At 48.4% G+C, this 143,665-nt stretch overlaps 1 protein-coding gene and 1 long non-coding RNA gene across 3 annotated transcripts; one reads left to right on the forward strand and one right to left on the reverse strand.

The window, feature by feature from the left end:
- Positions 1 to 11,411: 11,411 nt before the first annotated feature.
- MAP2K3 (mitogen-activated protein kinase kinase 3) lies at positions 11,412 to 82,806 on the forward strand. 2 transcript variants are annotated; one of them, XM_038762528.1, is made up of 12 exons: positions 11,412 to 11,438; positions 58,959 to 59,022; positions 60,615 to 60,663; positions 66,667 to 66,780; positions 67,567 to 67,686; positions 68,370 to 68,486; positions 69,299 to 69,350; positions 70,915 to 71,042; positions 73,091 to 73,168; positions 77,170 to 77,309; positions 77,915 to 77,960; positions 79,915 to 82,806. In XM_038762528.1, the coding sequence occupies exons 1-12, from the start codon at positions 11,423 to 11,425 to the stop codon at positions 79,996 to 79,998; spliced, it is 1,008 nt and encodes a 335-aa protein (XP_038618456.1). In that variant the 5' UTR covers positions 11,412 to 11,422; the 3' UTR covers positions 79,999 to 82,806. The 2 variants fall into 2 exon arrangements, with proteins under 2 accessions (XP_038618456.1, XP_038618455.1); XM_038762527.1 differs by lacking the exon at positions 11,412 to 11,438 and adding an exon at positions 44,139 to 44,226.
- Positions 44,052 to 44,426, reverse strand: LOC119941952. The gene is made up of 2 exons (XR_005455341.1): positions 44,328 to 44,426; positions 44,052 to 44,200 (listed from the first exon to the last, which is right to left on the reverse strand). It is a non-coding gene; the product is annotated as an uncharacterized LOC119941952 (long non-coding RNA).
- Positions 82,807 to 143,665: the final 60,859 nt, after the last annotated feature.

Genomic DNA, 143,665 nt, shown 5'->3' on the forward strand with positions numbered 1-143,665 from the left:
TATCGGTGTTGGAAGAGAGAGGAGTCAAAATTGCGAGCTTTAGTCAGTCAGTCGTATTTATTGAGCGCCTACTGTGTACAGCGAACTGTGCTAGGTGCTTGGGAGAGTACAATATAACAGAGGAGGAGACAGACATTACCAGAAATAAATAAATTACAGATTATGTAAATAAGCGCTGTGGGGCTGAGGGAGGGGTGACTAAAATCCCGGCTGGGCCATTTGTCAGCTGTGTGACTTTGGGCAAGTCACCTCACTTCTCTGGGCCTCAGTTCCCTCATCTGTAAAATGGGGATGAAGACTGTGAGCCTCCCGTGGGACAACCTGATCACCTTGTAACCTCCCCAGCGCTTAGAACAGTGCCTTGCACATAGTAAACGCTTAATAAATGCCATTATTATTATTATTATTAAAGGGTGTAAATCCTAGTGCAAGGGCCAGGCAGAAGGGAGTGGGAGAAGAGGAAGTGAGGGCTTAGGGAAGGTCTCTTGGAGGAGGTATGTTTATAATAGTAATAATAATAATACTAATGGTATTTGTTAAGCGCTTCCTATGAGCCAAGCACTGTTCTAAGCGCTGGGGTCTTGTCTTATGCCGTCAAGTTGTTTCCGACCCATAGCGAGACCACGGACGCATCTCTCCCAAGAAATCCCCACTTCCATCTGCAATCGTTCCGGTTGCGTATCCGTAGAGTTTCCTCGGTAAAATACGAAAGTGGTTTCCCACTGCCTTCCTCTGTGCCGTAAACTTGAGTCTCCGCCCTCGACTCTCTATACAAGGTAGTCAGGCTGTCCCACGTGGAGCTCACAGTCTTAACCCCCATTTTACAGATGAGGTAACTGAGGCCCAGAGAAGTTAAGCGACCCGCCCAGAGTCACACAGCTGACGAGCGGCAGAGGCGGGATCAGAACCCACGGCCTCTGGGTCAATAATAACTGATTTGCAACTGGGCCTGATGGAGGGCCTTGAGAGAGGGTGATTTCTATTACTCTATTTATTTATTTATTTTACTTGTACATATCTATTCTATTTATTTTATTTTGTTAGTATGCTTGGTTTTTTTTTTTCTCTCTGTCTCCCCCTTTTAGACTGTAAGCCCAATGTTGGGTAGGGACTGTCTCTATATGTTGCCAATTTGTACTTCCCAAGCGCTTAGTACAGTGCTCTGCACATAGTAAGCGCTCAATAAATTTGATTGATTGATTGATTGATTGATTTCCCTCAAATGAAAAGAATAGAGAAAAATGAATGGGGCAGTGAATTATCGAGAAGAAAAGAGAAAAAAGACTGGGGCAGCTAATTATCACTGGTACTGTTCTCGACGCTCAAGGTTGGTGAACCACCAGAGAGATTTGCTGAAGAAGGCTATAGAATTTTCTCTTCGGAGGGCTTTTCAGAGAAGACCAGTTGCCTGTTTAGGTAGGAAAAATTCTAAATGCAGGGAGATAAACCGAGATGACCCTTCCTGTCCCGCCATCGACCCCCGGCCCACGTCATCCCCCGGGCCTGGAATGCCCTCCCTCTGCCCCTCCGCCAAGCTAGCTCTCTTCCTCCCTTCAAGGCCCTGCTGAGAGCTCACCTCCTCCAGGAGGCCTTCCCACACTGAGCCCCTTCCTTCCTCTCCCCCTCGTCCCCGTCTCCATCCCCCCATCTTACCTCCTTCCCTTCCCCACAGCACCTGTATATATGTATATATGTTTGTACATATTTTTTTACTCTATTTATTTATTTATTTATTTTACTTGTACATATCTATTCTATTTATTTCATTCTGTTAGTATGTTTGGTTTTGTTCTCTGTCTCCCCCTTTTAGACTGTGAGCCCACTGTTGGGTAGGGACTGTCTCTAGATGTTGCCAATTTGTACTTCCCAAGCGCTTAGTACAGTGCTCTGCACATAGTAAGCGCTCAATAAATACGATTGATGATGATGATGATGATGTGACTTTTTTGATTTTTATCTGGAGTCTTCTGATGCTTGTCATTTGCTGATGACATCACTAGGAGGCAGTATAGTCCCATTGACTGACAGGTTTAGGAGCTGGTAGCCTTTCCTAATAATAATAATAATAATAATAATAATAATAATAGCAATAATAATGATAATTCCTCCTCCAGGAGGCCTTCCCAGACTGAGCCCCCTCCTTCCTCTCCCCTCGCCCCCCTCTCCATCCCCCCGTCTTACCTCCTTCCCTTCCCCACAGCACCTGTATAATAATAATAATAATAATAATGATGGCATTTATTAAGCGCTTACTATATGCAAAGCACTGTTCTAAGCGCTGGGAGGATACAAGGTGATCAGGTTGTCCCACGTGGGGCTCCCAGTCTTCATCCCCATTTTACAGATGAGGTAACTGAGGCCCCGAGAAGTCAAATGACTTGCCCAAAGTCACACAGCTGACAAGTGGCGGAGCCGGGATTTGAACCCATGACCTCTGACTCCAAAGCCCGGGCTCTTTCCACTGAGCCATACTGCTTCTCTATATATGTTTGTACATATTTATTACTCTATTTATTTTACTTGTACATATCTATTCTATTTATTTTATTTTGATAATATGTTTGGTTTTGTTCTCTGTCTCCCCCTTCTAGACTGTGAGCCCACTGTTGGGTAGGGACTGTCTCTATATGTTGCCAACTTGTACTTCCCAAGCGCTCAGTACAGTGCTCTGCATGCAGTAAGTGCTCAATAAATACGATTGATTGATTGATAATGGTACTTACTATGTGCCAAGCACTGTTCTAAACTCTGGGGCAGATACAAGTTAATCGGGTGGGACACATAGTACAGTGCTCTGCACACAGTAAGTGCTCAATAAATACGACTGAATGAATGAATGAATGAATTTTACCCATGGGGTAACTGAGGCACAGAGAAGTGGCTTGTCCAAGGTCACCCAGCAGAAGGGCAGTTAGCTGGTAGCCTTTCCTAATAATAATAATAATGATAATAACAATAATAATGATAATGGTACTTACTATGTGCCAGGCACTGTTCTAAACTCTGGGGCAGATACAAGTTAATCGGGTGGGACACATGGGGCTCACACTCTTAATCCCCATTTTAGACTGTGAGCCCACTGTTGGGTAGGGACCATCTCTATATGTTGTCAACTTGTACTTCCCAAGCGCTTAGTACAGTGCCCTGCACACAGTAAGTGCTCAATAAATACGATTGAATGAACGAATGAATGAATTTTACCCATGGGGTAACTGAGGCGCGGAGAAGTGAGTTGTCCAAGGTCACCCAGCAGAAGGGCAGTTAGCTGGTAGCCTTTCCTAATAATAATACTAATAATAACAATAATAATGATAATGGTACTTACTATGTTCCAAGCACTGTTCTAAACTCTGGGGTAGATACAAGTTAATCGGGTGGGACACATGGGGCTCACACTCTTAATCCCCATTTAACCCATGGGATAACTGAGGCGTAGAGAAGTGACTTGTCCAAGGTCACCCAGCAGAAGGGCAGTTAGACAAAGAACTTCCCGTCTCATCAGTTGGATTGCTTTTCTAAGTGGACTAGAACTCCAAAGTATCCCACAAAGGCATTGAGCCAGAAAGAGACATTTCTAGACAGAAATATGTTGCCAACTTGTACTTCCCAAGCGCTTAGTACAGTGCTCTGCACACAGTAAGAGCTCAATAAATACCATGGAATGAATGATTGAAATAAATTTCAATAAATACAATTGAATGAATGAATGTGGTAGTTGTGACAAGTGTCTGGACCAGTATTGGGGGGGGTCAATTGGATTTGAGAGGAAGGGGTGGATCCTGGAATTGTTGTGGAGGAAAAGTTGACAGGATTTGGTGGCGGACTAGTATCGGTGTTGGAAGAGAGAGGAGTCAAAGTTGTGGGCTTTAGTCAGTCAGTCGTATTTACTGAGCGCCTACTGTGTACAGAGAACTGTGCTAGGTGCTTGGGAGAGTACATTCTTTCACTCAAGTTGACAGGATTTGGTGGCGGACTAGTATCGGTGTTGGAAGAGAGGAGAGGAGTCAAAGTTGTGGGCTTTAGTCAGTCAGTCGTATTTATTGAGCGCCTACTGTGTACAGAGAACTGGGCTAGGTGCTTGGGAGAGTACAATCTTTCGTTCATATTTAGTGAGCGCTTACTGTGAGTCAAGGTTGTGGGCTTTAGTCAGTCAGTCGTATTTATTGAGCACCTACTGTGTACAGAGAACTGTGCTAGGTGCTTGGGAGAGTACAATCTTTCATTCCTATTTAGTGAGCGCTTATTGTGAGTCAAAGTTATGGGCTTTAGTCAGTCAGCCGTATTTATTGAGTGCCTACTGTGTTCAGAGAACTGTGCTAGGTGCTTGGGAGAGTACATTCTTTCACTCAAGTTGACAGGATTTGGTGGCGGACTAGTATCGGTGTTGGAAGAGAGGAGAGGAGTCAAAGTTGTGGGCTTTAGTCAGTCAGTCGTATTTATTGAGCGCCTACTGTGTACAGAGAACTGGGCTAGGTGCTTGGGAGAGTACAATCTTTCGTTCATATTTAGTGAGCGCTTACTGTGAGTCAAAGTTGTGGGCTTTAGTCAGTCAGTCGTATTTATTGAGCACCTATTGTGTACAGAGAACTGTGCTAGGTGCTTGGGAGAGTACATGCTTTCATTCAAGTTTACAGGATTTGGTAGCGGGCTAGTATCGGTGTTGGAAGAGAGGAGAGGAGTCAAAGTTGTGGGCTTTAGTCAGTCAGTCGTATTTATTGAGCACCTACTGTGTACAGAGAACTGTGCTAGGTGCTTGGGAGAGTACAATCTTTCATTCATATTTAGTGAGCGCTTACTGTGAGTCAAAGTTGTGGGCTTTAGTCAGTCAGTCATATTTATTGAGCACCTACTGTGTACAGAGAACTGTGCTAGGTGCTTGGGAGAGTACAATCTTTCATTCCTATTTAGTGAGCGCTTATTGTGAGTCAAAGTTATGGGCTTTAGTCAGTCAGCCGTATTTATTGAGTGCCTACTGTGTTCAGAGAACTGTGCTAGGTGCTTGGGAGAGTACATTCTTTCACTCAAGTTGACAGGATTTGGTGGCGGACTAGTATCGGTGTTGGAAGAGAGGAGAGGAGTCAAAGTTGTGGGCTTTAGTCAGTCAGTCGTATTTATTGAGCACCTACTGTGTACAGAGAACTGTGCTAGGTGCTTGGGAGAGTACAATCTTTCATTCATATTTAGTGAGCGCTTACTGTGAGTCAAAGTTGTGGGCTTTAGTCAGTCAGTCATATTTATTGAGCACCTACTGTGTACAGAGAACTGTGCTAGGTGCTTGGGAGAGTACATGCTTCATTCAAGTTGACAGGATTTGGTAGCGGACTAGTATCGGTGTCGGAAGAGAGGAGAGGAATCAAAGTTGTGGGCTTTAGTCAGTCAGTCGTATTTACTGAGCGCCTACTGTGTACAGAGAACTGTGCTAGGTGCTTGGGAGAGTACAATCTCTCATTCATATTTAGTGAGCGCTTACTGTGAGTCAAAGCTGTGGGCTTTAGTCAGTCGTATTTATTGAGTTCCTACTGCGTACAGAGAACTGTGCTTGGGAGAGTGCAATCTTTCATTCATATTTAGTGAGCACTTACTGTGAGTCAAAGTTATGGGCTTTAGTCGGTCAGTCATATTTATTGAGCACCTACTGTGTTCAGAGAACTGTGCTAGGTGCTTGGGAGAGTACATTCATTCAAGTTGACAGGATTTGGTGGCGGACTAGTATCGGTGTTGGAAGAGAGGAGAGGAATCAAAGTTGTGGGCTTTAGTCAGTCAGTCGTATTTATTGAGCGCCTACTGTGTACAGAGAACTGTGCTAGGTGTTTGGGAGAGTGCAATCTTTCATTCATATTTAGTGAGCGCTTACTGTGAGTCAAAGTTGTGGGCTTTAGTCAGTCAGTCATATTTATTGAGCACCTACTGTGTACAGAGAACTATGCTAGGTGCTTGGGAGAGTACATGCTTCATTCAAGTTGACAGGATTTGGTAGCGGACTAGTATCGGTGTTGGAAGAGAGGAGAGGAATCAAAGTTGTGGGCTTTAGTCAGTCAGTCGTATTTACTGAGCGCCTACTGTGTACAGAGAACTGTGCTAGGTGCTTGGGAGAGTACAATCTCTCATTCATATTTAGTGAGTGCTTACTGTGAGTCAAAGCTGTGGGCTTTAGTCAGTCGTATTTATTGAGTTCCTACTGCGTACAGAGAACTGTGCTTGGGAGAGTGCAATCTTTCATTCATATTTAGTGAGCACTTACTGTGAGTCAAAGTTTTGGGCTTTAGTCAGTCATTCGTATTTATTGAGCACCTACTGTGTACAGAGAACTGTGCTAGGTGCTTGGGAGAGTACATGCTTTCATTCAAGTTGACAGGATTTGGTAGTGGACTAGTGTCGGTGTTGGAAGAGAGGAGAGGAGTCAAAGCTGTGGGCTTTAGTCAGTCAGTCGTATTTATTGAGCCCCTACTGTGTACAGAGAACTGGGCTAGGTGCTTGCAAGAGTACAATCCTTCATTCATATTTAGTGAGCGCTTACTGTGAGTCAAAGTTGTGGGCTTTAGTCAGTCAGTTGTATTTATTGAGCACCTATTGTGTACAGAGAACTGTGCTAGGTGCTTGGGAGAGTACAATCTTTCATTCATATTTAGTGAGCACTTACTGTGAGTCAAAGTTGTGGGCTTTAGTCAGTCAGTCGTATTTATTGAGCACCTACTGTGTACAGAGAACTGTGCTAGGTGCTTGGGAGAGTACATGCTTTCATTCAAGTTGACAGGATTTGGTAGTGGACTAGTAGCGGTGTTGGAAGAGAGGAGAGGAGTCAAAGTTGTGGGCTTTAGTCAGTCAGTCGTATTTATTGAGCGCCTACTGTGTACAGAGAACTGTGCTAGGTGCTTGGGAGAGTGCAATCTTTCATTCATATTTAGTGAGCGCTTACTGTGAGTCAAAGCTGTGGGCTTTAGTCACTCAGTCGTATTTATTGAGTTCCTACTGTGTACAGAGAACTGTGCTTGGGAGAGTGCAATTTTTCATTCATATTTAGTGAGCACTTACAGTGAGTCAAAGTTGTGGGCTTTAGTCAGTCATTCGTATTTGTTGAGCACCTACTGTGTACAGAGAACTGTGCTAGGTGCTTGCGAGAGTACATGCTTTCATTCAAGTTGACAGGATTTGGTAGCGGACTAGAATCGGTGTTGGCAGAGAGGAGAGGAGTCAAAGTTGTGGGCTTTAGTCAGTCAGTCGTATTTATTGAGCGCCTACTGTGTACAGAGAACTGTGCTAGGTGCTTGGGAGAGTACAATCTTTCATTCATATTTAGTGAGCGCTTACTGTGAGTCAAAGTTGTGGGCTTTAGTCAGTCAGTAGTATTTATTGAGCTCCTACTGTGTACAGAGTACTGTGCTAGGTGCTTGGGAGAGTACAATCTTTCATTCATATTTAGTGAGCACTTACTGTGAGTCAAAGTTGTGGGCTTTAGTCAGTCAGTTGTATTTATTGAGCACCTACTGTGTACAGAGAACTGTGCTAGGTGCTTGGGAGAGTACATTCTTTCATTCAAGTTGACAGGATTTGGTGGCGGACTAGTATCGGTGTTGGAAGAGAAGAGAGGAGTCAAAATTGTGGGCTTTAGTCAGTCAGTCGTATTTATTGAGCGCCTACTGTGTACAGAGAACTGTGCTAGGTGCTTAGGAGAGTACAATCTTTCATTCATATTTAGTGAGCGCTTACTGTGAGTCAAAGTTGTGGGCTTTAGTCAGTCAGTCATATTTATTGAGCACCTACTGTGTACAGAGAACTGTGCTAGGTGCTTGGGAGAGTGCAATCTTTCATTCATATTTAGTGAGCACTTACTGTGAGTCAAAGTTATGGGCTTTAGTCAGTCAGTCGTATTTATTGAGCGCCTACTGTGTTCAGAGAACTGTGCTAGGTGCTTGGGAGAGTACAATCTTTCATTCCTATTTAGTGAGCGCTTACTGTGAGCAAAGCACTGTACTAAATGCACCTGGGGAAGCATCGTGGCTTAGTGGAAAGAGCACGGGCTTCAGAGTGAGATGACGTGAGTTCTAATCCCGGCTCCATCACTTGTCTGCTGTGTGACCTTGGGCAAGTCACTTGACTTCTCTCAGTTACCTCATCTGGAAGATGGGGATTAAGACTGTGAGCCCCACGTGGGGCAACCTGATTACCTTGCATCTAGCCTAGCGCTTAGAACAGTAAGCGCTTAACAAATACCATTATTACCATTATTATTATTTTTATTATAGTACCACATTTCACTGTGGGCTGGAAGGGCCCAAAGCCTAGTGGTTCTTTGTCATGCAATGATGTTGAAGGTGAACACACACCCAAGGGAACAGTTCCTTTTCTGTCTCACACTCATCAAATGCCCTCAGAGTATCTTGGGTTTTTTCTTTTTTTAAAAAATGGTATTTGTTAAGCGCTTACTGTTTCAAAGTCCTCTTTTAGGGTTCCTTCAGGGGATGATTGGAACCTTACTTCAGATATTCTTTTTTTTTTTTTTTTTTAGGGAAGGAGATTAGGAAAGTCAGGAAAGAAGTGCCCAGTAGCATCTCCCCAGTTTGGCTTTAAATCAATTAATCAGGATTTATCGAGCACCCCCTGGGTACAGAACACTATCCTAAGCCTTTGGGATAGTACAGAGAGTTAGATGATCCCTGCCTTCAAGGAACTTACGGCCTTGTGGGGAAAACAGTCCTGGAAAAGAAATCCAGGCTGGTCTCCTTTTTCCTTTCTCCCCAACTGTGGTGAGGGTTTCTGTTAAGACCTGCTCCCTGGCTATCCCAGACTGAGCCCCCGCATTTTAATAATAATAATAATAATAATAATAATAATAATGGCATTTGTTAAGCGCTTACTATGTGCAAAGCACTGTTCTAAGCGCTGGGTGATACAAGGTGATCATGTTGTCCCACGTGGGACTCCCAGTCTTAATCCCCATTTTACAGATGAGGTAACTGAGGCTTCCTCTGCTCCCCCTTCCCTCCCCATCGCCCCGACTCCCTCCCTCTGCTCTACCCCCCCCCCCCCCCCCGCCCTCCCCACAGCCCTTGGGCATATATTTATCATTCTATTTATTTTATTAATGATGTGTATATAGCTATAATTCTATTTATATTGATGCTATTTTTTAAAATGACATTTATTAAGCGCTTACTATGTGCAAAGCACTGTTCTAAACCCTGGGGAGGTGACAAGGCGATCAGGGTGTCCCACAGGGGGCTCACAGTCTTCACCCCCATTGTACAGATGAGGGAACTGAGGCCCAGAGAAGTCAAGTGACTTGCCCAAAGTCGCACAGCTGACAATTGGCAGAGGCGGCATTCGAACCCATGACCTCTGACTCCAAAGCCCGGGCTCTTTCCACTGAGACACGCTGCCTCTCTGATGCCTGTCTACTTGTTCTGTTTCATTTTGTTGTCTGTCTCCCCCCTTCTAGACTGTGAGCCCGTTGTTGGGTAGGGATCGTCTCTCTCTGTTGCCAAATTGTCCTTCCCAACCGCTTAGTCCAGTGCTCTGCACACAGTAAGTGCTCAATAAATAAATAAAATTAAATATAGAATATAAAATATAATTTTATTAAATATAATTTGAGCGCTCAATAAAAGCGCTCAAGTAAGATGCTCTGAGAAGCAGCGTGGCTCAGTGGAAAGAGCCCAGGCTTTGGAGTCAGGGGTCATGGGGTTGAATCCCGGCTCCGCCACTTGTCAGCTGTGTGACTTTGGGCAAGTCACTTCACTTCTCTGGGCCTCAGTTACCTCATCTGTAAAATGGGGATGAAGACCGTGAGCCCCACGTGGGACAACCTGATCTCCTTGTAACCTCCCCAGTGCTTAGAACAGTGCTTTGCACATAGTAAGCGCTTAATAAATGCCATCATCATCATCATCATTATTATTAAATACGATTGAATGAAGGTATGACTATCAAAGCCCTACAAAAATCTTGTCTCCAAGAAGCCTTCTCTGACTAACTCCTCTTCTCCCCACCCTATTTTCCCTCCCTTCTTATGCCCTCAGTTCTTAACCCCTAAGTGTTTAGGTACTTCATTCACTCACTCACTCACTCATTCACTCACTTATTCACTCACTCACTTTCATTTATTCATTCCCTCACTCACTCTCTCACTCACTTTCATTCATTCCCTCACTCTCTCACTCACTAATTCCCTCACTCTCATTCCCTCACTCACTCATTCCCTCACTCATTCACTCATTCCCTCACTCTCATTCCCTCACTCACTCATTCCCTCACTCATTCACTCATTCCCTCACTCACTCATTCCCTCACTCATTCACTCATTCCCTCACTCATTCACTCATTCCCTCACTCTCATTCCCTCACTCACTCATTCCCTCACTCATTCACTCATTCCCTCACTCACTCATTCCCTCACTCATTCACTCATTCCCTCACTCATTCCCTCATTCTCTCACTCTCATTCTCTCACTCTCATTCCCTCACTCTCATTCCCTCACTCATTCTCTCACTCTCATTCCCTCACTCTCATTCCCTCACTCTCATTCCCTCACTCTCATTCCCTCACTCATTCTCTCACTCTCATTCTCTCACTCTCTTATTCTCTCACTCTCATTCCCTCACTCTCATTCCCTCACTCTCATCCCCTCACTCTCATCCCCTCACTCTCATTCCCTCACTCACTCCCTCACTCATTCCCTCACTCACTTTCATTCATTCATTCCCTCACTCACTTTCACTCATTCACCCACTTTCATTCATTCACTTACTCATTCACTCACTCACTCATTCCCTCCCTCCCTCCCTCCCTCATTCATTCATTCATCCAGGGCCTGGAATGCCCTCCCTCTGCCCATCCGCCAAGCTCGCTCTCTTCCTCCCTTCAAGGCCCTACTGAGAGCTCACCTCCTCCAGGAGGCCTTCCCAGACTGAGCCCCTTCCTTCCTCTCCCCCTCGTCCCCCTGTCCATCCCCCCATCTTACCTCCTTCCCTTCCCCACAGCACCTGTATACATGTGTATATGTTTGTACATATTTATTACTCTATTTATTTTACTTGTACACATCTATTCTATTTATTTTATTTTGTTACTATGTTTGGTTTGGTTTGGTTGTCCGTCTCCCCCTTCTAGACTGTGAGCCCGCTGTTGGGTAGGGACTGTCTCTATATGTTGCCACCTTGTCCTTCCCAAGCGCTTAGCCCAGTGCTCTGCACACAGTAAGCGCTCAATAAATACGATTGATTGATTGGTTGATTGATTGACCCATCCACCCACTCAGTCACGCCTCGGCAGATGGGGGCGCGGCCTGTGCCCGATGGGGGCGTGGTCTCCGCCCGCGGGGGGCGTGGCTTCCCTCCGCCGGGGCACCTCCTCCTCCTCCTCCTCCTGCTCCTCCCCGGCCTGCCGTCCGTCCGGCCATCCGGCCGCCCGCCCGCCCGCCTCACGATGTCCCTCCCCAAAGGTAAGAGCCGGGACGCCGAGGGGTCGCGCCCACGCGCGCGCACACACACACACACACACACACACACACACACCTCTCCCCCCCCCCCGGGGGTCAGTCACTCCCCCTTCCCCCTCCCACAGCCCTGGGGATCACACAAACACACCCCGATGTCACCCCCCACCCTCCCCCGCCACACACCCCAGGGTCTCTCTCTCTCTCTCTCTCTCTGTCTCTCTCTCCACACACGCACGCACACACACACACACACACACACACACACACACCGCCTCCCCCCACCCTCCGGGGTAACTCACCCTTCTCCCCCCCCCACGGGTGTACACACACACACACACACACACGCACACACATACACACACCCTGGGGTCACTCACCCCTCTCCCCCCACACCCCTGGGTGTGTACACCCCCCCCCCCCACACACACACACCCGGGATCACTCCTGGGCTCACACAAACACACACCCCAGGGTCACCCCTGGGGGGGGGTCTCACTCACTCTCTCTCTCTCTCTCTCTCTCTCTCTCTCTCACACACACACACACACACACACACACACACACACACGCTGGGGTCACCCACACATGCCAGGGTCACCCCTGGGCGGGGGGGGGTCTCAGTCACTCACACACACACCCCTGGGGTCAACCACATATGCCAGGGTCACCCGGGGCGGGGGGGGGGGACTCACTCACTCACACACACACACCCCTGGGGTAACCCACACATGCCAGGGTCACCCCGGGGCGGGGGGGGGACTCACTCACTCACACACACACCCCTGGAGTTACCCACACATGCCAGGGTCACCCCTGGGGGGCGGGGGGGTCTCACTCACTCACTCACACACACACACACCCCTGGGGTCACCCACACATGCCAGGGTCACCCCCTCCCCTCCACCACACCACACACCCTGTGGTCACCACTGTTCAAAACTCTGGGCTGGATACAGGTTGGATACAGCTCCGGCCCCAATCTCTCCCTTAAACCCGGCTCTGATGGCCAATTTTGGCCCATTTCCCCTTCGTGTCAAACACCGTTCTTCTGATGGCCAATTTTGGCCCATTTCCCCTTCGTGTCAAACACCGTTCTTCTGATGGCCAATTTTGGCCCATTTCCCCTTCGTGTCAAACCCCGTTCTAAGCGCTGGGCTTGATACAGGTTGGGCACAGTCCCAGTCCTACACAGGGCGCCCAGCTCGGGTGTGTCTGATGTCAATTTTTGCCCCACTCCACTTACTATGTGTCAAACACTGTTCTAAGCGCTGGGGTAGATGCAGGTTGGACACAGTCCCAGTCCCACGTGGGGCGTTCAGTCACTAGTGTCAGATTTGGCCCCGCATCCCGAGACGGCTGCCCCTCTTCTCACCCCATCTTCTCTCCCTGTGGTGGCAAACTTGCACCTGAGGCGTAGGAGAATCCCAGCGGATCCCTTCCGCGGTGTTCCTCTGCCCTGCCTTCAAGTGTCACAGATGAATTTAACATTTCTTATTAGCCGCGGGCAGGGCCTCCTTCCCGCCTCAGGTTCCGAGAACTTTCCGAAAGGTAAAGCCAGGCACTCGTTGCCTCTCGGATGATTTTTTGCCATCCCCGTAGCAGAGTTGGGCTGCCCACGGGACCGACGGAGACGTTCTGGGAAGAGGAAACCGTGTCCTGTTCATTCCTCCCCACCGTGTAGGCTCTTTCCTGGAAATTCAGAGGAGGCGGTAGAAGCGGAGAACGGTTTGTCATTGAGGGGGGAATGCAGGTCATCCCAGGGAAACGGGGGGACATTTGCAGAAAAGGAGATGCATTGAACTTGGCACTTCAGCCTGGTTTGAGGAAGAATCCTTAATCTGGTTCAGCAGCAGTCGGGGGGCTCTAAGCAACAAGTTTTTCAGTGCCCGGGCCTCTGGAGTCCAGAGGAAGCAGGTCCTAGTAGAGAGTCCTATTGCAGGATGGAAGAAGAAACAGAAGCTTTCTGATGGATAGGTTTGTAAACTCTGAATACCAGTGAAGTCAGGGCCCGGGGATCCGAGGCAGCAATTACAGTTCTCAGGTTGGTTTGTTTCCTGAGGATTGTGAAAGGAGGGGAAGCCCCTCAGTGAGCAGGTTTCTCACTTTTTTCAATCCTGCCCTAAAAAAACAAACTCTGAAGGGAAATTGTGTTATGTATTGGGCAGCAGGACGGGGGGCGGCGGGTCTCCCGGGGAAGGCCGTATCTGTCACCTTTGTGGATTCTGCCGCATCACTTTCAATGACCCAAGTCCTCAAGTATGGACTGGCTGGGGGCTGTACATTATTTAGGTCAGCAGGATTATTAAGGCGCAATTACGTCTTGCATAAATGCAGATGCCAGGATACCTGACCGTTGCCCAACTGTCCGTGAGTAACGATTGAAATACTCAGTAAAGGAACCGTGGGGAGCTGGCATGTCAAGGAATAACATGCTTTTCATAGTTTCAGAGGCATTCACAGGTGGGTAAATAGGAGACCTCCCAAGTTCGGCTCCTTTGCCACCAAAGTTAGGCGGTTGAGATCAGGACTATATTTTGAAGGATTTGTTGCTCGAAGATATTTGTGCGGGGCGGTCGTACTTTCTGACGTACCAACTTTTGAATGCACAGCCCCCGCCGCTTGCTGAACACTTCAGCATGGTGGGTGGGAGGTTAAATAATGATATAGGGGGCTTGGAGGGCGGGGAACCTATGAAATGAAGTGAGCTAGGGTGGGGATAGTTGGGGATAGAGGAGCAGTGTGGCCTCATGATGCTATTGATGCCTGTTTGTTTTGATGTCTGTCTCCTCCCTTCTAGACAGTAAGCCCATTGTGGCCAGGGGTTGCCTCTATTTGTTGCTGAATTGTACTTCCCAAGTGCTTGGTGCAGCGCTCTGCACACAGTAAGCGCTCAATAAATATGATTGATTGATTGCTCTGCACACAGTAAGCACTCAGTAAATACCATTGAATGAATGAATGGAAAGATCACCGGCCTGAGAGTCAGAGGGCCTGAGTTCTAATCCCGGCACTCCCATGAGCCCGGCTTGTGACCTCAAGCAGGTCACCAAACTTCTCTGTACCTCAGTTTCCCTATTTGTAGAAAGGGGATTAAATTCCTGTTCTCCCTCTGCTTGAGCCCTGTGGAAGACAGGGACTGGGACGTGATTATCTTGATTCTACCCCAGTACGAGAAGGCAGAAACAGCATGGCATAGTGGGTAGAGCACGGGCCTGGGCGTCAGAAGGTCATGGATTCTAATCCAGGCCCCACCACTTGTCTGCTGTGTGGATTTGGGCAAGTCATTTCACTTCTCTGGGCCTCAGTTACCTCATCTGTAAAATGGGGATTGAGACTGTGAGCCCCTCGTGGGCCAGGGACTGTGCCCAACTCGATTTTCACGTATCCACCCCAGCGCTCAGCACAGTGCCTGACACATAGTAAGGGTCTTAACACATACCACAGTTATAATAATAATAATAATAGTGATGGCATTTGTTAAGCGCTTGCTATGTGCAGAGCACTGTTCTAAGCACTGGGGGAGATACAAGGTGATCAAGTTGTCCCGCGTGGGGCTCACAGTCTTCATCCCCATTTTACAGATGAGGTAACTGAGGCTCAGAGAAGTGAAGTGACTTGCCCAAGGTCACACAGCAGACATGTGGCTGAGCCGGGATTCGAACCCATGACCTCTGACTCCAAAGCCCGGGCTCTTTCCACTGAGCCACGCTGCTATTATTCCTGTTAGCACTCCAGGGCTCGACCCAGAAGTACTTAACAGATACAGTTTTTATTAGCTGTGTGTGCAGCTCCAGATACCTGCTTGCACACTAGCCTTTTGTACTCTCCAAAGTGTTTAGTATGGCGCTACACATAGCTGGTGTTCAACGGTAATATTTTTTTTTATTATTTGGCTGGTTGTCCGGCTGGTGTTCCACGGCAACTTTGGATGCTTTCCCGGGCCCTGGGGTCAGGCTGAGGGGAAGGAAGGAGGGAGGAAGGTGGCCTACCCATCTCCGCATCAAACAGGAACTCCTCACCATTGGCTTAAAACACTGTATCTCCTTGCCCCCTCTTCCCTCACTACTCTCCTACTACAAGCCAGCCTGCACACTCCGCTCCTCTGACGCTAACCCTCTCAACTGCACCTACATCTCATCCCAGCTCCACCACTTGTCAGCTGTGTGACTTTGGGCAAGTCACTTAACTTCTCTGTGCCTCAGTTCCCTCATCTGTAAAATGGGGATTAAGACTGGGAGCCCCCCGTGGGACAACCTGATCTCCTTGGAACCTTCCCAGTGCTTAGAACAGTGCTTTGCACATAGTAAGCACTTAATAAATGCCATCATTATTAGTATTATTATCAGTCTCACCACCGACCCCTCGCCCACATCTTCCATCTGGCCCGGAACGCCCTTCCCTCCTCAAATCTGGCAAGTCATGCATTAATTCACTCAATCGTATTTATTGAGCGCTTACCGTGTGCAGAGCACTGGACTAAGCGCTTGGGAAGTCCAAGTTGGCAACATCTAGAGACAGTCCCTACCCAGCAGCGGGCTCACAGTCTAGATGGGGGAGACAGACAACAAAACAAAACATATTAACAAAATTAAAGTAATAGAATAAATATGTGCAAATAAAATAGAGTAATAAATACGTACAAACATATATACATATATACAGGTGCTGTGGGGAGGGGAAGGAGTCCTCTCCCCTCCTTCAAAGCCTTATTGAAGGCACGTCTCCTCCAAGAGGCCTTCCTTGATTAAGCTCCCCCTTCCTCTTCTCCCACTCCCTTCTGCGTCACCCTGACACGCTCCCCTTATTCACCCCCCCGCCAGCCCCACGGTACTTAAGCACATAGCTGTAATTTATTTGTTTATATTAATGTCTGTCTCCCCCGCTAGACTGTAACTGCATCAGTTTATTTGTATATTGTGATGATGATGATGATGATGGTATTTAAGTGCTTACTGTGTGCAAAGCACTGTTCTAAGCACTGAGGGGATACCAGGCGATCAGGTTGTCCCCCGTGGGGCTCGCAGTCTTAATCCCCATTTTACAGATGAGGTAACTGAGGCCCAGAGAAGTGAAGTGACTTGCCCAAAGTCACACAGCGTGAGAAGCAGCGTGGCTCACTGGAAAGAGCACCGGCTTTGGAGGCAGAGGTTATGGGTTCAAATCCCCGCTCCGCCAACTGTCAGCTGTGTGACGTTGGGCAAGTCACTTCTCTGTGCCTCAGTTCCCTCATCTGTAAAATGGGGATTAAAACTGTGAGCCCCCTGTGGGACAACCTGATCACCTTGAATCCTCCTCAGCGCTTAGAACAGTGCTTTGCACATAGTAAGCGCTTAACAAATGCCATCATTATTATTATTAAGTGACGGAGCCGGGATTTGAACCCGTGACCTCTGACTCCAAAGCCCGGGCTCTTTCCACTGCGCCATGCTGCGTACTCTCCCGAAAGCTTAGTAAAGTGCTCTGCACACAGTTAGGTGCTCAATAAATGTGAATGAATGAATGAGTGAAAGGATGGGGGGAAGACTGTGGCTTGAGGGGTGTACTGGAAAGAGAGATTTTTCTGGGGAGGAATTCTGGCCCGAGGGGCCCCCGTTTGCAGCTCAAGGATGGCGAGTCGGGTTTATACCGTCACCCCCTGTCCCCTTCCCCTCAGGACCCAGGCACCCTCTCTTCCCCCCAAAATGCAGCTCCATTCTTGCAGGCGAGTTGGGCCTGGGCTGTTCCCAGTGTGCGGCGGCGGAGAGGACCGTAGCTTGAGCCCGCCAGCTGCTCGTGACAGAAGCAAATCTTTTCCGGGCAGTGCTGTAACTTCTCTAGGTGACTATAAATGACAATGATTGCAGTTGCTCTGGAGGAGGAATAAACATATTATGTTCGATGTCTTTAAAGAGAAAGATGATTTAATAGGTGGTTGATCAGAGAGCTGATGGCATCATTGGGTTGCTTGCTTTGCCCACCTCTGAGGCAGATTTCCCCTCCTCCTCGTCCTTCAGTCAGTGGTGAGTGCTCACTGTTTGCAGAGTATAATAACGATAATAATAATAATGATGGCATTTATTAAGCGCTTACTACGTGCGAAGCACAGTATAACAGAGTTGCTAGACACATATCCTGCCCACAAGGAGCTTATAGTCTAGAGGGGGAGAATCCTCTCCCATCGCCACCCCAGAAGTGCATTGGCCTTGCAACTCCGTCGGCAGAGGTATTTGTTGGAGAGGGCAAAGCCGGACTTCTTTGCCCACGTGATTTGGCGTCATTTCTTCCAAGTTGGCGTGCCCTAGGAAAGTTTCCCGATATTAGATCTGAGCAGTTGCTCTTTACCGATGTCTGACTCCATCTAAAAATTCAAATTGCACTGCTACTTCTTCTGGCTTTTCTTTCGATGTAGACTGGTTCCACATTAGCTCCTTCGCCTGTGCTTACGTAGTCAACCATCGAATGATGCAAATAAGCAGTCATGGCTAGCTCACTGCTTGGTGGGAGCGGTGCGGGTGTCTACGTAAATGCCCATCTTCTCTGTTGACTCTGCCTTTTCTCTCTTTTCAACCAAAAGAATTGAACAAGGCAGGGAGGGGTTGGTTAACCTTAAGGATCTGTTACATTTTTCATCTTTTAGCTTCCTTCCTTGACTCCTCCTTGTAGCCAAATTCTTTGCAGCCAGTGACACACGGAGGTGGTTGTGGCTCCCTTCCTATAATAATAATAATAATTCCTCCCTTCAAGGCCCTGCTGAGAGCTCACCTCCTCCAGGAGGCCTTCCCAGACTGAGCCCCTTCCTTCCTCTCCCCCTCGTCCCCCTCTCCATCCCCCTATCTTACCTCCTTCCCTTCCCTACAGCACCTGTGTATATGTATATATGTTTGTACATATTTATTACTCTATTTTACTTGTACGTATCTATCCTATTTATTTTATTTTGTTAGTATGTTTGGTTTTGTTCTCTGTCTCCCCCTTTTAGACTGTGAGCCCACTGTTGGGTAGGGACTGTCTCTATATGTTGCCAATTTGTACTTCCCAAGGGCTTAGTACAGTGCTCTGCACATAGTAAGCGCTCAATAAATACGATTGATGATGATGATGATGATGTGGCTCTCCAGGGTTAATGGGTTAAACGTCTTCAGAAAGGTGCGGCACCGAGGCACACGTCTGTCTTTTCCCCAGCCCCTCTGACCCTACAGTACTTCAAGAGGCAAAGTTTCATTAGTAGCCAGGCAAGAAGCTCCGTCTGCTGCTCCCTTTTCAAAGGAAAGCCCGTGTTCTCCTTCATCGGATGTTGCCGTCAGTTATAGCAGAGTCAGTGTCGATTTTCCACGCCTCGCCGATCTGAACCTCCCGAGCTGTAGCTTGTGATACACCTTCCTGCGAGTCCGATACAGATGAGTGAAAACAAAACCTGCGGGAGGAGGGGGAAGGAAGGGGGTGTCGGGTCCCTCCCCCGGGTTTAAAACAGTGGCACGGAACTGTGCGGCTTTGGATTTGGAGTAGAGTTTTTGGCATTTCGGCCCTGACCCTTATCGTCTATTTAGTGTTTACTTTAAGCCATCTCCTTTGGCCACCACTGTCCGCCATGTGAGCGTGTGTCACGGACGGGGGGGAATTCTTGACCTCTGACCCCTCGCTGCTTTTCTTCCTGAGTTGCCCCGAAATGGATGGAGTGTGGAGGTCGAGGGGGATTTCCCCGGCCCTCGGGGTGACGCACGGGAAACGGTCTCCCGGGGGGGGGGGGGCTCGTGGTGAGTTGGTGCTCCGATCCGGCAGAGTGCTTAGCTCCTCCAGGAGGGAGAGTGGACACTGAGGCCTCTAGTGCAGCCCAGATTGACTCAGCGGGGATAAAATGCTACTGAATGGAGTTGCTGACTCACAGGCAGAGCATGCATGCTGCAACTGGCCTCTCTGCAGGCTTCCCAACTTAAAAGGGCAATAGCCAGCTCTTCCCCAGGGTAAGATGCCTCAACGAGGGCAGTGCTCTCCTTTCCTGGCTTGGAAGGGGTGCCGCAGAGGGCGGAAAGTAGGGAGAGACGTGATTGGGAGCAGCCAAGTGGCTCCATCTTTATTATCCACAGAAATCATCCTGCTCATCCTGTTCCCCTCCTGAGGCTCGCATCTGCCTCTGGGTGAGCTCCCCGAACTGAGGCTAGCAGCGATGGCTCCCTGAGTCCGATCGTGGCTAATAATAATACTAATGATCGTGGTATCTGTTAAGCTCTCACTTGCGCTGAGCGCTGGGGCGGCTGCAGGCAAATCGGGTCAGACGCAGGTCCCGTCCCGAGCGGGGCTCACAGTCTTAATCCCCATTTTACGGATGAGGTAACTGAGGCACGGAGAAGTGAAGTGAGTCGTCTAAGGTCACACAGCAGACAAGAGAAGCAGCGTGGCTCAGTGGAAAAAGCCCGGGCTTTGGAGTCAGAGGCCATGGGTTCCAATCCCGGCTCCGCCGCTTGTCAGCTGTGTGACTTTGGGCGAGTCACTTCACTTCTCTGGGCCTCAGTTCCCTCATCTGTAAAATGGGAATGAAGACTGTGAGCCCCACGTGGGACAACCTGGTCACCTTGTATCTACCCCAGCGCTTAGAACAGTGCTTGGCACGTAGTAAGTGCTTAACAAATACCAACATTACTATCATTATTATTATTATTAAGTGGCAGAGCCGGGATTAGAACCCACGACCTTCTGACTCCCAGGCTTGTGGTGTAGCCACTAGGCCATGCTGCTTCTCCCAGAAATTGTGGCATTATCTTTTAGACATGGCTCAAACAGGGCCCTTCACACCCATGCTTAAGGAATTAATGAACCCACTGGGGAAAGATGTTCTGTAAATGCAGAAGGATGATAAGCCGATTTTTAATAATGAGGAGCTGCTGACTTAAGGTCACACGTTCTGGTTAAGACTGGACAGCCTAGGTTTTTGCAGGTGATCAGTCAATCAATCAGTCGTATCGAGTGCTTACTGTGTGCAGAGCAGTGCTTGGGAGAGTTCAGTATAACAGAGGTGATAGACACAGTCCCTGCCCACAGTGATCTCACAGTCTGTGAGACTGTGGGGGGAGGCAGACAGTAATACAAATAAATCAATTATGGATATGTACATAAGTGCCGCGGTGCTGAGGGAGGGGCGAATGAAAGGTGCCAATCCAAGTGCGGGGACAGTGCAGGAAAGGAGCGGGAAAAGAAGAAATGAGGGCTTAGTCGGGAAAAGCCTCTTGGAGATGTGCTTTTAGTAAGGCTTCGAAGGTGGGGAGAGTGATTGTCTGTCGGATATGAAGAGAGGGAGGGCGTTCCAGACCAGAGGCAGGACGTGGGTGAGAGCTCGGCTGTGCGATAGATGAGATCGAGGTACAGTGAGTAGGCTGGCATCAGAGAAGCAAAGTACGTGGGCCGGGCTGGAGTAGTAAATCAGAGAGGGAAAGTGGGAAGGGATAAGGTGACTGAGTGCTTTAAAGCCTCTGGTAAGGCGTTTCTGTTTGATGCAGAGGCAGATGGGCGACCGTTAGAGATTCTTGAGGAGTGGGGAGACGTGGACTGAACGTTTCTGTAGAAAAATAATCTGGGCAGCGGGGCGAAGTACAGACTGGAGTGGGGCAAGACTAGCAGTTTGGAAGGAGAGGAAAGGATAGATTTTAGCCGTGTCGCTGAAGGTCGAGTCAACTGATTGTAGTGACAGATTGAATATGTGGGTTTGAATGAGAGAGGAGAGTCAAGGATAATGGCAAAGGTGACAGGCGTGAGGGACAGGAAAGGTGGTGGTGCCGTCTACAGCGACGGGAAAATCAGGGGGGAGGACAGGGTCGAATGGGAGAAGTGAGTCGAGGAAAAGGTCAGTGGTGACTTTGGAAACGTGAACGAATATTTGGGACTACCCAGTTAAGCTGGAAGTCTACTTTGCACCCATCCGCAACTGCTCTAAATTCCTTTAAATGTTTCGATGCCTACTCTGATTAGCTGCCTGAGTCTTCTGGGTGATAGAACAGTGCTTTGCACCTAGTCAGCGCTTAATAAATGCCATCATTATTATTATTATCTAATGGTCCAGAGAGTGGCTCTGGGAGTCAGGCTCAATCCATAAATGGTATTTATCGAGTGCTTCCTTTGTGCAGAGCACTGTACTAGGCACCTGGGAGAGTACAATACAGTCGATAGACCTGATCCCTGCCTTCAAGGAGCTGATGGTCTAATGAGATCTGGGTTCTGGTCCTGGCCCTGCCCCTGGCCTGCTGTGTGACCTTGGGTATGTCACGTGACTTCTCTGGCCCTCTGTTTCCTTATCTGAAAAGTGGGGATAATCAATCAATCAATCGTATTTATTGAGCACTTACTGTGTGCAGAGCACTGTATTAAGCGCTTGAGACCTCTTCTTACCTAATAGGAATGCTGTAAGACTAGAATGAAGTAATGGCCTGAAAGTACTTGTGTGACTTTGGGCAAGTCACTTCGCTTCTCTGTGCCTCAGTTCCCTTATCTGTAAAATGGGGATTAAGACTGCGAGCCCCCCTGTGGGACAACCTGATCATCTTGTAACTGCTCCAGTGCTTAGAACAGTGCTTTGCACATAGTGAGCGCTTAATAAATGCCATCATTATTATTATTGTTACCTTTAGCGGAATAAAGGCACGCTATCCCAAATGAGGTCTTATTACTACAGTGTAAGTGTGAGGTCTGGGTGACTCTTCTGGTGGTTAGGCCAGGATGAGCAACTTTGAGCTTTGCCTTTAGCAGTGTAGTTGGGTTATCACACTTGTTCTGGGGGAAGAGAGTAGTAATAATGTCATTTAAGGTGGAAATGAAACTAAAAAGGAGAAATCAAGCAGAGTCGGGGAGACCGCTATAACTCTAAAAAACACACTACCGTGCTTTGTGCAGAAGGGTTTGCCCTTGAAATAAATGATCTTCGTTTATCAGGATCAGTGTCCGGAGATCCCCAACTCCTAAATAATATGGATAGCATTTATTAAACGCTCGCTCTGTGCCGTGTGGCAGGATCGCTACTAAATAATCAGATTGGACACAGTCCCACTCTCTTATGGGACTCACAGTCTGAGAAGGAGGGAGAGCGGGCATCTGATCCCCATTTGCAGATGAAAAGACTAAAGCACGGAAAAGTTCAGCGAGCTGACCAAAGCCTCACAGCAGGTGAGTGGCAAAGCCAGGGCCAGGACTTTGGTCTCTTGGTGCCCGGTCCTGTCCTCTTTTCACTGGGCCGTGCTGCCTCTCTGAGGCTCAGAAAGCTGGGCCACCACTACTGTCTCATGCACATCGCCCATTTAAGTCAGATCTGGTCCATTCTTGATGCTTCCTGTTGATTCCCCTCTCTATTGGCCTCACTGGTAGTGGTCATAGAAACCCAAAAAAGCAACTTATAAAAAGGAGGATGTGAGCTCTGGGGCAGCATGCTGAGGACAGAGGGGAGCCTGGGTGGTGGTGTGCTCTGCAGAGCCTCCGTGCGAGCTGGAGGGAGCCACCTTAATGAGATCTTAACTCTTTAGCGATAATAGCTGGAGTGAGTGGCATTTATTAAACACGCTCTAAGTGCCAAATGACTGTGCTGAGCGCTGGGGTAGTCGCAGAAACGTCAGATTGGACCTGGCCCCTGACCCACTCAGGACTCACCTCTCTCTTGGATGTTCTTCTTGTCCTTAAAACTTCAGTCCCCTGTGCCGTGGCAGCCGTCTCCTTACGTCTCCCGGTGGGAGCCCTTGATCGAGGTTGGGAAGTGCTTATAGCTTCTCCATTCCTAGGCCCTTGGCTGGGGTTGGGGGAGGGAACGGGCTCTGCGCCAGTAACTCTTTCCTCTTCTGGTTTCTGATCGAATCGGTCCTTTTTGATTTCCAACAGCTGAACCGAACACATTTTGGACATCCTGTCCGTGCTCAGTCGACCAGTGATATTCGTTAAGAACTCATCCTAGCCGCTAGACAGATTTCCAGGGCCCGGCCCCTGCCTTAGAGGTGCTCACATCCTCAGGAGTAGCCAAGGGGACAGCTCCGAGTGAGCGGGTTTGGCGTGGCAGAGTATTTAATTCCCTGCCCGGGCCAGGATTATGAGCCTGAGGGGCCTCTTTACATTCACACCGGAGGACCTAAGCAGGACTCGAATGAGCCGTCTCAGGCCTATCTCGCAGGCGATTCTAAGGTCCATGTTTAAGTGTGTCTGCTTGTGAATTTTCATCCTAGTATCCTACACGTGCAAGCAGCAACGCAAGCGTGTTGGTGACCCTGCCACCGTGCAGTTTCCCGTCCTGCTAACCAGAGAAGCCATAAAAGGGGATTGCGGGGGGGAAGGGGGTGCCAGTGGTATTTGCATGCAGACCACTCTCCTGAGCCCTGAGAGAGTACAGTAGAACTAGTAGACACGATCCCTGCCTTCGAGGAGTTTATGGTCGGGCTGGGGGAGACAGATACTAAAAAGAAATTTGCAGGTAAGAGAAGCAACTGTGTGTAAGGATGTGCACATGTATCTATCCTTCGAGATTTGGCTTTGTCACAGCTATGTGAGTCTTTGATCTTTTGGCTGAGCTTTACCCCAAGTAGCTTGGTTGGGCCTGTACATCTCAGATTAGGGAGGGGTGGATGGGTGCGGGGAGGTCCGGGAGGAATTCCAAGGCAGGCCAGATGATCCGCAGAACCCAAGAGAGCCATCTGGGATTGGAGGCAGCAAAACTGGGCTGTGGAAATGGGATGAGGCGTGTGTGGATTTCCATAAAAGGCTCCTCCGTATGATGCCGTCCTGTTATGTTATTGCATAATGGCCGTCACTCACATCTGCAACTTCTGCGTCTGCAGAGATGGGTCCGGGCTCCTTGAATGCCCGCTGAGGCCACCCTAGTTCCCCTTCTAGAACTTCTTAGCGATTTTTCCAGGAAAGTTTCCCTTTGACCTCTGAGAGGCGGGCGAATGACTTGTCTGCTGGACCAATTCCACGTGGACATATATTTTGTTAATGATGTGCATATAGCTATAATTCCATTTGTTCTGACGGTTTTGACGCCCATCTACGTGTTTTGTTTCGTTGTCTGCCTCCCCCTTCTAGACTGTGAGCCCGTTATTGGGTAGGGACCGTCTCTATCTGTTGCCGATTTGTACTTCCCGAGCACGTAGTCCAGTGCTCTGCACACAGTAAGTGCTCAAGAAATACGATTGAATGAATGAATGACGTATGGTACCTTCACCTTTGGGGTTGGAATGGGGCTTTACAGCGGAATAGCTGTAGAGAAGAAGCAGCTATTCTGTGGGAAGCAGGGAGGCCTAGTGGAAAGAACACGGGCCTGGGGGTTGGGGTGCCTGGATCCTAATCCCAGCTCCGCCGCTTGCCTGCTGTGGAATTTTGGGCAAGTCACTTAATTTCTCTGTGCCTCAGTTTCCTTAGCTGTAAAATGGGGATTCAATAGTCGTATTTTTGTTGTTTTTTTTGATGGCATTTGTTAAGCGCTTACTATGTGCAGAGCACTGTTCTAAGCGCTGGGGGGGATACATGGTGATCAAATTGTCCCACGTGGGGCTCACAGTCTTAATCCCCATCTTACAGATGAGGTAACTGAGGCTCGGAGAAGTTAAGTGTCTTGCCCAAGGTCGCCCAGCAGACATGTGGCAGAGTCGGGATTCGAACCCATGACTTCTGACTCCAAAGCCCGTGCTTTTTCCACTGAGCCACGCTGCTTCTCCCTCCTTCGTAGACTGTGAGCCCCGTGTGGGACAGGGACTGTATCTGACCTGATAAACTCGTATCTACCCCAGTGCTTAAAACTTGACACATAGTAAGCACTTAACAAATACCCTAATTATTCATTATCATTATTATTATTATTAGATGGTTTAGAGAGTCACTTTTTTTCTCAAGCACGTGTTGTGGTCGGTTTAATTGGATCGGCTTTTCTCTCTCCCCGACTGCCCATTGCTGGGAGAGTGGCATTCCCCCTTTTTCCTCGACCCTGGACCCCGGTTTGATGAGGAGCTGGTCTTTGACTTGGGCTGCTGGAAGGTTGCAGACTACTTTGCTGGGCATCGGCTCGCCGACTGTCCGGGTTTGACGTGGGACGGGAGCCAGGCCTGTCCGGACTGGCCCGTTAGAGAAAACCCTGTCCAGAGAAAGGGAGAGAGGGGGAATCATGTGCCTTAGTGAGGCCATTGTCTGGTCAGGTGCCCGAGTGTAGCCAGTTGGGCGAAGGCAGACCAAAATGGCAACTCAGAGTAGGCAAAGCAGACCGCTCCTCCCCGCCACCCCTCCTCCGCCCTGTACAGGTGTGATTCTAGCTCAAAGGAGGTCAAAGTTTGGAAGCGGCAGGAAATGATTTTATGATATGCTTGAGTAGGTGTGATGTCCTCTGACCCCAAAGTGCCGGCGAAACTCCCTCCCACTTCCTCTCCAAGTCCCTTTGGCTCCGTGTGCGGTTCTAGGGCTCCAGAGAGGAGGGAGTCCATCTCTCAGGGTCACTCAGAAGGACTGTGTGTTAGGTGTGTGGAGAATGGGACTTGAGGCCTTCAGTTGAGAAGACCGTCCCCCTTTCCCAAACGGGTGGTTCAGTGAGGTGTGTTTAAAGGCTTAGAGGTTGATCCACTTGGGGCAACCTGTTTTAAATGAGCTTCTGTCCACTCCTAACCGGTAATAATAATTGTGGTATTTATTAAGCGCTTACTAGGTGCCAGGCACTGTCCTAAGCGCTGGGGTGGATACAAGCAAATTGGGTTGGACGCGGTCCCTGTCCCACGGTCTCAATCCCCATTTTACAGGTGAGGTAACGGAGGCACAGAGAAGTGAAGCGGTTTGCCCAAGGTCACACAGCAGACTAGTGGCAGACCTGGGATTAGAACCCATGACCTTTTGATTCCCAGGCCCGTACTCTATCCATTATGCCATGCTGCTTCCCCTTCAGCTCCATCTTACACCCCCTTTTCTCTCTCCCTCCTCTCCCCTTACAGCCGTAATTCCTAGCTGTTCCACCCTTAGGACTTTGGAATTTCCTTGGGATGTGCCTAGGCATTCTGCACGATCTTGGATTTCCTACGCTTGCAGGGATGAAATCATAGTCAGCGGAGTCCGGTTCTGCCCACACCAGCCTGAACCCCTAGTCTTGGGCGGGCCGTGGTGCACCCCCAACCAGATGAAGGAAGAAAATCCTGCCTTCGACTGAAAAGGCATCGCGTGGCCTCCTCAGTGCACCCTCTGAGGTCCCGGCGTGCCTTAAGGAGAATAGAAGAGAGTTCATTTGTGGTCGGGGGGCCTCGAGCCGGAGTGGGAAGTGAACCATTGCGTACTGGGATTTGGGATGGGGCCGGGGCGGTGGGCGGGGGGAGTTGGGAACTTCGCGGTACTGATCGAAGCGCGTTATGAAACCATTTCCTGCAGCTTCCAACTGCTGGCTTTCTGGTCGTGGACCATCAGGGTGGAGATACTATATTTAGTGGGGAGGGAGAACCGTTAGGAAGGAAGGGTGGGAGGGAGGGAGGTGCCCTGTTTGAAATGTGACAACCTGACCGAGCCCCACGGCTGCCATTGGGACACCTCAGCAAGCTCCTGATAATAATAATAATAATGGTGGCATTTATTAAGCACTTACTATGTGCAAAGCACTGTACTGAGTCCTGATGTGTTGAGGGATTTGGTGATAACATTTTTTCCCCCCCTGAACTTTTCTAACTTAACTTGTACTGTTATCGATCTCTTCCTGTGAGTGTAACCAGAACAATGGAGGGAGAGAGGGTGCAGTAAACTGTTGCAACACGGGGAAGATGTTGATTAAAGAAAAAAAAAAAATTGGGGCTTGCAGAATCCCTATTGATCCCAGTATAAACGTTGTAGCAGCCTCAGTGGAAAGAGCCCGGGCTTGGGAGTCAGAGGTCATGGGTTCAAATCCCGCTCCTCCAGTTGTCAGCTGTGTGACTTTGGGCAAGTCACTTAAATTCTCTGTGCCTCAGTTACCTCATCTGTAAAATAGGGATTAAAATTGTGAGCATCACATGGGACAACCTGATCACCTTGTAACCTCCCCAGCGCTTAGAGCAGTGCTTTGCACATAGTAAGTGTTTAATAAATGCTATTAAAAAAATAAAATAAAATCCCCAAACTACTGACAGCAGAAAAGGAAGGGCGTATGTGTGTGGGCGATGCCGACAGGGGGTTGGAGGGGGCGTGCGGGGGGAAGAGCAGTAACTGCTCAGGCAGATTGATTTTCTAGCGCACACATGCTTAGTAGAAACAAATACAGTGGACTGCAGACTCTGTGGGCTTGTGCTGCTGTAGTGGGGTTTTCCCCTTCCTCTCCCACCCCCCACCCAGTGCAGACCCAGGCTGCCTTGGCCCTCTTTTGGAGCTAACGCTGTTCCGCTTTGCTGCACCAAACAGTGTGCCTCTCTCTCCCCCTGAGGTGAAGGCAGGAGAGAAGCTGCCGGGCCGGTGCAAGTTTGAATTCAGAAGACAGAAGTCTGGGTCATTGCTGTTTGCCCGCTCTCAGGTTTTATTCCCGGCACCGATCCTGCTGGTTGCCGGGCTCCTTCCTCGGGCCCTCATACACCCTTCTTCCTGGCTGCCGTTTAGCCGGGAGTCACTGGCTTGAGGGCTGGAGAGGAGGGTGGTCCACTTTAGCACATCCTAAGGTGGACCCTCTTCGTGGGGGCCTGAGAATCTGCGGGGGAATGAGCGGATTCATTCATTCATTCATTCAATCGTATTTAATGATTGAATTGATTGACTGATTCAATGAATTTATTGAGCGCTTACTGTGTGCAGAGCACTGGACTAAGCCCCTGGGAAGTACAAGTTGGCAACATCTAGAGACGGTCCCTACCCAACAGTGGGCTCACAGTCTAGAAGGGGGAGACAGACAAGAAGACAAAACATGTGGACAGGTGTCAAGTCACCAGAATAAACAAGAAGTAAAGCTAGATGCACATCATTAACAAAATAAATAGAATAGTAAATATGTACAAGCAAAATAAATAGAGTAATAAATCTGTACAAACATATATACAGGTGCTGTGGGGAGGGGAAGGAGGTAGGGCGGGGGGGATGGGGAGGGGGAGAGGAAGGGGGGGGCTCAGTGTGGGAAGGCCTCCTGGAGGAGGTGAGCTCTCAGAAGGGAGGAAGCGAGTTAGCTTGGTGGATGTGCGGAGGGAGGGCATTCCAGGCCAGGGGGAGGACGTGGGCTGGGGGTTGATGGTGGGACGGGCAAGAACGAGGCCCGGTGAGGAGATTAGCGGCAGAAGAGTGGAGGGTGCAGGCTGGGCTGGAGAAGGAGAGAAGGGAGGTGAGGTAGGAGGGGGCGAGGGGATGGATGGACAGCCTTGAAGCCGAGAGTGAGAAGTTTTTGCCTGATGTGTAGGTTAACTGGGAGCCACTGGAGATTTTTGAGGAGGGGAGTAACATTCCCCACAGTGCTTCTGCAGAAAGATGATCTCTGCAGAAAGGGACAGCTTCCTTTGGGAATCATTTGTGTCGTCCCCCCCACCCTCGCCCACAGAAGCAGCTGTGGTTTAGTGGGAAGAGCACGGGCTTTGGAGTCAGACGTCATGGGTTCGAATCCCAGCTCTGCCACTTGTCAGTGTGACTTCGGGCAAGTCACTTCACTTCTCTGTGCCTCAGTTCCCTCATCTGTAAAATGGGGACTAAGACAGTGAGCCCCACGCGGGACAACCTGATAACCTGGTATCTACCCCAGCGCTTAGAACAGTGCTTTGAACATAGTAAGCGCTTAACAAATACCATCATTATTATTATTATCCCAGTCTGATTCTAGGGAGGTCCCACTCACCGCTTCTCTCAGGAGACTTGTGATTCGAAGGGCCCGAAGAGTGGCTGCATTCCCAGGGTCCAGGGAAGCGCACACCTGGCCCCTTCAGGCTCTGCCCCAGGAGCAGAAAGCTAGGATTTTTTTGATTGGCATTTCCGAGAATGCCAGGGCGTGAAGCAGGCGATTGGTATGGTCACCGAGGCCGAGATGCGAATGTGTAGTAATCAAAAGAAGTCCCGTTGCAAGTCCTCTCTACTGTCCCATTTTTGAAGCGCCACGGCCTAGTGGATCGAGCGCGAAGCTGGGAGTCAGGAGGACCTGGGTTCTAATCCCAGCTCTGCCACTTACCTACTGTGTGACCTTGCAAAAGTCACATAACGCCTCTGTGCCTCAGTTGCCTCACCTGTAAAATGGGGATTAAGACTAAGCAATAGGCGAGACAGGGACTGTGTCCAACCTGATTAGCTTGTGTCTACCCCAAACTTAGGACAGGGCTTGACACATAGCAAGCGCTTAACAGATACCAACATCATCATTGTTATTATTGTGAGATAAGTCAATCGACCCATCGTATTTATTCAGTGCTTACTGGGTGCGGAGCTCTGAGAAGCAGCATGGCTCTCCATCATCATCAGTCGTATTTATTGAGTGCTTACTATGTGCAGAGCACTGTACTAGGCGCTTGGGAAGTACAAGTTGGCAACATATAGAGACAGTCCCTACCCAACAGTGGGCTCACGGTCTAAAAGACTGTGCTTTTGGACACAGCACTTGTATATATATTTGTACAGATTTATTACTCTATTTATTTTACTTGTACAGATTTACTATTCTATTTATTTTCTTAATGATGTGCATATAGCTTTAATTCTATTTGTTCTGACGACTGACACCTGTCTACATGCTTTGTTTTATTGTCTGCCTCCCCCTTCTAGAATGTGAGCCCGTTATTGGGTAGGGACCGGCTCTCTATGTTGCTGACTTGCATTTCCCAAGTGCTTAGTACAGTGCTCTGCCCACAGTAAGCGTTCAATAAATACGACTGAATGGAAAGAGCCCGGGCTTTGGAGTCAGAGGTCATGGGTTCAAATCCCGGCTCTGCCACTAGTCAGCTGTGTGGCTTTGGGCAAGTCACTTCACTTCTCTGGGCCTCAGTTCCCACATCTGTAAAATGGGGATGAAGACTGTGAGCCCCCCGTGGGACAACCTGATCACCTTGTAACCTCCCCAGCGCTTAGAGCAGTGCTTTGCACATGGTAAGCGCTTAATAAATGCCGTCATTATCATTACCGAGCGCTTGGGAGAGTACCGTATAACAGATAAAGAGGTTCTTTAAAAAAGGAAGAAGAAGATGTTTGTGTTTCCCATCCTCATTCACCAGTCTGGGACAGCCCTTCATCCTTGGAGATGAAGAGATGTGGGGCAAGAACTGATTTCCCGGGGATTTTTTTGTTTTGTTTTTTTCCTCTCATTCCTTTCAAGGTGTGTGGTTGGAGGGCAGCCTCTAGCCCAGGGAACTGAGGCCGCCCGTGTGTGTCGGGATCTTTGAGCCCACTGTTGGGTAGGGACTGTCTCTATATGTTGCCAATTTGTACTTCCCAAGTGCTTAGTACAGTGCTCTGCACACAGTAAGCGCTCAATAAATACGATTGATGATGATCTAGAGCTGAAATCACAATGCCATTACTCTCCCTCTCCCGTTTCCTCTCTCTGAATCCAGAGAGGAGCATAGGTAGGCTGTTAGGCAGTACATGCTAAGTAGTAGAAAACACGAGGGTGAGCTTTGGTACTGTAGGTCTCTGAGAGTGGGCTGTCCTGAACTCTGCCCACGGAGCCTTGTGGAGGAGAGAGTTTTCATTCCTCCTCAGTCAGAAACCAGAGAGGGCAGAGTGAAATAATAATAATAATAATGATGGCATTTATTAAGCGCCTACTAGGTACAAAGCACTGTTCTAAGCACTGGGGAGGATACAAGGTGATCAGGTTGTCCCACGGGGGGGCTCCCAGTCTTCATCCCCATTTGACAGATGAGGGAACTGAGGCACAGAGAAGTGAAGCGACTTGCCCAAAGTCACACAGCTAAGTGGCGGAGCCGGGATTTGAACCCATGACCTCTGACTCCAAAGCCTGTGGTCTTTCCACTGAGCCACGCTGCTTCCCAGGAAGGAACCTACAAGGGCCAAGTAGGAGAAGCGAGCTGGGGACTGGGGCGGTCTCTCTACATTTCCATCTACCTCGGCTCTTAGTACGGTGCTGGGCACATAGTAAGCGCTTAACAAATACCACAAAAAAAGGACACTTCTCAGGGAATCCCTGTTTAAATTACTCTTTAGAGCAGCGTTAAATAGGGCCGTTTTGTACTGATCAAGCACAAATTCCATGTGGCATTTTCTCTTTCTTTCCAGAACTGACTAGTAAGGTAAGCATATTTCTTTGAAACCATGCCGTGGCATATCAGGAGCATGCTATCCCCCAGGCTTGAGATTTTTTCTCCCCACCTTGGTACGCCAGAAAATTCCCACTAAATTATCCTGAGCAGATCAAGGCAACTTCTACAAATCAGCTGCTTTTTACTTAAGAAACGAACACCGGAACCCGATGAAACAGACACGCAGAATGACGTACACAGATTAGAAAGATGATTCTGTATTTGGGATGCCAATCTGTACTTCCCAAGCGCTTAGTACAGTGCTCTGCACACAGTAAGCGCTCAATAAATACGATTGATTGATTGATTGATTGATTGATTGGGCAGTGCGGACCTGGACTTCAGCACCTCTGGGCCCCACGGAGGAATCTGGCAGGGAATGCCGGCCCCCCGGGGAACGGGCCATCATGGCTCGGAAAGCAATATCCTGGAAGAACAGTTGCGCTAGATAGTTTCTGTGCTTGATCCAACGCCTCAGGCCCTCCTGCTCCTTCTCCTCCTTCTCCTACTGCTCCTTCTCCTCCTTCTCCTCCTCCTCCTTCTCCTTTTCCTTCTCCTCCTCTTCAGGGCACTCGAGATGTTACATTATCTGGTAAAAAACCACGCACCCAGCTCTTCCTACTGCTCGTGTGAACACTGAAACCGGCTTGCAGGCAGCCGGCAGCCGGGACCAGATGCTACGAGCGAAGGGATTTCCGAAGAGCTCGGAGTGAGGCAAGCGGGCTTGAGCTGAGTTGATTTGAGTTTGGGGTTTTGGTTTTGCTCCGCTTTCTTTCAATAGTCTTTTCTAGGAACATCCCCTTTTGTGGCTGCTGAGGTGGAATAAGGCCAGCTGGTCAACTCGTAGAGCGTCAGTTCTGGGCTTAACTCTGGGCAGTCGGCCCAAGAGGCTTTGGGGATGCCCGAGCCTTAACTGCAGGGCCTGAGGGTGGTGGTGTAAGAAGAGCTGGAGACTTGTGTGCTAATAATAATAATAATAATAATAATAATAATAATGGCATTCATTAAGCGCTTACTATGTGCAAAGCTCTGTTCGAAGCGCTGGGGAGGTTACCAGGTGATCAGGTTGTCCCACGGGGAGCTCACAGTTTTAATCCCCATTTTCCAGCTGCGGCACAGGGAAGCTAAGCGACTTGCCCAAAGTCACACAGCTGACAGTTGGCGGAGCCAGGATTTGAACCCATAATAATAATGGTATTTGTTAAGCGCTTACTATGTGCAAAGCAATCAATCAATCAATCGTATTTATTGAGCTCTTACTGTGTGCAGAGCACTGTACTAAGCACTTGGGAAGTACAAGTTGGCAACATATAGAGACAGTCCCTACCCAACAGTGGGCTCACAGTCTAGAAGCGCTAGACTAAGCGCTAAGCGCTGTTCTAAGCGCTGGGGAGGTTACAAGGTGATCAGGTTGTCCCAAAGGGGGATCACAGTTTTAATCCCCATTTTGCAAATGAGGCAACTGAGGCACAGAGAAGCTAAGTGACCTGCCCAAGGTCACACAGCTGACAGCTGGCGGAGCCGGGATTTGAACCCATGACCTCTGACGCCAAAGGCCGGACTCTTTCCACTGAGCCACGCTGCTTCATTGTTGTGTTATTCCGGGGGAGATTTCCCTCCCCGTGGCCCACGGGAGACCGTCACCCTCCCGGGCCCCGCGGTTCTGGTGTGAAGGAGGCCCTGAGCTCAAAGAAAAACTAGGTCACCCTCGATCCCCTTATCGCTGTGCAGGATCGCCAGTTCCATTTCAAAGCTGGTAAAACCGCTAAGCATTCATTCAGTCGTATTTATCGAGCGCTTACTGTGTGCATAGCACTGTACTAAGCGCTTGGGAAGTACCAGTTGGCAACATCTAGAGACGGTCCCTACCCAACAACCGGCTCACAGTCTAGAAGGGGGAGACAGACAGACAACAAAACAAAACACGTAGACAGGTGTAACCTGGGTTTTTGATGTACAAAGGGCAGATCTACTGGAATTAAAACCCCAAGCCTGTTGATCCCAACCACCTTCCAAGGATAATTTCTAATTCTCTACGTTAAGTAAAAGGCACACGGACAATCTTGTTAGTCCCAGGGACTGTTCTGTGCTTACACCCAGTTGCCCATCCAGCTTGCAGGGAAGCCGGCTCCGGCTCGGAATGCGTACGCGGAGCGGAATTTTCAGCCCGAGTGGGCTGGCCTTTTCCCGGGAGGAATGTGTGTGGTGTTTTAATTGGAAAATCTCGATCCTACCCAACAGCCTGGGTTATGTATGTTGACAGGATGTTCCCTCAGTAACTGAAGAATTCCTTGCATTTCCACAAAAGCCTTTTTGTCCGCCCGTCTGTTCGATGGCTTCCTATGCCTTCAGATTAAGGTAGCTCGTCCCTTGCCCTCTGGTGGGGAAAAGCATACTTCCTGCTGCTGCCCGGATTATCTTTGTCCAGAAACGCTCTGGGCATGTTACTCCCCTCCTCAAAAATCTCCAGTGGCTACCAATCAATCTGCGCATCAGGCAGAAACTCCTCACCCTGGGCTTCCAGGCTGTCCATCACCTCGCCCCCTCCTACCTCACCTCCCTTCTCTTCTTCTACTGCCCAGCCCGCACCCTCCGCTCCTCTGCCGCTAATCTCCTCACCGTACCTCGTTCTCGCCTGTCCCGCCATCGACCCCCGGCCCACGTCATCCCCCGGGCCTGGAATGCCCTCCCTCTGCCCATCCGCCAAGCTAGCTCTCTTCCTCCCTTCAAGGCCCTGCTGAGAGCTCCCCTCCTCCAGGAGGCCTTCCCAGACTGAGCCCCTTCCTTCCTCTCCCCCTCATCCCCCTCTCCATCCCCCCATCTTACCTCCTTCCCTTCCCCACAGCACCTGTGCATATGTATATATGTTTGTACATATTTATTACTCTATTTATTTATTTATTTATTTATGTGTACATATCTATTCTATTTATTTTATTTTGTTAGTATGTTTGGTTTTGTTGTCTGTCTCCCCCTTTTAGACTGTGAGCCCACTGTTGGGTAGGGACTGTCTCTATATGTTGCCAACTTGTGCTTCCCAAGCTCTTGGTACAGTGCTCTGCACATAGTAAGCGCTCAATAAATACGACTGATGATGATGATGAAAAAGAAGGGTTTTTCTTCTCTCTGGGTGGTGGCTCGAGGGTACCCGGTGTATTGCATCCTGGCCGCTGGATTTCAACACTCACTGGGCCTGCAAAAGTCTTTATTTAGCCAGAAAAAAACCTCTCAGTGGCCTGGCCCACACTCTTGCCAATGTGATTCCTTCCAAGCCCTCCTGACCTCTTTTTATGGGTTCCGTATCTCATAATAATAGCAATAATAATCGTGGTGTTTGTTAAATGCTTACTATGTGCCAGGCATTTTATTATGCTCTGGGGTGGATAATAATAATAATAATAATAATAATAATAATGGCATTTATTAAGCGCTTTCTATGTGCAAAATGCTGTTCAAGGCCCTACTGAGAGCTCATCTCCTCCAGGAGGCCTTCCCAGATTGAGCCCCCTCATTCCTCTCCCCCTCGTCCTCCTCTCCATCCCCCCGTCTTACCTCCTTCCCTTCCCCACAGCACCTGTATATATGTATATATGTTTGTACATATTTATTACTCTATTTTACTTGTACATATCTATTTATTTTATTTTGTTAATATGTTTGGTTTTGTTCTCTGTCTCCCCCTTCTAGACTGTGCACCCACTGTTGGGTAGGGATTGTCTCTATATGTTGCCGACTTGTACTTCCCAAGCGCTTAGTACAGTGCTCTGCACACAGTAAGCGCTCAATAAATACGATTGATTGATTGTTCTAAGCGCTGGGGAGGTTACAAGGCGATCAGGTTGTCCCATGGTGGGGCTCACAGTCTTAATCCCCATTTTCCAGATGAGGGAACTGAGGCACAGAGAAGTTAAGTGACTTGCCCAAAGTCACACAGCTGACAAGTAGTGGGGCCGGGATTGGAACCCATGGCCTTCTGAGAAGCAGCATGGCTTCATGGGAAGAGCCCGGGCTTGGGAGTTAACGGTCGTGGGTTCTAATACCTGGCTCCGCTACTTTTCATTCATTCATTCAATCGTATTTATTGAGCACTTACTGTGTGCAGAGCACTGTACTAAGCGCTTGGGAAGTACAAGTTGGCTACTTAGCTGTGTGACTTGGGGCAAGTCACTTAACTTCTCTGTGCCTCAGTTGCCTCATCTGTAAAATGGGGATTAAGTCTGTGGGCCCCATGTGGGACAACCTGATTATTTTGCATCTGCCCCAGTGTTTAGAACAGTGCTTGGCACGTAGTAAGCGCCTAACAAATACCATAATTATTAGTATTATTATTCTGACTCCCAAGCCAGTGCTCTATCCTGAGGATGGATCGGAAGCCAGCACACTTCCTCACTTGTAATGATTCCTGGGAAAACAGAACCTAAAAGGGATGAAGGAGAAGGGCAATGTACTCTGTTTCTTTGAGGCTCATTCCCTGACTTCCATTACGTCCTCCAAGAGTTCTGTAAGAAACTTGGCACAGAGGCCATCAATCAGTGGTATTTACTGACCGCTTATTGGTAAGCGCTGGGGAGAGTATGGTACGATAGCATGGGAAGACATGTTCCCTGCCCACAAGGAGCATACAGTCTAGAGCTTTGTCTTTGCTAAGGTGACAGCTATGTTTTGAGTTCAGTTTATTTTTATTTTATTTTATTTTATTTTATTTTATTTTATTTTATGTTATTTTATTTTATTGTATTGTATTGTATTATTTTATTTTATTTTATTTTATTTTATTTTATTTTATTTTATTTTATTTTATTATTTGTGAACTCTTTACAAACGCTATGGGGAGGAGCTGGGTGTGGAGGCTGTATCCAGCGGCCAGAGCCTGGAAATACTGGTGCGAGGCATCGTGGAAGGAACCAGGGGAAATGCTGCTTCATTGGGTCGCTGATAGTTTTTGCCTCCAGGAGTTGGGGCTTTGGAGCTCCCCTCCCCATACTCTGTCTCTTCCTGGAAGAGCAACCACGGAAGTAGCGGAGTGCAGCGGAATCTGCAGGAATTCCAGGAATTCTGTCCCGGCAGCAAGACGCTCAAGCTCTATTTGCAACTCAGGATTTGGCACCAAGAACCTGCCCAAGTCATCTAACCTATGCTACTTTGTTATTCCTCTCACCCCTAAATAATATTTGGGGCCCAAGTATGCTTAAGGTGGGGCCAGGTGCTGTGATAAGGTTAGTACAGATGAAGGCCCAATGCCTGCTCAGTAATAGCCTGCTTTCTAAAGAAAGAACATCATCGATGCCCAAAAAAATATAGGGAGGTTTTTCATCCACAGTCAGTAGGGAAGAGTTTTTAGAGTGGGGAATACAAGACCTTATTTTAGGGAAGGCCACATGATTTAGTGGGAGGTCTGGCAACCGGAGGGCCTAGGTTTGAGTCAGAGCTCTGCCCCTGGCTGGCTGTGCAGCCAGGGTCAGGCCACTTTAATAATAATAGTAATAATAATTACAATACTTTTTAAGCATGTACTATGCTTTAAGCACTGTACTAAGCACTGGGGTAGATACAACGTAATCAGTTTGGACAAATCCCTGTCCCACATGGGGCTCACAGTTTTAATCCCCATGGGGTAACCGAGACTCAGAGAAGCGAAGTAACTTGCCCAAGGTCACACAGCAGACAAGGGACTCAGTTTCCTCGTCTGCAAAATGAGGATAGCTCACCAGGGTGGTCGCGAGGGCACAAAACGAGAAGCGCGAGGTGAGAGCGCTTTGGGAAGAGCAACGCTGTAGAAAAATGAAGGTTGTATTTTATTTAATGATTGTGTTGAGTGTGAGTGATTTGGGAGAAGGGGAAGAGGAAGGGAGGAGTACCAGAGGCCGAGCAGATAGGGCAGGCAGCAGCGAGAGGCAAAGGCATCATCATCAATTGTATTTATTGAGTGCTTACTGTGTGCAGAGCACTGTACTAAGTGCTTGGGAAGTACAAATTGGCAACATATAGAGACAGTCCCTACCCAACAGTGGGCTCACAGTCTAAAAGGCATGAAGACGTAAGGAGCGGGGCCGGGTCTGCCCGTCGTTTCCCTCCTTGCCCCCGGTCCTGAGAATGAGTCTGCTTCTGTCCCAACCCCGCGGAGGGCCGGGACGACTCCGCATCCCTCTTTCTTCATGCATAGGCCTCACCGTCTTAATCCCCATTTTGCAGATGAGGTAACTGAAGCCCAGAGAAGTGAAGTGACCTTTCCAAGATCACACAGCAGACCAGCGGCGGAGCAGGGATCAGAATCCGTGCTCTGTCCAGTAGGCCATGCTGCTTCCCTCCCTGCAGTCGTGAGAGTGGTCTGCTTCTGCCCCAGTCCTGGGGAGGTCCAGGACAATTCCTCATCCCTCTCTTATTAATTAATTAATTCATTCATTCATTCAGTTGTATTTATTGAGTGCTCACGGCACACCAAGCGCTTTCCTCGTGCGCCGAGGGTCCAGAATGGGCCATAAATAGCAACTCAAACCTACGGGACTCTCCCTGTTGTAGAATCTCCATCCTCGGTGCAGTAGCTGGTGGCTGGGACCCTGCGGGGAGGGTCCCGGGAGACACCGATCCTCATCTGCGCCTACAGAGATGGGGCAGCCCTGGGATTTCTGTGGAAGCTCCACGGAAGGAAATAGCTGCCAAACCATTTCATCTCAGGGTTTCCCCCTCCTGTTATGGTCATCACTAGAGTTAGGGGGAAAAAAAAAAGCAGTGTGGTCTAGTGGAGAGAGCACAGGCCTGGGCCTGGGACTCAGAAAGACCTGGGTTCCAATCCCAGCTCTGCCAATTGCTTACTGTGTGTCTTTGGGCAAGTCAATTCACTTCCCCGAGCCTCACTTTCTTCAACCGTAAAATGGGGATTCCTCTTCTCCCTCCTCTTAGACTTTGAGCCCCACAAGGGACAGGGACTGTAGAAATAATAATGATGGCATTTGTTAAGTGGTTACTATGCACAAAGCACTGTTCTAAGTGCTGGGGGGGATACAAGGCGATCAGGTTGTCCCACGTGGGGCTCACAGTCTTCATCCCCATTTTACAGTTGAGGTAACTGAGGCTCAGAGGAGTTAAGTGACTTTCCCAAGGTCACCCAGCAGACATGTGGCGGAGTCAGGATTCGAACCCATGACCTCTGACTCCAAAGCCTGTGCTCTTTTCCACTGAGCCACATGGCTTCTCACGGTGTATCCGACTTAGTTAACTTTACCTAACCCCAGCACTTAGAACAGTGTTTGACACCTAGTGAGCGCTTTAAAAATCCCATAAAAACAATAAAACATGAGCTGGGATCGGGGGCAGGCCTGTGAGTCTGAGGGTATCCGGTTGCGCTTGCCTTGCCAGATTCATTCATTCATTCGATTGTATTTATTGAGTGCTTACTGTGTGCAGGGCTCTGTACTTCTGTTTATTTTATGTGATTTTATGTGATTTATGTGATTATTTTATGTGATTTTATGTGATTCTATTTATTTTATTTTGTTAGTATGTTTGGTTTTGTTCTCCGTCTCCCCCTTTTAGACTGTGAGCCCACTGTTGGGTAGGGACCGTCTCTATATGTTGCCAATTTGTATTTCCCAAGCGCTTAGTACAGTGCTCTGCACATAGTAAGCGCTCAATAAATACAATTGATGATGATGATGTACTGAGCGCTTGGAAAGTACGGTTCGGGAGCAAATAGAGACAATCCCTACCCAACAACGGGCTCGCAGTCTAGAAGAGGGGAGACAGACGGCAAAACAAAACCCAAGTCCAGCCGTCTCCCGGGGGGCTTTTTCTCCTCTTAATCTGTATCAGGGTGGTCCTTGCAGATCCCAGACAAGGAGGTGTATGGGACGTCTCATGTTGTGCTGGGCACTCCGTGTGACACAGAATCATCATCCGCGCCCCTTTTGCGGAAAGCTGCTGAGGCTACCTGAATCTGGAGAATTTCCCGAGCCCGTGCGTTCCCCTCCCACCTCGCTGTAAGCACAGACATTGCTTCCAAGCCGCAGGACTCGGAAGCAAGAGCTGTGGAGGAAGGAGGCTGAGTGATTAAAATGTGAATAGTGGACGTAAAGGTGACCTGTGTCCTATCGCTATCGGACGGGAAACCAACTGAAATGTACACCGTCCAGTATGAAAAGAGTTGGATCTCTACTGGGATTAGTGTTTGCCATCACCGTACCTTGGGGAGGGTTGAAGACAGGGAGCGTGGTTTAGTGATAATAATAATAATGATGATGATGATGATGGCATTTATAAAGCGCTTACTGTGTGCAAAACACTGTTCTAAGCACTGGGGAGGTTACAAGGTGATGAAGTTGTCCCACGGGGGGCTCGCAGTCTTAATCCCCATTTTCCAGATGAGATAACCGAGGCACAGAAGAAGTGAAGTGAGTTGCCCCAAGTCACCCAGCTGACAAGTGGCGGAGCCGGGATTTGAACCTGTGACCTCTGACTCCAAAGCCCGTGGTCCTTCCACTGAGCCACGCTGAGCGGGCCTGGGGGTCAGAGGAAATGGGTCTTTCTGCCACCCGTCTGCTGTATGACTTTGGGCAAGTCACTTCCTTTCTCTGTGCCTCAGTTACCTCATCTGTATATTGGGGATTAAGAGTTTGAGCCCAATGTGGGACCTGGACTTTGTCCAGCCTGATCATCTTGTATCTACCCCAGGGCTTAGTTCAGCGCCTGGAGCATAGTGAGTGCTCAACAGGTACCATTAAAAGAAAAAGGAGATACAATCAGGGAATATCGGAGGGTGCCTAGAGCTCTTTGGAGAGGCGTGGCTGACGCGTGGAATCTCTTCTCTTCTTGGTGTTTCTGCCTGCTCACCTGTAAAGTGGAGATGATATCTCCGTGGGTGGGGAGGGTGGTAAAGGGCTCAGATCTTGGGGAGGAAACTTCACAGTGGGGAAAAACATCCCTTGTGTCAGATTTGGGCAAGCTATACCTTGGGTTTTTTGTTTTTTTTTTAAGAAAAAGGATTCAGGGCCTAGATTATAAACCTGCCCTTGGTGCAGGGTGGGCCAGAACACTTTAAAACTGCTCTAGATCCAGGTGTTTCTCTCAAACTTCCATTGTGCGCCCGGGGATTCGCAAATGTATTTTAAATTTGGAGCTTCTGAACGATCAGAGAAGGTTTCCTCAGACTGGAGTTCATTCTGAATTAAAGACATTAGTGCCCAGGGAACGAAATCTGCAATTTCACAGATTCCAAACTCCTGCCTGTTCAAAAAAAAGAACTGGCAGGAAAACCCTCAGTATTCAGCGTCAGCACCCACAGTATTAGTTGAGCTACTCCTGGGCGCAGTGCTTTCTAGCACCCTTAAGGGACGTTTCTACCTGGGTAACGTCGCAGGAGATTGAACCGATACCTGATGGGGAATTGGGGTTGGGAGTCAGGATTCGAATGAGGGAAAAACTGAAGTCAGGACGGCTGGGGTCTTTGGCTTGTAAACTTGTTGCGGGCAGGGAACGTATCTCCCAACTCTACCATATTGCACTTTCTCAAGTGCTTATTACATTGCTCCGCACACACAGAGCGCACAGTAAATACCATTGATCGATTGATGTGACTGAACAAGGCTACCCTGGCAGCCGAGATCTCAGATTGCACTCTCCCAAACACTTAGGACTCTTAGCTCTGCACACCGTAGACGCTCAATAGATACGATTGAACGAATGAATGAATCTCGGAGAAAGTGTGTGGAGCTTGAAGTACGTACGCCTTGGCAGAGAGACTTCAGACCAATGTGGATGGGCTGAGTGAACCTCTGTATAATCCTATAACTGTTGTCCAGTTTAAGATGAAGTCTACAAAAGGTAGAGATTGGATTTTAGTGTGAGTTCTGTGTGACTGCTGTTCGGAGTCGGGAGGTCCATCCTTGTTAATAACATCCTCTCTTCTACCTAATTTAAAGATTGTAGTTTGATAATAATGATTATGGCATTTGTTAAGCACTTACTATCTGCCAGGCAGATAGTATCTAGGGTGGATACAAGCAAAATCAGGTTGGATACAGTCCCTCTTGCATCATCATCATCATCATCATCAATCGTATTTATTGAGCGCTTACTATGTGCAGAGCACTGTACTAAGCGCTTGGGAAGTACAAATTGGCAACGTATAGAGACAGTCCCTACCCAACATTGGGCTCACAGTCTAAAAGGGGAAGGTTCACAGTCTTAATCTCCGTTTTGCAGATGAGATAACTGAGGCCCAGAGAAGTGAAGTGACTTGTCCAAGGCCACACAGCAGACAAGTGGCAGAGCTGGGATTAGAACCCACGAGCTTCTGATTCCCAGGCCCATGCTCTGTCCACTATACCATGAGACCTAATACCTTTTTGACATAAAAAAAAATACCTGCACGTTGAATCCTTGGTGTCCTTGTGCTTGTTTATAACCACACGAGAGAAGTCTCTCTAAGAGGGTGGTTATTTTTTAGTTATAGGGCTGGGCTGAACACCTAAGCCCAAGCTTTCAGTGTTTTCATTGCCAATCTGAGGCAATTTTTTTCAAGCCGCCCGAGGGTGGCAGGGATGATCTCGTGATTCCGGGATGCTGTAGCTGGGAAGAACTCCATTAACCCCGAGTTACAAAAAGCACCGACGAGGCCAAGTCTGAGGAAATTCCTGGGGTGGGCAGGCCCTGGGGAAGCCCAGAAGTGGGGCGACAGGTGAGAATACCCAGAGAGGCTGGCACATGGGGGGGTCTCCACATTCCCGAGACTCTGTGTTCCTCGAGTCCTGTCTGAAGAGATCCGCCCACACCCCTAGATGCGATAAGCAAACGGTGTAACGGAGCAGCATTTATAAGTGACCAGACAGATGGGTTTTTTTGTTCGTCTTTAACGGTAAAGGAGTTTGGTGTATACTTCGGATTTCCACTCTCCCTTTTAGTGGGTTCCATTTTTGCCCACCACCACTGCTCTGGATGCCCGCCGCTCCCGCTTGGCGTCCGGTAGTCGCCACTTCACAAGTTTTGGAGAACAGATCTATCTTTGGCAAGAAGTGCCCATGCCAAGGTCTCAGCCAGCCTGACTTGGACTGTCCAGAAAGCAAAGGAGCATTTCGGAGAGGAGGAGTTGAATGGAAGGAGAGCGGGGCTGCTGTCAGGAATGATTGTCTTCTTTGAAAACTGAGTCTCGGTGACTTGTTTTCTGGAGCGCATCGCGGCGTACCGCTTTTCCAAAAGCCGTCGTAAGGGACGACACGTCCCCCCCATTCGTTGTGGTCATCGATGTCAGAATGGAATGATGGCAGGATTTGTCCGAGGATCGAACAGAGACCAGAATCCCCGATCCTCCCACGGCACGGCAGCGGCCTTTTCCCAAATAAACAAAGCACCTCTCTGGTGCCTCTACTTCTTCTTCAGTTTGCGCAAGGCTGGGAAAACACAGTGCGGTTTCTTACCCCGGTAGCCCGCGCTTCTTCACGCTGTCAGCTGGTGGGCCTTCGCAGCCTCCGAGGGGCTCTCATTTCACCCTTGACGCAGGTCGCGATGCCGTGGGCCGGACTGCAGGCTGCCGAAACCGATAGGGAGGTGAATCATCGGCAGTAAAGAAGGAAAACACAACTCCTTTTGCGAGACATGTTCTCAGCCGTTGGCCTGCCCCTGCAGCTTCGGGAAACTCAGAGAGTAGCACTTAGGAAAAACAAATAAAGGCCAGCCCCGAAAGGGTTAGAGAGCCCGGAGTTTGGGAAAGAAATAGCTGCCTCTTGCAGCCACGGACTCACCTCCTGTGGAAAAATGACAACCATTTTGCCCTTTGGCATCTTCTCTCTGGGGTAAAAATAGTTGCAGAAAGAATTTGCATGTGCCTTTTTTCATGCATCAACCTACCCGTATAGAGAAATCGGGACGTGCCTTTTCATACAAAGAACACCCTTCTTTAGGCATTTTTTTTGCATAGGACCTGAATACGATTTTCAAGAGGAATCTACCGAATTTGAATTCCGGCGTCTGGTAGAAATTCAGATCGTTTTAGTTTCATAGCTTAACTGAAACTAATAACGGAGGTAGGGCTACTCCTGGTGAGTGTTAGTAAGAGATTATCAGTCAGTTGTATCCCTTTACTAAAAAAGAACATTTTTTCAAAAACAAAAATCCCCAGTCAGTGTCCAGAACACGTGCTTTGATCCAGAAAGTTGTGCATGTGATTGTGCTCTTTTTTTTTTTTTGTAGTCCCGTGTTTCAGTGGCCTCCATGTTTTTTGGCCTTTGTCCAGTTTCCTGTTTGACGTCACTGGCTATTTAACTGCTGCAGGTTTTTACAACTGGTGAGCTTTCAAGTGTAATCTGAGCTGGAACTGCCCAACTTCAGCTGCCGCTGCCACCTTCTGCAAAAGAACATTGCACTCTACGTTCCCTATCTCTCTCTCTCCCTCATTTTTTTTTCCACCCTCCAGAGCTGCAGAGTTCAGAAAACCTGGAATGAGCTAATTGCTTCGCAGTTAGGTGTGCACAGAGAGGGGGGGGAAGGAAAACCAGGTTACCTGCAAGAAGTTATCAAGTGCCGTGGAGTCTGCATCTCTGAAAATAGGGACTGGTGTCGCTCTGCTGGAAACTTTTGAATTTCCTACTTCAGACGTCCCCTCTGAGGCTTGCCGTTTTCAGTCCTTCGTTTCTGAGAAGACATGGACAAGAAACAAGGTAGATGTTGCAATGTCAGAAGCGTGTGGTGCCGGGGCTAGAATCCCACTCGGTTCTTAAAAAAAAGCACGTTATGTAACCCGAGCGGGTTAAAGTTTCACCTTTGCCGTGGAGGTCGGTGGGGTGGCTTAGCGGCCCGGCTGGCCACCGGGGAGAAGGGCCCTCGGAAAAGGCCAGACCCATTTCGGCAGGGAGAGCCCAAGGGGAAGCCGCAGGGAGGGAGCAGAAGGTTACCGGGAAGATCCGCTCAGCAGAGTCAGTGCGTTCGGTTTTCGAGCCGCAAGTTGGCCGGGACGAGTTTCTGTGTTTGCCGAACTGCCCTTCCCCCACCCCTGCCATGGACCGTCACATTGTGCGGGTCCAGTGTGGATTGAACCTGCAGGCTTCGCGATCCAGGTCCCTGATCCCGCAGAGGCCGGACAGGTGATGAGCGTGGTCATCATCGTTCATGCCTAATTCCATCCCTGGCCGCTTTGGAGCTTGCTCTTCCGCAAGCCCGTCAGAGTTCCCAGGGGCGTTTTCAGGAGGATGTGGCCTACTCTTTTTGTGTGTTCTCCTCTTCGCCGGAACAAGTAGCGGCGCTTTCCCGATTCTGGTCCTGACGAGCTATTTGTGTGGACAGCGTAATGTTTTCCCCCCTTTCCAGCTGGATCTGGGAAGGGGATTAGAGATGGGAGGGTCCGGCCCCGAAAGTCTCGGCGGCGACCAAAATTGCTCCCCGACATTCTTGCTCGCTTGACCACATCAATTTGCTCTTTCTAGCCTGCACCGTTGCCAGCTGGTGGTTTTGCTCTGGGGATATTCACACAGCAACTGCCGTGACCCGCGACCGGCTCCCTCTCTGCCCCAGTTTGGGGTTTCCTTAGCTCAAACTATTTTCAGTTGCTCCGTCTGTTTGTCTAGCTTCTCCAGCGTGCTGAGGAGGGTGGTGGGAGGGGGGGCTGTGATTGACTGGAAGGATTCTTCCCTCTCCACCCTTCCCCTAGACCACTCCCACTTCTCTTTCCTCTCCTCCTGAAATCCGGGTGCCAGGGCGAAGGGTTACTCCCTCCACAAGAGACCAGGCTAATTCAGAGTTGATTGATGGGCCGCACTAGTTCCAGGAAATCAAGAATTGCCAGCACTCAGGATTTGCTCTGCACAGGGAGTCCTGGGCCTCACCCGGACTGTCCTCACCTGCGGGTGGCTAGGGCAGTGGTGGTGGTGGTGGTGGTGGTGGGGGGGGTGTTTCAAAGGTCGGGGCCCGTCGCACAGTTGCATTTGCAGCTGTGAGCCCTGCCCTCCCAGTTTCTCCCCACCCACCGTTCCCGTCGGTGCACGGGAGGAGGGGCGAATGAAATAGAGAGCTGTCATGCCAGGAAACTCCGGTTCCAGGGAGAGGGGTAGATGGAGCAGGTGGAGTTGAGGTGACAGGAGGGTCAGTTCAGCAGGGGAGAGAGGATTTAAGTGCCAAGCGGCTGAACCTGCAAAGTTCAAAAGTCTTGGCCGCCTATGCTCACGGTCCTCCAGGGTAGGAGGTGAAACCCTGTCGGTTAGAAAAGAAGACGACGGACTTGGGGGAGGGAAAGAGAGGGGAACCCACGAGGAGGACGTGTTGTACCTGCTTCTCAGGTCATGTAATTAGGGGGTGCAGTGGAGCTCGCAGCTTTGGGGGGGCCCGGGAACTTGACTGTGCTGAGGAGAGGAGGGACGAGGAGGTGGTGGTGGTGGTAGCGTGGAATTTGTCGTCCCCTTCTTCCCTGCAGCCCTCTTATTCCCCGGTGCTCATTGTAGGGAGGAGGAAGGAAGGTGGTGAGTTTTCAGGAGGACAGAGAGGGGATTCTCCCAGGCCAGCTGACTTCCTCCCATCTGTTCATCAGCCTGCAGGTGTTGGGATGGCCCCTCCCGTAGCCCTAGGGCTTGTGAAGTTCTCAGCTCACAACCACGCGAGTGGGAGGCGAAGGGCCAGCCGCCGCAGACTCCCCACTCCATTTCCCAGGAGCTCGGGACCTGAGGCTCCACCCGCGCAGCTTTATTACCTCCAAATCAGTCGAGACTCTCCCTGTTCTGTGTTCGAAAGTTGGGAAAGCCCCTGGATCTGGAGAGAGAGGAGGAAGAGTTTCTGGAGGAGGGCAGCCCCCCACCCCCGTTCAGAAGCCAGCTGAATAATGACTCCCAGGATCATGTGCTCGCGGGTGATGCTGAACTATCTCCTTGGAGGGGACTCCGGCCTGGGCTGACCCAGTGAAAGAGGCTGTCCGTTTCCGAGCACGCTGGCCGGAGTCATCTCTGGAAGAGAGACATCTCACTCTCTCTGGAAGACAGACATCTCACTTTCAACTGCCTCTCTGCAGAGCAGGATGTTGGAGCTTCCAGGCCCTGAGCCTACGTGACTCCCCCCTCTCCCGTAGCCCCCAACAAGGGGACCGCCAAGGAGACAGGCCCCCGTAGCCCATGTCTGACTCGCCATCCCTCAGTTCGGCCGGGCTGAGGTCATGCTCAGCTCGGCTGCTGTGGAGCATTCTTGCTTCCTCTCCCCTTCCTGCTCGGGACAGAGAAGTGAGGGGGTAGCTTAGGACGAGAGCGACAGAGAGGAGTTTGCGCTGGGATCAGGAGGTCTGGAGGCAGGGGCCCGACTAATTTGCCGTGGAGCCCGCCCTGAGCCACCCTCAGGGTTGACGGCTAGGAACTCTGCGGCCCTGTATTTTAGGGAAGGGCGAGTCTCTTGTTTCCAGTCTGGTCGGGTGGCGTTGCGCGGGGCGGAAGGGGGAAAGGAGGCTTCTCCAAAGACAGGTCTCGAGAGGAAAGTCGCCTTATCTCGAAGCAGAGTCGATTGCTGCAGGCTCTGTCGGTTCCCTGCTGTCTCTTCTGGTACCCCAGCCTGGGTTTCCGTGCCCTGAGCTTAGGTGGCAGCCAGAGGGTGCAAAGGTTAGGGAACTCTGAGCTGGGACAGAGCTTGGGAAGTAATTTGTACTTCCCAAGCGCTTAGTACCGTGCTCTGCACATAGTAAGCGCTCAATAAATACGATTGATGATGATGGGACATGCTGCTTTCCATTCGGCAAGTCTCCCCTGGTATTGGGCAGTGCCTTTAGCAAGAGAGAGAGAGGGACTGAGACCTCTTCACGCTAGGCCTCAGTCCTTTCTTTCCTCCAATAGCCAATAAAATCCTGGATTATGGGCTGAGGACCTTTTCCCACCCTCCCTGCCAGGGGTGTCAGCGGGAGGGAAGGAGTGCATCCCCTCCCCTTGTGCCGCCGTTGTCAAGTGCCTCAACCGCTTCTCTCGCTGCTGCCTGGAATTTAGTTCTTTCCTTCCCGTGCCAGTTTTCTGTCCCCACCGTGTCTCCTTGGGCAACTCTGGAACCACCTGCCGAAAGTGCAGTCCTTTGTATTGTATTGTGGCAGCGGCATTTGGGCTATTTTAATTGCCCTCTGGCTGGGTGTGTCATCATTCACGTGCCTGTTGGTCAGGTTAGAAATTCTGGGAGTTACCTGGCTTGTGACCTTGAATGACCCTTATCCCTTCTGCACGCCCAGCCCAAAGGAGCAATCGGAACCTCATCCCCGGCCGCTTCCCGAGCCTCGTGGAGGAAGGTTCGGTGGCATCTGCTCCGCTTTGCTCATTCTCCTCGCTCGCTCCTCCCTCCACGACTCCCTGCTCTCGGACTGTTTTCTCTGCTCCTCCCCACCTTTGACCGCTGTAGCCTTCACCTCTCTGTCCTGCCGTTTTTGGAGTGAAGCTCGTTCATCAGGGGGCTCGGGTCATCCATCCCGGGGCTCCAGAGAAGCAGCGTGGCTCAGTGGAAAAGGCGCAGACTGTGGAGTCAGAGATCATGGGTTCAAATCCCAGCTCTGCCAATTGTCAGCTGTGTGACTTTGGGCAAATCACTTCACTTCTCTGGGCCTCAGTTACCTCATCTGTAAAATGGGGATGAAGACTGTGAGCCCCCCTTGGGACAATCTGATCATCTTGTAACCTCCCCAGCGCTTAGAACAGTTCTTTGCACATAGTAAGCGCTTAATAAATGCCATCATTATTGGAGAAGCAGCGTGGCTCAGTGGAAAGAGCACAGGTTTTGGAGTCAGAGGTCAGGGGTTCAAATCCCGGCTCCACCAATTGTCAGCTGTGTGACTTTGGGCAAGTCACTTCACTTCTCTGTGCCTCAGTTACCTCATCTGTCAAATGGAGATTAAGACTGTGAGCCCCCCGTGGGACAACCTGATCACCTTGTAACCTCCCCAGCGCTTAGAACCGTGCTTTGCACATAGTAAGTGCTTAATAAATGCCATCATCCAGGGACGGATGGCAGTTGGGAGCTGGAGTAGGGGGAAAGCGGTGTTGCGTGTGTGAAGACCCAAGGTTTGGGGCCGATCCGGTGAAGGTGTTTCCTTGAGCAGAGAGCTTGCCAAAATAATGCTCGGTGATGCCCACTTGGAGGATTGAAATCGAACGCCCGAGTAAGTAGCCCTTTAGGTCCCGGCCAGTGGATTGGGTCTCACAGATGAGTCTGCTCCTTTCTTCCCTTCAGAGCCTCTCTGCGCTGCCCTTTAGGTGGGGTGACTACTCTCCCCTTACCCAGAACCTGAGACAGAAGCTTCCAGCTATTGTACCAAACTTTCCCAAGCACTAAGTACAGTGCTGTGCACACCTCTAGGTCCTCACTAAATATCACTGATCGATCGATTGCTCTTATTATTCATCATCGGATCAACTGGCCCAATCGAAGCTGTGAAGCCCAGGCCCGCTTCCTCTTCACTCAAGTTCTCTTTCGTGCTGGAGGTGAGCTCAAACGTCCCCTATGTCGGACTAGTAAGGGTCCTTCGATTGCTTTTAGTAATTGTGGTACTCGTCAAGTGATTATTATGTCCCAAGCACTGTGCCGAGCACTGGGGTTGATACAAAATATGCAGATCGAGCACAGTCCTATCCCACCTGGGGCTCTCAGTCTGAGGAGGGGGAACAGGTATGTCATTACCATTTTAGTGATAATAATAATAATGGCATTTATTAAGCGCTTACTATGTGCCAAGCACTGTTCTAAGAGCTGGGGAGGTTACAGGGTGATCAGGTTGTCCCATGGGGGGCTCACAGCCTTAATCCCCGTTTTACAGATGAGGTAACTGAGGCCCAGAGAAGTGAAGTGACTTGCCCAAAGTCACACAGCTGGCAATTGGCAGAGCCGGGATTTGAACCCATGACCTCTGACTCCAAAGCCCGGGCTCTTTTCCACTGAGCCACATATGTGTGGAACCGGGGCTCTTTTCTATCTCTAAGGTGAGAACTCAGCAGAAGCAAGCTACCTGTAGACTGTTGCAACCACCTCTTGCTGTAGCTGCAGAGAGGTGGGGAATTCAGGAACGTTTCCTGAAGGCATGATAACTCTGAGCCCATAGTTGGGTAGGGACCGTCTCTATCTGTTACCGAATTGTACTTTCCAAGTGCTTAGTAATGATAATAATAATAATGATGGCATTTGTTAAGAGCTTACTACATGCAAAGCACCGTTCTAAGCACTGGGAGGGATATAAGGTGATCAGGTTGTCCCACGTGGGGCTCCCAGTCTTAATCCCCATTTTACCGATGAGGTAACTGAGGCTCAGAGCAGTTAAGTGGCTTGTCCAAGGTCACCCAGCAGACAGGTGGCGGAGCCGGGATTCGAACCCATGACCTCTGACTCCAAAGCCCGTGATCTTTCTGCTGAGCCAAGCTACTTCTCTAGTACAGTGCTCTGTGCGCAGTAAGCGCTGAATAAATACGAAAGAACAGTGCTCAGCGCTTAGAACAGTGCTTTGCACATAGTAAGCGCTTAATAAATGCCATTATTATTATTATTATTTTTTTAATATAGTGTAATTCTGAGAGGGTGGCGACCCCTAGCGTCCAAAGCCGGACACTCCTGGAGCCACTGGGTGTCCCCGTGGGTCAGAAGGCGCCAAAGCTGAACCCAATCAATCAATCAATCAATCAATTGTATTTATTGAGCGCTTACTGTGTGTAGAGCACTGTACTAAGCGCTTGGGAAGTACAAGTTGGCAACATCTAGAGACAGTCCCTACCCAACAGTGGGCTCACAGGCTAGAAAGGGGAGACAGAGAACAAAACCAAACATAATTAACAAAATAAAATAAATAGAATAGATATGTACAAGTAAAATAAATAAATAGAGTAATAAATAAGTAATAAATATGTACAAACATATATATCATCATCATCATCAATCGTATTTATTGAGCGCTTACTATGTGCGGAGCACTGTGCTAAGCGCTTGGGAATTACAAATTGGCAACAAATTGTATATGTATATGTACTGTATATATATATACATATATGCAGGTGGCTGAGACCCCAGGACCCCCATCACAGGATTGTTTTGGTGGCCGGGGACCTGGGCATCGTGGCCGGCTCACCTCCAGCATGCGAGAGAACTTGAGCCGAAGAGGAAGTGGGCCAAAGTGGGCCTCTTTGCCGGAGGCCCCGCCGCTCCCCCTGGGTGGCACTTTCACAGCCGTCCTGCCCTCTCCTGGGTTTTGGGCACCACAACTGCCTCAGTTCTTGCAAGACCGCCCTTCCAGGAGGGAGCCTGGGTTCGTTTCCAGCCGGACCGGGGCACCCTTTTGGTCTGGCCGGATTTGGCCAGGGATCTGCTCTCACCAGGAAGGGGCTACGATTGAAGCAGGCTGAAGCCTTCCGGTCCGTGCAGGGCTCCACACGTTGGCACCCTGCAGGGGCTCATTCCGCAAATCTTCTCCGTAGATGACCGTGTTGTGTGGTTTGGGGCCCCAGCCAGAGACCTCTCAGGGGCCTTCCCAGACTGAGCCCCCTTTTTCCTCTCCTCCTCCCCATCCCCCCCATCCTGCCTCCTTCCCCTCCCCATAGCACCTGTATATATGCTTGTACAGATGTATTAATCATCATCATCATCAATTGTATTTATTGAGCGCTTACTACGTGCAGAGCACTGTACTAAGCGCTTGGGAAGTACAAATTGGCAACATATAGAGACAGTCCCTACCCAACAGTGGGCTCACAGTCTAAAAGGGGGAGACAGAGAACAAAACCAAACATAGTAACAAAATAAAATAAATAGAATAGATATGTACAAGTAAAATAAATAAATAAATAAATAGAGTAATAAATATGTACCAACATATATACATATATACAGGTGCTGTGGGGAAGGGAAGGAGGTAAGATGGGGGGGATGGAGAGGGGGACGAGGGGGAGAGGAAGGAAGGGGCTCAGTGTGGGAAGGCCTCCTGGACGAGGGGAGCTCTCAGTAGGGCCTTGAAGGGAGGAAGAGAGCTAGCTTGGCGGATGGGCAGAGGGAGGGCGTTCCAGGCCCGGGGGATGACGTGGGCTGGGGGTCGATGGCGGGACAGGTGAGAACGAGGTACGGTGAGGAGATTAGCGGCGGAGGAGCGGAGGGTGCGGGCTGGGCTGGAGAAGGACAGAAGGGAGGTGAGGTAGGAGGGGGCCAGGGGATGGACAGCCTTGAAGCCCAGGGTGAGGAGTTTCTGCCTGATGCGCAGATTGATTGGTAGCCACTGGAGATTTTTGAGGAAATCAAAATAATCAAATAATAATAATGTTGTTATTTGTTAAGTGCTTACTATGTGCAAAGCACTGTTCTAAGCGCTTGGGGGGATACAAGGTGATCAGGTTGTCCCACGTGGGGCTCACAGTCTTAATCCCCATTTTACAGATGAGAGCACTGAGGCCCAGAGAAGTGAAGTGACTTGCCCAAAGTCACACAGCTGACAGTTGGCGGAGCCGGAATTTGAACCCACGACCTCTGACTCCAGAGCCTGTTCTCTTTCTACTGAGCCACGCTGCTTCTCTATTACTCTATTGATTTTACTTGTCCATATTTACTATTCTATTTATTTTGTTAATGATGTGCATTTAGCTTTAATTCTATTCTGACGACTTGACACCTGCCCAGATGTTTCGTTTTGTTGTCTGTCTCCCCCTTCTAGACTGTGAGCCTGTTGTTGGGTAGGGACTGTCTCTAGAAGTCGCCGACTTATGCTGCCCAAATGCTTAGCACAGTGCTCTGCACACAGTAAGCGCTCAATAAATTAATTCACTCATTCAGTCGTATTTACTGAGCGCTTACTGTGTGCAGAGCACTGTACTAAGTGCTTGGGAAGTACAAGTTGGCAACATGTAGAGACGGTCCCTACCCAACAGTGGGCTTACAGTCTAGAAGGGGGATAAATACTATTGAATGAATGAACTGCATCTCCTTTGGCCGTGACCTCTTTGGCCTGGGGAGCCTTCCAAAGGTCATTGGCCATTAATTTTGTTTCACTGGGTGGGCGGAGGCTCCAATTTGTGTATTGGGCTTCTATCCTCCCCATCTCAGATTCCTTGCTCCCCTCACCTTGCAGAGAGGCTCCTAATAATAATAATAATAATGGCATTTATTAAGCGCTTACTATGTGCAAAGCACTGTACTAAGCGCCAGGGAGGTTACAAGGTGATCAGGTTGTCCCACGGGGGGCTCACAGTCTTAATCCCCATTTTACAGATGAGGTAACCGAGGCCCAGAGATGTTAAGCGACTTGCCCAAAGTCACACAGCTGACAGTTGGCGGAGCCGGGATTTGAACCCATGACCTCTGACTCCAAAGCCCGGGCTCTTTCCACTGTGCCAGAGGGACTCTAGGGAAGGGGTTGCCACAGGGAACCCTGGACTGTTTCAGATCTGATTATCCCAGTGAATTCTCCGGGTCCCTTTCTTCTCCTTCCTCTCTTGCCATCCTGTCGTTCGATAATTAGCGCCTCCATTAGAAGATACAGAGAAAAAGCTAAAACTCAGATTAACTCCTTGTTAGTAACCTTGAAGGACAACTTAATGGGGGAGAGGCTCAGAATGCAAAAGCCTCATTCTAGGCTCTGTTACATTGTACTCTCCATCCCGCCTCCACCACTTGTCTGCTGTGTGGCCTTGGGTAAGTCACTTCACTTCTCTGTGCCGTAGTTACCTCCTCTGTAAGACACTGAGCCCCATGCGGACCAGGGACTGTGTCCAATCTGATTTGCTTGTACCCACCCCAGTGCTTAGTACAGTGCCTGGGATGGAGTAAGTGCTTAAATACCATCATCATTATTATTATTTTTAGGGGAGGCTGGAGGCTCAAGAGATGGCCATACCAGGAGTTGAGGGGAAGGCGGTTCTCCTGTCTGGTGGGTCTGTCCCGGGAAGAGGAGCTTCATGTAGTGGTTCTTTGTGTAATGTAAAAGAAATTCCTCTAACTGCACCTTTTCTTTATTTTTAATGACAATTTAATTGAAAGCCATAGGCGCTGACTGACTTAAGGCAGGTGGTAGCCCCATTTCACAGACTGGAAAATTTGAGGCACAGAGAAACTCATTCATCAGCCTTCCTCCCACTCCAGGGCCGCCCTCTGCCCGACTGCCAGTGCTTCGACAAATCGAGGGTTCGGTAGCTTTGCCACCGGACAATCTGCTAGATTGTAAGCTTCCTGAGGGCCAGAATTATGTCTGCTTACTCTGTTGTGCTCTCCTGAGTGCTTAGTATGTTGCTCGGCATCCAGTAAGTGCTCAATAAATGCCACTGTTTGAGTGATAGCTTTAATTTGGAGAGGCCCACGGACTTGGAGGAGACTTTCTGTGCCGACTGGGGTGAAGGAGGGAGCCCCTGACCCTTTGGTTATGGCCCATTGATGGCGTGGGCTTGGATATAGCTGCTCTGAAAGTGCTGTTAGTTGATGGGACTAATCCTGGAAGGACTAAGGGAGAATCAATCAATCAATCATATTTATTGAGTGCTTACTGTGTGCAGAGCACTGTACTAAGCACTTGGGAAGCACAAGTTGGCAACATATAGAGACAGTCCCTACCCAACAGTGGGCTCACAGTCTAAAAGGGGGAGACAGAGAACAAAACCAAACATACTAACAAAATAAAATAAATAGAATAGATATGTACAAGTAAAATAAATAAATAGAGTAATAAATATGTACAAACATATATACATATATACAGGCGCTGTGGGGAAGGGAAGGAGGTAAGGAGCTCAGGAGAACCCTGAGCTGAGGGTTCGGAGAAAGGGGGCAAACGAAATCTGGCGTGGGTCACTTGCGTGTCGAGGCGGGGGCTTGGTGTCTGATTTGGTGTGGAGTCTGCACTGGGTCACTCCCCCAGTGATGACTGTGAGCCCACTGTTTTTCGACTGTGAGCCCACTGTTGGGTAGGGACTGTCTCTATATGTTGCCAATTTGTACTTCCCAAGCGCTTAGTACAGTGCTCTGCACATAGTAAGCGCTCAATAAATACGATTGATGATTGATGATGATGATCTTTCAGCCTGAATGCAACTCACATGTGGGAGAGCTAGTTTTCTTTTTACATATCTAGACTGTGAGCCCACTGTTGGGCAGGGACCATCTCTATATGTTGCCAACTTGGACTTCCCAAGCGCTTAGTCCAGTGCTCTGCACGCAGTAAGCGCTCAATAGATACGATTGAATGAATATCTGGCCGAGTAGCGTCCTCATTGTTGGGAATGGACAAGGAATCTTCTCGTTCCCTTGATCTCGAGAGGAAAAGGGCCTCTCTCAGGCTCTGGGAGCTCTCCGACCTCGGTTTCTCCTCCTGCCTCAGCCGGAGTGTCAGAGTCCCGAATCTGGATGGCAGGCAGTGGGGATGGAGGCGGACAGCTGGCTGGCCTCAGGGACCCCGGACCAGGCTGACTGGTTGTTAACTATTTGGTTTGGCTGTGTTTGTGTTACTTCATGCCTTAAGTATGGGCTGGGGGGGGGTCTCAGCAGGGGACAGAGCCAGGAACTCAGAGTCCTAATCCCGACTCTGCTGTGGAATGACCGATGACCTTGAACGGATCACTTTTCATCTCTTTGGTGCCCAAGTGCCTCAGTTTCCTCACCAGCCCTAGGTAGAGGGGCAGGATGAAGAGGTTGCCCTTTGGGTGCAGTGGGAATAAAGAGTTTACGCGAGTGAAAGGTTTTATATTTGTGCAGAAATTGTGATGGCTGGTCACAAAGACTGTGAGTCAAGATGAGAAGCAGCGTGGCTCAGTGGCAAGAGCCCGGGCTTGGGAGCCTGAGGTCGTGGGTTCACATCCCGCCCCCGCCGCATGTCAGCTGTGTGACCTTGGCCAAGTCACTTAACTCCTCTGGGCCTCAGTTCTCTCGTCTGTAAAATGGGGATTAAGACCGTGAGGCCCCCGTGGGACAACCTGATCACGTTGTATCCTCCCCAGCGCTTAGAACAGTGCTTTGCACGTAGTAAGCGCTTAATAAATGCCATTGTTATTATTATTGTGTTTTGGAGGGAAGAAATGGGGTTCGGGTCCATGTGTTGCCAACTTGGGCTTCCCAAGTGCTTGGTGCAGTGCTCTGCACCCAGTAAGCGCTCAATAAATACGATTGATTGATTGATTGATTGATCCCCATTTTACAGATGAGGTAGCCGAGGCACAGAATCAGTGCTTGCCCAGGGTCACACAGCAGACGAGTGGCGGGCAGGATTAGAACCCACATCCTCTGGCTCCCAAGCCTGTGCCCGTGCCACTAAGCCATGCTGCTTCTCCATTGTACTTCCCAAGCGCTTTGTACAGTGCTCTGCACCCAGTAAGCGCTCAATAAATACGATTGAATGAATGATTGAAGTATTGTACTTCCCAAGCGCTTAGCCCAGTGCTCTGCACACAGTAAGCGCTCAATAAATACGATTGAATGAGTGAATGAACGAAGCAGAAAGTCATCTTGTGATTCAACAATCGCAGAATTGCCCTTCTGCAGTAGTTGATAGAAGCCGGTAAAGATTTATTACAGGAAGCCCAGGGTGTCGGCTAACAGGGAAGAAACTGGGGCAGGTGCCAGCGGGAAGACTAGGATGGATTAAAGATTGATACTCTGAGGGTCGATCCCATCGAGGGGCGATACATTAGGGATCACGGCAAGGGCAGATCCAGGACTGACAACTTGGAGCGGCTTTCTTGCCGTGGCGGCTCAGCGCGGTGCTCAATTCCCTCAATTGTGAGAAGCAGCGTGGCTCAGTGGAAAGAGCCCGGGCTTTGGAGTCAGAGGTCATGGGTTCAAATCCCGGCTCCGCCAATTGTCAGCTGTGTGACTTTTGTGACTTCACTTCTCTGTGCCTCAGTTACCTTATCTGGAAAATGGGGATGAAGACTGGGAGCCCCCCGAGGGACAACCTGATCACCTTGTAACTCCCCAGCGCTTAGAGCAGTGCTTTGCACATAGTAAGCACTTAATAAATGCCATTATTATTATTATTAATTCCTTGGCACCTCTGTCGTCATGGCAGTGTGGTTGAAAACGGGACTGGTCTGGGGCCTGTCACCCTCCGTCATTGGCCTGGTGTATTCTTGTGGGAGACGGGGCTGAAGCCGAATTCGAAATAGGACCTGGTGGGCCGTTCGGAGGGGGAGGCCGGTGATGGGTCTCCCTTCCCACGGTCTAATTTGATGTCTGGGTCTTGGGGAAACGAGGCTGGAGCTGTGGTAGATGGGATGGTGTAGTGGTTAGAGCACGGGCCTGGGAATCGGAAGGTTCTAATCCCGGCTCTGCCACTTGTCTGCTGTGTGACCTTGGGCAAGTCACTTCACTTCTCCGGGCCTCAGTTACCTCATCTGCAAAATGGGGATTAAGACCGTAAGCTATTTGCGGGCTATATGTTGCCAATTTGTACTTCCCAAGCGCTTAGTACAGTGCTCTGCACATAGTAAGCACTCAATAAATACGATTGATGATGATGATGACAGGGACCGTGTCTAACCCAATTTGCTTGTACCAACACCAGCGCTTAGTACAGTGCTTGGTACAAAGTAAGCACTTAAAATACCACAATTTATCATTATTATTGTCATTATGGAAGAGGAAGGTGGATGCGTACCTTCTCAGTCCCTGGCTACCTGGAATCATCTCTGAGTCAAAGAGAGTGACCCAAGTGGCAACATCGATTTTTGTATGGCCTGTAAAATGCAGTATAAATATGACCTTGCTCGGTGGGAGTTAATTCCTCAAATTGAGCCAGAGTAGCTGGCTGGAACCCCGTTGATCTTAAGAGGTCCCTTGTTTGTGATAGGGGTTCGCGCTCCGTAAAAGACCTGCACGTGGGCTTCCCGCCATCGCCATCATCAACAGCCAGCATTTATTGAGCCCTAATTTGGTCCAGTTACTAGATTCCTAAGAAGACACAAACACTGTCCCTGAAGTGACGCTGAAAATGCCTGGGCTTCCAGTTTGGGAGCTAGGAGGAGGTTTACTACCTAAGCTACCTAAGCTCCCAATGCCGATGCTCCAAATGTGAAATCTGGAAGTCCATTTTTTTTGCCCATGCCACCTCTGCTCGGAATGAGCAGTCTCTAGCCCCAGAAGCAAATCCTAGAAGCAACTGGGGCTTTAAGCATCCTTCCCCCCAGTCTCTGCACTCCCTTCAGGCAGAACTCTGCCCCAGAACTTGACTGGGAGTTGGGCTGGTGCTTGAAAATGAGAAGACTTTCATTTTGTTTTTTTTCAGGCCAGTCGGAGTCACAGGGAATAATACCCAAAGTCAGAGACAGGGCAGTTGGGGAGCTCAGGGCCTTCAGTTGATCTAGAGTATTTTCGACGATGACAGTGGTATTCGTTAAGCGCTTACTACGTGCCAGGCACTGTACGAAGCGCTGGGGTGGGTACGAGCAAATTGGGTTGGTCACAGTTCCTGTCCCATGTGGGGCTCACAGTCTCAATCCCCTTTCTCCAGCTGAGGGAACTGAGGCGCAGAGAAGTGAAGTGACTTGCTCAAGGTCTCGCAGCCAAGTGGTGGAGACGGTATTTGAACCCATGACCTTCCGATTCCCAGGCCCGGGCTCTATCCACTAAGCCACGCTGAGCGCTTACTCTGTGCAGAGCACTGTCCTAAGCCTTTGGGAGAATACCGGATAGTAGATGCAATCCAAGTGTCGTGTCACCCTTGCACTTTGGATTGTATTGCCAGCCTCACAGAACTTGCGAATCTAGCCGTCATTTATTTATTAATACTAATACCTGTCTCCCCCTTCAGATTCTAAGCCCCTTGTGGGCAGGGAACCTGTCTACCAACTCTGTTGTATTGTGTTCTGTACATAATAAGCACTCAATAAATATGATTGATTGATTGATTGATCCCTGCCCACAAGAAGCTTACAGTCTCCTGAATCTGGGACGGAGGAACCCGATTCATGAGGCTTCAGACAGAACCTGAGCGGTCGAGACAGATAATAAGGTGTGTTCAGGTTAAGCACTGTATTTGGGGATGAGGTTATCTTTGAAGTGGGAGTTGGTGAAAGAGGTTGTACTGATGAATCATTCCCGACTTGAATGAATGAATTGAAATAAAGCTAAGCAGCAGGCATCACTCTTCCGTAGAAGTATTTAATAAACTCCAATACTTTGTTCCAAGCAGTGTGCTAAAGCACTGGAGTAAATACAAGATCATCTCAGCAGTCACAGACCCTTTGTCATCTGGGACTTGCGACTTAAGGGGTCAGAAGAGCATCTATGGGCTCGATTGTTTCAGAGTGGACGTTTCTTGTGTGTGCTTGATTGTCAGTGGATGAATTACCCGGGGTGTGAATTGTCAATCTGTCTCTTCTTCTCTGCTGCCCTCCTTGCTGCCAAACTGTCTGTTGCTGCTGCAGCCTCCCTGCCCCTGAAATTTCTCCCTCTTGGAACAGAGATCCTTCAGTTCCTGCACAAAGCCCTGTATGTTCTTCTCTTTCAGGAAAACCCAAGAAAAGGAAGGATTTAAAAATAGTCCCCATCAAGCCACCAGTTTCCAACCCCACGTAAGTCTGTTACTCTCTCTCCTGTGTGCTTATTTTTAGCAATGTTCTCTTAAAGTCCCCCAAGGAGAGGAGAGGAGCAGAGGACCCTGGAGACTAGTGAAAGAAAACAGACTCTCATACTCCCGTGCATCTGTAGGCTTCATGTTATGCAGAGAGACCCTTCCTCACCCTGTTACTGAGCCTGTGGTCAGCTTTCTCATTATTACTACTTTTAACCTTGAGGACTGCCCTTCCCACCATCTTTGGGTCACTGTGAGATTTTGAGAAAAGAACCTAAGCAACGCCATGCTGGATCAGGCAAATGATCCATCCAGCCCAATTATTTTGTCTTCAACCATGGTATCAAGGGGCGTTTGGAGGAACATGGTGGTGGTCTTCCCCCACTGGCATCCATCCTGGTGATTCAGGATGGACCTCCAACATCTCTAACTTTGTGGGCCTGTCATCCAAAAATCTATTTAAAAACCTTTCTCAGGCCATCCAGCACACCTCCCTTTTCCTTCTGACATCTCTAACTTTATCATCAGCTAATCTAATATGGACCTTTAATCCAAGAATTTACCTAAACACGTCCTGACTCTATTTGCTATTTTCTTAGTATCACATTAGGGCTGGGTTAGTTTCTCCCAGGGCTCATCCTCTACCTGATCTACCATCCCCTACAGCCTGGACCTCTCCGGCCTAGGTGACTGAGTTAGTTGGATGACAGATTCCGGCGACAAACTCCTGATCAGTGGCAGTATTTGATTCTGGACCTCTGCAGGCAAAAGGGGGCCTCTTTAATCCAGTTTTGTTAATAATAATAATAATAGTGGTATCTGTTAAATACTTATCATGTACTACCAAGCGCTGAGATAGATACAAGATAATCAAGATTGAACTAGATAAAACTCGCCAGTCCATACATCCCCATCCCCCACCCCGACCCCTTCTTCCGTGAAAGTTACACTGGTTGTATGGTGAGTGTAATCATCAACAATCCCTCTATTTACCTGGTGAATTTTGCTGCCCACTCTGGATGAATCTGCAAGAGGTTAATGTCGAGGCTGCCCCAGTCCCAGGGCCTTTAGTCCAAATCCTTATTCAGTTTTCATTGTAAAGTGCAGAACCTCTAGGGCACGAGACCTCCAGTTGGTGGGGGAAGAGGCGGACACGCCCAGAGCAGGAGCGAAAAACCTCGAAGCCCACCTAACTGACTCGTAGAGAGCAACTGATGTGGCTCTCATTCCCACATCAATCAATCAATCAATCGTATTTATTGAGCGCTTACTGTGTACGCTGACTTATTTTAATGTCTGTTTCCCACTGTCTACCTTCAGCTCCTCGACAGAAGGGATCACATCTACCAACTCTGTTGCATTGTTCTTTCCCAAGTGCTCAATTCAGTGCTATCATAAAGGGCTCACTTATTGATTGATTGATATTGCCTCGGTCATCGATGAGACAGACATCCTTGATTCCCCCCCGTTCTTGGTGACCTCTTTCTAAGCGTGACCGAGAGGACCCACGCGGTGACTGTGATGCGGATCAGCCTCTCGTTGATCTGGGAATCCACAGGGACCTTGACGTGTATATGTATCCTTTCTTCCCAGGCCTCCCCGGAACCTGGACTCCAGGACCTTCATTACCATCGGGGATAAGGTATGTGGTGCCACTTCAATCAACCAATCAATCAATCGTATTTATTGAGCGCTTACTGTGTGCAGAGCACTGTACTTCACCCCTCCGGCTCCCCCTTGCCCACTTGGCTTTGAGGGAACACCGCCTCTATTGGGCTAGAGCTGGGCCAGACTCCATCCTGGTCTGGAAGAACACTCCCTTTCTTTCCCTCAAGAAGCTAAAGTGTCAGTCATCCTTTCAATTCAAGTGCTCCCGGCCCTCGGAGGCAGAGATTCTCAAAAGAATCCTGGCTGGCCACGAGAGGAACCTTTTTACATCCAGCCCCGGTTGGCTCCAGAACAAGACGTCACCACTGTACCTCTCTGGTTCGGGCGGGGAGGGAGGAGGAGAGCGGCTGGCTTCCTCGACAGAGATTTGATCCGTCCTCCGGGCCAACTTCTTTAGCCCCCCGAGCAGCTCAACCTCCCAGGTGGGCGTGAAGTGGGAAGGCCAGAGGAGAAGGAACCATTATATGTCCTCCCTGCGTCCTCCCCGGATTTTGATCTCCGCTGCCGCTCGAGGAATGATGGTTTGTGTGAGGGCCACATGCACAAGTGAACAATTTATCTGGGGCTCTGACTGTTGGGCTTGGTCCAGAGTGAACATGGAGATCCTGTGAGCAAACATCAAAGGGCATTTGAGGTTTTTCCTTTGGTTTTTTTTTTTTCTGCAAGATCCTCCAGGCAGAATGTTTAGCTCTGGCACTTCAGCTGTACAGAGCACTGTATACCTGAAGGTCAGAGAGCTGCTCGAACTATCCCCACCCAGCTTGTGGCCGGGGCCTTGGCGGGCTACTCTCTTACCTCTTGAACAGCATAAGTCTGTCATTGTGACGCTTTGCCAGACTTTCCTGAGCTTCTTTCCCACCCATAAAAAAAAAAAGCCCTAAATCCACACACCACAGGACCTCAAGGGCTGGCTTTGTTCAAAGTCCATAGCAGCAGACCGGGCGGGGAGGTTGGTTGGTACTAACTTGGGTCTCACTGGGCAGCTTCTCCTTTCTAACTGGCTCCGGTCGGCTCAGGGATTGGCTTGAAATGGCCGCCGCCTTTTTATCCTCTTGGCCGCGGCCCTCCCCGGGGGCTGCGTGAGGAGGTGTGTCGGGGGACTGAAGATAGAGTTTCCTGTCTCTGGGAGCAGAGCTATATCTGGCCGATTCCCTGCCCCCAGGCTGGCGGTGAGTTGGGTGGAATCTGGACCCTTCAGCCATCTGCTGACCCAGGGGGAAAGAGGGAGAGAGAGAGAGAGAGCGCCTGACTCTGCTTGTGTTCGGCCTGGTGGACCGTCCCAAGGGTGTCCATTCCCCGGGTCCCCAGCCTAGGCTCTTTGCAAACGCTTGGCGACGGGTGCTACTTTAAGGTTGCGTCCAGGGTATTCCTGAGCCTGAAACGGGGTGGCATTGCTGGGCCACCCCACCTCCCACAGCCCCACATCCCGTCCCCCAGACTTGGCAGCCCTCTCCTGGCTCCTTGTCTCCACCCCTTCTGACGGAGGCATTTAAAAATGGTTTCGACTGAGGGCACCTCCTGAATCCTTCCTCGTGTTGCTCCAAGACTAGCTCTCCCCAGACCCCGACACTTAGCCTTGGCTGTGGATGACCACACCGTCCGTACTCTGAGCGGGACCCCGGGGGTCATCCGGCTGGAGACAGTGGGATACGCCCCACCAACAGGGCCTTCCCTGACACAAGGACAACTGCTGTAGACTTCAGATGATCAGAGGCCCCGTGGCCACCGACGGGACTTTGTGTGGCCCGGTGGCCCGGCCCTTCTGGCGTCCCAGGCCATCCTGTGGGGCAGTTGAGAGCAGAGGATCTGGCTGGTCTCTGATCTCATGATAAAAACCTTTCTTTCGAAATGGGAGGTGTCCTTTCCAGCTGCCTGAGAGAAGTAGCGTGGCTTAGTGGATAGAGCACTGGCTTGGGAGTCAGAAGGACCTGGGTTCTAAACCCAGCTCTGCCACATGTCTGCTGTGCGACCTTGGGCAAGTCACTTAACTTCTCTGGGCCTCAGTTACCTCAGCTGTAAAATGGGGAGTAAGAAGGTGAGCCTCGTGTCCAACCTGCTTAACTTGTGTCTATCCCAGTGCTTATCAATCAATCAGTCATCGATCGTATTTATTGAGCGCTTACTGTGTGCAGAGCACTGTACTAAGCGCTTGGGAAGTACAAGTTGGCAACATATAGAGACAGTCCCTACCCAACAGTGGGCTCACAGTCTAGAAGGGGGAGACAGAGAACAAAACCAAACATACTAGCAAAATAAAATAAATAGAATAGATATGTACAAGTTAAATAAATAAATAAATAGAGTAATAAATATGTACAAACATATATACATATGTACAGGTGCTGTGGGGAAGGGAAGGAGGTAAGATGCTTAGAGCAGTGCTAGGTACATAGTAAGCACCTAAGTACAATAAACAGCATGGCCTAGTGGCCAGAGCACAGGCTTGGGAGTCAGAGGACGTGGGTTCTAATCCCGGCTCTGCACTTGTCTGCTGTGTGACCTTGGGCAAGTCACTTCACTTCTCTTTGCCTGTTACTTCAGCTGTAAAATGGAGATGAAGACTGTGAGCCCCACGTGGGACAACCTGATTACCTTGTATCTACCTCAGTGCTTAGAACAGGCACATAGTAAGCACTTAACAAATACCACAATGAAAATTATTATTATAATGGGAGCCTCTGGGCTTAGCAGAGCAGCTACCTGAAAGAATGAGTCTAGCCCCTGTCTCTTGTCCTTGAGAAGACAATAAAGCCCGTAGGCCCTGGAGAGGAGCCATGCTGTGTTCCTGCTGCATAGGGCTGGGAGCCTAGGATAAAGCTTTCCCTAGTGGAGAGGGTGGCCGTTTCCCCTGTTAGGGAAGGGAGGCGCTGACTCATTTGGGATCCGTGGCAGGTCAGGGCCGGTGCCCTCCCTGAAATAAAACATTAGTCAGAACAGGAAAAGTCCCCTCGAAACCACAGCTGCTTAGGAAGGTTGGCTAGAGCCCCCTCTCCTTGAGATGCTTGAAGCACACAGGACTGCAAGCCTCTTCACCCCACTGGGCTTCTTCCAAGATGACACCTCCAGTGTCAGAGACAGCAGGTTAGGATCGTTCCCTTCAGTTGAGTTCCCTTCTTTACGGCTAGAGCGGTCCAAGGTAATACACTGAGCGAGCAGAAATGCCCAACCATCTCAGGAGGGTGTAAGTACATGTAGATAAGTTCAGCTCTAAGTTGGCTGGAGGGATGGAAACCCTATCAGCCTTTCTGTCCAACTGGCATGAAGCTCAAGGTAAGAGTGTGTGTGCATTTCAGCCATTTACGTGGACTCCGAAAAGTTTTGAAAGTAGATTATTTTCTCTAAAGATTAAAATAAATTAGAACCCGTACAACGCCTTTCCCCATGGGTTGGGAGGCTGAGGCTTTCCTGGAGACCTGGGCTGGGCATCCAGCTCTTTAAATGGTGTGTCTGTGTTGGAGACGGACAGGCTGTGCTTTTGTGAGTTTCCGACGGTCACAGACGGTTCTGAGGGAGTTGTTTAGGGGAGAGTTGAGAGGCTTTTGCCCCAAAGCACTGGACAGCTTCATAGTTTTCAGGAGTCGAGTTCAAACCCTGGGGGCTCCCTTTTGGAGTCAGATGAGGTCACCCTTTGACCTCATCTGTCCCCGGTCGATCAATAGTATTTATTCCACACTTCCTGAGAGTAGAGCTCTGTTATAAGTGCTTGGGGGAGTGCAACAGAGGCGAACTTCACGTTCCGTGTCCTCGAGGAGCTTGCAGTCTAATGGGAGGAGGGGGAGACACAAAAATGATTTGCACGTAATGGGGAGGAGAAAGAACAAGGGTGAAATAGGGAATAGACCTCCTCCTCTATTCACCCATCCTAGAGTCCAAACAGATGTATCCCTTACCGCAAGTCCCATCGGTTGTTACTAGAATAAGAAGCAGAGGATTGGCTGCTCCCTCCTCTCTATTCCTCTCCCCCCACCCCGAACCCCCCCCAACGAAATAGGAAGTAGCTTTCCCAGAGTGAAATACCAGAATCAAAAATTGAATGTACAATTGAATATACATAAGTGCTGAGGATCCATATAAACTAGTTCTAAGGATAGCTTTTGGATCGATTCAACTGTTGGGGATTAATCGGGGGAGAATCAAGGAGGTGGGATTCCAGGAGGGCTGTGAAGATGGGAAGGGCCCTCAGACAAGAAACTCACGTTTAAGAAATGAGGCCAGGGGCTCAGAAGAGTGAGCACTGAGGAAAGTTTTTATTTTGCTTAGGTGGCTTCACTGACATCTCCTTCCCCTAATTGTCTTTTGTCTCAACTCCGTGTTCCGGCTGCCGATTTTCTGCTTGGGGAAAGCCTGGAGAAGAACCCTCCAGGGGAGAGTTAGGGGTTATCAGAGATTTTTACCCACTTTGTAGTTGCATTTACTTTGTCCCAAGTCTTGCTGGCACACCAATCAATCAATCAATGGTTTCATTGAGTGCTTATTGGGTGCAAAGCACTGTACTAAGCACTTAGGAGACTATGATGCAGTCAGTCAATGCTTTTCTATGTGCAGAACACTATACTAAGCGCTTGGGAGAGTACAGTATGACGGAGTTGGTAGATCTGTTCCCTGCCCACAGCGAGCTTACAACACAGTTGGTAGATTCGTTCCTTACCTACAAGGAGTTTACAGTCTCGAAGGGGAGATGGTCATTAAAATAAATAAATTACAAATAAATTACAGAGAAGCAGCATGACCTAGTAGAGAGAGCGTGGGTCTGGATATCGGAAGCCCCGGGCTCTTATCCCAGCTCTGCCACTCGTGTTTCTGTGTGACCTTGAGCAAGTCACTTGACTTCTCTGTGCCTAGGTAACCTCATCTGTAATATGGGATTAAGACTTAGCCCCATGTGGGAAAGGAACTGCGTCCAACCTAATTATCTTGTGTGTACTCCAGCACTTGGTACCGTACCTGGTACGTAGAAGGGGCTTAACACATATGATTAAAAAAAATTACAGGTATGTACATAAGTACTGAGGGGCTGAGGGTGGGGTGACTATCAAGTGCTTAAAGGGTACAGATCCAGGTGGCCTTGGTGAGATTTTGACCCTGGGTCTTTCTGCAGACTGAAGGAGTTGCCATGCATCACAATGAGGACAGCATTACCCAGGCCACTAGACTACATTTCTTAGTAATAATAATAACAATGATGGTTTTTAAGCACTTACTATGTACCAGGCACTGTACTAAGTGCTGGGGTGGGTACAATCAAATAATAACAATGGCACTTATTAAGTGCTTACTATGTGCAAGGCACTGTTCTAAGCACTGGGGAGGTTACAAGGTGATCAGGTTGTCCCACAGGGGGCTCACAGTCTTAACCCCCATTTTACAGATGAGGTAATTGAGGCACAGAGCAGTTAACTGACTTGCCCAAAGTCACACAGCTGACAACTGGCGAAGCCGGGATTTGAACCCCTGACCTCTGACTGCAAAGCACGGGCTCTTTTCACTGAGCCAATCGGGTTGGCACAGTCCCCATCCCACTTGGGGCTCACAGCCTCAATCCCCGTTTTACAGATGAGGTAACGGAGGTACAGAGAAGTAAAGTGACTTGCCTAAGGTCACACAACAGGCAACTGGCAGAGCTGGTTCTAATCCCATGACCTTCTGACTCCCCATGCTCTATCCACTATGCCATGATGCTTCTTGTTTGGATGGCGTGCAGGGCTTTTCCCTGAAGAGGAGGGCAGAGTCCTGCTGATGCTGATGGGGAGATGTGGACCAGCTGGTTCTTGGGGGCTACTTGGTGGGCAGGTGAAGGCTTTGGCTCTGTCCTCAGCAGATAAAGCTGCTCCAATGCTTCTGACCTATCCAGGGCTGGGGGAGTGGAAAGGGGAGGGCTTTTCCTCGGCCGGTTTGCCGGCTCTTGGACCGTTTTCTTGGGCGAGCATTTTATTTGGAGCTGGCCGGTGCCAATTTGTCCTCTGTTTTCTCCCGCAAGAATTTTGAAGTGGAGGCCGATGACTTGGTGACCATCTCGGAACTGGGTCGGGGGGCGTATGGAGTCGTGGAGAAAGTACGGCACGCGCAGAGTGGGACCATCATGGCTGTCAAGGTAACACCCGGAACTGGGTGGGAGGAGGGGGCAGAGGAAGGGAGGGCCTGGCTGCTTGTCAGATTAAGGGGTCCTTGGGGGACCGACCTCTGATTCCGTAGGCTGCCTGCGGCTTGTTCAGAGGAAGAAACATCCCTTGAGAGGAAACGTTCTCTGGCTCGATCTCCTCTTCTGAGATAGGCAGGGGTGTAAACGTCTTGGCGAAACACCCCAGAGCCCTCGAGAGAATTGAAGGTCTGGAAGGGGCCTATAGAAGTCACCTGGCCTTTTCAACTTGCACTTGGGAGATAATTAATCCAATAAGCCCTGACCTGCACGTGGTGGTGGAGAGCATCACTCTGGGGACATTGCCACCTGACCTTAAGTGGACTGAGGATGGAGGCAGGAGCAGTGGATGTATCTGTCACAGTAATGCCCAAGCACAGACTCCCTCCAGATAAGGATTTCTCCCTTTAGCAAAGCAGAGATGGAGGGGCTTGGTGAACCGGGAAGAAGCACTAGTGTCAGAAGTACTGCTGCTCTCCTCCAGCCCCCTCACTTTCCGGAGGGCCTTTAAAAGCCATTTTCTGGAATAGTTTAGGACTTCAGAGAAGGGAATTCCAGCATGGATCTCGGACACCGATTCTAGTGTCGAAGCAGAGCTTCCCCACAGTGCTGGTTCCTTCAGGTTATTGGCCACCTCCCATCCCAACCACACACTGCCCCCAGAAGCCCCACGGAATGTGGGGTGGTCCAGACATGGAGTGTTTCCCGGGAAGTTGAATGCCTGAGTTTTCTTCTCCCCAGAGGATCCGTGCAACTGTGAACACTCAGGAACAGAAGAGGCTGCTCATGGACCTGGACATTTCAATGAGGACAGTGGATTGCTTCTACACCGTCACGTTCTATGGAGCCCTGTTCAGAGAGGTATGGAGCGGTGTGTGTGAGCTCTGCGTGTTTACGCTACCCTGAGCCATCTTGGCCGAGTTAGTAGTGGGAGGGGAGGGAGACGGGGTGTGAGAGAGAAGGAAAAGATCCAGAAAAGGTTCTAGCCCCTTCTATCAACCGTTCGGCATTACCTCGACCCAGGCTCATCAAACTTCACCCCCTCGGCTCGCCCTCCTTTGCTCCCGGTCACTTCGAGAAGCAGCGTGGCCTAGTAGCAAAGAGCACAGGCTTGGGAACCGGAGGACATGGGTTCTAATCCCAGCTCCGCCACTTGTCTGCTCTGTGACCTTGGGCAAGTCACCGAACTCTTCTGTGCCTCTGTCACCTCGTCTGTAAAATAGGGAATAAGACTGTGAGCCCCATGTGGGACACCCTGATTAACTTGTATCTACCCCAGTGCTTAGAATAGTACTTGGCACAAAGAGAGCGCTTAACAAATGCCATCATTATTATTATGAAAATACTCTGTGGTGGTTACATCCAGCAATCCTCTTCCCCTCTTTCCTTCCTATCTTGGCTCTTCCCACCCCCTCTGCCATGTCCCCGAGATCACACAGCTGTGTTCATTTGTGCTATCACATACTTTGCCATGAGAAAGCATAACAGGGCCACTGAAGGCGACCCGGTTTCACGGTGATTTGATTGCTCTCCGTTGCTACCAGGGTGATGTGTGGATATGCATGGAGCTGATGGACACTTCCCTGGACAAATTCTACAAGAAGGTTCTTGAGAAGAAGATGACAATCCCGGAGGACATTTTAGGAGAGATCGCAGTGTCTGTAAGCTGCCGTGTTGACATTTCGACTTTCAGGACAGAGTGCTAAGAGGGATGGGGAGGTGGGATGTTCCTGGCTCTCTTGGGCTCTGATTTTTGATATGAAAAGAACCCAGGAAGAATGCCAGGGCCCTTGACCCATTAAACCAACCATCTCTTCAGCCCGATGGCCGGGAAGTGGGGGTTCTGCATCGCCTATCCCAGCCAGGTCGGGGCGGAAGGGCCTTTTTCCCAACAAGTTAAGCCTCTCGGTGCAACTCACCATCGCATCTTAAACTCCTTGGTGGTGAAACTGATAAAATGAGGCTGGAAAGAGCTGTTATTTCTCAAACTGTTCTGGAAAATCCCTCTGCCCAGTAAGTGCCCTGGTTAATGCCGAGTTCCTGGCAAATGGAGCTCAGGGAGTCTAGATTGGGTTGCCTCATAATTTTGAAAGGATCTGAGACATTGGATGTGAGCACCCTCTCCTTCTTAGCTTCTAGATCGTTTAACCCTCGGTTTCCACTACTTAAACTGAGAAATTGCCTGATTCTAAGATTCAGCGCTAATAGACTCATGAAATTTACCACTTGAGCCCCCACTCCGTGTGAAAGGCTACAGCAGTGGCTTCCTTTCTCTTCTTTTTTCTCCTCCCAAAGTACCTCTGTGTTTAGAAACTGCCTCTAGCAGGTTTTTTACCTGTAGGTGAAGCTGATCCATTGCCTTTTAGTAATATATCGGGACCTGTTCACTTAGTCATATCAAACTGACATGTGCTCCCCTCTTTCTCTCTCTCTTTTTTCCCAACTTCCCCTTCTCTCACCATTGAAATCCAAGATTGTGAGAGCCCTGGAGCATTTGCACAGTAAATTGTCGGTTATTCACAGAGGTAAGTGGCACCGTTCCCAGTGCAAAGCTGGATGAGCAGAGTTTGGTCCGGGTTTGCTGTTCCACTCAAATATACAGCTGTCAAATCACTAAGAAGCCGCAATAGGGGCTGGAAGTAGCTCTGGGCCTGGACTTCATCTTCTCGGGCTCGCAGTCTCCCATTGAACACTGAACAAGACCAGGGAGAGTCTGTGGGCCAAGGTGTGGGCCTAGGTTGGATACGGCAACACGCTGCCATTGCTAGAGTAACTACTTAGCCAGCAGAGGCTAGCAGATACCTGGGTGAGTGTTGATTTTGGAAGTTAGTCGTTTTCCAAGAAAAACCCTTTTTTTGAGGGAGGAGGGGGTCTCCAATTTTTTTTTTCCTCCTTTCCCTATCCCTCTTAATTCAAACGGTAAGGATTTTGGTTGTGGCTCTTTCAGAAGGGTTGGGGCTGCAGTGGAGACTAGTGGATTGGAAAATCTGGAGCTAAGGACAAAGTTCTCTAATTGAAGGAGCTTCAGAATGGAAGTCTGAACACTAGGGTTCTAGGTTTGACTCTGTCCTGGATACCTCAGTTTCCTCATCTAAAAATAGGCCCGAGGATACCTTTCCCAATCTATCTTCCTGATACGAGGCAGAGCCATAGGCCCTGAACTTCTGAGGGGGAAAAATTCTGACTTGGAACTAAGCATTGCCTAGGTAGAGGCTTTGAAGATCGACATGCTAAGGGTGGCTCCAGAATCCCTGAATAAATGGGCAGTCATTTCCCTGTGGTGTTAACGTTTAGGGCTAATTATCAACTCCTCTGCCAGACTCTTGGCCTCCTGGGGGGCTCATATGAGCTCCCTGGCCCTTTCATCTTTTGTAGCTTGTGGTGTTGGAATCCAGTGACTTAGTTTTCCCATGACGCGTCCTCTCATCCAGTATGGAACAATAAGGCTGCCCACACCCATTTTTAGCTTATTGCTCTTTTCCACCTATAAATAACTCGAAACCAAACCCACAACTGGAGAATTCCATGTAGCCAGGCTGAGGGGCTAGGGAAGGGGAGGTACGAAGGCGTTGAGTGGTGGGTAAAGAAAAAGGAAGAGAGATAAAGGGGATAAGGTGGACGGGGCCAGGACAAATGCCTTTGGTACTTTGGGTGTGGTGCTGCCAATCTAGAAAAGATTTTGTGGCCCCTTTAGCCTCCCGAAAGCACCACATTTACCAGCCCAGACTGGAAATGAGTTTGGAGATGTAGTGTTCCTCAGTCCTCATTTCCTGACTAGTCGACTTTTACTGCTGGGGAGTCGTGGATCCAGCCTGCCTCTCCTGGGCTGCAGTTTAAGCAAATAATAAAGTCAGAGAAGATCCGCTCAACCCCTTCTTGAAAATGAGTCAGTAAACTTGAAGGCATTCGTCTCTACTCCATGCTTTTTTCCCTCCAGGCCAAATAAGCCCAGAGCCCTTGGGTTTTCCTCAGAGGCCTGATATTCCTAGACCTTCTACCTCTGTGTCTTTCCTCATTCCCTTTTTTTAAAAAAACAACAAAACAGCCTTTCTCTTTCCACCCCACTCCCCTTTTTTTAATTTCTTTTAGATGTGAAACCTTCTAATGTTCTCATCAACAAGGAAGGTCATGTGAAAATGTGTGACTTTGGGATCAGTGGCTACTTGGTGGACTCAGTTGCCAAGACCATGGATGCCGGTTGCAAGCCCTACATGGCGGTAAGTGGACTCTGCCCAGGGCAGAGACAGAGTGGTTGTCTCTTTTCTTGTCTCCAAGCGTATCAGTGGCAGTCAAGGGGAGGAGGATGGCGTTTGGTGGATCCAGAAATAGCTTTGGGGGTACCTGGGATTGTTGCTCTGCCCTACAGGGTCCCCTATCCATTTACTAGGGATACTGTCATCCCCATCTAGGGCACCCATGTTTGGGGCCCTCTGAAGAAACTGAGGCTGGGAAAGGAATCGGCAGCTCCTGTTCTGCCCTCCAGAGAATGGCATGCCCAGTCAGTTCTGCCTCTTGTGCTGGCCTTTACTGCTGCTCACATAGGCTGCCTTGGTGCCACCTTTCCCTTTGATCTTCTAGCCCCTCCACCAGCCCCACTGATGCTTCAGGAATCTTTATTATGGCATGGGCCATTATCCCCTGTCTATCTGAGGGAAGCAGCATGGCATAGTGGAGAAAGCACAGGCCTGAGAGTCAGAAGGTCATGGGTTCTAATCCTGGCGCTGCCACTTGTCTGCTGTGTGGACTTGGGGAAGTCACTTCACTTCTCTGGCCCTCCTTTGTAAAATGGGGATGAAGGTGTGAGCCCCATTTGGGACAGGGATTGGGTCCAATCCAATTTGCTTGTGTGTACCCTAGCACTTAGTACCGCATCTGGTACATAGTAAGCACTTGAGAAATACCAGTTATTATTATTATTATTATTACCTCAGTCTGTGATGGGTGATAGGTGCAGACTCCCAGAGCAGTGGCCTTAGAGGCATAAGAGAGGTCACATTCAGGGACAGGCACACTGCAGAACCCCAAATCCAGGGAGATGGGGCAGCTCCCCAGTGCAGCTTGGGAGCCGTCATGATCTCTGTCCCCTTACTCTTCATCAACAGGAGCATTTATTGAGTGCAGAGCACTGTACAGAGTACTTGGGAGAGCACAAAAGAGATAGCAGACACGTTCCCTGCTCCTAAGGAGCTTAAAGTCTGGTGAAGGAGGCAGAAATGGCTTAGGAAGGAAGAAACTGGTCCGAGATAAAGTAGTCTGTGGAAGGGGACTAGGATCCACAGAACAGATTCACTTCCTGTGCTTTAAAGGGTACTTTCCAATCCTCAAACAGTCGATGTGGACCCAATTATGTTCTCCCATTAAAGAAAACTCACTCTGTAGTGTTCACCCATTCCAAAGTCGCACACCCTAGCTGTTTCTTCTATACCGTGGCCTGCTGAGCCCAGGCAGCCATGAGCTGGTGGAAGAAGGCTCCCTCATCCTCCCTAACTGTTCTGCCCAAAGCATATATTGAAAACCCGGGTTCTGGCAGACCTGAGTCTATTTCCTGAAGGCGAGCAGCTGTTGAATTAGGCCTCATGGCTTGACAGAGGGGTTTGAAAATCTTTCCATGTTGCCAGCCCTTACCCCAATTAGCACCGTTGTAGCCATGTTACAGCTGAAGTCAGGAATATTAGCCACCTCAGCAGGCTTAAGGCCAGGGCCGTGGGTTGTATTTTGGGGGGAGATGAAAATTCGGGCTTCCCTTAGGACCAGCCCTGTGGGCGATGCCAATTTGCGAGGCAGAGAGATTGACTGTTAGGAAGCCCATCTGAACTTCTTAGGGGAAACCGATATCGACAGATTAAGTCATTCTTCAAGACGAGAGTTATTTTCACCCTGGCACTGAGCTCAGCCCTGCTGCCTCCTGAGTAAGAAAACTGAAAGGGGTCCCAGGGGCAGACTCCATGTCAAACAGTGGCTTCCAGTGACTGGGAAATCCAAGCAGTCAGGGGATGTTGCCTGATGGGTGGGTGGGTGGGTGGGTGGGGTTAGAGTGAGCAAATTAAGCCCTGATTCAACCTGTGACCCAGGATCAAAGCTAGCCACCGCCCCCACCATTTTTTCCCCTTTGCCGTTAAGCAACCATTGCTGACAGTAAGCTGATGTCTGCACTGACTAGCCTGCCATCTGCTTCTGCGAAGGCTGCTAGCCTTACACCGTCCCCTGTTTTGAACCCGTTTCAGGAGAATGCGCGGCATTAACTCTCCTCCTGTCACTCTTCCAGCCCGAGAGAATAAACCCCGAACTGAACCAGAAAGGTTACAACGTCAAGTCTGATGTCTGGAGTCTGGGAATTACCATGGTAAAATCTGTCAAATGTGCGCGTGGGGGTATGGTTATATTCCGTTGGCCCCCTTCAGGGGTACGGTGCGGGGAATGGAGGGGCTTGGAGAGGGTTCCGGGCCCCTCCTGGGTGTTCCTTCCACAAGCCTGGTAGGGCTGAGGGGATGAGAAGCAATGCAGATTAGTGGAAAGAGCACAGGTTTGGGAGTCAGAGGTCGTGTGTTCTAATCCCAGCCCCACCAGTTGTCAGCTGTGTGACTTTGGGCAAGTCACTTAACTTCTCTGGGCCTCAGTTCCCTCATCTGTGAAATGGAGAGGAAACCTGTGAGCCCTACGTGGGACACCCTGATTACCTTGTATCTACACTAGCGCTTAGAACAGTGCTTTGCACATAGTAAGCACTTAACAAATGCTATTATTATTATTATTATTATTATAGCACCTGTATATATGTTTGTACTTATTTATTACTTTGTACATATTTGTTCTATTTACTTTATTTTGTTAATATGTTTTGTTTTGTTGTCTGTCTCCCCCTTCTAGACTGTGAGCCCACTGTTGGGTAGGGACCGTCCCTAGATGTTGCCAAATTGTACTTCCCAAGCGCTTAGTACAGTGCTCTGCACACAGTAAGCGCTCAATAAATACGAATGAATGAATGAATGAATGAATTATCATTATCCAGTATGTCAGAGGGTAACACCCTCCATACTCTTGCTTGGGAGGGGAAATTTGGGGCATTTGGAAGGAGTTTGTGATGGAGGGGGAGGTATTTTCCAACCCAGTTGGACTTGGTTGGGGTGGATTGGTAAGATTTTCCTCTGGGGGAGTCTAGGCAGGAAAGGGAATGTGGCATATTGGAGAGATTTCTGTGCTTGAGAGGCTGACACTTATCTTCCGCCAGCTTCACGGAGTAAGTGTCCGTCGATTTTTTTTCCTTGCAGTGGACAGTTTCATTTGTCCTGAGAGTTTTCCCTGCTCCTTCCCCTTGAGGGTCCCCCGTTTTGGTCAGCGTGACTCCCTCTATGTCCTCCTGTGCTGCCTGAATTAGCATCCGGAGTCTCATGTTGACTTCTGAGCCACTTCTCTTCAGTGAATCCAGAAGGCCGGGGCTGGAGTAGTTAGGACCTGCGAGGGTTTGAAACTGTGAGGTCGTGGGCACTTCCTCCTCAGGCCCCCTTTCCCTCCCCTTCCCTAACGCGGGATGTGGGTAAATGAGGAACTGGGCCCGCCAGCCTGAACGAAGGCAGGAGGAAAACCCGGCCTGTTCCCAGAGAGGAGCCGATGAAGCTGCTTTATGGCTACATGCTGCCCTCCTCTGCCTGCTACTGGTTTTGGTCCTCAGATGCTCATAATAATAGTAATAATAGTAATAATAATAATAATAATAATAATAATAATAATAATAGCATTTGTTAATCGCTTACTGTGTGCCAAGCACTGTTCTAAGCACTGGGGGGATACAAGGGGCTCACAGTCTTAATCCCCATTTTCCAGATGAGGGAACTGAGGCACAGAGAAGTGAAGTGACTTGCCCAAAGTCACACCGCTGACAGTTGGCGGAGCCGGGATTAGAAGCCATGACCTATTTATTACTCTATTTATTTATTTATTTTACTTGTACATATCTATTCTACTTATTTTATTTTGTTAGTATGTTTGGTTTTATTCTCTTTCTCCCCCTTTTGGACTGTGAGCCCACTGTTGGGTAGGGACTGTCTCTATATGTTGCCAACTTGTACTTCCCAAGCGCTTAGTACAGTGCTCTGTACACAGTAAGCGCTCAATAAATACGATTGATGATGATGATGATGACCTCTGACTCCCAAGTCCGTGCTCTGTCCTCAGAGCCACGCTGCTTCTCTCATCTGTCCATACGTACATACATACACCATCTGTGCTCGTGTGCCTCAGTTTTCCAGTCCCCAGAATGGAAAAAAAAAATCCGTAGGGGAAAATATCCAAAATGTGGCAAGAGTGGTGAAACAGGATCAGAGAGTGGAAGAGCAGATGAAGGTTGGGCAGCTGGTGACCGGGAGAAGGCCAGGAGAGAGTAGGGGCAGCGGCAGGAAGGGGTTGAGTGGGCTTTAACTTGGTCAGAATGGGAAAACTGCTTAAAAGGACTTAATACTTGCGGGTATTTAATGAGGAGGATTATTTGGTGCGTCTGAGTTTGTGGCAAAAAGATTCACATGAATCCTTAGGAGGAAAGGTGCTAAATTCCAGGTTTTAGTACACTGTATGCAGGTAGTGAGTCAGGCTTGGTTTGAAGTTGACTTCGGCGTATGGTCGCTGCTCAGCCCTTCCCAGGGTCTGAGCTTTCTGACAAGGCCTGAGCCGTCCAAATGAAGTGCACCTTATGCTTCTCCCCTTCCCCCGTCCTCCGGGAAAGGGACAGATTTCCTGTCTTGGCAGGAAGGTGGATCTGGCCACCAGCCCTGGCAGGTCTCCAGTTTCTAGGCTAGAGCCGCTACTGCCACTTACCCTTCCCCGGGCCACTTTATGGAAACCGTTCAATCCCAAGGCAGGAACCATCCTGGAGGCCAGAGGATAAACTGGAGCTGATTATTCCCAGGCAATCTGGCCCCATGCAGCCTTTATTGGAAATTTTCCCCCAAATAGATCAGGTTTTTAGAAGCTCATTATTATTATTATTATGGTATTAAGTGCTTCCTATGGGCTAAATGCCTCCCGTAGGCAGAGCACTTTACAAGGCGCTTGGGAACTTTCAGTCGGCGTGAAAGGCACAGTCCCTGTCTTTGAGGGGCCAGCATTTTAATAGAAAAGGACAGACTTAAATCGCCACTAAAAAAATAGGTAAAAAGCTAGGTGTATAAGTGCAAAGTAAATAATGAAAGTAAGCCAATAAATAACAAGTAAACCGATGCAAATATGGGGGCATGACCAGGATGGTGGAAAAGTTGATGAGGAATTATCTCACTTCTTGTCTTTCCCCTCCTTGGAAGTCCACTGGCAGAAGTTTCTTAATATTTTTTTTTTTAAGGAATTGTAATTTCACCTGAAGTGCCCTGCCCCTGAATCATGCACCACCCCTCCGCCCCCACACCTCTACTGACCCACAGAGGCACACTCATTAGAGATGACTCATCCTGGTGGAGTCTTGAGGAGCATCAGCTGGAGTAGCAGAGAGCTAAAGAAAACCGCTCAAAGCCCACGGCACCGAGCAAGGCACTCCTGTAGTAGCGGAGAGCAAAAGAAAACAGCTCAAAGCCCACAGCACTGAGCAAGGCACTCCTGTAGTAGCAGAGAGCAAAAGAAAACAGCTCAAAGCCCACGACACTGAGCAAGTCTCGCCTGTCGAATGCTCCTGCAACCGCTTCCCGATGGGTCCCCCAGCAGTTCCCATGATAATAATAGTAATGATTAGGGTACTTGTTAAGCACTTACTATGTAGATTCAAGATAATCAGGTTAGACACAGTCCCTATCCCACCAGTGGGCTCACAGTCTGAGGAGGAGGGGGTTCAGGTATTGACTTCCCATTTTGCAGATGAGGAAACTGAGGCCCAGGGAAGCCAAGTGACTTGCCTAAGGTCACACAGCAGACATGTGGCAGAACTGGGTTTAGAACCCAGGTCCTCCGACTCCCAGGCCTGTGCTCTTTCCACTAGGCCACGCAGCTTTCTTCTGATCTGTTCCCACGGTCTGTCGAACCGGCTAGTTCCTCTACGGTGCTTTGAAGCAACCCAAGGGATTCGGTATTCTCAGTCGGTAAACTCTGCATTCAAGGGAGGCAGCTCATTTAGCTGCAAGAGCCTTGCCAGCTGCACCACTCAGCCTCAGTCCCATTCCTTTGAATATATCCTCGACCAGGCCATGGTCACGCCTCTGTTTCCCCAGTCTGCACGAGCGAGGGTGGCGGGTGAGGTGTGACCGGTTGTCTTTCCCCTCCTGCCTCTGCCTTCCGTAGGCAAGCCGACTGCCGCTCTGGCAGCGGAGATCCTGGGCTTGGCGGGGAGACTTGAAGAGCACCCATGGGGGGCTTGTTGTCTCACTGCAGATCGAGATGGCCATCCTCCGGTTCCCGTACGAGTCCTGGGGAACCCCCTTCCAGCAACTGAAGCAGGTGGTGGAGGAGCCCTCGCCCCAACTCCCAGCAGACCATTTCTCCCCCGAGTTTGTGGACTTCACAGCCCAGTGGTGAGCCCCTCTCCCTTGGGATCCTGGGTTTAGCTAGTCGGAGAGCGTGCTCCCCCATTCTTTCCATTTCCTCGCTGGAGACGGGATAAGTTATCCCAGTTTTTTGCTTATTGCCCAGGCTGACTAAATCTCTATCCTCTCCCTCCCCTCCCATCACCAAGTCGGCTCCTGGGTCTCCCCGGGGGGCGGGAGTTTAGCTCTCTATTGAAGACTTGGGGGCTTGTGACAACACTGAGAGGAAGCAACCTTTGGGACTCAGTGCTCTAAAGCTCCTGGCCGAGTTTAGGTGCTGGAATAATCCCAGTGGCTGCCCTCCTTTGGGGATGCCCTGGTGGAATTACTCATTCTTGGGGCTGAACTGGACTGGTCCCTAGCGATGGACTCAGGCTGGGTGCGGTGATGGCCCTGGACAGCAGGTACTTCCTCTCCCTTCCTTTCCTCCTCCAGGAGGTACTTCACTGGTTTCCCATTGGGAAGAGCTGCAAGAGAAAGGCCAGAGGAGCAAACTCTTGCTGCTTTGGACAGGGCAGGGCCTGCCCTCTGGGTGCCAGTAGGCCACTGCCCAGGGGAAATCTGCTTCACAACCACTTTGCTTTGTGTTGCAGCTTACGGAAGAACCCTGCTGAGCGGATGAGCTACCTAGAACTTATGGTGAGTGTGAATTTAGTGGCTTCTCATCAAAATCCATAAATGAAATGGCTCTACAAGGGAAGCGATATCAGGTTCCTTTGTGGGAAAACAGCTGGGTGAATGTAGGGAGCAAACTACCTCAGTCTTCCATCCTTGTCTTATGCTGTTGAGTTGTCCCGACTCAAAGCGATGCCATGGACGCATCCCTCCCAGAACTCCCCACCTCCATCTGCAATCGTTCTGGTAGTGTATCTGTACAGTTTTCTTGGTCAAAATACGGAAGTGGTTCACCACTGCTTCCTTCCGCGAAGTAAACTTGGGTCTCCGTCCTCGACTCTCTCCCAAGCCGCTGCTGCCCAGCACGGGGGAGTTTTGACTTGTAGCAGATTGCCTCCCACTCGCTAGCCGCTGCCCAAGCTAGGAATGGCTATGCCTCTACTTGACTCTCCCTCCTGCAGTCGAGACTGGTAGAATACTGGAAAGTCTCCAGGTGTAACCCTGAGAGGGGCGGTCTTCCATTAAAAACCCCCAATTCACCAGCCCTTCCTAGCTTTAGGTTACGTCGCTTGCACCGTTCAGTCAGTAGAACAAAGTTACCCTTGTTTTACTGTCGGCCTTGGGTATCTGGGAAAGAGTCTGTCGGCGAATTTTCTTTGGAATCCCGTTTTGGTGGGCAACTGGCAGAGCACACTCTCCCCTGGGCGAATGGGTTTGTGGGGGCGAGGAGCCAGTTGGGAAAATTTTACTGTCGGCTTGTGAAGTCCGTGGTGTGCAGTCACAATGCGTCCGGACGGAAAACCCACAGCTTAAATTAGCTCCAAAGAGGAAGTGTCTGGGGAGCAGGAATGACTTTCCTTAAAACTGCTGGTCCGCATTGGGCTCTCAACATCCTTCGGGGAATTCATATGTCTCAGCCTTTGACTCAGAGGGGTGGTTGGCCGCCTGCATGTGTGTCTGGACTCTCCCCCGCTCCGACACTACAGCCGGACAAGGGCTTTAAGAGAAGGGAAAAAACCCCTGGCATCTCTACCATCTGACCCAGCCCACTTATGGGCACCAAACCCAGGCTGCCCTGCTGATGCCCTTGTGGGTTAGGGCATCCATGGTAGGAATAATGCCTGGGTGGCCCAAGTTGAAAGTCCAAAAGGGATCGTTCTGGATTGTTCCTGTTCTGGTTATCAGTGGGTCAGTCTGAAGTTTGAGAGATGGGCAGGAGTGCCAGAACCACGGAAACCTGTAAACTCCTTGTGGGCAGGAATCATGTCTACCAACTTCGTTATCTGTACTTTCCCACTTGAATAGTACAGTGCTCTGCGCCCAGTAAGCACTCGGTAAATACCACTGATTGATTGATTGAACTCAAACTATCTGGAATGCTTTCCTTTCCCTCCTCCTCCCGACCTGGGGTGGACCCGTTTGGACGTAACAGGGGCCCAGTGCCTCTGGCCCAGAGGATGCATTGTTCTCGGTCTGACTTGAGGGTTCTGGGCCTCTGCAGCCCGGATTTCGGGGGACCCAGCCTTGTGAGATGGCCTGGCTGGACTGGATCCTCACTCCAGGCCTGACCCGCTGTAGCTAGACAGAACCTGAGCCATCCTGTAGAACTGGGGTGTTGAGGAGGGTAAGATTGGAGATACCCCTGTCTCGCCAACCCACTCATTGTAACCCCAAATTGGGCTAGGTCATGCCCTGTCCATCAGCTCTCCAAGCTGGCCTGTGTGAAGAATTAACCATGGAGTGGGGAGAATGAGAGTCGATTCCCTCCAACAGAAGTCTCACTTGGCCCCAGATGCCACTAGTTTTCTTAATAATTATTTGAATAATAATTTTGGTATTTGTTACATGCTTACATCATGCCAGACACTGTATTGAGCACGGGGGTAGATGCAAGTTAATTGGGTTGGACAGTCCCAGTCCTGACACATCCGTGTTTTCAGTTGCAAAATGACCCCGGGCTCTTCTTTCTTTTTGGCAGGAACACCCCTTCTTTAACTTGCACAAAACCAAAGAGACTGACATCGCTGCCTTCGTGATAGAGATCCTGGGGGAGGACTCGTAGGGGAAAGACATTGCCGCTGAGCGGAGCAGCCTGGCTTCGCCTCCCCTCCCCTCTCCTTCCTCACCTTCCTTCCCTTCCTCCCTCCCTCCCTCCCTTTCCCGGACAACAGAAATGAGGAGCAGCGTTCCCGGTGGTTTGCACAAGTCCCGCGGTCCCCAGCTCCGAAAGTCTCCACGCTGGAACTCAGCGCCATTGTATTCTGGGGTCATCAGGCGCCTCTATAAGCTAGAAGTCACGCAGGTAGCACAGTTGAAACCCAAGACAGAGCCAAGTTGGACCGCCTCGTCCGGAGAAGCCCTGGGAGTGCTGGGATGGGTGGGGGAAGGGGGTGAGTCCGGGAATGCTGACTGGGATCGCTCAATCGTCTGGACAGTGAGAAGCTAATCCTGAGGTCGCGAGGCGGCTCAGGGGCCACGGCAGGGTGGGAAGAGGAGCTGCTCTGATAGCAGCAGCGGTACTGCTCTCGGGGAGTTCTGTGCTAGCACCAAGTGAGCCTCGGTAGAACAGACCCTGGGGAGGAAAGCAGGGCTTTGGGGGTAGGAAGAGGCCTGAAAGGGTCTGTTGTTTCATTGTGCTTTCCAGCCTAGCAGAACTGAAGAGCCTGCTGTGCTGAACAGTTTGAGTGAAATGTATTTCCGAGGCTCACCTGCTCCACGCCTGAATCCCCTTACTTCTCCTCCTGGGTCTTTTGGGGCTCTCTCCTCCAGAACCCCGATCACCAAGCACAGCAGTCTCCATTTGCCGGGCGGGGTCCCCAACCTCACGTTCCACTCCCCAAACTGGGGTTTTCTTCTCTGGGGCCATTTCTCAAGCTTCCCCAGGCGCCAGGAGGAGGGTGAGCTCCGGTTAGGTCAGAAGCTGGCCGGTCGTGACCCCTCTTCTCTGAAGCAGCCCCAGAAAGTGAGGTCTCCTCGTCTGGAGGCATTCAGCCTGGATCCTCCCAAGAGTGATGGGTCCCACGCCAACCCTAAAAGCCCTTGCCGCCAGTAATACCTGCCTGGGGAACTCGTACTTCCCCTTCTCTGGCATGTTTTGTTTGTCCGCTTCCTCACAGATACCCTTGGTGAGTGTACGGCGGGGCAGGCACGTAACATCAAGTGCGTAGCCGGTGAGGATAGCGACTCCTGACCCACATCATATAACTGTCCTCACTCTCCCCCGCCATGAGGACCTGGTGTTGGGCTGGAGTTTATAAAAGGCCCCAAGACTGAGCTGGCCACTCCCCCGACCCTCCTCCCCTTCAGGGTCCCATGAGCCTCCTGACTGTGGTCCTGGGGCCGTCCTGTCCGTACGGCAGCCTGGCCGGGTGGATGAATGTCTGTCTGTAGAAAAACCTCGTTCAACAGAAGCCTATTTAAACAATGAAATGTATGGGGAGGGAGAAGGGAAAATGATACCTGCTGTACATTTTATATATCTCTATATATAATGGAATTTTTAAATTTACCCAAGTTTTGGTAGCCCATCTTTGAGGAGGATCAGCTATGGTAACTAGCCCAGTTACTGTGAATCCCCGTGAAATGTCCCACCCTTCTCCCCTCTCCCTTCCTCCTTGTCCTGCAGAGCCGTTCCTCGTGGCTTGAGACTTCCGAGCGGCCAAAGAGTTCGGTTTGGAGAGGGCAGGGGGAGGAGAGTATAGTCACGTGTACACTCAACCAAAATTTTTGAGGTCTGTCAAACGCTTTAAAGGGTTGTGGAGATGAATTTTTCTGATGGATGATATTCTTTCTAAGATGTTTATATATTTTTGTAATCAATGGGGAAAGTACAGATGATTTTAATCGAGCTAGTTTGGTGAAACGGCTAATGACTTAACTAGCTCAACTGGAAGATGTCGAGCCTCCAGGAGTGACCAACACTGAAATTGCAAACTCTTGGCCTTTCCTCAGAGGACTGGTGGAGATCTTGTTTACACACCGTGTTTCAAACATCTCCTTCTGGAAGGCGTCAGACACTGCCCTGGGCCTTTCTATGTGCGTGAATCCGAGTGTATATGATGGGTATTTTGACGTGAGTCTGAAAGCATAGCTCCTCATTTTAGGATCCTTATGAAGGGAGCTGGGGCTCTCTCTTCCATCTTAGAATCAAGGCTGCCCTGGGAGCTCAGGGCCAGATAAAGCCAGAGAAGGGCCATGTGGGTCCATGGAAGTCTCATTATTTCCCCCTCCCCATCTCTTTTTTTTCTCTCTATCCCCCCCAACAAGCCCCGCTAACACCCAACATCTCCCAAGGGAGCAAACAAATATTGTGCAAACCACCCCAAGTCCCTGTAATGTGTAAGGGGCCCGCTATTGGCAACGTATGCTAGTGAGAGCTGTCCAGCTGTAAAATTTTAGTCTTTCACTTTGGTTTGGATTGTTAAGTTTTATTTATCTTCAGTTTTTATTTTTCTCTTGCTTTGGGGATTGTCTGTTTTTATTGCATGGTTTCCTCTTCTCCCAAAGGTGGGGAAAAGGCCTGACAGTGGTCCTGGGAAGGTCTGGTTCTCTAATTGACACACCACCCAAACCTAGGTCCCTGGGCCTTAAAGCTCCGTGGCCTAGGCACAGGTGAGTAGTGTTGGAGGATTGATCTTTCCCCCAGAAAAAGGGCTCCGTTACCTACCTCCCTGGGCCATTTTCCTCTTGTGCTGTTGATTTTGCTTCCTGGATTGTAATATAAGTAAATGTAACTTCCTGCCCCAGCCCCAGTACGGAGGCGGAGCCAACCCACCAGCTCGCAGATCTCTCTTTTGCTGCCCGAGAGGGAGGGAGGAAGCCAGCTGGAGCAGTTAGTGGTTGCTGTTTTCAATTAAAAACAAAACACAAACAGCAGTGTCTGTCTGTCTTGAACCAATGGGGAAAAGCACCTCCTGTGCCGCTGAAAAGGTGAATTTTGCGACTTCATTTCGGAGTTTAGGCACATTGGGGCCTAAACCTCATTTCCAGAATAAGATTTGGTTCCCCCTTGGCAGTCCTGAGCATGTCGGGGACACCTACAAATAGTCCTGAAACTCTGCCTGCCTAATACTCTTGAAGGAAAGTGGTGGGGGCGGACTGGGAGGGGCTGCTCACTGCCTTGATGTATGGACTGGCTTTTGTTTAAATGCAGAGAAAGTTGGGAACCACTCCAGGTGACTTGCATAGATTGAGGCTGCACCACTATGGGCTACTGTGGGGAAGAGAAGCCCCCTGACTCTTGGGGAGAGGGTTGAGGGGTCCAGAGCCATCCCTGATGGAGTGAGGCACCGAGGCACTGAGAGGACCCCCCTTCCCAATCACACACAGGGCCAGCCCACGGCTGACCCCAGCTCCTGAGGTAATTTTTTTCTCCATTCATCTGCTATTCTCTTTTGTGCTGCCCACCTGGGTGGCATTGTAGTCAGTCCCGGAGCTGGTAGTGCTCAGCAGAGTAGCTTAAAAAAAAGAGCATGGATTTGGGAGTCAGAAGACATGGGTTCTAATTCTGGCCCCACCGTTTGCCTGTTATGTGACCTGAGGCAAGTCACTTAACTTCTCTGGGTCTTCGTTTTGTTCATTCATTCATTGTCATATTTATTGAGCGCTTACTGTGTGCAGAGCACTATACTAAGTACTTGGAAAGTCAATTCAGCAACAAATAGAGACGATCCCTGCCCACAGTGGCCTCACAGTCTAGAAGGGGGAAGACAGGCATCAAAACAAGAAGCAGCGTGGCTCAGTGGAAAGAGCCCGGGCTTTGGAGTCAGAGGTCAGGGGTTCAAATCCCGGCTCTGCCAGTTGTCAGCTGTGTGACTTTGGGCAAGTCACTTAACTTCTCTGGGCCTCAGTTACTTCATCTGTGAGCCCCCCATGGGACAACCTGATCACCTTGTAACCTCCCCAGCGCTTAGAACAGTGCTGTGCACGTAGTAAGTGCGTAATAAATGCCATTATTATTATTATTAATAGCATCAATATAAATAAAATCGTAGATATATACACATTAATTATAGAATTGTAAATATGTAATAAGTATATTACAGTGCTGTTGGGGTGAGGTAGAGGAAAGGGAGCGAGTCGGGGAGTGGAGGGGGAGCAGAGGGAAAAGGGGAGCAGAGGAAAAGGGGGGCTTAGTCCGGGAAGGCCACCTGGAGGAGGTGAGCTTTCAGTAGGACTTTGAAGGGGGAATGTGATTGTTACTGTAAAATGCGGATCCAATACCTGTAGTCCCTCCTGCTTTAACTGTTTGCTCCATGTCGTAAGAGAACTTTGTCCATCCTGATTCTACTGGACATACCCCCCAGCTCATGCTTGCCATAAGTATGCATTTAATAATATAGTAATAATTGTGGTACTTATTATCACTAATACTTAGTGAAGCAGAGAACTTAGAGAAGCAGCATGGCTCAGTGGAAAAGAGCCCGGGCTTTGGAATCAGAGTTCATGGGTTCAAACCCCGGCTCCGCCAATTGTCGGCTGTGTGACTTTGGGCAAGTCACTTCACTTCTCTGGGCCTCAGTTACCTCAACTGGAAAATGGGGATTAAGACTGTGAGCCCCCCCCTCGTGGGACTACCTGATCACCTTGTAACCTCCCCAGCACTTAGAACAGTGCTTTGCACATAGTAAGTGCTTAATAAATGCCATCCATCACTAACGAGGCCCGTCGGGTTCTGTCATGGCCACGATTCCTTCGTCCTGGCCCTCTGCCTTTTTGTCTTTCTCCCCCGCTTCTTCAGGTAAGTGCCAGGAGCAGCAGTCAGTCTATCAGTCAGTTTTATTTCTTGAGCGCTCACCGTGTGCTGAGCACCGTACTAAGCGCTGGGAGAGTACGGCAAAAGCAGCGAGCCAAAGGGGCCTGCCCCTGGTGGGGGTGGCTGCTCCTCTCCCCCATGTTACATCAGCACTTACAACAGTGCCGGGCGTATAGTAAGCGCTTAACAAATACCATCATTATTATGTGTGTCTTGATCTTGGGTGACAATTGCCACATTTGCTGATTTGCCTGAGCTGTTTCTAGTGCTCAGTAGTCGGAACCAGAGACCGGAGACTGGCCGAGCTGGCGAATTTCCATCTGGGGCTGTATTCCTTAGGTCCCTTGAAGCCGCTGCGACTTCGTAGACCGTGAACCTCCTCTTTGGAGACTTCCCCAGTGATTGGCCATCTTTGAGCTGGCTTTTCTCCGGCTTCAGGAGAAGCAGCACGGCACAGTGGGAGAGAGCGCAGGCCTGGGAATCTTAATGGGTTCTAATCCCAGCTCCACCACTTGTCTGCTGTGTGACCTGGGGCAAGTCACCTCACTTCTCTGGGCCTCAGTTACCTCATCTGGAAAAGGGGGACTGAGACTGTGAGCTCCACATGTCCAATTCGATTTGCTTGGCTCCACCCCAGTGCTTAGTACAGTGCCTGGCACATAGTAGGTGCTTAATGAAAACCATTATTATTATTATTATTATCATCAAAGCGACTATTCCCCCCTTCTTAAGAGGCTTGGTTTCACCACTGCTAACCAAGAGGGGTCGGCGGAGGAGATGATGATGATGATGGTATTTATTAAGTGCTTACTATGTGCAAAGCACTGTTCTAAGGGCTGGCAGGGTGGGACTCCCTCTGCAGTGAGGTCGGGGTGGTGGTTGGATTTTCAGAGCGTCTAGACATGTTTTTCCAGAGAATTTGCTGCTTCTCTCCTCCATGGGCAGAATGCCAAAAGCCCCTGGGCAGGATCCCTCCCTGGGTTGTTTTTATAAATAACCTTAGGCAGAACAAAATGCCATTGGCCAGCCTCATTTTGGGCATCTCTGATTAGACCATCATCATCATTATCAATCGTATTTATTGAGCGCTTACTGTGTGCAGAGCACTGTACTAAGCGCGTGGGAAGTACAAGTTGGCAACATACAGAGACAGTCCCTACCCAACAGTGGGCTCACAGTCTAAAAGGGGGAGACAGAGAACAAAACCAGCCAAACATACTAACAAAATAAAATAAATAGAATAGATATGTACAAGTAAAATAAATAGAGTAACAAATATGTACAAACATATATACATATATACAGGTGCTGTGGGGAAGGGAAGGAGGTAAGATGGGGTGGAGAGGGGGAGGAGGGGGAGAGGAAGGAGGGGGCTCAGTCTGGGAAGGCCTCCTGGAGGAGGTGAGCTCTCAGTAGGGCCTTGAAGGGAGGAAGAGAGCTAGCTTGGCGGATGGGCAGAGGGAGGGCATTCCAGGCCCGGGGGATGATGTGGGCCGGGGGTCGATGGCGGGATGGGCGAGAACGAGGTACGGTGAGGAGATTAGCAGCGGAGGGTGCGGGGTGGGCTGTAGAAGGAGAGAAGGGAGGTGAGGTAGGAGGGGGCGAGGGGATGGACAGCCTGGAAGCCCAGGGTGAGGAGTTTCTGCCCGATGCGCAGATTGATTGGTAGCCATTGGAGGTTTTTGAGGAGGGGAGTAATATGTCCAGAGCGTTTCTGGACAAGGACAATCCGGGCAGCAGCATGAAGTATGGACAGATTTGTGACAGATTTGTGACAGACAGACTTAGACAGATTTGTGGATGACAAATTCATTTTGGGTTCATTCATTCATTCAATCGTATTTATTGAGCGCTTACTGTGTGCAGAGCACTGTACTAAGCTCTTGGGAAGTACAAGTTGCAAACATATAGAGACGGTCCCTACCCAACAGTGGGCTCACAGTCTAGAAGGGTTATTACAGGGAATAATAATGATAGGTATTTGTTAAGTGCTTACTATGTGCCAGGCCCTATACAAAATGCTGGGGTAGAGTCAAGGTAATTGGGTTGGAAACAGTCCCTGTCCCACACTGGGCTCACAGTCTTAGTCCCCATTTTATAGATGAGGCAACTGAGGCCCAGAGATGTGAAGTTACTTGCCCTAGGTCACACAGAAGACAAGTGGTGGGGTCAGGATTAGAACCCAGGTCCTTCTGGCTTCTAGGCCCATGCTCTTTCCACTAGGCCACACTGCTTTTCTAAGATGAGCTTAACTCGGAATGGACAAACTAATAGGGCCAGGAATTGGTCCTGCCCAGGGGATGGTAATAATAATAATAATAATAATAATAATAATAATAATAATAATAATGATAGCCTTAAGAAGCAATGAGGCCTAGTGGATAGAGTACGGGCCTGGGATTCAAAAGACCTTGGGTTCTCATCCCAGTTCTGCAACTTGTCTGCTGTGTGACCTTGGGAAAGTCACTTCACTTCTCTGTGCCTCAGTTACCTCATATAATAATCATAATAATGGCATTGATTAAGCGCTTACTATGTGGAAAGCACTGTTCTAAGCACTGGGGAGGATGCAAGGCGATCAGGTTGCCCCACGTGAGGCTCACAGTCTTAATCCCCATTTTACAGATGAGGTCACTGAAGCACAGAGAAGTGAAGTGACTTACCCAAAGTCACGGAGCTGACAAGCGGCGGAGCCGAGATCTGAACCCATGACTTCTGATTCCCAAGCCCGTGCTCTTTCCACTGAGCCGCGCTGCTTGGGGGTTTGGGATCCCACCTCCCTCTTTATCCAGAAGAAGCCAAAGTCACCCCTGCCACGTCACCAAGGTAGAGCTAAAAACCATCCTCAGCGGAGATGGGAGCAAACTGAGCCATGAATTTGGCCTGTCGTTCTGACGAGTCATTTCCGACCCATAGCGACACAACCCTCTCAGAACTCCCCACCTCCATCTGCGCTTGTTCTAGTAGTGTATCCATCGAGTTTTCCTGGTTAAAAAATACAGAAATGGTGTCCCGTTGCCTACTTCCGCGCAGTAAGCTGGAGTCTCCACCCTCGACTCTCTCCCGTGATGCTGCTGCCCAGCACAGGTGAGTTTTGGCTCGTAGCAGACTGCCTTCCACTCGCTAGCCACTGCCCAAGCTAGAAATGGATGGGTATGCCTCTGCTTTACTCTCCCTCCCGTAGCCGAGATTGGTAGAGGACTGGAAACTCTCCAGGTGCCATCCTGAGAGAGGCCCGACATGAAAACAGTAATACAATAAAACCTCTGTAAAATGACCACCTCCCTAACAAAAACTTCTGCCTATGCCTTAAAACTCCATGCAATAGAATATCTCTAATTTCAAAACACTTCTCTGCCCCCTATCTTATTTTGTCTCCACGGTATCTTGGGCGATCGGAAGGGATAGGAATGTGCTTTGCACATAGTAAGCGCTTAACAAATGCCAACATTATTATTATTATTATTACTAAGGTAGGTACGAGGTAATCAGGTTGGGCATAGTCCCTGTCCCACATGGGGCTTACAGTCTAAGTAGGAGGGAGCAGTATTCAATCCCTATTTTTCAGATGAAGAAATAGGCGCAGAGTAATAATAATAATGATTGTATTTAAGTGCTTACTATGTACCAAATGCACTAAAACCTCTCTAAAATGACCACCTCCCTAACAAAAACTTCTGCCTATGCCTTATAGCTCCATGCAATAGAGTATCTCTAATTTCAAAACACTTCCCTGCCCATTATCTTATTTTCTCTCCACGGTATCCTGGGCGATTAGAAAGGATGGGAACAATTCTTATCCCAAAGAGAGGGAATCTGAGGGCCATAGGGGTGACGTGATGCAGCCTGCAGCCAGCACTAGCTGAGCTTACAGCCTGGAGGGAACTGCCTGGTTCTTACCAAGGTGGAGACGGGGATTTGTGGATTCTGACTTGGAGTAGGACCGGAGTGAGATGGACCGTGGTCTCGGGAGCTTTGGCTTTGGGGCTGTAGGCCTGGGCCCAGCAGGAACAGGCTTTGAGGACTCAGAGATGAGGTTAAAGAGGAAGAAGAGGTCAGTGCTGGACTCAGGCTGGAGTGAGTTGATGGCCAAACTGATCATCTAATGGCAAGGCAGACTTCTGGCACTCAGAGGTGAGCTGACTTTGTTTTCTTTCACGGTACTTAAGCGTTTACTGTGTGCCGAGCACTGTACTAAGGTAGGTACGAGGTAATCAGGTTGGACATAGTCCCTGTCCCACATGGGGCTTACAGTCTAAGTAGGAGGGAATAGTATTCAATCCCTATTTTTCAGGTGAAGAAACAGGCACAGAGTAATAATAATAATGATGATATTTGTTAAGCGCTTACTATGTGCCAAGCACTGTTCTAAGCGCAGGGGTAGATACAAGGTAATCAGGTTGTCCCACATGGGATTTACAATCCTAATCCCCGTTTTACAGATGAGGTAACTGAGGCCCAGAGAAGTGAAGTGACTTGCCCAAAGTCACGCAGCTGACAAGTGGCAGAGCTAGACTGTGAGCCTGCTGTTGGGTAGGGACCATCTCTATACGTTGCCAACTTGTACCTCCCAAGTGCTTAGTACAGTGCTGTGCACACAGTAAGCGCTCAATAAATACGATTGAATGAATTCAAACCCACGACCTCTGACTCCCAAGCCCGGGCTCTTTCCACTGAGCCACGCTGCTTCTCCATAGTGAAGTGACTTGCCCAAGGTCACACAGCAGACAAGAGGTGGAGCTGGGATTAGAACCCAGGTCCTCCAACTCCCAGGCCTGTGCTCTTTCCACTAGGGCACTCTGCTTCTCACCTTCTCCCCGTCCTGGAAATCACAGTGCTTCCCGGGATCAGAGAATATATTGCGACAGAAACAGCCCTGCCTCCCTTCCTGAGATGCTCCCTCTGTCCTTCTTACTAGGAAAACCCTTCAGAGATTCCTGCCTACGGCCGGTTTTCCCAATCACTGAGTGCACCGTCCCATCCAACTCCGGCCTTTAGGTGACAGTACAACCCAGCTTTTCCGCAATCCCGGAAATCCCGGCTCCCCGGTTGGAAACCCTACATCCCCAAAGGCTGATGGAGTGGATGGGAGGAATTTGAACCGAACCCTAGACCGTCAGGCCGAAAGGCTTTTAAGTTCCTCGTAGCCGCTGAAAGATGCCCTGCCACTGCAGAGCAAAATGCTCAATATATTTAAGGAGCTGGAGTTGAGTGGGAAAGGCCTGGATGGCATTCGAGAGCATTTCTTTTCACCATCCCCTTCTACCTCCGCCTCTCCTAGGGGGGACTTCCTCTCCCTGGGTGGGATCTCCCTCTCCCTGGGGGCAGGACCCCCGGAGAAAGAAGCACAAGGAGGATTAGTAGTTACTCTGCTGTCTCCCCTCCACAATTCCTTCCAAGCTCTCCAGCTAGCGTTGCAAAGACATCAAAGCTTCTTTTACACCGTCATTAGCGCCGTTACAGGGCCAGCCCGGTGGTCCATGCATCCCAGCATCCTGTGCCAACCACATACGTGTGGCCGTTGTCCGCTCCAAGATAATAATGATGATATATTTAAGTGCTCACTATGTGCCAAGCACTGTTCTAAGATCCATCCTGATGTACTGGGATTGACCCTCCAAAATCCCTAATAATAATAGTAATAATGATGGTGGCATTTAGTAAGCGCTTACTATGTGCAAAGCACTGTTCTAAGCGCTGGGGAGGTTACAAGGTGATCAGGTTGTCCCACGGGGGGCTCACAGTTTTTAATCCCCATTTTACAGATGAGGTAACTGAGGCCCAGAGAAGTGAAGTGACTTGCCCAAAATCGCACAGCTGACAATTGGCGGAGCAGGGATTAGAACCCATGACCTCTGACTCCCAAGCCCGGGCTCTTTCCACTGAGCCACGCTGCCCCTCCCCTCTACACCTGTACTTCTGGTAACCCAGAGTGGACTGCTTATCCATAAACATGTGCAATAATAATAATAATAATAATAATAATAATAATAATAATAATGATGATGGCATTAAGCGCTTACTATGTGCACAGTGCTGTTCTAAGTGCTGGGGAGGTTACAAGGTGATCAGGTTGTCCCACAGGGGGCTCACAGTCTTAACCCCCATTTTACAGATGAGGTAACTGAGGCACAGAGAAGCTAAGTGACTTGCCCAAAGTCACACAGCTAACAATTGGCCGAGCCGGGATTCGAACCCATGATCTCTGACTCCAAAGCCTGGGCTCTTTTCCACTGAGCCATACTTCTCCTCCAATCCCTGGTGAACCTGCTATTTTCTACCTGCACAGCTCCCTGTGGTGGCAAATTCCATCTACTAAACACCCACCGCCGTATGAAGTATTTCCTCTTGTTTCCCTCGAACTTTCCACTTTCGAGCTTTAAAATCAAAACAACTGAAGCCAATGGTCCCAAACTGAAATCACTGAAGATTCTTGAAATCAAAATCAGGTTTCTTAAAAAGCCAGCCATAAGTAAAAAATCACAGGGGCTAGGATGGAAAATTTTATACCTTTATTTTAGTTTTTATTGAGTCTTGGGTGATTGGTTAATCTGAGATGTTGCTTGATTTTTTTTTTTTTTGATGTTTTGGAGGGAACCCTCAAAATGATTCCTAGGGGTGGAGCTCAGTAGATCAATAATCTCCGGGGTTCCCTTTCCTTCCCAGCTCTATCCTCAGCAGAATGCGAGTCTGACACTGCTTACTTCTAGGAAAAAAGCAAACCCGACCACTAGCAAACCTTTTCCCCCAACCTTCAACATTATCTTCAGCTAAGTATTTACTGAACATTACTACGAGCAATGGTCTGCCAGATGAGTGAGGGAGGGAGTTCTTCAATTTCATCCTCTCCTCCTTTTTTAATGATATTTATTAATCACTCACTATGTGCCAGGCCCCCTTCAGCACTTAGAACAGTGCTTTGCACATAGTAAGCACTTAATACCATTATTATTATTATTAGACTAGGCGCTGGGGTAGATACAAGCTTCTCAGGTTTGACACAGCCCCTGTCCCACGAGGAGCTCACAGTCTTCTTTCCCATTTTACAGATAGGTAACTGAGGCCCAGAGAAGTGAAATGACTTGCCCAAGGTGACACAGCAGGTGAATGGTAGAGGTAGGATTAGAACCCAGGTCCTTTTTAGACTGTGAGCCCACTGTTGGGTAGGGACTGTCTGTATATGTTGCCAACTTGTACTTCCCAAGCGCTTAGTACAGTGCTCTGCACACAGTAAGCTCTCAATAAATACGATTGATTGATTGATTCTGACACCCAGGCCCTTGCTCTAAGCCATCGTGATTCCCTAGGAATCTCTCTTCCCCGTTGCAGTGGGGGAAAATTGAGGCAACGGGTGGGGTTTGTCCAGTTGCAGATGGAATAGTGGGAAAGGGGTGGGGGGAATAGGACCCAAGGTCTCTGCCCTTATCTCTGCATCCACGTTGTGCTTCTTTCCTGTAGAATCATCGGCCACCCAGTGAGGAAAAAATGAGTAGTATCTCAAGATAGCTGAGACCCTGCCGGTCCCTGCTCAGAGCTCATGTGGTCAAGGGGAAGGTGGTAAAGACATGGCCTGAACAGGGCAGGTAGACTGACCCATTTGATCGGGGGCTGGTGGAGATATTGGGGCAGAAAACTCCCACGAGCCCTCCCACCCTACAGTGGTTGGGACCAGAATGAGGTTGACTACTTTTCCCCTGGTGACTGGATGCCTGAAGAAGCCCAGTAGCCTCATGGGTCAGGGCCTCCGTTGCCTCGTGGGGATGCTGGAACGAGGCCGTCGGCCGCCCCTCCTCTGCCTCCGTGTCCAAGCCTGGGCCACCTTCCCATAATAATAATAATAATGGCGTTTTATTAAGCGCTTACTATGTGCAAGGCACTGTTCTAAGCACTGGGGTTACAAGGTGATCAGGTTGTCCCACGGGGGGGCTCACAGTCTTAATCCCCATTTTACAGGAGGGAACTGAGGCTCAGAGAAGTTAAGTGACTTGCCCAAAGTCACACAGCTGACAATGGGCGAAGCCGGGATTTGAACCCTTGACCTCTGACTCCAAACTTAGTCCACTCCACACCTTCCTCTCCCATCTGTCCCGGGGCTCAAGGCCTCTGTTCCCTCTGCAGGCCAGGGTGGACACTTCCCTGCGGGGAACTCCCCTTCCTTCCTCTCCCCCTCGTCCCCCTCTCCATCCCCTCCATCTTACCTCCTTCCCTTCCCCACAGCACCTGTATATATGTATATATGTTTGTACATATTTTTTACTCTATTTATTTATTTATTTATTTTACTTGTACATATCTATTCTATTTATTTTATTTTGTTAGTATGTTTGGTTTTGTTCTCTGTCTCCCCCTTTTAGACCGTGAGCCCACTGTTGGGTAGGGACTGTCTCTATATGTTGCCAATTTGTACTTCCCAAGCGCTTAGTACAGTGCTCTGCACATAGTAAGCGCTCAATAAATACGATTAAATAAAATAAATAAATAAATAAATAAATGGGGCCCAGATGGAGGATGTACAGCGGACCCAGTTGCCTTTCAGCCCCGGGCCTGGTCTTGTCGATGGGCGGATGTGTAAGTGTGGTGGGGTGGAAGTGTGTGGGGGGGATTGTCTATTGTGCTGCGCTCACAAAGGGCTGTCATTCATTCCCGGGTGCGCTTCTATTACTGGGGTCGCTGTGCCACCGTAAAAACAAAGCCATCAAACGGGGTAATTAGAGCGACAGTTTCTCATCGTCTAGGTGATTGAAGCTTTTGGGAGATGAACTATAATAACCTCCAGGGAGTGTGAGCAGTCTGGCTAGCCGAAGAGCCTAACTCTCTTCCCAACACCCTCCAGCCCCCCAGTTGCCACCACCTCCTAGCCAATCAATGTCAGTGGTATTTATTGAGCACTTACTGTATGCAGAGCATCATCATCATTGATATTTATTGAGTGCTTACTATGTGCACAGCACTGTACCAAGCGCTTGGGAGAATACAATATAACAGAGCTGGTGGATACGTTCCATGCCCGCAAGGAGCTTTTAGTCTAGAGATGGGGGAAAGCTCCGCCCCAGGGTGGGGAGGCAGAAGGGCAAATCCCCTGGCAGATAGGGGGATTCATTCATTCAATCGTATTTATTGAGCGCTTACTGTGTGCAGAGCACTGTACTAAGGGGGATGTTGGTTTAGATTTGAGCCCATCCTTCTGCCCCTCCCAATTCTGTACCCTGCTTTCCTCTTGCTCCTTAAAAGCTCACCTCTGCACGTAGCTTCCTGATCCCTCCTCCTTTAGCACCCAAAAGATAATAATAATAATGGCATTTGTTAAGTGCTTGCTACGTGCAAAGCACTGTTCTAAGCGTTGGAATCCATTCTTTCTGAGACAGTCTTACCCTGGAGGGGTTATTTGTAAATAACCACCCGTCTTCCCCATTCGGTTCTCAAGTTCCTTGAGGAATTTATCTCTTCTTTAATGTCCCAAGCATTTAGTGCAGTTTTTCCTACCCAGTAGACCCCCGCCCAGTAAATACTACTCAGTGATTGAGTAGTTGACTGAAATGAGTGGAAAGAAGGCCTGGTGGAGTGGTGGTGAGGACTCTAGATTGTAAGCTCCTTATGGGCAGGGAACGGGTCTGCTAATTCTGCTGTGTTATGCAGCGTGGCTCAGTGGAAAGATCCCGGGCTTTGGAGTCAGAGGTCATGGGTTTGAAGCCTGACTCCGCCACTTGTCAGCTATGTGACTTTGGGCAAGTCACTTCACTTCTCTGGGCCTCAGTTCCCTCATCTGTAAAATGGGGATAAAGACTGTGAGTCCCCCGTGGGACAACCTGATTGCCTTGTAACCTCCCCGGCGCTTAGAGCGGTGCTTTGCACAGAGTAAGCGCTTAATAAATGCTATCATTATTATTATACTCATTCAATCATTCATTCAATCGCATTTACTGTGCGCAGAGCACTGTACCAAACACTTGAATTCTCTCAAGTACTTGTACTCTCCTAAGTGCTTAGTACAGTGCTCTGCATGTAGTAAGTACTCAACAAATACCATTGAGTGATGGATGGAGGAGGAGGGCCCCGGGAGGGGGGGTGGGGTGGGCAGGCTGATCTTCGCTCTAGCCAGAGTTGCCCCGCAGAAGGACCAAGGTGACCTGTTTCTGACCCTTGGTGGGGATGGAAATATTGTATATACGTATATATGGTTGTACATATTTATTACTCTATTTATTTATTTATTTTACTTGTACATATCTATCCTATTTATTTTATTTTGTTAGTATGTTTGGTTTTGTTCTCTGTCTCCCCCTTTTAGACTGTGAGCCCACTGTTGGGTAGGGACTGTCTCTATATGTTGCCAATTTGTACTTCCCAAGCGCTTAGTACAGTGCTCTGCACATAGTAAGCGCTCAATAAATACGATTGATGATGATGATGATGATGGAAGGGACAGAAAACAGAGCTTCAGCTCCACCCCCTCAGGGGTCTTATCTCTCACAGCAACAGGAGCAGCAGCTGTGGTAGTTGTAGCAGCAGCAGCAGTAGTGGCTCGGTGGAAAGAGCCCGGGCTTGTGAGTCAGTGGATAATAATAATAATAATAATGGCATTTATTAAGCGCCATTCTAATTCTAAGTTCTAATCCCACCTCCGCCATTTGTCTGCTGTGTGACCTTGGGCAAGTCACTTAACATCTCTGTGCCTCCGTTCCCTCATCTGTGAAATGGGGATTGAGACTGTGAGCCCCACGTGGGACAACCTGATCACCTTGTATCTACCCCAGCGCTTAGAACAGTGGTGGGCACAAAGTAAGCGCTTCACAAATACCATTATTATTAATAACTGTATCTACCTGATTAACTAGTATCTACCCCAGCATTTAGTACAGTGACTGAAAATAGTAAATGCTTAACAAATCCTATAACTATGTAATAAGCACTTAACAAACACCATTAGCAGCAGCAGCAGAAGTAGCCTCTGGGCCTCATTTCCTAGACTCTCAACCCTGTGCTTTCTTCTTGTCTCCGCCCAAGTCCTTCTAGACTGGTAGCCCGTTGTTGGGTAGGGACCGTCTCTATATGTTGCCAACTTGTACTTCCCAAGCGTTTAGTACAGTGCTCTGCACACAGTAAGCGCTCAATAAATACAACTGAATGAATGAACCGACAGGGCAACAGCCAGAGAGAAGCCAGTTCCCACTGGCGTTTCCTCTCCACCTGCCTCTCTCGGATGCTGAGGAGAGACTGGAAGGGCCACCGACGACTGGAATTCAACACTTTGGAAAGGTTGCACCGAGGGGCAGTGGATTAGGTCTGAGAGGTTTGGGGAGATTTCCCTGAAAGGTGAGGATGGGAGGAAGAGGAGGAGGTTGACATAGTGGACAGAGCATCGACTTGGGAATCAGAGGCTCATGGGTTCTAATCCCAGCTCTCTCACTTGTCTGCTGTGTGACCTTGGGTAAATCACCTGACTTCTCTGGGCCTCAGTTACCTCGTCTATCAAATGGAGAGTGAGACTGTCAGCCCCCCTTGGGATAGGAACTGCCTTCAACTCAATTTGCCTATATCCACCTCAGTACTTAGTACAGTGCCTGGCACATAGTAAGCATTTAACAAATACCTCAATTATTATTATTATCAATCAATCAATCAATCGTATTTAATGAGCACTTACTGTGTGCAGAGCAATGTACTAAGCGCTTGGGAAGTACAAGATGGCAACATATAGAGACAGTCCCTACCCAACAGTGGGCTTACAGTCTAAAAGGGGGAGACAGAGGTTTTTATTAGGTTGGCAGGGAGAGTGAGGGATGTGGGGGAAAAGTTATTGTGCCAAGCGTTCATTGCCCACCTTTTCCTCTGGAGCCGGAGCTGTCATCTCCCCACGGAGCCCAGGCTGGCTTGGAGTGAAGGGCCGTGAGGAGGCGGGGGTGGATTCCGAGGGCAGGGGCCCTGGACAGGAAAGGGACGACGATCGATCGCTCTCTGGCCTCACTCCCTGACTGAGCTGGGGTAGGACTTTCTGTTTCAATTACACTCTTAATAGCCACATCAAGTCACATTAAAAATGCAACAACCCTTCGGAGGAGAGACAAGGGATCCTGCCGAATTGAAGATCTCATCCGTTATAAAGTTCCTTGATGAAGCCAGAGACTTTTCCTTTTTTAAACTGGTGTGCAGGGTCAGATGTTCTCACTCACCACCTGGGTTTCGCAGGATACGATCCCAGGCCACAAGGCTGGGAATAGAAGAGAGTTAATAATAATGATGGCATTTATTAAGCGCTTACTATGTGCAAAGCACTGTTCTAAGCACTGGGGAGGTTACAAGATGATCAGGTTGTCCCACGTGGGGCTCACAGTCTTAATCCCCATTTTACAGATGAGGTAACTGAGGCACAGAGAAGTTAAGTGACTTGCTCAAAGTCACACAGCTGACAATTGGCCCATGAACTCTGACTCCAAACCCGGGGCTCTTTCCACTGAGCCACGCTGGTTCAGGCCCCAGGGAAGTGATCGGGAGATGGCCAACCAGTTCCCGTGTTTGAGGTGGGTTCGGGCTGGGCTGGAGGGTTTGGCTAACGTAGATCGCTAGACTAGAATCCTACTCCCTGGGAGAGGAAGCTCTCACGCTGGGAGGGTGTCAAAGAGGCTAGCTCATTGATTCAAAGGACCAGGCAAAACTTCATTTTTCCTGGGAGAGGCCTGGACGCGACATTTCTCCCAGTCTTGGTCCTACAGACTGTCTCCAGTTGTCAGGCCTCAGGGGAAGGGATGAGGGTGGGAGCCGGTCAGAGAAACAGGAAAGAATACGAGGAGCAGAAACTCCTCAACTTCTTGGATCAAGTGCCGCAGTTCCTGAGCTTGCGTTATTCCATCAGCTGGAAGTAATAATGATAATTGTGATATTTGTTAAGTGCTTCCTATGTACCCAGCACTAAGCGCTGGGGTAGAAAAGGGATAAGCAGATAAGACACAGTCCTTGTCCCACGTGGGGTTCACGTTGTAAGGGGGAGGGAAGAACGGGTATTTAGTTCCGATTTTACAGATGAGGAAACTGAGGCATAGAGAAGTTAAATGACTTACCCAAAGTCACACAGCGGGGAAGTAGTGGAGATGGGATTGTAAGCTCGTTGTAGGCACAGAATTTGTTCGTTTATTGTTCTATTGTACTCTCCCAAGTGCTTAGTATAATGCTCTGTACACAGTAAGTGCTCTGTAAATACGGCTGACTGACTGACTGACTAAACACCCCATCCTATGCTGTTTCCATTAGGGCACGTTGCTTGTCCTTGGAGGCAGAAAACAGATACCTCGCTTCTGTTGTATTCTCCCACATGCTTAGTTTAGAACTTCGCCCTCAGGGGCCGGGTTTGGGGGGGTCATTAAATACCACCGTTGGATTGAATGGCGTTTCCAAGTGGAGTATTTCATGCCAGGGACAGTGGATTTTGGTCAGTCCCTTCTGGATCGGTTTTGCACCTGCAAGAACCAGGGGTCTGTGACTGCTCAGGATGAAGCCCCCATATAAATTCAGCACCAGAATTGGGTCAACCAGGGAGTCTACGTTCCCTTGGAAGAAACCCAGACGGTTCAGTTGTTTTCTTGAGGCAAAGAGAATATAGCACCTGCCAATCCCTACAGGGGATGGGAGTAGTTATATCTGCTTTCAAGATCGGTGCCAGTTAGGATGCTCTCAGGGGCCCAGTAATGAGCATGATCTCTACTCCCAACATTTATTGTACTATAAATTTCTTGAAATGTGTCAGTCATGCTTATGAGATGTATATAGCAATGTATTTTAACAAATACCAATTTGAAGGGAGCTCTGGGGGAATTCTGCTGTCGTGGTGGATATTCAGATCAATGAAGCCAAGAACAACCTTCTTTGCCCCGTTTCCTGTTGGCAAACACTCGCCGCCAAGCTTCCAGTGGGATGGACGAGGTCATAGGTCATTATATATGAAGAGAACGGTAAAGGGAAGCGGTTCATGATCTCTTGGCACTGGGACAAAGGAAGTTTCGACTTATGGGCAAATATTGAAGAAGGGTGACTGAAGACTCTGTGGCCTTCTTTACATAACATGGGGATCAATCAAACAATTGTGTTTATTGACCACTTACTATGTGCAGAACACTGAACTAAGTGTGTGTAATGGCATTTATTAAGTGCTTACTATGTGCAGAGCACTGTTCTAAGCCCTGGGGAGGTTACAAGGTGATCAGGTTGTCCCATGTGGGGCTCAGTCTTAATCCCCATTTGACAGATTAGTGCTTTGGAGTGTACAATGCAACTGAATTAGCAGATGTGTTCCCTGCCCATAACGAGCTTATTGTCTAGAGGGAGAGACTGACATTAATATGAATAAATAAGTGATTTGTAATAAATAATTTAAAGGCATGCACATTACTGCTGTGGGGTTGGGGGTGGGGTGAATATCAAATACCCAAAGGTCATCGATCCAAGTGCATGGATGACGCAGAAGGGAGAGCGAGCCGGGGAAAAGAAGGCTTAACTGGGGAAGGCCTCTTGGAAGAGTTGTGACTTTAATAATGCTTTAAAGGTGGGGAAATTGGTGGTCTGGTGAATATTGAGGGAAAGGGAGTACCAGGCTAGGGGGAGGAGGTGGGAAAGGGGTCAGCGGCGAGATAGATGAGATGGGGACACGGTGAGTAAGCCGCCGCTAGAAGATCGGAGTGTGCGGGCTGGGCTGGAGTTGAGGTAGGATAAAGATAACCTTCAGAAGAGTGGGGAAAAGGAAAGGAAGGTGCAAAGGAAATTTAGGGGAACATCTCAGGAGGGTATAATATTGTCGTCTCCCCAGTGCTTAGTACAGTGCTCTATAAACAGTGAGCGCTCAATAAATGCCATCGATTGATAAACCCAAGAGGGTAACCTGATAGAGGGATGACTTGAGAGAGGGGAAGCTGGAGGAGAGGAAGTGGAAGAGGAGGGACAGTCAAAGGAGGCATAGCATTAACTGGTGCTTTCCCCAGCGTCCAGGCAGCCCTCTGGTCCTCCCACGTGGGGCTCTTTCCCTTCTGTAATGGCTGGACCTTCTGAGCTCCTCCACGGATAATAATAATGATGATAATAATAATAATAATGGTATTTGTTAAGCACTGACTATGTGTCAAGGTCTATTTTAAGCACTGGGGTAGATACAAGGTAATCGGGTTAGACACTGTCCCTGTCTCACAGGGGGCTCACTGCCTTCATCCACATTTTACAGATGAGGGAACTGAAGAAGTGGAGTGACTTGCCCAAGGTCACACAGAAGTCAAGTGGCAGAACTTGGATTAGAACCCAGGTCCTTCTGACTCCCATGCCTGGGCTGTAGCCACTAGGGAACACTGACAGGGCCGAGCCGCTTTGATCAGTGTCAGCCCCCCTCCATTACAGGATCTTCCTTAAGGCCGGCACCTATTCCTCACATATCCTGCGCACAATGGAGTCATTCATTCATTCATTCATTCATTCAATCATATTCACTGAGTGCTTACTGTGTGCAGAGCACTGTACTAAGCGCTTGGGAAGTCCAAGTTGGCAACATATAGAGATGGTCCCTACCCAACAGTGGAGTTGGTTATGCTAAGCCTTTAGGGAAAATGCAGTCAACGCCGCTTCTGCTGGAGTACGCGGTTACAGTGGACAACAATTATTATTATTATTATTATTAATAAAATGATGAAGACTGTGAGCCCCATGTGGGACAACGTGATGACCTTGTATCTCCTCCAGTGCTTAGAACAGTGCTCGGCACATAGTAAGTGCTTAACAAATACCATCATCATCATCATCAACTTGATTTGCTTGTCTCCACCCCAGCACCTAGTACAGTGCCTGGGACATAGCAAGTATATTTGTATAAATGCTTGTACATATTTATTACTCTATTATTATCCAGACTGAGCCCCCTCCTTCCTCTTCCCCTCCTCCCCCCATCTCCCCTGCCTTACCTCCTTCCCCTCCCCACAGCACCTGTAAATATGTATATATGTTTGTACGTATTTATTACTCTATTTTATTTGTACATATTTATTCTATTTATTTTATTTTGTTAATATGCTTGGTTTTGTTGTCTGTCTCCCCCTTCTAGACTGTGAGCCCGCTATTGGGTAGGGACCATCTCTAGATGTTGCCAACTTGTACTTCCCAAGCACTTAGTACAGTGCTCTGCACCCAGTAAGCACTCAATAAATACGATTGAATGAATGAATGAATGAATGCTTCTCGGTTGCTTGCTCGGCCCTTTACCGCTGGCACGGGAGATGGCACAGTAGCCTTAGCCTGCTGTGGCTGAGAGGAGTCTGTACTCCAGTCTGGGCATAAACACGTGGTATTCTCTCACGGGGAAGGACTTAACCTTGGATCTGATTCATACAGCGGACCGGTCTTATGGCCAGCAACGGGAAGCAGGGGGAACCCAGGAGGGCTGGGCGGGAGCCAGGATATTCATCTGTCGGGAGCAGGATGCTCGCGGCTTCCAGTGGGCGGGAGCTGCTTTGGGATTCGAGGCTGGTGAAGTGAAATCGGTGTGGGGGAGTGGGGAGGGAAGGAAGGAGAGGGCAGATAACGGGCAGTGCTGTCTGCACAAGTCAGACACGGCCCCCAGACACGGCCCTTCCCCGCATGTTGCGCTGCTGGGACCGAAAAGGCACGACGCCGGCCGACGGGTGCCTCAAGTGTGGCCTCGTTCCAGGGAAGAGCCGGGAACTCCTCCATCAGATGGCTAGTTGGCCGTCTCCGGTTTCCATGAGTAGAGGAAAGAAATGGAGCCAGACAGGCCCTCAGGCCCTAGAAAGTCTTCCCTCCCTCTCACGAGGGAGCCGGTGGCAAATGCCTCTGTGATCTCTGAGCCAGCCCGAGCTCAGACTCCTGAGTACGGTGTGCTTGGATTGCTCTCCGGACACCGCCCAGGCCGGCCTGGACTCAGAGAGAGGCTCCCGGCTTGAAACCTCCTCCTTGAACTAAACTCAGGGCAGCCACTGGATAACAACTCCTGCCTCTGGGACGGCAATCTATTCCAGGGCCTTTCTTCTGAAGGAGCAGATGATTCCCGTCAGAGAAGCCATCAGGATGCCGCAGGAACACTGAGGTCCTACTTACAGATAGTCCCTGTAACAATCGACTGATGCTACTCATCGAGCGCTTACTAAGTGTGGAGCACTTTTCTAAGCACTCAGGAGAGTACAATAGGATGGAATTAGCGGACATGCTCCCTTCCCTTAACTGCTGCAGTGAGCGTGTCCTTCCAGCTCACGTTCCCGACACCGCCACGCATCAGGTCAAAGAGAGCAGCAGGAGCAGCCTGAAGACCCAGAACTCCTGGATCCTTTGACAGGCCCAGTTCTCCTGATACCTCAGTGACTCCATCTGCACAGAGCCTGAAGATCTCAGGATCAAAGGTGCAAAAAGGCCCCATGAAGAAGCTGAGTTTCAATCTGTGGATTGAGAAGTGGCTCTGGCCAATCCATGAGCAGCCTGGCCTACATTTCTTCAGGAGACGGGCTGCTAGGTAAGTGCCTGAAGATTTATGTCTTTTGTCTTGAGTCAATAAGCGGGCGTCAGCCATCTAGCAATTTGAGTGACTGACGCTGATTTCCCTCCTGTAATGGAGAACAATGAGCTTGAAAATGCATTGAAGAAGCACCTGCATCATGATTTTTCCTAAATGGGAAAATCCTAGAACCAAGGAGCAAGGATTGGCTGATGCCTCCATTTAGAATCGTTCCTCCCAGAAATCCTCTGAATTCTGGAGAGGCGACCGCCCCGGGGTAGTCCACTATAAGACCTTGTAGTTGTGCACCCTTGCTTCTAACATCCATATTTCTAGAAGTATCATTTTGGTGGGGTTTTTTTGATATTTTTTAAGCCCTTACTGTGTGCCAGGTGCCTTACTAAGTGCTGGAGTAGATACAAAGTCAGGCTAGTCCCAGTCCATGTCCCACATGGGGCTCAAGTCTTAATCCCCATTTTAATAATAATAATAATAATAATAATGGTATTTGTGAAGCATTTACTAGCTGCCAAGCACTGTTCTAAGCACTGGAGGAGATACAAGGCTAACAGGTTGTCCCAGGTGGGACTCACAGTCTTAATCCCCATTTTACAGATGAGGTAACTGAGGCACAAAGAAGTTAAGTGACTTTCCCAAAGTCTCCAAGTGGCGAAGTCAGGATCAGACCCCAAGACCTCCGACTCCCAAGCCCGTGCTCTTTCCACTAAGCCATGCTGCTTAGGAAACTGAGGCACAGAGAAGTGAAGTGACTTCCCCAAGGTCACTCATCGGATAAGTGGCGGAGCCAAGGATTAGAACCCAGGTCCTTCTGACTTCCAAGCCCATGCTCCAGACTGTGAGCCTGCTGTTGGGTAGGGATCGTCTCTATATGTTGCCAACTTGGACTTCCCAAGAGCTTAGTACAGTGCTCTGCACACAGTAAGTGCTCAATAAATACGATTGAATGAATGAATGACTGCTCTATCCACTAGGCCATGCGGCTTCTCAACTGGGTCACACTGCTACTTCTGGAATCACATATGACACCTCTCTAAATAGCTCAACAAGATAAATCATATCATAATAATCATAATCACAAATATTCCATAATCATAGCTGTAATAAAGGTGCATTTGTCACACATTACCACATTTTATCCTCATAATAGTCCCGTGTGGAGGAAAGGCTCAGGGAAGTCAAGCAATTTTCACCAGTCATCACAGTGAACTCAAAAGCCAAGTGGAAAACATGAGTCCACTTTTTCCTGGGGATCAGCCTTCCAGATGATGCCTTAGGGCCCTGAAGGCCACAGATCTCTCTCAGGTCTCGGGCCTGGCAGTCAGAACAGGCCTTTCAGCTCTCCTAAGCACCAGGCTTCCCTTTCAGATAACCCCACACACCTGTTCCAGGGAAAAATTGCTTTTTCGGTGGTGAGAGTAAAGCTCCTCAAACCCACTAACATCTTTAAGCTGTTTTTACCCCTGAGGTCACCCGGGCTTCTCTGGGTGATTGGAAACACGATTGCGGGAAGTGGTGGGCGGCTCTGGAAGGTTTAGGGCCCCAAAGAGCGGGCCTCGCTCTTAGAGAGACGGTTTGGCCGGTGGTGGCCTTGCCACCTTGCTATGTTCCCCCTAAACCAGGAAAGGCTCAGGGAAGTCAAGCAATTTTCACCAGTCATCACAGTGAACCCAAAAGCCAAGTGGACACATGAGTCCACTTCTTCCCGGGGATCAATCAATCAATCGATCGTATTTATTGAGCGCTTACTGTGTGCAGAGCACTGTACTAAGCACTTGGGAAGTACAAGTTGGCAACATATAGAGACAGTCCCTACCCAACAGTGGGCTCACAGTCTAAAAGGGAGAGACAGAGAACAAAACCAAACATACTAACAAAATAAAATAAATAGAATAGATATGTACAAGTAAAATAAATAGAGTAATAAATATGTACAAACATATATACGTATATACAGGTGCTGTGGGGAAGGGAAGGAAGTAAGATGGGGGGGATGGATCAGCCTGCCAGATGATGCCTTAGGGCCTTGAAGGCCCCAGGTCTCTCTCAGGTCTCGGGCCCAGCAGAACAGGCCTCTCAGCTCTCCTAAGCACCAGGCTTCCCTTTCAGATAACCCCACACAGCCTTTTCCAGGGGAAAATTGCTTTTTCGGTGGTGAGAGTAAAGCTCCTCAAACCCACTTACATCTTTAAGCTGTTTTTACTCCCGAGGTCACCTGGGCTTCTCTGGGTGATTGGAAACACGATTGCAGGAAGTGGTGGGCTGCTCTGGGAGGATTAGGGCCCAAAAGAGCAGGGCTCGCTCTTAGAGAGATGGTTTGGCCAGTGGTGGCCTCGCCACCTTGCTATGTTCCCCCTAAACCAGGAAAGGCTCAGGGAAGTCAAGCAATTTTCACCAGTCATCACAGTGAACCCAAAAGCCAAGTGGACACGAGTCCACTTCTTCCCGGGGATCAGCCTGCCAGATGATGCCTTAGGGCCCTGAAGCCCAGAAGTCTCTCTCAGGTCTCAGGTCCTGCAGTCAGAACAGGCCTCTCAGCTCTCCTAAGCACCAGGCTTCCCTTTCAGATAACCCCACACAGCCTTTTCCAGGGGAAAATTGCTTTTTTGGTCGTGAGAGTAAAGCTCCTCAAACCCACTTACATCTTTAAGCTGTTTTTACTCCCGAGGTCACCTGGGCTTCTTTGGGTGATTGGAAACACGATTACAGGAAGCGGTGGGCTGCTCTGGGAGGATTAGGGCCCCAAAGAGCGGGGCTCACTCCTAGAGAGTTGGTTTGGCCGGTGGCAACCTCGCTGCCTTGCTATGTTCCCCCTAAACCAGTCCTGGAGAGGGATTGCGCTTACCTGGGACAGGAGGACAGACGGCCGGGAATATCTTCCCAGGTGCCAGTGGGTTCTGGAGGGAATGTAGGGAAGTCTGTGGTAGGTGGACCCCAGGGTTTAAACCCGCTGCCTCCGGGCTCACAGTGGTTCCAACCGAGGGTATGGATACGTTAGGGGCTTCCCAATGCCCCCTCTAGATTGTAAGCTTGTTGTGGGCAGGGAATGTGTCTGTTTATTGTTATATTGTACTCTCCCAAGTGCTTAGGACAGTGCTGTGTACACAGTAAGCGCTCAATAAATCCAACTGAATGAATGAAAGAATGCTTTGGAAGACTGCTGGTCCTATCCCAGACCTTTGACTCTTAGCCCCCGTGAAAGGTGTGGGAGTTTTTCAGAGGCTCATCTGACCAGCCCAGTGCCCTGTGGGCCGGCGATGGAGATAGGTGGGGTCTGCTGTTGCCCACCCCCTTCCCTCAAAAGGGACTCTCCTGGAGTTAGCAGGGTATAATAATAATAATAATAATAATAATAATAATAACAATAATAATAATGATAATAATAATGATGTTATTTGTTAAGCGCTTACTATTCATTCATTCAATCATATTTATTGAGCGCTTACTGTGTGCAGAGCACTGTACTAAGCACTTGGGAAGTACAAGTTGGCAACATATAGAGCCGGTCCCTACCCAACAGTCTATTTGCTACTATGTGGCAAGCACTGTTCTAAGCGCTGCGGGGGGGATACAAAGTAATTAGGTTGTCCCACCTGGGGCTCACAATCTTAATCCCCATTTGACAGATGAGGTAACTGAGGCCCTGAGAGGTTAAGTGACTTGCCCAAAGTCCCACAGCTGACAAGTGGCAGAGCTGGGATTAGAACCCATGACTCTTTCCACTGAGCCATGCTAGTCTACACCACAGACCTCTCAGGCCCTCCCTTTGGTGATGATAATAATAATAATTGTGGTGTTGAGTGCTTACGATGTGCCAGGCACTACACTAAGCACTGGGGCACTTAGTAAAAAGTAGTAAGCAAATTGGGTTGGACACAGGCCCTGTCCCATGTGAGGCTCATGGGCTCAATCCCCATTTTACAGATGAGGTAACTGAGGCACAGAGAAGTGAAGTGACTTGCCCAAGGTCACACAGTAGACAAGTGGCAGAGTGGGGATTAGGACTCATGACCTCATGATTCCCAGGCCAGGGCTCTATCCACTAAGCCATGCTAGGCACCATCTAGTTGGTATCACGGTTTCAGCAGCAGAAATAAGTGCATAATCAATCAATCGGTCAGTGGCGTTTATTAAGTACTTACTATGTGCTCGACAGTGTACTAAGCGCTGGGGTAGAGACAAGACAATCAGGTTGGACACAGTCCATGTTCCATCTGTGACTTCCATTCTTAATCCCCATTTTATGGCTGAGGTAATCAGGAACAGAGAAGTGAAGTAACTTGCCCAAGGTCACACAGCAGATGAATGGCGGAGCCGGGATTAGAACCCAGGTCCTCTCCTCTGATTTTCAGGACCTTGCTCTTTCTAATAGGCCATGCTGCTCCTTCCCCTTCTAGACTGTGAGCCCGTTGTTGGGTAAAGACCGTCTCTATATGTTGCCAACTTGGACTTCCCAAGCGCTTAGTACAGTGCTCTGCACACAGTAAGTGCTCAATAAATACAATTGAATGAATCTCAGAGGACTAGTAGAAGTAATAATGATAGTAGCATTTCATGTGGGGCATTGCGCTATCTTCTTGTACTTCCCAAGCGCTCAGTACAGTGCTCTGCACACAGTAAGTGCTCAATAAATATGATTGAATGAATCCTCATGGGAAAGAAAGAATAACAAAGTGATATGTTTCCTGCCCACAAGAAGATGACAGTCTAATGGGGGAGATTGGCATAAAAATATATTTACAACCAAAGGCAGGGACTGCGTCTAACTCTTTTGCACTCTCCCAAGAGTTTAGTACAGTGCTCTCTACACAATAGGTGCTCAAAAAAGGCTATTTATTGACCGATTGTAATCATTATTATTGTACTTGTCAAGTGCTTACTATGTGCCCAACACCGTTCTAAACTCTGGGGTAGATACAAGTTATTAGCCCCTGTCCCACATGGGGCTCACAGTCTAAGTAGGAGGGGGAAGGATTTAATCCCCATTTAACAGATGAGGTAACTGAGGCACCGAGAAGTTAAGTGACCTGTCCAAGGTCACACAGCAGTCATGTATCAGAATGGTCTGTAAAATGGGGATTGAGACCCTGAACCCCACGTGGGACAGGGGCTGTGTCCAACCCGATCAACTAAGTAGGAGGGAGAAGGATTTAATCCCCATTTTCCAGATGAGGTAACTGCGGCACAGAGAGGTTAAGTGACTTGCCTATGGTCACACAGTAGACGTGTGTCTGAATCGGGATTAGAACCCAAGTCCTCTGAATCCCAGACCTGTGATCTTTCCACTAAGTCGTACTGATTGATTGGGGAGCAACAGAGAGTGGTAAAAATGAGGTGGAAACACAACCCAGGATCAGCGGGCAAATCACCATCATCATCATCATATGTATTAAATGTCTCTTCATTCAATTCATTCATTCAGTGGTATCTGTTGAGCGCTTACTGTGTGCAGAGCACTGTACTAAGCGCTTGGGAAGTACAAGTCGGCAACATATAGAGATGGTCCCTACCCAACAACGGGCTCACAGTCTAGAAGGGGGAGACAGACAACAAAACACACTACATTAAATACTGTTCACCTCAAGTTAGCATTCAGAATCCCTGCCCAATGGCAACCTAGAATTTAAGGCAAATAATCATGACTCCAACAGAACCATTAAGGATGCTCAATCATGAGAAATAACAAATATACAATTAAGTAATGCCCATTAATTGGAGCAAGCAAAGGACTAAGTGCATTTAGTGTCTTTGAACAGCAAAAGAATGATTTAACTCAGACTTCCTGGAGGGAATAATTTTCCTTCCCTTCACAGAATATGAAGGGGAGCAGAATGCAGAAGGATAGGTCAGTTTGAAATTCTTGGCAGTCCTTTCGATTTTAGAAATCAATCACTCTAGCTCCAGATCTGGGGCTGTTGGTCAACGGAGATGCTAAAATCTCCTCCCCTGGAGCTTGCTGAGGGTCTGAACTTGAACTAGACTCCTTTCTGTTTGTTTTTTTTTTTTTAAATATGGTATTTGTTAAGCACTTACTGTGTACCAAGCACTGGGGTAGATACAAGCTAATCGGGTTGGACACAGTCCACGTCCCACATGGGGCTTATAGTCTTAATCGTCTTTTACAGATGAGAAAACTGAGGGACGGAGAAGTTAAATGACTTGCTCGAAGACACATGGCAGACAAGTGGTTGAGCTGGGATTAGAACTCAGCTCCTTTAGGCTCCCAAGCCTGTGCTGTGCCCAGTAAGCCACAGTACTTCTCACTAGGCCATGCTGCTTCTGGTTCTTCTGAGTCTCCTATTCATTCATTCATTCAATCAATCGTATTTATTGAGCGCTTACTGCGTGTAGAGCACTGTACTAAGCGCTTGGGAAGTCCAAGTTGGCAACATATAGAGACAGTCCCTGCCCAACAGCGGGCTCACAGTCTAGAAGGGGGTGACAGATAACAAAACAAAACATATAAACCAAATACAATAAATAGAATAAATATGTACAAGTAAAATAAATAAATAGAGTAATAAATATGTACAAACGTATATACATATATACAAGTGCTGTGGGGAGGTGAAGGAGGTAAGGCGGGGGGGCTCAGTGTGGGAAGGCCTCCTGGAGGAGGTGAGCTCTCAGTAGGGCCTTGAATGGAGGAAGAGAGCTAGTTTGGCCGATGTGGGGAGGGAGGGCATTCCAGGCCAGGGGGAGGATGTGGGCCGGGGGTCGACGGCGGGACGGGCGAGAGCGAGGCACGGTGAGGAGATTAGCGGCAGAGGAGCGGAGGGTGCGGGCTGGGCTGGAGAAGGACAGAAGGGAGGTGAGGTAGGAGGGGATGAGGGGATGGACAGCCTTGAAGCCCAGGGTGAGGAGTTTCTGCCTGATGCACAGATTGATTGGTAGCCACTGGAGATTTTTGAGGAGGGGAGTAACACGCCCAGAGCGTTTCTGCACAAAGACGATCCAGGCAGTGGCGTGAAGTATGGATTGAAGTGGGGAGAGACACGAGGATGGGGCAGGGGAGGGCAGGCCCCTACTTTCAGGGTGGGATGGATGGGTCTCCAAGGCGATGAGGAACACCTCGTGACTTGTGTACAGAACTCCTTGTGTTCCGTCTTCTTGTACCTTTCCTGACAAGTGCTAAGAAGTGACTTAGGGTAAAGGGCCACGGTCCTGAATCAAGTAATCATTCAATGGTATTTATTGAGGGCTTACTGTGTGCAGAGCACTGTACTAAATGCCTGGGAGAGAAACAGCATGGCTCAGTGGAAAGAGAACGGGCTTTGGAGTCAGAGGTCACGGGTTCACATCCAGGCTCCGCCAATTGTCAGCTGTGTGACCTTGGGCAAGTCACTTAACTTCTCTGTGCCTCAGTTCCCTCATCTGTAAAATGGGAGTTAAGACTGTGAACCCCCTGTGGGACAACCTGATCACCTTGTAACTTCCCCAGCGCATAGAACAGTGCTTTGCACGTAGTAAGCGCTTAATAAATGCCATTATTATTATTATTATTATTACAATATAACAGAGTTGGTAGACACGTTCCCTGCCCACAACCAGCTTACGGTGTGAACCTAAAGCACATTCGTCCCTTGCTGCAGACCTTCAGAAAACTGCCAGAGGCCCCCCGGAGCTCTTCAATCTGGAAACACCCGATTCCAAACTCTCTAGGCTATCACAACCACCTTCTCCTCCTCCGGCTACCCGAATTTCTCTCCCACAGTCAGTCCAAACACTATTTCTCCTCTTCCCCTTATGATCACCTGATCAATGTGATCAGTATGATCAATATGATCACCTTGTAACCTCCCCAGCACTTAGAACAATGCTTTGCACATAGTAAGCGCTTAATAAATGCCATTATTATTATTATTATTATTATTATTATTATTATTATTATTCCCCATCTTCTGCTACTTTAGGTCTGAACCTAGCCTGATCTGTACCCGTGGCAAAATCCTCTGTCACTTCCCTGGGTCACCTTATTCCATGATGTCTCCTGGTTGCGCTGTTCTCTGATGACAATAATGGTATTTGTTAAGCGCTTACTTTGTGCCAGGCACAGTAACAATAATGATGATGGCATTTATTAAGCGCTTACTATGTGCAAAGCATTGTTCTAAGCACTGGGGAGGTTACAAGGTGATCATATTGTCCCATGGGGGGCTCACAATCTTAATCCCCATTTTACAGATGAGGTAACTGGGGCCCAGAGTGACTTGCCTAAAGTCACACAGCTGACAATTGGCAGAGCCGGGATTTAAACCCATGACCTCTGACTACAAAGCCTGTGCTCTTTCCACTGAGCCACGCTGCTTCTTGGATGGATTCATTCATTCAATCATATTTATTGCGTGCTTACTGTGTGCAGAGCACTGTACTGAGTGCTTAAGCAAATCGGGTTGGACACAGTCCCTGTCTCACATAGAGCTCACAGTCTTAACCCCCATTTTACAGATGAGGTAACTGAAGTACAGAGAAGTGAAATGACTTTCCCAAGGCCACACAGCAGACAAGTGGAGGAGCCAGAATTAGAACCCAGGACCTTGTGACGGTGCTCTATCTAGGTGTACTGTGCCATATTGTGACTTTATGGAGAGAGAGGAGCAAAGGTAGGATCACAAAATCCTGAGTTTCATACCTCTTTCTCTCCTCCGCAGCCTGGACCAAGCCATTCCATCACTTACCCATTTGGGAATGCCTTTCTCTTCTCTTCCCCACTCGTGAAAGCTAATTTACATCCAGAAGAGACTTCCCAAAGATCCCAGCTCTGTGTTCTCACTCACCCTCTTATAATTATTCTCTCAATGCATCTATTCTGTTTAAAGCACTGTACTAAGCACTCAGGAAAAAGCATTCAAAGCGGAGCATTAGGTACAGTCCCTAGATGTCGGGGGGAATCACAATCCAATAATAGTCCCGGGAGAAGAAATTAACAAGGGGCACAACAAAGAAAATTCAAGTGATTAAAAATGACAAAAGCATGGAAAATCAATCAGTGATGTTTACTGAGCACTTTCTTGATAATAAGAGGTCTAGGACAATTAGGGCAAATGATCAGTTTTTGGACTTCTCAATGTCCTGATAATAATAATAATAATGGAACTTGTTAAGCACTTACTATGTGCCGACTTCTAAGTGCTGCGGTAGATACAAGTTAATCGGGAAGGGCAGTCCAGAGTCCCGTAGCCACGTGTTTCCCAACATTAGGCCAACCTGTGCTTCCCAAGTGCTTAGTGCAGTGTTCTGCACACAGTAAGTGCTCAATAAATACGATCGAATGAATGAATTAGGCAAATTTGTATGTCAGGGCAGTGGAGATCTTGTCTTATGCCGTCGAGTCGTTTCCAACCCATACCGATGCCACGGACACATCTCTGCCAGAACGGCCCGCTCTCCATCCCCAATCCTTCTAGTAGTGTTTCCATAGAGTGTTCTTGGTCAAAATGCTGAAATGGTTTACCATCGCTGCTTTCTGCGCAGTAAACTCGAGTCTCCGTTCTCTCTCCCAAGCCGCTGCTGCCCAGCACGGGTGAGTTTTGACTTGTAGCAGATGGCCTCCCACTCGCTAGCCACTGCCCAAGCTAGGAACGGGATGGATTGGCCTCTGTTCGACTCTCCCTCCCGTAGCTGAGACTGGTAGAGGACTGGGAACTCTCCAGGGGTGACCCCGAGACGGAGGTGGCAGCGTCTTTTCCAAAGGCTTGGAGATTAAGCAGCGAAAAGCAGCGTGGCTCAGTGGAAAGAGCCCGGACTTTGGAGTCAGAGGTCAGGGGCTCAAATCCCGGCTCCGCCAATTGTCAGCTGTGTGACTTGGGGCAAGTCACTTCACTTCTCTGGGCCTCAGTTACTTCATCTGTAAAATGGGGATTAAGGCTGTGAGCCACACGTGGGACAACCTGATCACCTTGTAGAGAAGCAGCGTGGCTCAGTGGAAAGAGCCCAGGCTTTGGAGTCAGAGGTCATGGGTTTGAATCCCAGCTCCGCCACAAGTCTGCTGTGTGACCGTGGGCAAGTCACTTAACTTCTCTGGGCCTCAGTTACTTCATCTGTAAAATGGAGATTAAGACTGTGAGCCCCCCGTGGGACAACCTGATCACCTTGTAACCTCTCCAGCGCTTAGAACAGTGCTTTACACATAGTAAGTGCTTAATAAATGCTATCATTATTATTATTATTATTATTATTAAGTGGCCCTAGAGCAACTGAGACCGGATACCACTGTGGTAAATTTCTCTCTAGTCTCCATGACTGTAAAAGAGTGATGTTGCTGTCAAGGCAACAGAGCAGGATGGGAACTCATCACTAACCCACACACGTGTACGCACCTCTCAAGGGCTACCACCGTCGACCCCGTCCTCCTCGACAGTTTGTCCCTAGCGTTGCCCAAGTTCAAAGTCTAAGTTTGAGAAGTAGCGTGACCTAGTTGACAGGAGACGAGTCCGGGAGTCAGAATGACCAGCGTTCTAATCCTGTCTCCGCCACTTGTCTGCTGCGTGACCTTGGGCAAGTCACTCAGTGGAAAGAGCCCGGGCTTTGGAGTCAGAGGTCATGGGTTCAAATCCCAGCTCCGCCAATTGTCAGCTGTGTGACTTTGGGCAAGTCACTTCACTTCTCTGGGCCTCAGTTACCTCGCCTGTAAAATGGGGATTAAGACTGTGAGCCCCCAGTGGGACACCCTGATTACCTTGGAACCTCCCCAGTGCTTAGAACAGTGCTTTGCACATAGTAAGTGCTTAATAAATGCTATTTTTATTATTATTATTCTCTGGGTCTCAGTTACCTTATCTGTAAAATGGCGATTAAAATTGGGAACCTCACGTCAGACAGGGACAGTGTCCATCCTGATCATCTTGTATCCACCCCAGCGCTTACTAGAGTGTTTAGCACATAGTAAGTGCTTAACAGGTATCTTAAAAAAACGAACAAAAGTACAACCTCAAAGTTCGCCTTCCGAACTAACTCTTCTGTGGCAGAGTCGGGTAAGGTTAGCTACAACGGGATGCAATGCTGAATTCAAACTTTTCAGCACCCCCGTCGGGGAGTTACTTCTCTGTCTGTCTCCCCCTCTATTCTGTAAGCTCCTAGGAGGCGGGGAACCTGTCTACTAGCTCTTTTATATTGTCCTCTCCCAAGTGCTTAGTACAGCGCTCTGCGCCCAGTAAGTGTGCAATAAATATGATTGATTGGCTGATTATCCTGGCTCTTTTGCAGCTGGTCCTCTTTAGTCAAGCAGACTGCAACTCTGGGGTAGTGTTTGGCAGTCCAGATCCTACCAGCTCTGTGACTTTAGGCAAGTCACTTCACTACTCTGTGCCTCCGTTACCTCACCTGTAAAATGGGGATTAAGACTGTGAGCCCCACATGGGACAACCTGATCACCTGGCATCCACCCCAGCACTTAAAACGGTGCTTCGCACATAGTAAGTGCTTGACAAATGTCATCATTATTATTATTATTTCCGACCGCAGCAGGGAGCACCCCTGGGGAGGAGTTCCCTCTCCTGGATTTAAAATGGAAAGGTAAAAATGGGGGGCATTTTGATCTCCCTCCCACCCTACGCTTGACCTTTCCCAGTGATGAGAGAAGGGATCCACTGTCTCTCCCCACGGCCGGGTTCTGCAATTCTTGCTTCTGCGGCAGGGTCAGGTCGGGTCAGGTGAGGGCTGCTGCTATGGAGCGTTGGCCTCTGCTGGAAAATTCACTCCATTAAGCATCCCCGCCACCCCCAGCCTCCCCCCTGCAGCAGAACATCCTTCAAGGTCCGACAATAGGGCAGGTGGTTCCTCATCTGTAATGCAAATAAGCTGAGCAGCGAGATGGGGCCCTGCTGAGCCACCGGGTTAAGTTGGGCAAAGTGCTGAGATGTTGGTTTACTCCTTTGATTGTTGCTCTTTAAAAAGTAAGAAAGTGCCTTCGGATTGTTTCCACTGCCGTGGTGCTTTTTTGTCTCTTTCCAGGGAAACGTTCTTTTAGTTTTCCCAGCGATCAGCCGCGTGGCCTAAAATAAAGAGCACGGGCCTGGGAAGCAGAAGGACCTTGGTTCTAATCCCGCCTCCACTACTGGTCTGCTATGTGATCTTGGGCAAGTCGCTTAACTTCTCTGTGTCTCAGTTAACTCACCTGGAAAATGGGGATTAAGACTGGGAGCCCCATGGGGGACAGGGACTGTGTCCAATCTGATATTCTTGTACCTATCCCAGAATTTAGAACAGTGCCTGGCATATAATAATCATTTCACAAATACCGTGAAAAAAATCACAAGGAAAGTTTACCACTCTGCCAAGGTGTTTGGCTATTAGGTTCCTGGATCTGAGGGCCTCTAACTCCTGTTTTTCCAATGCTTAGCTCCACTTTCACTTGGTCCAGATTGAGAAAACCTGGGGAGATCCACCAGGGGCTGAGAGCATTCATTCCTTCATTCATTCATATTTATTGAGCGCTTACTGTGTGCAGAGCACTGTACTAAGCGCTTGGGAAGTACAAGTCGGCAACTATAGAGACAGTCCCTACCCAACAACGGGCTTACAGTTTAGAAGGGGGAGACAGACAACAAAACAAAACATGTAGAGCAATCAATCAATCAATCAATCGTATTTATTGAGCACTTACTGTGTGCAGAGCGCTTGGGAAGTACAAGTTGGCAACATATGGAGAGCAGGCGTGGGCCAGGGGAGAAGGCCAGCAACGGGAAAGGAAGCAGAGAAGCAGAGAATCAGCGTGGCTCAGTGGAAAGAGCCCGGGCTTTGGAGTCAGCGGTCACGGGTTCAAATCCCAGCTCTGCCACTTGTCATCATCATCATCATCAATCATATTTATTGAGCGCTTACTGTGTGCAGAGCACTGTACTAAGCACTTGGGAAGTACAAGTTGGCAACATATAGAGACGGTCCCTACCCAACAGTGGGCTCACAGCTGTGTGACTTTGGGCAAGTCACTTAGCTTCTCTGGGCCTCAGTTCCCTCATCTGTAAAATGGGGATTAAGACTGTGAGCGCCCCGTGGGACAATCTGATCACCTTGAAACCTCCCCGGCACTTAGAACAGTGCTTTGCACATAGTAAGCGCTTAATAAATGCCATTATCATAAAGGAAAGACATTGTGCAGGGGGTGGTGAACTGGGGGTGACCTCCCCCTTCTCTGTCAGCCTCCTCCTCATCAGTGAGTACTGATGGTTTTCTAAGGGAGTGAAGGTCTAGTGATGTGGGCTGCTGCTGAGAGCTCAGAGATATCCTGTTCTATGACTGGATGGCCTCTGCTCTCCCTATCAGCCATTTCACACCGTGACCCCCTGAACAGAGGGGGATCGGGCGAGAGAGTGAGGATGCGTCAGGACAAGCCATCACCACCATTAGAAAATGGTTCCCTCTATCCTGTAAGTTTCTTGTGGTCAGGGAATGTGTCTTTTTATTGTTGCATTGTACTCACTTAAGTGTTTAGTACAGTGTTCTGCACACAGTAATAATAATAATAGTAATGATGACATTTGAGCACTTACTATGTGCAAAGCACTGTTTTAAGCATTTGCAGAGGTTACAAGGTGATCAGGTTGTCCCACAGGGGGCTCACAATCTTCATCCCCATTTTACAGATGAGGGAACTGAGGCCCAGAGAAGTGAAGTGACTTGCCCATAGTCACACAGCTGACAAGCGGCAGAGCCACAATTAGAACCCATGACCTCTAACTCCCAAGCCCGGGCTCTTTCCACTGAGACATGCTGCTTCTCTAAGTACTTCAAGTACTCAATAAATGTGATGGGCTGACTGACTGCTCGAGTCCTGTCGGCTCGAGGGGACACCTCTCCGCTCTTGATTGCTCACCCAACCGGCGGGAGGGCCAGAGATCAATCAATCAATCAATCGTATTTATTGAGCGCTTACTGTGTGCAGAGCACTGTACTAAGCGCTTGGGAAGTCCAAGTTGGCAACATATAGAGACGGTCCCTGCCCAACAGTGGGCTCACAGTCTAGAAGATAGTGTATGATGGTAAAGTTTGCGAGAGATTTTCCCTCAGAGTGACTCAGCAATAGCATCTCGTCTTTGTTAGGGTCGTCTTTAGGTTGAAGGACAACTCTACTAGTTGTAGCACCAGGATGAAGACTTACAAAAGGCAATAAGAAGGGCGGTAACGAGGCCTACGTGGGTTAATTTGGGAAAGAGAGAGAGGAGACCCACAGCGGGAAGCATTCATTCATTCAGTCGTATTTATTGAGCGCTTACTGTGTACAGAGCACTGTACTAAGCACTTGGGGAGTACAAGTCGGCAACATATAGAGATGGTCCCTATCCAACAACGGGCTCACAGTCTCGCTTCGGCAGAACATATACTAAAATTGGAACGAAACAGAGATGGCTCCTACACAAGGATGACACGCAAATTCCCCTTCTAGACTGTGAGCCCACTGTTGGGTAGGGACCGTCTCTAGATGTTGCCAACTTGTACTTCCCAAGCGCTTAGTACAGTGCTCTGCACACAGTAAGCACTCAATAAATACGATTGAATGAATGAATGAATAGAAGGGGGAGACAGACACCAAAACAAAACATCTAGACAGGTGTCAAAATCGTCAGTGTGGCCTAGTGGAAAGAACACAGGCCTGGAGGTCGAGGGACCTGGGTCCTGTGTGATCTTGGACAAGTCTCTTCTCTGTGCCTCAGTTTCCTCCTCTCTAAAATCAATCAATCAATTGTATATTTTGAGCATTTACTGTGTGCAGAACACTGTACTAAGTGCTTGGGAGAGTACAACACAGAAGAATTAGTAGATACTTTCCCTACCCATAATGAGTTTATGGTCTAGAGGGTGAGACAGAAATTAATGTGAATAAATTAGTAGTTTATAATATATAATTGAAAGATATGTCTATAAGTGCTGTGGGGTTGGGAATGGGGAAAAAAGTGAGTGTCCAAAGCTCACAGTTTGAGATGCACAGATGAGGATTAAATGGGGATTAAATAAGTATTCTCCTTCCTCCCTAGACTGTGAGCCTCATGTGGGACAGGGAATGCTGTCCGACCGATTATCTTACATTTACTCCAGCTCTTAATTAACAGTGTTTGGATCAGAACAAGCACTTAAAACCCCAAAATTATCATTATTATCATCAGTGGGAAAAGAAATAAGATTCTGCCCAAGCCTGCGTTGCAGGATCCTTTTCTGACTAGGACTTTTCCTGTTCTCTGAATGTAGTTTTTATCTTAAAAAATTGGGTGTGCACTGACCCTGAGGACCTCATCAACAAGATGAATATGTTTTGTTGTTCTGCATTTTTGTTCCAGCATTATTATAGTGATTTAGCAGGGATAGCGCTTTTTACAGTAAGTGATTAACCTTTCTCCTCTTGTACCCCACTTTACAAAACTCACCCCAGGCAGTGGATTTCAATACGGCTAAAGTCTTTCCATCCTTCCACTGCCTCTCTTGTCATTTATAATGAGAGTGGAGATGTGTCTATAGTCACAGAGGAGAATGTTACGGGATTAGGGCTGGAACCTCAGAACATGAAAAATGTCATTACTAGGTCAAAACAATGGCCTGTTGGCCCAGAATTCCATCTCTGAAAGGGGTAAGGGTCTGCTTAATGGAGTATTTTAAACTTTTATTAGTAAGCTCTAACTCTTACACATATTCCCTTTTCCTTTTTCCTCCTCTTATTTCTAAATTCTTTTAGGGTCTGTCTCTCCTGCTAGATTAAGCTCTTCGAGGTCAGAGATCATAATTGCATTAATAATAACAGTAACGCTAGTGTTATATATTAAATGCTTACTATATGCCAAATATTCCTCCAAGTTTTGGGGTAAATACAATATAAGACTGTGACATGGAGCTCACCATCTCGAGGGGAGGGAAAACAGATATTTAATTCCCATTTTACAAAAGGGAAACTGAAGCTCAGGAAGGTTAAATGACTTCCCCAAGGTCATAGAGCAGGGAATTGAAGAAGTGTGGCTCAGTGGAAAGAGCAAGGGCTTTGGAGTCAGTGGTCATGGGTTCAAATCCCAGCTCTGCCAGTTGTCAGCTGTGTGACCTTGGGCAAGTCACTCAACTTCTCTGTGCCTCAGTTACCTCATCTGTAAAATGGGGATTGACTGTGAGCCCCCCGTGGGACAACCTGATCACCTTGTATCCCCCCAGCACTTAGAACAGTGCTTTGCACATAGTAAACACTTAATAAATACCATTATTATTATTATTATTATTATTATTATTATTGTTATTAAGTGTGGTCCAGTGGAAAGAGCATGGGCCTGGGTTCTAATCCCGGCTCCACCATTTGTCTGTTGTATGACCTCGGGCAAGTCACTTAACCTCTCTGTGTCTCGGTTACCTCATCTGTAAAATGTGGATTAAGACTGTGAATGCCATGTGGGACAGGGACTGTGTCCGACCTGATTGTCTTGTATCTAGTCCAGCGCTTAATACAGTGCCTGGAACATAGTAAGGTCTTATAGAATACCATTAAAAAAAAAAAAGTAACAGAGTCGGGATTTGAACCTTGGTCATCTGACTCTTAGGCTTGGGGTCTTTCTTCTAGGCCACACTGTACTCTCCCAAGTGTTCGGCACAGAGTAGGGACTCAAAACATACTATTAATTGACTGATTGACTAATGTGTAGGAGCTCTGCCATTTTCCGCTGTAACGTTTCCCCTGTATATTCCCAACACTTCTTCTAGCAAGGATATTCATCCATGAATTTCTCCAACCCTCTCTTGGACAGATTGCTTTCTCCTGCTTGCACAACTCCCTGAAGAATGGAATTCCACCTGAAAGAGCCTGGAGATTCTCTTCTCTTATAGGAGAGGGTGTTGAGGATGTACCCATGCATTTTTCAATGACTTTTCCTCTAATTATCACGAAGGACGGTGGAGACACAGTAGATAAGCGACAGAGGAGGGATTAGAACCCAGGTCCTCAGACATCCAGGCCCCTGCTCCTTCCACTCGGCTATGTTACTTCCCTGTTGTAGATGCACCTTGGAGCTAGTGTATGATTCATCTCCTTTTTCCAGGATTACTTTTGAGTTCCGCCCTTGAAAGGTTTGGACACTGCGTTGGGAGGAACTATTTTATTCTGGAAATCAACTTTAGCCTCAAGCTAGTTTGATGGGAGAGAAGGGAATTTTCTGAGAAACTGAACTTGCTGGGACTCTGAAGAGATTTAATACATTCTCCAGCTGAGTTTCTGAAATCCCCCTGGTTGTTGTGCCTTAATGGGAGAGGAGAGGGGCAGAGCATCTTGCCCATTTCTTTCTAAACAAATTTAAATTTATGTATAATAATGACTGTCTCCCCCTCTAGATCATAAGCTTGCTGAGGGCAGGGAATGTGTCCGTTGTATTTTACTCTCCCAACATTCTGGACATCTACAGTGTCCTGCACACAGTAAGTGCTCAATAAATATCACTGATGATGATGACGGTAAGGAGAGAGAGGTTGCTACCGACTTTGATTTATTTATCTCAGTGTCTGTCTCCTCCTCTAGAGTGTAAGCTCACTGTGGGTAGGGAACTTGCCTAGCAAATCTATTGTATTGTAGTTTCCCAACCCACTGCTTAGTACAGTGCTCTGCACACAATAAGCACTCAATACATACCACTGAATGGAGAGGCAGGAATGGATATGTTGTCACGTCTGGCTACTTCTGTAAATGGCACTATCTGAATTGAACATCTAGCCTGTGAATGCATTGTGGTCAGGGATTGTCTCTGTTGTACTTTCCAAGCATTTAGTACATTGCTCTGCACACAATAAGTGCTCATTGAATATGACTGAATGAATGAATTAAAGTTATTTAATAATAATTATAATAATAGTATTTATTAAGCATTTACGATATGCAAAGCACTGTTCCAAGCACTGTGGAGGTTACCAGGTGATCAGGTTGTCCCACGGGGGACTCACAGTCTTCACCCCCATTTTACAGATGAGGTCACTGAGGCACAGAAAAGTTAAGTGACTTGCCCGAAGTAGCACAGCTGACAAGTGGCAGAGCCGAAATTAGAACCCATGACCTCCGACTCCAAAGCCCGGGCTCTTTCCACTGAGCCACACTGCTTCTCCATTTTTGAGAACGCAGTACAAAAATAATGCCGTTGTTAGCTTGGAGTAACAGCTCAACCAGCCTAAAAGTTTGTTTCTGCTAGAGAGAGCAGGAGGCTAAGAGGAGACGTGTGGGGATTGCCTCTCTTGGCGTCCATGTAAATGGTTAGGGATGGACCATCTACCATCCCTATCATTTCCTCTGGTAACCAATTATAGACTACTGGTCCATGAGTTTATCCAAACCGCTCTAGAACCTCTTGCTCAACTTCTGTAGTGATAATAATAATTATGGCATTTTTTAATGCCATAACATTACTATATGCTGGGCACTGTACTAAGCACTGGGGTGGATAACAGCAGGTATGTGGAGAGAGAAAGAAAGAGAGAAAGATCTGGGGGAAGTGAGGGTATGTGAGGCGAAGTCATCAGAGGAAATATGAGAAGAGTCCTGTAAAACTCACTCTGAAGCTACGACTGCCTGGCAGTATATTTTTAACATTTGGATTTGTTTTCTGGCCATTCGCCATACCCAATCAATCAATCAATCAATCATATTTATTGAGCGCTTACTGTGTGCAGAGCACTGTACTAAGCCCTTGGGAAGTACAAGTTGGCAACGTCTAGAGACAGTCCCTACCCAACAGAGGGCTCACAGTCTAAAAGGGGGAGACAGAGAACAAAACCAAACATACTAACAAAATAAAATAAATAGAATAGATATGTACAAGTAAAATATATAAATAAATAGAGTAATAAATATGTACAAACATATATACATATATACAGGTGCTGTGGGGAAGGGAAGGAGGTAAGATGGGGGGGATGGAGAGGGGGACGAGGGGGAGAGGAAGGAAGGGGCTCAGGCTGGGAAGGCCTCCTGGAGGAGGTGAGCTCTCAGTAGGGCCTTGAAGGGAGGAAGAGAGCTAGCTTGGCAGATGGGCAGAGGGAGGGCATTCCGGGCCCGGGGGATGATGTGGGTCGGGGGTCGATGGCGGGACAGGCGAGAACGAGGTACGGTGAGGAGATTAGCGGCGGAGGAGCGGAGGGTGCGGGCTGGGCTGGAGAAGGAGAGAAGGGAGGTGAAGTAGGAGGGGGCGAGGGGATGGACAGCCTTGAAGCCCAGGGTGAGGAGTTTCTGCCTGATGCGCAGATTGATTGGTAGCCACTGGAGATTTTTGATGAGGGGAGTAACATGCCCAGAGCGTTTCTGGACAAAGACAATCCGGGCAGCAGCATGAAGTATGGATTGAAGTGGGGAGAGACACGAGGATGGGAGATCAGAGAGAAGGCTGATGCAGTAGTCCAGACGGGATAGGATGAGAGCTTGAACGAGCAGGGTAGCAGTATGGATGGAGAGGAAAGGGCGGATCTTGGCAACATTGCGGAGCTGGGACCAGCAGGTTTTGGTGACGGCTTGGATTTGAGGAAGACCTGCATGTCCTGGGAAGAGCTGGGAACTCTTCCTCTCCTCCTCACTAATAGCATAAGCCAATCTGGGCCCCAGGCCCCTGGGGATAAGGAAGGTGTTTGTGTGAGTGGACTTCACGGCTCAGCTTTGGTCTAAGTGGCAATCCAACCCTGGGAGATGTAATTCATTTACTAGGCCTGTAATGAACTTAGATAGTTCTTGGTGCAAGTGGACTCTTCTGTCTCTAAAAATAAAGCCGGGAAAGAAAGGGAAAGAGCAAATGGAAAACAGAATCAGAGGGGAGGAAAAGGTTTGTGCCATCAAGTGGTTTGCTTGCACATGTAATGGAGAAAGAAGTACAACTAGGGTAGGAGGTGCATGTTGCGGCTTGGATTTGCAGCCCCCTGGGTCATTCCAATAACTTAACAGAAGGTGTTTCTCTATTTCTCTGGAGAAGTGAGAACAGAGGAAACCCAAGAGGTCCTGTGACAGGCACAGAGCAGAAATATTTCCATAGCAGGATTGAAAGAATTGGAAAAATTTGCCAAAATCCTGTTTGGTTGCATCAATGTTCAGTGTCCTCCTTTGGCACTTTCTAATAATGATAATAATGATGGTAGTTGTTAAGCGCTTGCTGTGTGCAAAGCACTGTTCTAAGCGCTGGGGAGGTTACAAGGTGATCAGGTTGTCCCACTGAGGGCTCACAGTTTTAATTCCCATTTTACAGATGAGGTAACTGATTCACAGGGAAGGTAAGTGACTTGCCCAAAGTCACACAGCTGACAGTTGGTGGAACCGGGATTTGAACCCATGACCTGTGACTCCACAGCCTGTACTCTTTCCACTGAGCTACGCTGCTTCTCGAAATAATAATGATGGTATTTATCAAGCGCTTACTATGTGCAAAGCACTGTTCTAAGTGCTGGGGAGGTTACAAGGTGATCACAGTCAATTCCCATTTTACAGATGAGGGAACTGAGGCCCAGGGAAGTGAAGTGATTTGCCCAAAGTCACACAGCTGACCATTGGCGGAGCCGGGATTTGAACCCATGACCTCTGACTACAAAGCCCGGGCTCTTTCCACTGAGCCACGCTGCTTCTACTGGGTCTTTGCACAACTCAGTCGTGTTTGTCTTTGCTGACTGACTCATAGGCTTGATTGGTCCAAGTCTCCTCTGTTTCCCCTCAACAGTATTAATAACTGTGGTATTGCAGTACTTACTTTATACCAAGCGCTGAGGTAAATACAACTCTCTCCTCCTTTCTGCTTTCTCCCCAGCCCATAATCAAAAAGGAACAAGGAACTAAAAAAAATGTAGTTTTCTTTCCCAGGTTGTTCAGAGGAATGGGGAATAGCGACTGACATGGACTTTACTTATTACTCTGTTTATTTATTTATGTATTTATTTATTTTACTTGTACATATCTATTCTATTTATTTTATTTTGTTAGTATGTTTGGTTTTGTTCTCTGTCTCCCCCTTTTAGACTGTGAGCCCACTGTTGGGTAGGGACTGTCTCTAAATGTTGCCAACTTGGACTTCCCAAGCGCTTAGTACAGTGCTCTGCACACAGTAAGCGCTCAATAAATACGATTGATTGATTGATTGATTGATTGACTTTAGGCTCAGAGGATTTTTAAAGACTCTTTCTCAGGGTTTTCCTCAGCCCAGAGAACCTTGCATTCAGCTTGCTTCTTCCAGCAGCCAGTGCAGGGAGATACTTCTCTTCTTCAAATGGTATTTGCTAGGCGCGTACTTGGTGACAGGCTCTGTACTAAACCCTGGGGTAGATTCAAGCTAGTTAGGTGGGACACAGTGCATATCCTACACGGGGCTAACAGTCTTAATTCCTGTTTCACAGATGAGGTAACTGAGGCCCGGAGAAATGAAGTGACTTGACCAAGGTCACACAGAAGACAAGCGACAGAGCCGGAGTTAGAACCCAGGTCCTTTGGACTCCCAGCGTCGTACTCTATCCACTATCCCATGCTCCTTTTCATAATGCCATTTATACTGTTGGTATTTATTAAGCACTTATTTTCCCCCTCTGGACTTTAAGCTTAATGTAGGCAGGTACTGTGTCTACTAATTCTGTTAAATAATAATAATTATGGCATTTGTTAAGCGCTTACTATGTCCCATTCATTCATTCATTCATTCAATCATATTTATTGAGCACTTACTGTGTGCAGAGCACTGTATTAAGCGCTTGGGAAGTACAAGTTGGCAACACATAGAGACGGTCCTTACCCAACAATGTACTAAGTGCTGGGGTGGATACAAGAAAATCATGTTGGACACAGTCCTTGTCCCATGTGGGGTTAACTGTCTCAATCCCCATTTTACAGATGAGGGAACTGAGGCACAGAGAAGTTAAGTGACTTGACCAATGTCACACTGCAGACAAGTGGGGGATCCGGGATTAAAGCAGAAGCAGCGTGGCTCAGTGGAAAGAGCCCGGGCTTTGGAGTCTTCTAGACCGTGAGCCCACTGTTGGGTAGGGACCGTCTCTATATGTTGCTAACTTGTACTTCCCAAGCGCTTAGTACAGTGCTCTGCACACAGTAAGTGCTCAGTAAATACGATTGAATGAATGAATGAGTCAGAGGTCTTGGGTTCAAATCCCAGCTCTGCCAATTGTCAACTGTGTGACTTTGGGCAAGTCACTTCACTTCTCTGGGCCTCAGTTCCCTCATCTGTAAAATGAAGATTAAAACTGTAAGCCCCCTGTGGGACAACCTGATTACCTTGTAACCTCCCCAGCGCTTAGAACAGTGCTTTGCACATAGTAAGCGTTTAACAAATACCATCATCATCATTATTATTATTATTAAAACCCTTGACCTTCTGATTCTCAGGCCCGTGCTCTATCCACTATGCTGCTCTACTTCTCTGCACTCTCCCAAGTGCTTAGTACAGTGTTCTGCACACAGTAAGCACTTAATAAATACCACCGATTGGCTGATTGATTGGTTGTGCCAACCACTGTGCTTAGCATTTGTAGTTCCATCAGTGACTCTGAATTGGGGTGGAAAAGTCACCAACAGGACATGCTCTTTCTTCGAATAATTGTATGGCAGGGAAGGGCCTTTCTAGGGAGAGGGGCTTCCATTGCTGAAATTGTAGGGGGAAGTAGCCAGTGGTGTTTTGAAAGATGTTTTAATGGAAAGCCAAGAAAGGGTGACAGGGTAATAATAGTAAGGATTATGGTACTTGATAACTTCTTATAATAATAATAATGGCATTTGTTAAGTGCTTACTATGTGCGAAGCACTGTTCTAAGCACTGGGGAGGATACAAGGTGATCACGTTGTCCCGTGTGGGGCTCACAGTCTTAATCCCCATTTTACAGATGACGTAACTGAGGCTCAGAGAAGTTAAGTGACTTGCCCCAGGTCACACAGCAGACATGTGGGGGAGCCAGGATTAGAACCCATGACCTCTGGCTCCCAAGCCCGTGCTCTTTCCACTGAGCCACTCTGCTTCTCTATTGATAATAATAATAATAATAATAATTGTGGTATTTGTTAATGCTCCAAGCACTGTTCTAAGCGCTGGGTTAGATACAACTCAATCAGGTTGGACACAGTTCTTGTCCCACATGGGGCTCACACTCTTAATCCCATTTTACAGATAAGGTAACTGAGGCCCAGAGAAGTGAAGTGACTTGCCCAAGGTCACACAGCAGACATGTGGGGGAGCTGGGATTAGAACCCAGGTCTTTCTGATTCCCCGGTCCGTGCTCTATCCACTAAGCCTCGCTGCTTAAGTGACTTATGCACTAATACAGTTTTGCTTTCAAAATGCCACCCCAAAGCGTCATCATATTTGATGGCTGAAAAATGAAAGTCTCAGGTCATGGCCCTAAAGCCTAGAATCATTTAATAAACTGAATCCAGACGTTCACAGTGACCAACACAACTTTCCCGTGGACTCATCTACATAAACGGATTAAACTAGAAAGGAAAAAAGGATAGTCAGAACCTATCTTGTCGAGTGACTAGTTGTTGGGTAACTGAGATGTGAAAGGTGGTTAGGAAATAAGAATCATGAGTGAGAAGATGGAGCATTATGGGAGGCAAGTGAGGTGGGACAGGTCTCTGGGCCCCAAGCAGAAAACCCCTACCTTTCATCCCCAAAGGTGGCTCTGAGAGAAATCAAAGTCTCTTGAAGAGGAATTTTGGTCCTTGGATAAAAACGCTATTTGATACTTTGTGTGCTGTTCAGATGAGGGTTTCTTTGTGTCATCATAAAGAGTCGAAATGCTCTTTAGAGACAGCTGTTTTAATCTTTGCTTCCGTGCAGAGAGGAGTATGGGAGTCAGAGACTTCTTAAAATTTGAAAATGCCTTTATCTCTTGTCCCCAAAACAAATCACCATTGACATCACTATCATCATCAACCAGGCAGGCAATCAGTGGTATTTATTGAGCACTTACAGAGTGGTAACGATGTATTTGTTAAGCGCTTTCTATGCGCCAGGCACTGTACTAAGTGCTTGGGTAGGTACAAGTAAAAATCGAGTCGGACACAGTCCCTATCCCATATCAATCCCCATTTTACAGATAAGGTAACTGAGGCACAGAGAAGTGAAGTGACTTGCCTAAGGTCACACAGCAGAGAAGTGGTGGAGCGAGGATTATCACTCATGACCTTCCTACTCCCAGTTTCATGCTCTTTCCACTAGGCCATGCATCATCATCATCATCATCATCATCATCAACAACGGTACTCATGTGAGACAGTGTGGTCTAATAGAAAGTATATGGGACTGGGGCTTGGAGACCCAGATTCTAGTTCTGGCTCTGCCCTTTGCCTGCCGTGTGACCTTATCGAATCACTTACCTTCTCTGTTTTTCAGTTTCCTCATCTGCAAAAATGTGTACAAAATAGGTTTTCCCTCCCCTTAGACTGTGAGCCCTGTGCGAATAAGAGACTGTGTTCAATCTGATCATCTTCAGCACTTGGCTCATAGTGATTGCTTAACAAATACCACAGATACTACTATTTTTAATATCATTATTGATATGATCATTTCAGCTACAGGAGAAATGTAGAGAGGAACCAGACCCATACTGATCTTTCTTACCACATAAAGGTTTTCAATTCAGTAAGCAGTATTGGTCCACGAGTTGTCCTTTGCAAGCTCGCCTGGCTGGGAAACTTGGTTAACATCAGTAGTTCAACCCCATGTTGGAAAGACAGAGTCTGGACCAAGGCTGCTATTCTATCAAACAATCAATCAATCATATTTATTTAGCACTTACTGGGTGCAGAGCTCTGTACTCTGCACTTGGGAGAGTACAATATAGCAGAGTTGGTTACATTTCTGTCTACAGAGATGTCTGTCTGTCTGTACATCCGTCTGTACAGACGATGTCTGCCTACTTACAGTCTAGAGGGGGAGGCAGACATTAGTACAAATAAATTACAGTTATGTATGTCATTGCCGAGGGACTGAGGTGTGTGTTCCTGGGTGAATTAAGGGGGTAAATCAGAATGACACAGAAGAGAGTGGGAGAAGAGGAAATGAGGGCTTAGTCAGGGAAGGCCCCTTGCAGAAGATGTGCCTTCAATAAACTTTTGAAAGTGGGGAGAGTAAATTGTTTGTAGAATATGAAGAGGGAGGGTATTCTAGGCCAGAGGCAGGAGGTGGGTGAGAGGGTGGTGGCGAGATAGATGAGAACAGAGTACAGAGAGAAGGTTGGCACCAGAGGAGCAAAGTGGGTGGTAGGAGGAGGTTTAAAGACGATAGTAGAGTATCCATTTGATGTGGAGGTGGATGGACAACCACTGAAAGTTCTTGAGGACTAGGAAAACATGGACTGTAGAAAAATGATCAAGTATGGATTGAAGTAGGGAGAGACAGGAGACAGGGAAGTCAACAAGGAGACTGATATAGTAATCAAGGCAGAATAGGATAATAGCTCGGATTAACGTGGCAGCAGTTTGGATGGAGAGGAAAGGGTAGATTTTAACAATGTTGTGAAGGTTGAACTGACAGGATTTAGTGACAGATTGAATATGTGGGTTGAATGAGAGATGAGTCAAGGATAACGCCAAGGTTATAGACTTGTGAGACAGGAAGGATGGGGGTGCTATCTCCAGTGATGGGAAAATCGGGAGGGGGACAGGGTTTAAGTGGGAAGATAAGGAGTTCTGTTTTGGACATGTTAAGTTTGAGGTGTCAGCGAGAGATCCAAGTAGAGATGTCTTGAAGGCAAGAGGAAATGAGAGACTGCAAAGAAGGAGAGCAATAGGGGCTGAAGATGTAGATTTGGGAATCATCTGCGTAGGGATGGTAGTTGAAGCCATGGGAGTGAATGAGTTCTCCAAGGGAGTGAGTGTAGATGGAGAATAGAAGGGGACCAAGAACTGAACCTTGAGGGACCCACACAGTTAAGAAGGTAGGAGGCAGAGGAAGAGCCTGCAAAAGAGATTGAAAATGAGCAGCCAGAGAGACGGGAGGAGAACCAGGAGAGGACAGCGTCAGTGAAGCTGAGGTTGGATAATGTTTCCAAGAGAAGGGGGTGATCGATGGTGTCAAAGGCACCTGAGAGGTTGAGGAGGATTAGGATGGAGTAGAGAGCATTGGACTTGGCAAGAAGGAGATCATTTGTGACCTTTGAGAGGGTGGTTTGCGTGGAATGAAGGGGATGGAATCCAGATTGGAGGGGGTCAAGGAGAGAATTGGAGAAGAGGAACTTGAGATGATCAGTATAGACAACTTGGCTCAAGGAATTTGAAGAGGAATGGTAGGAGGGCAATGGGGTGAGAACTGGAGGGAGCCGTGGGATCGAGGGATTTTTATTTTTATTTTTTTAGGTTGGGGAGACATGAGCATGTTTGATAGAAGTGGGGAAGAAGCCACTGGGAAGTGAACGGTTGAAGATGGTGGGCAGGGAGGGAAGGAGTGAGGAAGCAGGTATTTTAATAAGATCCGAAGGGATGGGGTTGGATGATCAGGTACCCACTTCTGTTTCCCAAACAAGGCTGTATTCTTGCACAGAACTATTCCTCAGACTGCTTACTGCCTTGCTGATTGAGACATTCAAAGACGTGGACTGAGAAGTCTGAGTGAAATGTTGTAGCACGAGACTAGGCTCTCCAGGCATCAGGACTACCGAGCGTCTACTCTGTCTTTGGAGGGCAAACACAATGCGGCAGCAAGAGAGGGACATGCTAGGTGAGAGGAGGCTATAACACTGCACAATAAGCAGTATTAACCTTAATGTTCCACACACTTAGCACAGTGCTCTGCCCACAGTAAGAGCTCAGTAAATATGATCGATCGATGAATTCATGTGTCCAGTTCTCAGTCAGTCATGTGCACGTATGTCCCCAAACCCTGGAAAGTGATGGAACCGAAGTGCAATCATCGACAGCATCATCATAACTATCGTCTCTTACTCATCATCCATCACCCATCATCCACAATCCATCATCATCGACGGAAAAAAAGATGGTGGGAGAAGCCAACCTCAAAAGGAGCTTGAAAGGGCTTATAACTCTCAGTCGATGCGAGACCAGAACCAAGTAGCTCCACCTTTCAGAGGCTCTGTCATAAGCCCCTTCCTGGGTATGAAAACCAGAAGGCTCACCAAATTACGATAATAGTTATTGTGATATTGCTTCAGAGCTCATTGCATGCCAATTACTGAGCTAAGCACTGCTACGGGGTAAACAGATCATCATCATCATCAATGGCATTTATTGAGCGCTTACTGATCAGACACAGTCTCTGTCTCCCAAAGGGGCTCACAGTGTGAGGGGGATGGAGAATAGGCACACTTTACTGATGAGGAGACTGAGGTATTATATTTGGGGTGGGTTTAGCCTAAAAAATCTTCAGTTTTCCTTTCTTCCTCTTTGCTCTGTGAGTGTGTGTGGTATTACTGTGTGTGACCCCCGCCCCCCTCGGCTCCTCTGCAGAGGGTGTTTATAAATTATTTGTTCTACTAATAGCTTTTATTACTACTATATTAATTGCTACTGTAAGGGCTCTACCTCACTAATCCTCCAATCTATTTTCTTGTCTGGAATTAACACTTGGGCTCTGATTGGAGTCTAAATCTCTAAGGGCCAACTCTTCTAATGACACAAATAAAAAGCTCCAAATTCCTCTCTTTCTAACTCAGGGCAGGGGGTAGGGCTGTTGTAACTTTCTCCAGAGATTAAGAAGAAATAACCTCTGGGGTCCTTTCTGTGTGTCCTATGACTGGGATGTGAAGCCAACATGGAGGGTGGAGGTTAAAGGTCACGGTAAAAAAGGGTGAACTCCTGGGGAGGAAGGAATCAACCGGGAAGAGTGAGGCAATGGCTGCTGATTGTTTAGCCAGCCATTTGTTCACCCAGCCAGTGAAGAGAAGCAGGGGGCTTGGACTTTGATGATGGAACACAACCGTCCTAGATTTTCCTGTCACCCCTCTCCACACAGCAGAGATGGCAGGTTCAAGTTTTCACAGGTCTTCCAGGGCTCGCCCAAGGATCGTAGTGGATCAGAAAAACCAGAAATGCTGGAGGTTTGATGTTTTTGAGTTTCCTCCTGGCTTACATCCTGGGAGTTCCAGAAGGAAGAGTGACTAATCCCCACATTTCTCATCCCTCCTTGGACAGATAACGGAAAGTCCGACGTGACCTGGGCCCAGCAGGGCTCTCTGAGCTCAAAAAAGTGACGTCTTCCTCAGGCTCTGAGGAAGAAAGAGGCAACAAAGTTCAAGCAGTAGGGGTCAGTTCACTTCTTCCTCCTGCTGCCTTTCCCAGCTAAGCAGGGACCAGGATGGACTCTGTTCTTCCTTCCCAGGGAAAGCTTCTCTTCCAGTTGCTAAATGTGCCGTAGGCTAAGTTTAGCTGCTGCTCCTCCTCCACCACCACCAAAAGAAGCTATAAAGACGTGGGCATGTGTCTATTTCAATATATATCATCCACACCAGGGATATTGCAGAGCTAGACTATGCCTCACACTTGGGACGATAGTTCTGTTTTCAGTAGGAGGACTTTGGAAGAGAGGAAGGCCAGGGAGCAGGAGGAACATGTAGGTATGATGGCTGTCCTCTGAGCAGAGGAACACAGGTAAAATCAATCAATCATATTTAGTGAGTGCTTACCGTGTGCAGAGCGCTGTACTAAGCACTCGGGAGAGTACAATATAACAATATAACAGACACATTCCCTGCCCACAGTGAGCTTACAATTTAGAGGGGGAGACAGACTGTAATGTAAATAAATAAATTACAGATATGTACAATAAGTGCTGTGGGGCTGACAGGGGTGGGGATGAATACAGGGAGCAAACCAGGGTGCTGACCGATTTCTAGACTGTGAGCCCATTGTTGGGTAGGGACCGTCTCTATATGTTGCTGACTTGTACTTTCCAAGCGCTTAGTACAGTGCTCTGCACACAGTGAGCACTCAATAAATGCGACTGAATGAATGATGCAGAAGGGAATGGGAGTAAAGGAACGGAGGGCTTAGTGCGTCTTGGTGGAGACGCACCTTCAATAAGGCTTTGAAGGTGGGGAGAGTAATTGTCCGTTGGATATGAAGAGGGAGGGCATTCCAGGCCAGAGGTGGGTTGCGGGTGAGATGGATGAGAAAGAGCTACAGTGAGTAGGTTGGCATCTGTGGAGTGCAGTTTGCCAGCTGGGTTGTAGCAGGAGAGGAGTAAGGTGAGGTAGGAGGGGGCAAGATTCATTCATTCATTCATTCAATTGTATTTATTGAGCGCTTACTGTGTGCAGAGCACTGTATTAAGTGCTTGGGAAGTACAAATCAGCAACATACAGAGATGGTCCCTACCCAAAAACGGGCTCACAGTCTAGAAGGGGGAGACAGACAACAAAACATGTGGACAGGTGTCAAAACCTTCAGAATAAACAGAATTAGAGCTATATCCGCATCATTAATAAAATAGAGTAGTAAATATGTACAAGTAAAATAAATAGAGTAAAACATCTGTACAAATATATACAAGTGCTGTGGGGGGGATGGAGGTAGGGTGGGGGGGATGGGGAGGAGGAGAGGAGAAAGGGGGCTCAGTCTGGGGAGGCTTCCTGGAGGAGGTGAGCTCTCAGTAGAGGGCTTTGAAGGGAAGAAGAGAGCTTGTTTGGCGGATGTGCGGAGGGAGGGCATTCCAGGCCAGGGGAAGGATGTGGGCCGGGGGTCAATGGCGGGACAGGCGAGAACGAGGTACGGTGAGGAGGTTAGCGGCAGAGGAGCGGAGGGTGCAGGCTGGGCTGGAGAAGGAGAGAAGGGAGGTGAGGTAGGAGGGGGAGAGGTGATGGACAGCCTTGAAGCCAACAGTGAGGAGTTTTTACTTGATTCGTAGGTTGACAGGCAATCACTGGTGATTTCTGATGAAGGGAGTGACATGCCCAGGGCGTTTCTGTACAAAGATAATCCGGGCGGCAGAGTGAAGTATAGATGATTGAGTGCTTTAAAGCTGCAGCTGCTCTCAATCCTGAGGCCGAGGGCTGGTTTGTGAAGATGGCTCTTTGTCCTTTCACAGTCAGAGTAGAAACTCTGCAAGGCAGTGGCCAGCCCCCTTAGGGACCATCTCAGGTCTGTCTCAGCCAAGGAACAGAGCTGGGGCTGTATCTGCTTTAGCTGAGCTTCCCTTAGCCTTTGGCCTTTAAACCCACAGCACAAAGGCACTCTGGGCTCCCCAGCCAGCCCTCTGTTTGGATCCAGGCAGAAGTAATGATAACTGGGGTATATGCTAAGCCCTTACTATGTGCCAAGAACTGGGGTAGACACAGTGCAATTCGACCAGACCCAGTCCCTCCCTCAGGTGGGGGCTCACAGTCCAAGGGAGAACAGGTATCTTATCCCCATTTTGTAGGTGAGAAAACTGAGGCACAAACAAAATGGGGATTAAATACCTAGATTAAATTATTTAAATTATTAAATTGTAGATGAGAAAACTGAGGCACAAAGAATTGAAGAGACACTCTCAAGGTAAAAAGCTGGCAGGAGCCAAGTCAGAACTCTAATTTGCCTGACATGCTGCTCTTCTCGTCCAAAACACTTGCCAAACTGGAGCCCGGTTAAAAGGACAGAATCCTTCTGCCATACATTAGGTTGTAAACATCTGAGGGCTTCAAGGACTATGTCTCTTATTTTGACTCCTGTCTGCCAATTCATTTTAATGTCTGTCTTCCTCTGCACACTGAAAGCTCTTTACAACAGACCAATTCTGTTGTAGTGTACTCTCCCAAATAGAGATCATGTCTACCTACTTTATGAGCCCCCTTTTTCCTCTTCTCCTCCCCATCCCCCCCACCTTACCTCCTTCCCCTCCCCACAGCACCTGTATATATGTTTGTACAGATTTATTACTCTTACTTGTACGTATTTACTATTCTATTTATTTTGTTAATGATGTGCATCTAGCTTTATTTCTATTTATTCTGATGATGTGACACCTGTTCACATGTTTTGTTGTGTTGTCTGTCTCCCCCCTCTAGACTGTGAGCCCGTTGTTGGGTAGGGACCATCTCTAGATGTTGCCGACTTTTACTTCCCAAGCGCTTAGTATGGTGCTCTGCACACAGTAATCGCTCAATAAATACGATTGAATGAATGAAGTAGAACTCATTCTACTGGAAGGAAGGAAGCAGCGTGGCTCAGTGGAAAGAGCACGGGCTTTGGAGTCAGAGGTCATGGGTTCGAATCCCAGCTCTGCCACATGTCTGCTGTGTGACCTTGGGCAAGCCACTTAACTTCTCTGAGCCTCAGTTACCTCACCTGTAAAATGGGGATGAAGACTGTGAGCCCCACGTGGGACAACCTGATCACCTTGTATTCCCCCCCAGTGCTTAGAGCAGTGATTTGCACATAGTAAGAGCTTAACAAATGCCATTATTATTATTATTATCTCAGCTCCGCCACTTCTGGGCTCTTTCTACTAGGCCATGCTGATTCTCAGTGCTTCTTTCTGCTTCCTGAGAAAGGAAAGAAGGACATAATCAGTCCCCTCCAGAGGCCCACAGTTTCATTTGCCAGCCGAGTGAAGAGCTCCCCTGGCACGTCAGGAAGGGCAGGGAGGAGGTGGCGGTGGGGCGGAGGGGTTGCGGTGCCACTGGGGAGACCTTCTCCTCCCCGCTGGACCAGTTCTTGAGCAGTTAGCAGCTTGGACCATTGGACGGCTGCTTCCCAGACCTTGTGATTGGGTCCTCAGGTCTTTCCTTTAAAGGAATACAGAAGTTCAGACCATGTCAAGGTCCCATCTTCATTTATTCCCTCATTCAATCATGTTGATTGAGTGCTTACTGTGTGCCGAGCAGAATACTAAGTTCCTGGGAGAGAACAATGTAACAATAAACAGACATATTTCCCTGCTCACCATGAGCTTACAAAACAGTGCTTGGCGCATAGTAAGCACTTAACAAATAATAATAATACTGATGATGGCATTTGTTAAGCGCTTACTATGAGCCAAGCACTGTTCTAAGCGCTGGGGGGTATACAAGGTGATCAGGTTGTCCTACGTGGGGCTCACAGTCTTACTCCTCATTTTACAGGTGAGTTAACTAAGTGCCTTGCCCAAGGTCACACAGCAGACATGTGGCAGAGCCGGGATTAGAACCCATGACCTCTGACTCCCAAGCCCGGGCTCTTTCCACTGAGCCACGCTGCTTCTTATTATTATGACCATTATTATTGTTATTACAGTCTGGAGGGGGAGACAGACATTAACATAAATAAATTACTGATATGTACAGAAGATCTGTGGGGCTGGGAAGGGGGATGAGTAGAGGGAGCAAGTCAGGGTGACACAGAAGGGAATGGGAGATCGAGAAAGGAGAGCTTAGGGAACGACTCTAGGAGATGTGCCTTCAATAAGGTTTTGAAGCCTGGGGGACGGGGACTATGTCCTATTATCCAAGGTAAGCTCGTTGAGGGCAGGGAACCTGTCAACCAACTGTCAATCAATCGTATTTATTGAGTGCTTACTGTGTGCAGTGCACTGTACTAAGCGCTTGGTAGACACGTTCTGTTATAACCTCCACACTCTTAGTACAGGGCTCTAAATGCAGTAAGTGTTCAGTAAATACTATTGATGATAATGGACCCCAGTCCTTCGCACATTGCTTGGCACAAAGTACGTTCTTAACAAATTGTCTTGTCTTATGACGTCGAGTCATCTCCAACCCATAGCGACGCCATGGACACGTCAGCAGCGTGGCTTAGTGGCAACAGCCTGGGCTTGGGAGTCGGAGGTTGTGGGTTCTAATCCCAGCCCTGCCACTTATCAGCTGTGTGACTTTGGGCAAGTCTTTTAACTTCTCTGTGCCTCAGTTACCTCACCTGTAAAATGGGGATTAGGACTGTGAACCCCACGTGGGACAACCTGTTTACCTTTGTATCTATCCGATGCTTAGAACAGTGCTTGGCACGTAGTAAGCACTTAACAAATACCATTATTATTATCTCTCCCAGAATGTCCCACCTCCGCCTGCAATCGCGCTGGTAGTGTATCCATAGAGTTAATACCACCATTATTAACCCTTCATCCCAATTGATTTCCTAGGTTGAAGTCAAGAGACCAAGGGAACAGATGAAGCAGTTATCGTGAGAGCAGCATTGTAGCCACCCAAAGGAAGGAGTCTGAGAAGTTTCTTCTTCAGACTCTTGCAAATGGGACCCTGGAACGTAACCGGAGAATAATGGGAAAAGAGGGCAAAGGAGCAGCCTGAAGGAGATATTATCGGGAATAGCGGCCATTTTTCAGATCATTAGAAATGTATTTAGCAGCTCACAATGTTTTAATCTGCCTAATTCTCTCCCTGCGGTTGCACAGCCTGAATTCTAATTGGACCATTAGACGCCAGCTTTGGGACTTGGGAGGAGGACACTATCTCTAGGGCGGGGTTAGGTCTCCTTTAGTCACTCAGAAAGAATTAAGATAGAGGCACTTTAAGCACAAGTCCTCTAGACCCTGTAGCATGATACTGAAATGCACTTGGGCCACGAAGACCGACTTGTAGTGCACTTCCTGCTTCAGTATCCCTTGACGGGGTAAGCGTGTAATTTCATTAGCCCAGGAATGCCGACTCAGACAAATCTCAGCAAAATCTGCAAGGGTTGTGGTTCTGGAGAGGGCTAAGGAAGAGGCTCCTGGCTCTGTCCCCGGCAGCAGGAACAAGACGGCAGATAAGCTAATATCGGCACATTAAAAAATTTGAGATAAAAGGTCAAAAGTGTAATGGAATAACATTCTAAATAAAGACTGTGGCCTATTCAGCCGCTGGGAGCCTTCAGCAGGCAGAGCTGGGATGTTCCAAGAAGTTAAGGGTTGGCACCCCAAAACAGTTCAAGGGGGATGGTGTCTACGAAGGGTCTTGATGGAGGCTTGGGTATGACAAGTGTGGTCTACCTTAGAGGAGTCACAGGAATAGTGAGACACTACAGAAATGGGCCCAAGGGGTGAACGGGCCCATGAACCCTGCAACCCGGAAAATACCCCCCACCATTAGCATGGTTTGAAAATGTGAGGGAGGTGGATCTGGAAGGAGCGGTCATCTGCCCACTTTTCAGCTGGTCTATAGTCTGTCTCGGACTATAGTCTGTCTGTGCCCACAAACTTGGTGTCATCCTAGACTCCGCTCTCTCATTCACCCCTCACATCCAAGCCGTCACCAAAACCTGCCGGTCTCAGCTCCGCAACATTGCCAAGATCCGTCCTTTCCTCTCCATCCAAACCACTACCCTGCTCGTTCAAGCTCTCATCCTATCCCGTCTGGACTACCGCACCAGCCTTCTCTCTGATCTCCCATCCTCCTGTCTCTCCCCACTTCAATCCATACTTCATGCTGCTGCCCGGATTGTCTTTGTCCAGAAACGCTCTGGGCATGTTACTCCCCTCCTCAAAAATCTCCAGTGGCTTCCAATCAATCTGCGCATCAGGCAGAAACTCCTCACCCTGGGCCTCAAGGCTGTCCATGCCCTCGCCCCCTCCTACCTCACCTCCCTTCTCTCCTTTCACAGCCCACCCCGCACCCTCCGCTCCTCTGCCACTAATCTCCTCACCGTGCCTCGTTCTTGCCTGTCCCGCCATCGACCCCCGGCCCACATCATCCCCTGGGCCTGGAATGCCCTCCCTCTGCCCATCCGCCAAGCTAGCTCTCTTCCTGCCTTCAAGGCCCTACTGAGAGCTCACCTCCTCCAAGAGGCCTTCCCAGACTGAGCCCCTTCCTTCCTCTCCCCCTCGTCCCCCTCTCCATCCCCCTCATCTTACCTCCTTCCCTTCCCCACAGCACCTGTATATATGTATATATGTTTGTACATATTTATTACTCCATTTATTTATTTATTTTACTTGTACATATCTATTCTATTTATTTTATTTTGTTAGTATGCTTGGTTTTGTTCTCTGTCTCCCCCTTTTAGACTGTGAGCCCACTGTTGGGTAGGGACTGCCTCTATATGTTGCCAACTTGTACTTCCCAAGCGCTTAGTACAGTGCTCTGCACACAGTAAGCGCTCAATAAATATGATTGATTGATTGATTGATTAATATGTGCCATATTTTCACTTTAAGCAGCCATCCAGCCTTCCCTCCTCCCTCTTTCTCGACCTCTGCCACCAAACCCAGGGGCTTAGAGGCAGAGACCGTATTTACAAAGGCTCGGGCGGAGAGGCCAAAGAACCTGAAGCAAGAGAGAGAGTCGAGTGTCTCCTATTGACATGCTCTCGGGCCTGCGGATTTCTTCAAAGAAGTTTTTTGTATGTCTTTAATGAGGCCACTATTTTATATTGCATCTGATGCTTTCAGGAGGAAAGGGGTGTCTGGTATTCTCACGTGCTGGTAGTTCACCCGGACTTAAGTTAATTCTTATGGAACTGGTGACAATGGTGGAAAACGAGACCTGGGTTCTAATCCCTCTCTGCCACTTGCCTGCTAGAGTAATCGTGGGCAAGTCACTTGACTTCTCAGAGCCTCGGTTTCCTCCTCTGAAAAAGACCGAGGGCCTCATGAAAGACAGGAATTGTGTTTGATGTGATTATAATACCCCTGTGCTTGGCACAAGTGAAACAGTGTGGCTTAGTGGAAAGAGCACAGTCCTGGGAATCAGAGAACCTGGGATCTCAACCTGGCTCCTCTGCTTGTCTGCTATGTGATCTTGGGCAAATCACTTAACTTCTCTGTGCCTCAGTTCCCTCATCTGCAAAATGGGGATTCAATACCTGACCTCCCTCCTAATTAGGTTGTGAACCCCATATGGGACCTAATCATCTTGTATCTATCCCGGCACTTAATACAATGCATGGTACATAGTAAGCACTTAACAAATACCACAATATATTATTATCATTATTTTTATGATTATTTGCTCAGCCTGAGACTGTAATAATAATAATGATGGTGATGGTGGCATTTGTTAAGTGCTTACTATGTGCATAGCATTCATTCATTCATTCAATCGTATTTATTGAGCGCTTACTGTGTGCAGAGCACTGTTCTAAGCACTGGGGGAGGATACAAGGTGATCAGGTTGTCCCACGTGGGGCTCACAGTCTTAATCCCCATTTTACAGATGAGGTAACTGAGGCACAGAGAAGTTAAGTGACTTGCCCAAAGCCACACAGCTGACAAGCAGCAGAGCCGGGATTAGAACCCTTGACTTCTGACTCCCAAGCCCGGGCTCTTTCCACTGAGCCACGCTGCTTCCTGTAAGCTCCTTGAGGTACAATTATACCACAATTATTATTAAGGATCTTATACTCCAGCAGGGGAGACAAATGTAAAAATATTTACCATTTAAATAATCAAAATAAATTGAGCAGACATATATACTTGAGTGCTAAGGAGGATGTTCAATCAGTTCATAAATGCTAAAGTTGGCTCTGTGTATCTGCGGTGGTAATGAGGATGGCAAATGGGTGCCCAATCTTCTTGATTGATGTTATCAGCTCACCTTACCCAATTCCCTGTAGCCTCACTTTCTCCGGCAGGATGAAAACCTCAAAGATGATAGGCTTCCTGAGACGCCCGGATCCTTGGACGTTCAGACCACAAAGACGTTGCCCGTTGTAACTATTCTTTACCAACTCTGTTCTATTGTATTCTCCCAAAGTCTTAGTACAGTGCTCTGCACACCTTAAGTGCTCAATAAATATAGCTGATTGAGTGATTGATTTCTCTGCTGGAGGCCCTGGCAGTGATCACCATCCATCAGGCCTCATCCATTGGTCTGCCTCTTTTTGAATCCCAGACCAACCACTCTCAGCGGTCTTCAAATCAGAGGCAGGTTCAGCTGTGATCCCGAGCTATTCATGAGGAGGCTCAGACCTGCCAAGTTCGGGTCTCTCTCTGCTCTTTTATGCTGCATTTCAGGTACGTCACTCTCACATCGAGGGGGAGAGAAAAGGAGTTGAGGGATGAGGATAATTTATTAACTTAACTAAGGCAGACATTATCCTGGGTGTTTTTAATGTGCAATGGTTGAACGATGAATATTAAACTCAATTGGAGCAGCTATCTAATAAAGGAGGCTATATAATGAGACCCAAGAGGAGGGTTGCCAACTGCTAGAGTTGTGGGGTGAAATTAAGTTCTTCAGCCATACAAAGTCTGGGGAGAAAAAACAGTTTCCTGCTTTAAACTGTAAGTTTCCAGAGGGCAGGAGTCATATTAGTGGCACAGTACCAGGTACTTTTTGATATCGAAAATGGCTACCTTTTTTTTAAGTGTTTTTAAGTGTTTACTATGTGCCAGGCATTGTACTAAGCACCGGGGTAATACAAGCTAATCAGGTTGGACGTAGTCCAAGGTTCCCCATGGGGGCTCCTAGTCTTAAACCCCATTTTACAGATGAGAAAACTGAGGCACAGAGAAGTTGTTACACCTCGCAGGTCACACAGCAGACAAGTGGCAGAGCTGGAATTAGAACCCAGGTCCTTCTGATTCCCAGGCCCGTGCTCTATCCACTAGGCTGTGCTTTCCCTTGCTGAGGTCCTGTGATTGACTGGGATATGACCATGACCCAGCTGTCCAAGAAGACCACATAACTAATATATTGTATATATATTTGTACAGATTTATTACTCTATTTATTTTACTTGTACATATTTACTATTCCATTTATTTTGTTAATGATGAGCATATAGCTTTAATTCTATTTGTTCTGACAACTTTGACACCTGTCTACATGTTTTGTTGTCAGTCTCCCCCTTCTAGACTGTGAGCCCGTTGTCGGATAGGGAACGTCTCTATATGTTGCCGACTTGGACTTCCCAAGCGCTTAGTACAGTGCTATGCACGCGGTAAGTGCTCAGTAAATACGATTGAATGAATGAATGAATGAATGAACAAGCGACCATCTTGTTACAAGCCTACATTCAACCCGCTCAGGAAGGTAGATTTTGATCCTCTTCTTAGACTCCTGGACTGAAATTTCAGAACCCCTCTTGGCAATGTTGTTGGGAAATTATTCCCTTTGACCGATCTCTTCTCCTGCGGCAATTTTAGGGACAGGAGGCATAAAGAATATGTGATCTCTGCCACTTAATACCATTGGGGTCTAACGATCATTCAGCCTTCTCTTCTCTTAGGCTTTAAACACAGTTCTGTCAGTGGAACTTCTGAAACTTTTAATCATTTTGGGAGGTTCACAATTGGCCCTGCTGTCTCTATAGTCTGAGCAATGCCAAAGTGGATATTCGTCAGCATTTGAGAGAAACACCTGAACCCCTGTGAATTAAAAAGTGTAAGGTTCTCGACCCCTGGCTTGCTTTAATTCACTTCCAAGTTACTTGGGTTCACCCTAGTGTTATTTCCCTAATATATATATATTGGGTCAACCAGTGTCCAGGAAGATAGACAGGTCTCTTGATCATGGTTCATACATGGGCCATATGAGTGATCTCACCAGACCAGAGAGAAGCACAATTGTATGATCAAAGCCCCAGGATATTGTAATGTGACCCAGTAGGTGTGGGGCTGTGATCATCACCCTTCCCAGTGGTCGTTAAAATAGAGGTATATTGTGTTGGGGCAGGAGAGGGGATATAATCTCAGCTCCTTAAATGTTTTTTCTCAGCCTAGTGAAGGAAATCCTAATTAGAGGACTCCTGTCCCCTGGAAGGACAGTTCCAGGTTTTATTTCATTAGAGGGTGTGTAAGCAATGAAAATCTCATCAGGTTTAGGATGAACGATTAAGAAGCCAATTCTGTGGATAAATTCAATGCATGCTGCTGGCTATTGCCATTGATTTTATTCCTAGGTGAAAACAAACTGAAGGTTGAGTCCCAGGTCCAAGGAAGATACCCAGAAGTCATATGGTTTCAATAGTTGAAACAGAATCATCTGTTAATCAGTTGTATTAAATGAATGCTCACAGTGTGCAGAGCACTGTACTAAGCACTTGGGAGAAGAGAAGAACCACAGAGTTGGGAGACATGTTCCCAGCCTACAAGGAGCTTATACTCCAGAGGGTAGATGAAAAAAGCATAAAGAGAAGGGTTCAGGTGAGACTGCCATTATACTTTGGATGGGCTCTGTACAGAGAAAGTAGAGTTCAGAGATTAAAACAATTCAAAGTTTGACTCCTTAGATTTGATCAACTGCCTAGGTATTTCAGCCAGAGGGTCTAAATCCACTGTATGTATCCTGTTACCCTTCCTTCTCCTTCTCCCAAGTCTTTATTCTTACTCTACTCATTCATTCTTTCATTCATTCAATCGTATTTACTGAGTGCTTACTGTGTGCAGAGCACTGTACTAAGCGCTTGGGAATTCCAAGTTGGCAACATATAGAGACCGTCCCTACCCAATAGCAGGCTCACAGTCTAGAAGGGGGAGACAGACAACAACAACAAAAAACATGTTAACAAAATAAAATAAATAGAATAAATATGTACAAATAAAATAGATAGAGTAATAAATATGTACAAACATATATACATGTATACATGTACATGTATATACTCTCCATCTTCATACCCAGAAACATACTTTAATAGGGCAAGCATTGTCTTAGATTTGAACAGCACCTTTCTGCTAAAGAGCTACTTTGTCCCCACATTGCTAAGAGGTAATTTCCACCATTTTACAAATGGTCCATTTTGCAAACTGAGGCAGAAGGGGATCTGCCTAAAACCACACAGTGAACAAGTTCCAGCGCTTAGAACAGTGCTTTGCACATAGTAAGCACTTAACAAATGCCATCATTATTATTAAGAGAACCAGGACTCAATGCTTTGTGCTTCAACCACTAAGCTACCTTTCTTCTGTAAAATATGTCATCATTCTTGCCAGCAATCAAATCAATGGTATTTATTGAGCATTTACTGTGTGAGGAGCTCTTGGGAGAGTAGACACAACTCCTGTCCTCAAGGAGCTTACATTCCAGTGGAGTTTTCAATCTCAAACACTTTTTCCTCACCAAGTCTTTCTCCCTCCCTTTACATTCCCCAACTAAACTCCACCTCTCTGATTGTGGCAATCCATTACTGAGCCTTAGCCCTTATTTTTAGTATTTTATTACTAACCTCAGCAATTATGTTCATTTGTATATTTTATTTAGATTTACATTAGCACATCCAATCACCCTGTTGTATCCTTCTACTTTCCCTATTTATAAATAATTCTGGTCCTACTCCTCATAAAATTGTGAGCTCCTTGAGGGCAGGGAATAGGTGCCTTGCTTCCTCCATACTTGTACTTCCCAAGCGCTTAGTACAGTGCTCTGCACACAGTAAACGCTCAATAAATACGATTGACTGAATGAATACTTGAATACTCTCAAATGCTCGGTACAGTGCTTCACTCTCAGAAGGTGCTCAACAAATACCACTGGTTGATTAATCACTTGTATCTATGTTTTTACTCGTTTCCTTTTTAATTTACAATTTGTGACTCTCTCTCATCCCCAAAAGATTGAAAAGCACTAAAGAGTGGGAACCATATCTTCTTTCGCATTTCCAAATGCTCAGTGTAATAAGTAAGGGATCAGTAATTACTGTTGATGTTGATAATGATGAAGAAGAAGATTCCCCAAGGTCTTTTCCAGGTGACGGCTTTGGCTGAGAGCAACCGGCAGAGAAAGACAGTGTAGAGAAAAGCAAGCTCTGTCCCCACTTCAACATTGACCCTAGGATCCCGCCTCCTCTCTCTCTCAAGCAACAAAATCTTAATTTCTCTTCCTGGCTGAGCCTCCTGCCCTGGAGCTGCCCTAGAGGGAACTGATCTCAGGAGGTTAAGTCCCTGTGCCAAGGGGAGAAAAAAGCAAATTATTTCTCCCCGGGGGCTTCAGTTTATGCACAACCTGATTGCTCCCTCCAGATGCCTCAGGCAGCCACTCCTGTGGAGGGTGTTTGAGGCTGTTGTCCCACTTCCTAAGCTGAAATTTTCCATCAGAGCCTTCCCTGAACCCCACTGGGATCCAGGGATGGGAGAAAGGGGAACAAGTTCTCCCACAAATGCTGCCTTTCCTTCTGTGTCTCCCGTGTACTTCATCTTCCTTTACCCCTGAGTGATTATTGCCTCACTAGACAAATGCAACCAGAGTTCAGGTTTCTGTGGTGGGGCAGGGATGGGGTCTCCTCAGGGCTGGGGGTGAAAGGCGGAGAAAGTGGAAATAGAGAGGGAGAGGAGGAAGGGGGAAAGAGGGACAGGGAAGAAGGAGAAAAGGGAGTAGGGAAGCAAGTGAGAAGGAGAGATAGAGATAGGGATGAGGTTTTCTACTTTAGCAGTCCTCCTCCTACTTTGGGCAAACAGACAGCAGTCTCTGGGATAGGAAGGGAGGGCTCTGGGCCCTCTCCCCATTCTCCCAGCCTCCAGATACATACCTCCCCACCTCTTGGCATTAACCAAGAGTCCCAGCACACAGGTATCTTTGGAGCTGCTGGAAATAAACTCAGGCCCAGCTGGTGTGGGGAGGATTTTTATGAAAGCATCAAGAGTTGGCAGGGGAGAAGTTACAGGGAGTATACAAATAGCTCCCACCCACCCACCCTGTCCGCTCCCCCTCTCCCCACCAATCGGGAATGGGTTTTATTTTTTTCCATAGAAAGGGCAGCACCCCAAAAGACAGCTATAA

The sequence above is a fragment of the Tachyglossus aculeatus genome, chromosome 21 (genome assembly GCF_015852505.1).
Source record: "Tachyglossus aculeatus isolate mTacAcu1 chromosome 21, mTacAcu1.pri, whole genome shotgun sequence".
Taxonomy (NCBI): domain Eukaryota; kingdom Metazoa; phylum Chordata; class Mammalia; order Monotremata; family Tachyglossidae; genus Tachyglossus; species Tachyglossus aculeatus.

Bases quoted from the DNA above. Each gene is read 5' to 3' on its own strand.
- MAP2K3 (XM_038762528.1), top strand. The intron at 59,023-60,614 runs GTAAGTCTGTTA...CTTTCTTCCCAG, and splicing joins CCACCAGTTTCCAACCCCAC to GCCTCCCCGGAACCTGGACT. The intron at 77,310-77,914 runs GTGAGCCCCTCT...TTTGTGTTGCAG, and splicing joins GTGGACTTCACAGCCCAGTG to CTTACGGAAGAACCCTGCTG.